Consider the following 142,154-nt stretch of genomic DNA (forward strand, 5'->3'; position numbering starts at 1 on the left):
ATAATAAATATAAAATTTAAAACGTATTAATTTAATAATTTATAATTGTATAATATTAATATTTTATTTCTATTAAATATCTTTTTAAAAGTGATTTTCAGTAAAGCTTTTGAAAAAATTGATTGGATAAATATATTAGATTAATGATTTTTTAATATTTATTGTTAACTCTTTTTAGAGTATTAAAAAATTAGAGTATTTTTTGTAGTTTAAATTTATTTTTAATAAATATTAATATTTTAAAAATAAAAATATATATATTATTAATGTATTTTGGTTATTTTTTAAAAAATTAAAATTTAATTATACAGATTATGCACAAAAGTCAACGTAAGAGTGTCTATAATATTTTTTAAAGACTTACTATTACTCTAATTTTGATCATTTCGATTTTACAACACTATTATTGATTAAACTAATAAAAATTATAAAGTATGATTGGAAAAAAAGTGACATTAGAACGGCCAAAAAATGCTGACAATTAACTTATATAAAGAGTTCGTTTGTTAATTTTTTTTTAATGAAAATCATTTTTTATTTTAAAAATTACTAATAATTTTTAATATATTTATACAAGTTTTTAAAAGTTTCTGAGCAATAAATTATTTTAATTTTATTTTGAAAAGCTATTTTAAATAAATTCTAAAAAAATTGCAATCATACTGCGTTTTAGAATATACTGAATATTTTATAATTTTAATCAAATAAAGAAATAATTTCTACTTTTTATTCGAGACTCATTTAAAAAAATATTAATATAATCATTATAAGTTTACATTGATAATAATATACATTACGCTAATAAAATAGTTGATAATATACTATAATAATTATCTATATCATTATTTATTAATATAATATAACATTAGTTAATGTAATCGCATAATATATATTAATAAAAAATTTATTAAATAAAATCTACACGTATAAAAAAATAGATTAAAAAATAAATTATCAATACTATTTTAGCACATTCTTTTGAACTTGTGTTTTTTATTATTAAATAAATCATTATAAACTCTAACTAAATAATAATTAAAACTAATAAAATAAATTATAAAAAAATTTCTTTTGAATTTTAGAAAATAATTATTTGTTATGAACGGTATGATTGAAAATATATTGAAAAAATTAAAAGTAAATATAATATTAAAATTATAGTTAATAAAATAAAAAAAGCTTAAATCATGTATATTTAAACGTAAAACTAATTTCGTTAGAAATATATCCCCAAAAAAAAAAAAAAGCGTGTGTTGGAAAGAGGCAATGGCATGATGTGACATGCATAGATAGTGGTGAATGCGATAATTGAGATAAATATAAATTATTGATATCGTATGAGAACGTTACATTCCAAAGAATCTTAAAGCTATAATTCTTAACGCGCCATGAATTCATACATGGCTGCTAGCCGCCATAACAGGATTCAAAAATAAAAATATAATATAATAAATAAACTTTTGTTAATAACAATTTATTTTTAAATTAAATTCATCTTTAAGAATTGAAAATAATAATTTTTTATTAACTAAAATTAATACCTATTCAACATTTATCAAGAATAACATATTTAAAAATAATATAAAAAATATTTGCTTGTATTTTACGGTCGCCTTTAAAAAAAATTAAATTAACATAATTAATTAGAATAATAACTATTATAATGAAATAAAAAATAATATATATATATATATATATATATATATTTCAATTTTAGTGACTATAATTAATAAAATAAAAAATATAATAAAACTTTTTCTCTCATTTAGTCACTTTTTTTTATGATATCATATTTAACATACTTTTTCAGAGCAAAATGTTACAAGCCTATGCTAATAAGCTTTATCCAAATTTGTTTTTAATTATTTTATTAATATTAACTTTCAAGAAAAATTTTAAATAAAATAAAAAATTATACTTTTAGTAAAATATTATTAATTTTGTATATTTAAAATTATCTCTAAGGAATTATGTTGATTTTTCACTTTTTTTATTAAAAATATTATTTTTTTTACTATACGTCTTTAAGCATATATTTAAAAATTTATTTTTTATCAGATTACCTTTGTTTTCATTTATTTATTAGAATAAATACAAAAAATACTTTTATTTATCATAGTTCAAGATAATATTAATTAATTTTTTTACTAATACCATTTATTATATATATATATATATATATATATATAATATTTACACTAATTAAATAGTTTAAATGGAAAAAATCAGCAATAGAAGATAAATTAAATTAATTATTGAGTAATTATAGTAGAATAGTTGAAATTTTTTATATCTATAATTTGTTTCTGTTTAAACAAACTAAAACTACCTGAAATATTTTTTTACAAAAAATTATGTAAAATTATTTATTTATCTTTGCTATAAAATTATTTATTTTTTAATTATATAAAACATAAGCTCATTAATACTTATTTAATAATAGTTAGATAATATTTTATTTTTTGCTATAGTTAGATAATTTTTTAATGTATATTCAATGATTCATGTTAATTATTTTTATTAAAAATAAAATATTATTGTATTAAATTATAAATTATAAATAATTTTTATGATAATTTAAATTTTAATAAAGTATATTAAAAATTTAATCATGCATTAAAAAATTATAGTTAAAAGGTATTGTTAATTAATGTTTTTAGGACATTAATTAAAAAAAAAAGCTTTGCAGTAAAACTTGTGTCAGACTGTTTAGTTTTTTTTAATTAGTATTTATAATATTTTTAATATAAAAAGTTTACTTTTAAAGCTCTAATAAGCAATTTACATAGCTAAATAAGACGGTGCGTTAACCTGTCTTGCCGCCGCTAGGTCTCAATTAATTTCGTCACCATTAACAAATATATTAATGAATTTAACTTTCTTTTGTATTTTTTTTTTCTCTGTCATGTTATTTAACACATTCATTAAAGTGTAAATCGAGACATAAACTATGTTAACCAAGGAGTTATCTGAGAAGAGATTGACCCTTGTTTCCAAAAAATTCCCAAAATTCCGTTTGAAAAATCATTAGAATGGATCAATTTGGGCATAATAAAAAGAAAAACTTATTGCCATATAATGTATTCCTAAATTAATGTTCGTTCAGTTTTAACTAATGATTTCACTTTGAAAATTATTTTTAATTTTGCAAACAGAGTAAATAAACACTAAACATTGTGGAAAAGAAAACAATTACTAAAAATATGAGATATGCATAATATGATTAACATAATAAATTACGTAAAATTTGTATAGAAATATATGAGTAAATATAAATTTAAGCGAGCATCGCATTGTAAATGGAAGTAATGAGCCATGTACATTTGTATGGTAATGTTATTAGCATTACATATACAGTTCGAATTTTGGACGAATTTACCTTTTTGTGTGATTAATTAAACCATTAATTGAAAAGGAAGAGAAAGCCATTTAAATATACTTTTAGAGTAAAATTAATAAAATAGATTTATATTTATAACATTCCTCTCAAAATCGCATGATTGAAAGCCATCGAATAACAAGTTTGTAAGATACTTATGATTATAAGTTCTTTGTCCCAGCAGGCAAATGAAAATGTTCTTTGTAAAATTTTTTAGATATGTTTTAAGTATATATATATATATATATTGGTAGCGACTGAAAAAAAGATATTATATTTTATTTTAAATTTATTACTTTTTGAATTTAAAGATTAATTTGACAAACATATAAAATGTTGAGAATAAAAATTAAAAACATTATGTATAATATTATAATTATATTGTGTGTGTATATATATATATATATATATATATATAATTAAACAAAACACACGCATGTTATTTTGTGACATGAATATCTAAGTATCATATTAAATAGCTTTCAAAGATTCATTTAATGTATTAAAACAAAGATATGTTATAGACTAATTTAATGTATAGAGTGAACATTATGGATAAATTTAACGATTTAGTTAAATTTATATTAAATATTATAAATTAGACTTTTTTTATGTTTAAGATTATTTGAACATTAAAATAAAAAAAAATTGACAAAAAATAGTACATCACTTTATTATACAAAAATAAATTCTTGATAGACTACTTGATTATTGTATTATCTATCTTAATTTACCTATAAATATTAAACTCAAACCTCAAGATAATTTTCTAATTGTTGATGGCATTGCACAGTTGGTAGTTTACTATAATTTACTTATTTTTTAACATATAGCCTATTTTAATAAACGCACATAATGTTAATCATAAATTGATGGTTTACTCTAATAAATTAATTTGTGTGGGAAAATTTATAGACAATTGCATGAGAAACAGATTAAATTCTTTTAGCAACACTTACGTAAAATTTATTAAATAATAAAATACTAAAAAGGTCAAAAAAACGTGTAATAGCAGCGCTTTTTGTGTTAATTGACATTATTACCAAATGAACACGTGGCCAGATATTTTCAAGTTTGGGTAAAACCATTTTCATATATAAAAGGGTGTTTCTTGCAACACATGAAACCGCTCATCACTCTCACGCAACACACAACACACAACACAATATGCCAAATAACAGTGACACCATCCAACCCATTCTTCACAATCTCTCCCAACTCAACACCCGAATGGATTCCCTTCAAACCTTCATCTCCCAATCCATCAAATCCCACACTCTCCTCACTCACCACCAAATGACCACGCTCTCCAACGAGATCGTAACCGCCACGCGCAACGTCATCACCAACGCCGCCGCCATTCTCGCCGCCTCCGAAACCGTTTCTTCTCCGACGTTGGACTCTTCGAAACTCCACGACGGCGAAACCGTGGTCGAACTCGACGCCGTGGAGCTGCTGGCCACGCACCTTCACTTCTGCGAGGTTTGCGGGAAAGGCTTCACGCGCGACGCGAACCTGCGAATGCACATGCGCGCACACGGGGACGAGTTCAAGACCCCGGAAGCGTTGGCAAAGAAGGCGTGTGGGGACACGCGCTTTAAGGCGACGCGGTTTTCGTGTCCCTTTGAGGGTTGCAACCGTAACAGGTTACATAAGAAGTTCAGGCCCTTGAAGTCGGTGTTGTGTTTGAGGAACCATTTTAAGAGGAGCCATTGTCCCAAAACGCTGTCGTGTGATCGGTGTCGGAAGAAGAGCTTTGCGGTGCTTTCGGACTTTAAGAGCCACGTGAAGCAGTGTCGGGGTGAGTCCACGTGGAAGTGCTCTTGCGGAACCACGTTTTCCAGAAAGGAGAAGTTGTTCGGACACGTGGCACTCTTCGAAGGGCATTTGCCTGCGCTTGAAGAGGATAAAGAAAAGGAAGTAATGAAGGAAAGTGATGATTGTGTGGATGAGTTACCTGAAGGGTTCTTTGATGGTTTGGATGAGTTTGAGTTTGAGTTTGGGTTTGGGTTTGGTTCCTTTCAAAACAACTCTTTGCAAGAGGAACCTTGGGATTTTTCCCACTCTTAGTTTGACGCAGTTTCAATGGGAACTCTGTTTTTCTAATTAATCTAAAGAGATTTGTCACACGTTTCTGATGTAATTTTTAAGAAAAGGTTAAAACATCTTTTACACTATTTCATACAAGAATAAATATTTATGTTTTTAAATTATCAAATTTGTTAATAAAAGAAGACGTGCAGATTAAGATATTTTTTTATGAAAATCTGTTAACGAATGTCTTTAACACATTAATTAAGGAACTAAAAGTATTTTTTTATTAATTTTTTAAAAAAGGGTAAAAATACATTTATTCTCACAATTGTGAATACAAAAAAAATATGGAAAAATAAATTTAAAAATAATTTTAAACATAATTAAAATAATTTTAAAAATAATTAAATTACAAGGTTAGTATATTATAATGTAAAAACAAGTGTTAAAAACGTATTTTTAAACAGAGTACATGTATATTCTGGTAGGCGCGTTCCGATCACTCTTTTGGGTGCTGGTGAGCTGGTCCACGCGTTTGCCAGCAAAGTCATTCCACTGTTTTTGCTCGGTGCAGCCGGCGGAAATGGCATACTGCCAAAGCTCACTTGGCAAAGATATATATATATATACACACAACACATACATAAATACATGATGATTATGATACTAAATTTCTGTTTTATAAATACATAATATGGCAATAAAGTGTATCAATATCATTGAATCAAAGCATGAGTATTTAGCATGGAGTTGCAACGTATGTGCATATAGGAACTTTGTGGAACTGGAATTGATTTCAAGTGAATAAATAAACCAAGAAAATGGTAAAATGGGTTTTTATATTTTGGGCCATATATAAGTTGGGAACCGGATCTTGTTCCATTAACATATTTTCTGTTGTATTTGTTCATATTTCAACAGAAAAAATTATTGTACTTCGCTTAAGGTGAGAGAAGGGCAGGAACTGGAGTCTTGTATTCTGAAAAATTCCACACTTAGAATACTGTAAATATTTTATTTGATTCAAGTATGCATGCAAAAGAAGAAAGTGAAAACCTCTTATTATTTAGTTGGTTTAATTCAGCGTTTCATATATCAAAATTTTTATAAACTTGCCACATATATGGTATCACCTAGAACACGATGTTATCTGATTTAGGAAACGATACTCGTGAGTTATGAGTTTATACATATCAATAACCCACGGATTAAATTAACTTCAGACATTAAAACTTAATTACGTATTAGAAATTTGTCAAAGGTTACAGCGCTACACTCTCAAGATGTTCATGATAGCCATGGATCCTAGTATCTCGAATTCATATTGAGAGATAAATTTGAGGTCAGGAATGGATCAATTTTGCCGCACTGGCTCAATCGTCCATCCCTACGTTTCTTCTCAGCTTAACATCATGTGTGTCATGTGATTCACAAGAAAAAAATCAAACTTGAAGCTTGACTTACTGGCTATATTCCGCACCTGATTTGATTTTTATACAACCACGTGCATTGTATTGAGGTCACAAATTGCGTCTCTGCCCGTATCATATATTAACGGTTCTCATCTATATAAATTGTCATGCATATACAACCTCACAACCAAAACAATTCAACATCTTTAAGCAACTTGAGGCGCAACATTCTTAGTAAGCAACAACAATTTGTTTCTAGTGCAGTGACAATTAATGTTGATTTCCTTGGAGGCTTTGGCGATGGCAGGAGTTAGTAATGTTCAATTTGCGATGAATACTGAAGAATGGGAACGTAGAGATTCGGAGCAAAATCCACCACCCCATTTACTGGCTGGAGAATATTACAACGAAGAATTTTATGTCACCTTCACAGATAATCAAGAAAAGCTAGATAGAAGTGGTGAAACGAGGAGACCAAAATGCATGGGGTCAATAAAAACAATGCTGAGAACACTTGTAACATTATGCATGATCATGAGTGAATATATGCAGAGGAATTCACGTCCTAGTAGATAGACAGCAATATTAATAATGTGAGGTGTTATACTATATGTTTATTCCTAACAAGGTTGAAGCTTAAGGATAGGACCAATTATGTTGCATCATCATCATCATCTGGGGTCCCAAAATTACCTGGTAAATAAAAAGAGGGAGAGCGTGTACACCGATACATGTATAAAGATAAAGAAATACATCCTCTTGAGGTAAATATATAACTGCACCAAATGCAGTTTAGTTATAGTAGCGGTGATTCTCAAATTTGTGTCTTTCATTATTATTTTATCAAAAAACTAAATCAAATATTGAGTTTCTTTATATTCCCTCCATCTCCTTTGGCGTTTAAAGTTGTAAAAAGACAGATAAATAATCATGTTCTAATTTTCATGAAAATTGTTAAACAATTTTTCATCCCTTGTCCCTCATATTAACCAGTTTCTCTAAAAAAACCACATTAATTCTTTATTAGGGAAAAATTCAAAAAAATATTGATATTATAAAACAACAATTGAAATAAAATAACAATAATTACTAAAATGTCTAATTAAAAAGGGTATGGAGAGAGTAATTAATTCTTTGATTGCTGAGGATTGTGATCCATATAAATTTTAATTTTGCTGATATCAGCACCTAAGGATAAATTTAAATATTTAAAATTAGTAATTTTTTTATGAAAAAATATTTATATATAAAAATAGAAGTAATAAATATTTTATTTTTTTCCCAATGTCTTATTACTTTTGGTTATTTAAAAATTAACTTTTTCCCATAAATTTTAAGACTCATTAAGTGTGTTTCACAAGACTTTTAACTAGCTTATAGCTCATTTGACCATAACAAATAAAATACAACGTTGATAATAATAATAATAATAATAATAAATATTATTATTATTATTATTATACTATTTTTAATATTATATTATTTACACTATTTATTTTAATTCATAATACAATATTTGATTTATAAACAAATAAGAGATAAGAGTTTAAAACAAATTGATAAGCTCAAGATTATAATTACCTAAAATATTTTTTTCTACAAAATTAAAAATTATACATATCATATAAACATGTTCTCTTAGGTCATTTTATCTTTATCAATTAATTTAATAATTAATTTCATCGAACACTTTTAATTCAAAAAACTAGTATGAGTTTCAACTTTTGACTAATTTTTGGGCTAATTATACCAAATATAGCCTAACTTGTATTTGTCACGGAAAGAAAAAGAACAAAGAAAATAAAATATCTAACTGTCGAATATCCTCATAAACTTTGCAATAGGATTAGGTAATGAAGTCTGCCAATCATTGGCCAGTTTGATTGCCAACTACTGAGGGAAAAATCCACGAAGAAACTTTATAAGAAATATCGGCAAATTATGTTGCCGGTTCTTGTTTTAGCCGTTAATATTCTTGTTAAGAATATGTGAAGTTCTACGCCAATGTACTAAGCGTTCTAGCAGAAGCTGCTACCGCACCAGGAAGATTTTGATTCAGACCCAGTAATGGGATCACGACTAAAAGTTCATCAAGCATATTTTTCCAATGAATTCCTGTATTACTTAAAAAGGTTCACACAAACCGTCGGAAAATCGAAATTATAACTATTCCACCACCCCCTTTTTTACAGTTGGAAAAACAAGAAAAAGAATGCATTTCTATTCAGACTTAACCCATCAAAAAAGGATATTGGGATACATAAAAGGATTCAAATTTACAGATCCTCTCATCTCCCTCCAGACAACTCAATGGCATCTTGATTGTAGACTGAATCTTCTCCCCAGTCAAATCTTCGCTGCAATCTCTCATATTCTTGCCTCCGATTGACCTCTACATGCTGCCACTCCTCCCACCTTTCAGCCAACCCTTCTCCTTCTAGCATTCTTACAACCTCAGACATCAAGGGACGGTCTTCTGGCGTTGCTTGTGTGCAGAGTAATGCAACTTGTATCATCATTTCTACTTCTTGTATGTTGTAATTTTTAATTAGGTTGCGGTCAACAATAGCATCTAATCTTTTCTCTCGTTCTAATTTCTTAACCTGTAGAGCAAAAAATATAGCAAAAACAGTAACTAACCAATAAAAACAGATAAATCGTACTTCTTTTTAGAAATGACAAGCACAGGCACTTCATGAATGCAAAGACAGAATTCTACGAAACACTGTAGTTCACCTTTTCTTTATAAATAAAACACTTGTTCCCTAAAATGCCAAAAGTACTGATTTCAACTTTTTTTCCAGCTTGTAAAAATGCAGAGGTAGAATTAAACTACATGAAATTCCTTGGCTCACCGCAACCATTACTCCTATCCTGTCATATATGTTTTAGCCTAAGGTTAGGATGGCCTTTTCAGGCGGAGAGCCGTGATGCCTAATCCTTGCATACGTGATGAAATTTAAAAAATTGACGTCACCATTCACCAAACCACCCAAGAGGCATACACAAGTTCCAAGCATGCTACACAAACAACAGACACCAAGACATGGGTAAACAAGGAAGGTACGATATTTAAAAGAGATCTTACATGATCAAGTAATAGCACATCGTCTTCCTCTTCTAAACGGGAAAAGTCAATCGCTCGTTGACCTGTAACAAGCTCCAAAAGCATAATCCCATAACCAAAAACATCAGTCCTTTCTGAAGACTTTCCAGTGGACAAATATTCTGGAGCTATGTGGCCCATTGTCCCACGAACTTGAGTCGTCACATTAGTTTTTCGAACATCAACTAACTTTGCTAAACCGAAGTCACCAACAACTGCCTCAAAATCTTCATCTAGTAATACATTAGCTGCCTTCACGTCCCGATGAATAATCTTAGGGTTGCAATGCTCATGAAGATATTCTAGCCCTCGGGCTGTACCCAGAGCCACTCGTTTTCTTGTAGGCCAATCCAAAACAGGTTCCCCAGGTTTGAGTTCTACATCAGTATTCATATGATAAAATATCACTGGAAAAGATGCCAAAATTTTACAAGCAGACAGAGCAATTATGGGGATACAATCTATCCACACATAGGATAATCAAATTGTTTATATAGATATAATTGTTTAAAGTGATGTTAATTATGCATTTAAGATGTAAAGGTAGCATATAAAGCTGAATATTTAAAAAGTACCAGACTCCAAGATGACAGTGTTAGTGACAAAACACACATCTGATTCAACTTCCCATCTTATTTTATTTCCCATTCTCTCGCAAATAACAATTTATAGTAAATGAACTAAAACTACGACATTCAACCATCAACATTGGCCCACATAGTTAGGGTTGAACAGTAAAACTACCCTAGAGCCAGAGAAAACCTACGAAAACAGGAGAGCTAGACTGCTTCAAAAAACTGGTTCTGTAAAACTAAAATTGGGGCTTGAATGGGTCAAAAGTCAACTCAAGATATGGGTTTGATTCTCAACCTCTTCGATGGCTTGTGGATTTCCGGTTATATGAATGTAAAACTATACAAATAAAAAAATAAAGGAAAATAAAATAAGGTTCTCTAATTCTTTGATGTTATTTTCTTCTCTGCCAATTTGAACCTTCTGCTTACCAACAATTAACACACATATATGTATATTTGTATATATTATTGATGTAATTTCTCTGACTAAATTTAAATGTATTATGACTTATCTGGTTCAATTACAACTAAACTTTACTTTAGTTCTCCAGCTAAATTGTTTTTTAAAACCATTGCTATAAGTTGTTGGATAAATATTAAAATTGTTGAGATGTATCCTAAAATGTGTGCTTTAAATATTTGAATGTTTTCTTCACCAATTAATTTCTAGAAATGTTTAAAATAAGATTTTACCGTTATAATATTCAACAATCTGAATGGCCATCCAGTTCAAGTTACAAAATAAATAATACTTTCACTTTTGTAGCAAATCAAATTGAATACTTCGCATTACAGTCATACCAACATGCATTGTAACTTAATACCTCGTAGTCGATAAGCAACACTTAAGTTCTGCATGAAGGGATACACTAAAAGGCGCTCCGTTGGAGTAGTACAAAACCCAATCAGCCGTAACAGGTTCCTATGCACAGCTACACTTATCATCTCAACTTCACGCTGGAAAGCTGCATCTCCCCCAGGACTTTCATAATCCGTTAACCTTTTGACAGCAACTTTTGTGTTATCAGCAAGAACACCTTTATAAACCTTTCCAAAGCCTCCCTGTCCTAAAACATTTTTCTCACTGAAGTTGTCTGTAGCTATCTGTAGTTCTCTCCATGCAAATCTTTTTAGTTGACCAAATGCAATTCGCCGATCAACTTCCCCTGATGAAACAAAAAAAATAATAATGTTAGAATAGATAGTCAGCGTTAACAATTGTTAGAAAGGCTAAAGTTCATATCAATCTCAATTTTGATGCAGCTAGTACACTATTTCAACAAGCATTCACAATTAAAGCATCACAGAATAGGTCCCATCAGTAAATTCTCTTCTATTACCACAAAATTTGATTATATCCCACATTCATTGTACATGAAAGGTTTAGAGTGAATGAGATGGGTATATTCCATAGTTGTAAGGACCAATTATCCAACCACTTAACATATGAGGTGGAGGCCCAAGGTTGGTGTTAGATACCTATCATCTAGCCATTAGATCCAGTCGACCATAGGAGGTGAGGACACCAAAAAGAGGGAAAACCATGATCATAACATATTGGCAATACAAGAAGCAAAATAATAGAAAAACTAAGAGTACTAAAAATACCATATGAACTCATAAATTTACAGTATTGAATATTTTGAAACTGAATGCATAGGTAGAGTTTCCAGATCAACATTGTTCTACAACTACAAACATATTAACATCTGTATCCACTACTTCAATTAAGAGAAGCCTCATGCAATAACATTGAAATCTAAACAAGAAACTCAAACCTGCAACATCTACAAAAACTTCACGCTTGTAGTCATTGTGTCTACGCTTCAACCAAAAGGACAGCAGACCACCAAGGAAAAGGATAACAACTAACCCTATAATAATTCCAACTATGATCCCAATTTTTGGTTTGTGTAATGAACCTGCAATGGGTAGGCAAGTTAATTTTTAGCATGAAGCCAAGAAAAGGGAGCGAGGAAAAAGAAACAACACATTAAAAAAAAGAACCAAATAAATATTCCAATCAAGTAACCTTGATCTGCATTATCTGATGCACAAGGTTGACGGTAGTTCACACCACAATTCAACTTATTTCCCGTGAAACTGCAATATGGAGCAAAATTAAAATAGTGGAATGTAATGGTATAATATATATTAAAAATAGGGTATAACATCTCACGTCTTAAATTCAAATATTCTATCCAAAGATTCCATAGAAATCATTGCATATGGTCACACTGGATAAAATTGGGAACAAAACCTTTTTCAGTGTTATATGACATAAAACCTCTGCTTTTTAACCATCACGAAACAATATGAGGAAGCATTTTTTTATCATTATTTCTCATATTTGGTGCCTGAAGTTCTTCACTACATAAATCTAGTCACTGAGGATAAGCTTGATGTTAGAGAAGTGAGTAAAACCATTTTTGGTGCAGTAACTAATATCTTGTGCCCCTTTTTGATATTAAGTTCCTTAATATGTACTCAATCCAGTATGACCAAGTGGTTGAGGGTTCAGTCCTCAGTACTCCTACATTCTCATTTTAAATCAACTTGTGGCAGAAAGTATGAGAGGACAAAGGTGTTGTCCTTGTCTATGCTTCAGGATCAAGTTAGAAGATACAAATAACACTGGTTCTAAAATTTTTAGTAAAAGCCTAAGCTTTTTAGGGTGATTGATTCCTTATATCTCCCCCGATCTTTTTACAGTTCCTCAATAACGAGCCCACGAAATCCACCCCCAACAATCATAGTTCACGAGCACTAATCACACAGGAGTTTGTGTCCAATAAATCCTATATCCTAGACATTGAAAACATGATAAGTAGTCAAGTTACAAGATATTAACTAAGTTTGTTGAAGCAAAAGTATGATATGATTATCAATCCTTCAAATGCAAATGTAAAATTGGAATCATCAGAATCATTTACTGCTGCTAGATTGGAATAAGTAAGTCATTGTTAAATGAAATTCTATATCTGGGATCTTCGGATGTATGTGACCACTTTTCCCAGTGTTTCATGGGTACACATGATCCTCAGGGTTAGGGATAGGAAGACAAGATTCGCTGGTGCTTTAAATAAATCATATAATAATTTTACCATCCATACTTGTATTTAGGTACTTCAAATAACTGCTCTGGAATTTGGCCACTCAGATTATTTGAATCTAGCAGACTGCAATAAAGAAGTTTTACAATCAGTCAGATACTAAAATTAATTAAATATCCTTAAAAATAACCATCAGACTTGTAGAAACTGTTATTTCACATACACATTGATCAAGCTTGAAAGACTGGCAAGAGATTCAGGAATAGTCCCACTGAGATTGTTTTGACTCAATGTCCTGGTTACAGGACAAAAAACACACTTCTAAGCATTATACAATAACAATGCACAGTAAGGCTCATTATATCTGTAAATGCTACCAAACAGAATGCCACACTTACAAGAATTGAAGCTTTTTGAGATTACCAAGGGAAGATGGTATTTCTCCAGTTAATCTGTTGTTTTCCAAATCCAACCTGACCAAGCTTGTCAGATTTCCTAACTCTTTTGGTATGTCGCCAATGATGCCATTCCCTTGCAAAGAACTGCAAAATTTAAGCATAACATACATCAATTGTTACACTTAAATGTCGCCTTTTTTCTTTTGTTAATGGTAAATATTTAACAAAAAAATTTGCATGAAAACATAGAAAAATATTAACACCAGCCCTTAAAGCTGATTTTCAACAATAAAAAATAGTATGATTTTTATTGCAAAAGAAAGCAATTATTATGCTTCTTTGTTTTTATGTAAAAAAATATTTTCTTTTCTAATAAAATATTTCTATTAAGTAGTCAATACTCCTTAGGACTAATGTTAACAAAATTGTATATAATGAAACAAAAGCATGAACTGTAACACCAAATCTCTCCCCCATTAAGAAGTTAATGTTTGCAATATAACATGAATGAACTCATGAACAATTAAATTTAAACATTAACTAAGCCTTATGCCATTAGGTGAAGTCAGCTAACTCATGAACAATTATAATGAGTCAAAAATAACAAATTAATTGTAATAAAAGCATATGTATAAAACACGAAGAGTTAACAAGTGTATGCATCAAAACCACAACGTCCACTGCAGATGACAATTACAGTTCATCAAACACAGAAAATAAAACAGTCAATTTAAAAAGCTTAAGTCCCAAAATAAGCAAATATAAAACAACTGAGACTTGAGTCAAATATAAAGCAAATATATATAATAACACTAGAATGCAATAATTCAAGAGTGATAAAGGTAGTAAATAAAACACGGAAAAAAAATGAATGAAAAGGGGGATGCAATAACAACATAAGTAACTGTGTTTTAATAGCCAGCCATCTAAAATTGAGAGAGATGAATACCAATAATAGATTTAGCATTATGAATTTGACAAAAATTGTGTGGACATTTCATGATATAAACACTTACAGAGCTGAAAGATATTTTAGAACTCCTATTCTCGGGGTCAAGTATCCTGTGAATCCCATCAACGCTAGTGACCTGCAATAAAAAATAGATTTTCATATAATTACTCAGCATGCACAAATTAAAGATATAAAATTCACATATAATTTCCAACAAACATTGAAGGTAATGAGAAATGAGAGCCAAGATCTTCAATAAATCAAATAATTAAAAAGAAAGACAATTAATAAAGAATATCTTACACTTGAACAACATTGTTGTTTGTGTCACAGTAAACACGTGACCAAGTACAAGGGTTCACTTGATTTTGATTCCAGTCAGTAAGCTGGTGAGCTGAAGCATTCAATGATATCTTCAATGCATATAGTGCATCTCCTGAAATGAAAAAGAACATTATACACCAACTAGAACTAAGGTTATGAACTTAAGAGTTAAAAAGGAACTACAACTTTCACAAAACCTGAAATGTATAGATATTTCAAATCCATAATATTTCAACTGCAATCTTGAAGTAAAAAAAAAAGTAGGCATTTATTCACTTCTGGTAACAAACACGTGTATTATCTATGTACTACTCATAAATGAATTGGAAATAATTGAAAAACTAAACCTAACTCTCAAAAGCTAGCTCAAAGGAGAAGGATTACCTAAACCTTATAAGGAATATTTTTGCTTTATTTTTGGCCAATATCGAACATCACAACACACACCCAAGACTGAACATAAAATGCGTGAAGTTTGAAGGACTGGATATCTATGGATGACTTAACATTCAAACTAAGTAGACTCTAATTCTATATAAAAAAAAACTAGGTCTAATTTACTCTTAAAAGTTAGCTAAAAGAAGGACCACCCAAGCCTTATAAAAAGTATTTTGATTCAATTCTTAGTTGATGTAGGGTAGCTTAAAAGAAATTAAGTTTGAAAAGTTGTGTTTTATTTTGTCCCCAGAGTAAGAAAATAAATGGTGTATGATATGCATTTAGCAGTTAAATTTTACATAACCTATATGCATTTCAAAATGGGTTGAATGCAATAAGAACAGCAGATTGTACCTTGCGGATCTGGCAAGACCAAAGAACACAAGCAACCTAATAGCAGCAGCACAACTACAAAGTCCATTTCTACTGGCACCAACCAAAATAATCAATTAACATGTGAGCAACCTTCATCTCTGCAGTGCAGAACCATCAAAACCATTAAGCTGTGAAAATTGAATAACAATAGTAAAAGCCAATAAAGATAAACAGCACAAAACAAATTAAGAGAGCGATAGAAACAAGTTCATTGCAATACAAGGCATTTCCAAACAACAATGAACTTAAGCCTGTATGAGGAAAAAGGAAGAGTATGTTTGATAGACACATTAGAACATGCCACAAGAAGACAGGTGTTTTATTTTCTGTTTAGTAAAAGGAAAAGCAGAACAAAATCGTTTTGTTTCATTCCGTTCAGTTCTTATGCTAAACTTGATGCAACAGAAAGAGGACCACATAGCTATTGATCAAAAACTATTTGGAAACTTGAAAAAACTGTGCAGAGCTAGACACTACTAATCAAGTTAAGGGATCTAAGTAACAATTGTTTAATGACTGGGTTTTGAATTTTCAACAGTTAAATTTAAATGTTAAATTAATACTAATAAAGAGAATTAAAATATGAAATACATCTGCATTTCGGAGTTCTTCCGGATTTTAGTAGTATAATGTATTCTTTGGATAATGCAGAAATAGAAAATTGTCAAAATACTATTTCAATCAAACAAATATTTAAATCATTTCAAGGTTCATACTTAGAAAACCAAGGGAACACAAAATAATAGGAAATTTACTCTAACTCAACTGAACTCTTCCCAAGAATTCTATATCGATAAACTGACTTTTACCAAAAGTTATACAGGGAAAATGAGGAAACACATAATGTCCCACTCCTACCTTATATTTTTGTCCCTCCTCTTCTTTTTTCAAAGAGAAAATAAATAGTTCTGTTATTAGTTAATTTGCGAAAACATCATTTCTATAGGTAACAAAATAGACATTCGAATAGTCTAATGAAATACTACACATAATAAGAAATTATTTTTGTTTTAGGCAATTGACCTTACCGCATGTTTGTTTTCCTCACCAACCGGTCTCACCTCCTAGAAAGGAAAGATGATTTAAAAGAATCACTCTGAATACGGCGCAACCAATCCAGTTGTTAATCGATACTTCTCAGTTCTCACCACCCAGAAGAGGGGAAGGTCAACCACAAGTTCATCCTACAGAACAGAAAACGCTAATATGGCTCAATTGCCAACCACTAACACTTCATCTAATCTTAAAACTAAGAGAGAGAGCAACAAGGTCATGAAAGCAGTCTCAAGACACATCTAATTCAATTCAATGAACTCGTTATTTTATCTGAAAAAAACAAAGAGCAGAAATAATTGTTAATCACCAAAGGAAAAAAAAAAAAAAAACCATAGTGCACTGCCAGGTCTAATTAAACAACCGTACAATATTTATTCGTAAACAATAAAACACCACACACTAATCATTCACAAATAAGCGTCTCAACAGAAAACGCTGTCGTAATCGAGAACAGACGAAACATCGCAAAATTAATCAAGAAAACAAAGGAAAAGAAAAATTCCAGAAACTTCAATTCGATAGTAGAAAATCAGAGAGCATGAGGGAGGAATCGAATCGAGGAAGCATCGAATCGCACACAGAAAAAGACAAGAAAATAACGTGCATATGCCGAAATACATACAGGAAAAAAAAAGTAGAACATTAACAAACACGATTAAAAAAAAAAAAAGCAAACAAAATAACAATAATAATTAAAAAAAGCAAAACAAAAAATCGGAATCAAGTAAGGAATAGAGTACTGAGTGATGGATGAAGTAGCAGCGAAGGGAAGGATTGTTTGAGAAAGGGAAAGGGAAAGGGAAAGGTGAGTGAGTGAGAGTGAGGTGTTAAAGGAGAAGCGTAAGAAATGAGAGACAGCTAACTTGACTTACATTACATAGCTGGCAGAATGGGCAAAACTAGCGGTTTGGCACCAAATCTGGAACCGAACCTTCTGTCCCCTCCCTCTTTCTCTTTGGTTAGTTACAACTTTGTAATAATTTGGTTTTACTTTACTACTACACTTGACTATCTGTCTCACAAGTTTCTTCTCTTCCTTGCCGCTCAGAATTTTCCAATTAAATAAGAATCAAAAAGCAAGTTCCAATAATTTTTGCTTTCCACTTCCACTCTCCCATTGGACTGCTCTGTCTGTGCCTGCCTCTTTCCAATGGGATTTTTGTTGCTTCGAAAAATTTCATCCATTATGCAATTTCGACATGTTTTTGGGGCACCCAAACCCAATACATTTTTTAAATTTATTGTTTTATAAAATAAATGTTAAATAAAAAATGTGTATATTTATTATCTTAAAAATATATAATTATTATTTAATAAATTTCTTATTTAGTAATTAGAAATATTTATAAGTATAAAAAGTAAAAATAAAATAAAATAACTCGTTTTTTATGTTATTTACTAAAATTTCAAAAGGATTATAGTAATGTTATAATTTTATTAAAAATATATTATAAGCATTTAAGGTATTTTTGAATTTATATGAGAAGACAAAAATTAGTAAAACTAAATAAAATCACAATTTGAATCATTTAAATTAGGATGAAAGGATAAATTTAATGCAAAATTTAGTCAATTGATTTATTTTTACTTTAAATATATTATTTAGTCTTATCCAATGAGTCATAACATATAAAAAAAAAATTTATGCTTATAAATATTACTTAAGTGTGAAAATATAATATATAAAATATTTGACCTACTATTTGATTTTAGAAAATGTTTTTATTTTTATCAAAAAACATCTCACTTTCATTATTTTTAATGTGATTTCTAATAAGCAATACAATTTGATTGATTATTTAACTAATATTTTTAAGCACTTATTAACATTTGGAAAGACCTTTTAATATTTTTCATAAATTTTTAAAATAGAAAATAAAACGATTATTTTGCAGTTAAAAAATATAAATATTTTCTATAACCAAACTTTTTTAAGATATTTTAAATGGCTCAAAAGGTAACTACTTATTATAATAATATTTTCTCTGAGACTTGGAGTCTTTTATATTTTTTTTAAAAAAGCTTTTGCACGTGCTAATTCAATGTTTTTTTCCTTCGTAGTACATGCTTTTGTAATTGTCTCGATATGCCAATGTTAGTGAATTATTTATACGAACTTGTATGGCATCATTTACCTTTGGCTCGAAGTATTTGACGTTGAATCATCGATGAGCCATGTTTAAAGTGTATTGCAAGTTTTTCAAATATGCTTTAACAGAAAGCATTTATTTTCTGGGACGATTATTGTATTTCATTTCATTCTTTATCGTTTTTAAAAAAAATTCATTTTATTAAACTTTATCCATTGTTAAGTATCTAAAATTTTTTTTTAAAAATTTCCAATTGATTCAATTTTATTCATTATCTGATCACAGAGCCTACATGTATATTAAAAGAGTAAATTTAGGTACAATACTGTAAATATTTTAGTGTTATTTTTTAATTTAAATTTGAGTTTCATCTTCATAATTTATATGATATAAGTTAATATTAAAAGGGAGCATACTAGTCTTAAAAAAGTTCACACACTTTATTAAAATAAAATATTAATTTTAATTAAAAAAATAATAATAACACTTATAATACAGATAAGCTTGTATCAACTACTTATAATTTGAACGGATGCCGTTTCCGTCTAATTAACATAAAAATTAGATATTTAGTTTCATTTTCGGTTAAGCAAAAACTTAAAAAAAAAAATTATGTAAAATTAACTTAAACTAATTATATTGGCTTAAATAAATTTTACGTTTTTTTCTCTCAATCTTATCTTCTCTTTCTTTTCATACTTAATATTTTCTTTTCAACATTCATACTTAATACTCTTTAATTTCTATTTTCAACTTTCTTCTTATTTCATTCTTAACTATTGTGTTCCTCTCCCAACTTCCTCTGCTCTATGCCCAGATCTTTTCTTATTTTTATCACTGTCACTTTACCTTATATCTATACTTTAATCTTCTCTCATCTTTCTACTCATACATAATATTTTTTACTCAGCTTTCATATTTAACTTTTTTTCTTCTCTCATACTCAATTTTTCTGTTTTTCTTCTAACTCTTCTCTTCTTCTTTTTACTTTCACCCACCTCATACCTATATTTCTCTCTATCCTCCATTCTCAACTTTTCACTCTCCTCTCCTTCCACCACAACTTCTATACTATTGTTCTCCTTATTTCTATCTATCCTTAGTCCTTTCTTTCTCCCACACCTAGCTTCCATATCTTCAAATGTACAAAATTCGATGAAACTGAATGTCTAATTCCTATGTTAACTAGACTGGATCTGAATCTAATTTTAATGTAAGTGGAAACTGATAAGTTTCGTTAATAAGATGGAAACATGGAGAGGAGAGAAAAAAACAAGAGTTATTAGAAGATATATTAGATAAATATATATATATTTTTATTCTTGTCGCTTCAAATAATATATTTTTACTTATTTATTTTATATTTTGTTATCTTTCATTATTTTCTTCTATTTAATTTTATCTCTTATCAACTTGTTTTAATTTTTTGAAAATGAGTTAAATACCTTTTGAAATATCCGTTAAAAACTAGTTTTTTTTTCTTAGCATACTAATTTATGTATTTGAGGTAAGAAAACTAATATCAAGAGAAAACAAATTGATAAAAAAAAAAGAATAATAAAATTCTATAAAATGTGTGAAGGGCTTTTGTTAATAAAAATATACGTATCATTATTGCATACGAAAGAAGGAAAAAGATAATACCTAACAAATCCAAAGCAGAATCCTTCCACTGAGTGCAGGAAGATGCACTACTCTGGACATTGTGTTACATTCACCAAACTATATGATAAATGACAAGTGAAAAGCGAATTAAAAGGAGACACAAAAATAAAATGAAAAGACTGCTACACTATTCTTGCAAAAATTGAATAGCATTTTTAAAATTCCGTTGAATATTGACTAGACGAAATAATTGTAGACATTAGTGTTAGTAAATTGAATTGATGTAGATATCCTAATTCACTTAATTCTATAATGCACCTCGCTTTCTATACATATATAGTCTGCGAGAATGCTAAGTATCTAAAAGAGTCTATAATGGTAAGTAAATATTTAATAAAATTGTATTTTCAATCACACTCTTAGTCCGTTAAAGAATAGTTTATTTTTCATCAATAAAGTTTGACACAATTAATTAATAACTATATCTCTTATTGTTAATGCGCTTTCTTTCATAATCGTTGATAAATATTTTTCATATTCAGATTCTTAATCATATATCACAAAACAATGTTGTTATAAAATTCATCTACATCCAATCAAATCTGCGTAGCATGCGTTTTCTTTGTATTTGACAATTGGTGACTGTTTAGGCATTGACTCGGTCTAGAAGGTGAGAACAGTTTTGTCTTTTATGGTCAATTCAATAAGGACGGCTAATCACATGATTGCTAAACAAAGTTATGATTTATGAGATCCAAAATTATTAATGCACTGGTTGGTTCAGAAAGAGAAAAAAAATGTGAAGGCAAATTTTAACAGTAAAAAAAGAAAAATAATTTGACCTGAATAGCAAACGGTTTGATGTTATTTAAACAAAAAATATAAAAGATCATAAATATATTAAATTTTAAATAAAAATATTTTAATTTTTTTTAATAAAATGTTAATATTTAAAAAAATATACTTTTATCTGATTGAAATAAAAAATATTTTTCATATTATTTCATTTTTAAAATTAAATTAAAATTAAATATTTTTTCTAAATTGATCAGTTAATCCGTGTGAAGAGGTAATGATAAAAGTAGTGGACAGTATTAATATTGTGGTTTGGTTTTAGTTTAAATAAAAATTAAATCTGATTTACTCAAATTAAAGAAAGATAGTTTAAGTATTGTATATTTATTTAAAGGGATATGATTTTTTAAATTAGTTAAATTTAAAACTTTTTATACTTAATTTAAATATTTTATTTAATTTACATTTAATAAATTATAATTTATTACTCCACTCATTAGATATAAATTAAATGAAAGATTAAGTATAAGTTTTTAAAATTATATCCTTCTCCTTATTTAAAATATGCAATTAGTATTGAGAAAAAAATATAATATTTATTTAAAACATGGTCATGAATTGGGGCATGACAGGGATATTGATAGTGTATGATTACGATGGAAGAGAGATAATAGCAATGTTCTTCAACTAAAATCAAATCACTCTGCAACCTGTAATGCACTTGCTTGTTAACAATCCCCTGCTCATTGTTGGCCCAATGAATCAACGTGTCGGACAAGCAGACAAATTTTGGTTTGGCAGAGTTGGAATTCTGTGCCTGTTTTAGTCTTCCCCTTAATTCCTCGCTCCCTATAGGATGCTGTTCCAAACATAGACTTCATTCCATGCTTATTCAGTTTCTTCTTTTTCTCTCTCCATACATGAATATTGAGATTAGGAAATTAAACCCTTTTTAATTGGGGTAAAAGATTAAAATAATATATTTTTAAAAACAAATTACCAAAATAAATTAAAATTCAAACAATTTTCTTGTCTGGGGCAAATATTTGTCAACTCAGCACTAGTTTTATATAAAAGCAGACAAAACTAATTTTTTTTTTATTTAAGCATTTCATCTCAGAGTGAGACGAAATTACCAAAATAATGACATGTGTCCCGTATTTAAAAAAAATAAACAAAAATATTTGAATTTAATTTTGGCGCTCGCAAACACGTGGACCAATGGGATAATTTCATCTCTGATTCAGACAAAATAGTGATTTCGTCTGAATCAGAGACAAAATTATTCCATTGGTCCATGTGTCGGCGGAGTAAACCGACACCACGAATCGTCTTCTCCTTCCTTCTCCCCTCCGTCTGGTTTGATGTGGAAGTCATTACCATTTATTTGAGCGATTTTTGAGGGAACAAGTGGTTATTTTCTTAGTCCATTACAGATCTGTGATTTCATCCGTTTTCATTGTCGGTTTAGACTGTTCTTGGACTGGAAGTCTGAGAAACTTGGGAAAACTGCAAACGTTTGCCGTCGGCGACAGGAGAGAAGAAAGGTCGGGGTAGTGGATAGACGCCATTGCAATCGAAGTAGTAGAGAGACGCTATTGCACAAACTGCCAATGTTTTTGGGGTTGTCATCGCCGGAAAAAGTGTGGTTAGCTGGAAAAATCGGCAGCAGGTTAGTTTTATTTTATTGTAAGTAATTTAATTTTTTTATAATTCAAATTTGATTGATTAGAAAAATATAGATAGAGTAGTTTAAATTAAAGATTGATTTTAATTTAATTTAGTAATTCTGTAGAAATATAAAAACAATCTTAATTTGTAAAAAAAATAAAATTTTACATGTAAAATTATCATAGTAATTTAAGGTGTAAATTGAAAAACAAATAAAAATAAATTAAATACATTAGATTAAATTGTTAAATAATATTTAGAATAGAAAAATAAAAATAGTTGTATAAAATTGGTTGATTAATAATATAATAAATGATGTTTAGAATACATAAAAATTTGAAAATAAAAATTTTGTTTTTTAATATTAAATAATATGAAAAAAATGTAAAATGATAACTCAATTTATGAATAAAAAACAGTAATAGATAATTAAAAAAATGATAAAAGTAAAAAATTAAATGTATTATAATTGACTATATATTAATTTATATTTAAATTGTACTATTAAATATTTAAGATTATAAATAATATAAAAATAAATAATGTAATGACTATTAATTAATTATGATGAAATTGTTTTATTTACTTATGTAAATAAAATGTTTAGCAAAAATAAATTTAAATATATAATTTAATTTATGATGAAATAACAATTTTAGTTAGTGAAATAAAATTTTTAGATTGATACTAATTATTTGAGAATAAAAAATGTTGTCATATAATATAATTTTCAATAAAATAAAAAAGTTAGTAATCTTAAATTATTCATTAGTTGAAAAAAATATATAGTAAACTTAAAGTAATTAGTTATGAAAAAATAAAAGGAAAAAATAAATCTCATTTATAAAGGTCATTGATATATTTAGGACTAAGATTTGATTTAGATATTTAATGTAAAAAAATACAATTAATTGAGGAATGTTAAAATATATGCAAATAGAAACTTTATTTATAAATTTTTTTAAAATTAAGTGTGAATAATTAAAATTGATATTATTTAGGAGACAATGTTATTAATTTGTTGTAAAATTAATGTTTAAATTTTAATTTTTGACCATGTTGTTTTTCTGAAGATGACTTCATCTATAGGACAGAATAGGATTATTCATTCAGGACCAGAGAATCCTTCATTATTGCGTTTACAGAATATTCACGTGTCTGAACATATTTGGGATGGTCGGGAACATCTCATTTTGAAGGTTAGGAAGAGTCAGTTTATTCCAACTGGTTTGAATGGTGTTCCACAGGAGATCTTTCCACATTTGGAGCTTGCGGGATTTACTGGGATTGCTCATGTATGTCAATTTCCATTAGACCTGCCGTTGATCACTGCATTAGTAGAGAGATGGACAGCGGAGGCCAAAGACACACTTTTCACTTGCCTCAAGGCGAGTGTATGATCACTTTACAAGATATATTCGTGTTGTTAGGGTTACGAATTGATGAAAGACCTGTGATAGCACCTATTGGAGGTAATTATGCTGATATTGTTGAGGATAGTCTAGGGATTAGACCATCACATGATGCTTTTGTTGGTAGCTTCCTGAAGATGAGTTGGTTAGACCAACATTTTACCCATATCGCGATGCATGCACAGAATCCTTTACAGATCACCCAGTTTGCTAGGGCTTACATGTTGCGTTTGTTTGGGATTTTATGTTGAGCAATCACTCAAGTAGTAGAGTGTCAGTGAGGTACTTACCTCTACTAGAGGACTTTGCTGTTACAGGTGAATATAGTTGGGGGTCTGTAGTATTGGCCGTATTGTATAGAGAGTTGCGTATGGCCACCAACATTGATCGGCATAGTTTAGGTGGATTAGCTGCTTTACTTGTCATGTGGGCATGGGATAGGTTTCCATTTCTAGCTCATGATAATCCCCCCCACACACGACTCCATCTTCCATATGCTAGCGGGTAATAGTAAGACTTATTTTGAATTACTTTTATTAACATAAATTTGGTACTAACATTAGCTTAATTTTTTGTGCAAGTGGTTGGCAAACCAAAGAAATAGAAAAGGGAGGAAGGACATATGTTACTATAGATATAAATTTGACATGCTTAGTCATGAAGATGTAATCCTTTATTTCCTATTTTGATATGAAAGTATAGTTAAATTGTGATTTTTTTTATCATTTATGAAAACTAACATTAATATTTTATCTTTTTTTACAGATAATTTGGCAATCATACCTGAGCGACTTGATGGAGTCTTCTACGTTCCTTCGCAGTTTCCCTTCCACACACAGCATGTCACCCCACCTACATATTTTCACTCATCTCAGGCCACCCAACATCTGCCACAGACCCCTCCATCACCATTCATCACCACAGAGTGTTATATCCCATGCCCATCACCATTCATCACTCCACCTCCCTATGATCCTTCTACTCTAACACCACCATCACTAGAACCAGGTTTTGCTACTGCGACCTCATATGATACTCCATATAGTCATGGAATTGATTTGAATGCTGACTTCGAAGCAGCCTTAGATGTTTCACCTGCAGAGGTACGTCGTAACCCATATCGTGGAGCCATAGATCGGCTTAGGGAGTGCATATTGACCCCACATCAACCCGACCAACCACACGAAGATTGACCTTGACAACACTGAGACCACTACTTGTACATATATATTATGTAATCGGAAGAATGTTTCTATGACATATATTTAACTGCGTTTAAATGCATTCGCCGTTCGACTTCATATATAACCATGCTGATATATAACCATACTGATAAATAACACATGAAAAACGACGATGATAAATAACATTATACACCATACGATTTCATACATCAAGGGCTCCATACTACTGGTTAGGCGATATAGAAGTACATTGATGCATATTGTGACCAATTTGATGACAATTACTACATCTTTGTCTGCTTTGTGACTCAACCCAATCCATTTCATTCTTAATTCTAGTTGATTTTAGTCTTCCTTTACTTCTGATTCTCTCTTCATCAGGAACTAACTTCCACTCACTGCCTGTGGGCACATTATTGTCATTTCCAAGGGGGAACCATTGTGACGAATGTGCATTGACGATATTTTGTACAGAGTAAACTTCATCAACATATTGTCAAAAGTTAATACTTATCGATGCACAAGCGGCAATTATATGTGAACATAAAAATCGATATGCTTGAAATCTCCCACATTCACAGTATTTTCTACACAGAACAACAGTCCAATTGTTTCCACCCCTTTGCGTAATAGGATTGAAGGTCTTCTCAACCTCAAATCTTGTTCTTTCTACATCATATCTCTGACTTGGTGTGAAGATGCTTCTTCTTGATTCTTCTGCATTTTGTACAACAGTTTTGAACAAAACCTCTTACCAGCATTCAGATCATTCAAGGCATCCTCTCCACGCTTCACAAAATATTCAACCAAGAGTTCGTAAGTACATTTGACCAGAGCAGTTATAGGTAAGTTTCTTGCTCCCTTTAAAACCTTGTTAACAGCCTCTGACAAATTCGTAGTCATGTACCTATAACGACGTCCATCGTCGTCGTGACTTAAAGCCCATTTATCCTTCGATATGTTGTCGATCCATCTCTCAATTTCTGGTGATTCATTGCGAAATCTTCTCAACTTCTCTTTGAATACAATCTTCGAAGGTATATACGCTGCAAATAACAATTATTCAACCATTAGTTGAAAATTAAACTTTGTCATAAGCTACGAGAACAACAAAATTAAAAATAGAGTCATCATACCTAATTTCGTCAGCTGTTTTTTCAAATCAATGTTCTTGAATCTATGATTGAAATGGCTTGCTATATGACGAATGCAATAAACATGATATGCATTAAGAGGTTGCCAACCAATATGTGGGTTTGCAACAACACTTTTGATGCTTTGATGTCTATCAAATATTAAACATAAGCCAGACCTTGTCATCACATACACACGAATTATTGCCAAAAACCATTCCCACACCGACAGAGTCTCTCCTTTAATAATTGAAAAAGCAATTGGTAGGACACAATTATTCTCATCTTGTGTCATTGCAATCAACAATGTGCGACGATACTTACCATACAAAAATATTTCATCTACCTGAATAATTGGTTTGCAATAGTTGAATGCTTCCTCACATTGATGAAAACACTAAAACAATAGCTCAAATACTCTAAATCTGTTATCCTGTTGATGCTCAACAATAAATGGTTTCGTTTCAATTTATAAACAGACCCTGGAGCATGAAATTGCATGTACTCTAACCATCTTGGCAAGGTAGCATATGATTCATCCCAGTCACCAAATATTCTTACAATCGCCTTCTGTTTTGCCTTCCAAGCCTTCTTGTATGAAATTTTATATTCAAATTGGCTTGTCATCCTTTCTTGAATTAAACTTATAGGCAATGATGGTTCAAGATTTACCATACCTACATAACAAAAAACAAAAGAGGTTAGTCCTTTTATTGTCAAAAGCCTTCATAAAATAAGATTTAATGCAAAACTTACTAATGATGCATGAACAAATCAAATCTGAATCTAGCTTGGTATGATCTTGAGATATTGTTGGGTTGAGACACGTATGTTTACCCTCACACCTTGTTATTTTCCACTTTGTTGTATTTTTAAGCAATGATGCTCTTATTCTCCAAGTACAACCATTGTTATGGTTTAAACACCTCACATACAATTTTGTTGGTTTTGACTCAACAACATAATAACTTTGATGTATTTTTATTGCATGCTATTTTAAGGCATTTTTCACTTCCTCTTTTGACTCAAATAATAAACCCACATGTAACGCATCTCTAATAACCCATGAATTGTCATCACTAATTTCTTCTGCTTCAATTTCTTGGTCTGGGTGATCCCAATTAATATAATTGTAGTGTGGACTTATATTCCAAAAAGGTATTTCACCTACAACTATATGTAAACAGTAAATATTCATCCATAAAAAATAATTTATTTAATCAATATACTCTATAAATAATATCTCCAACACTTTCTTGTTGTAAATTTAAATTTGAATCAAAATCACCATCTACATCTGTATCCGATGAGTTGTCTAACAGAATATGTCCTTCATCAATATCATCATAATCACTATTGACTTTATCTTCATCTTCATAACTGCATAATTCTGCACATCCTTCAAAACACATACACTTATTCAATATGTGTAGTCACTAAAAATAAAAAAAATATTAAAATTATAGTTTAATTTATACCTTCTGTAATATTTATATTCGTTATTTCCATAAGGTTAGGCGGTGACATTGATAAGCTTAAGTTCAACATATTTGACCCACCTCTTGAACTCTCACCAAATGCAATCTCCACATATAATTCAATAACAGTTGTAATACTTTGTTGTTGATACGCATTAATCATACAATCAATGTCTTCATCATCACATATATCCAATGCAGTATATTGTTTAGCGCTTGAATCAACCATAAAACGAGAAATTATTCTAGATATGAAATTATTATTACTAAGATTCAACTTGTCATGAATCTTTGTTTTCAAATTCATAAAACTTATCCTTTATCATTTTTTTGTTACCTTCAAATGTCACACATTCGTTTTCAACAACAATTTTTCCATTCCAATATACAATAATAATAATCTCACTCATCCTGCATTTATAAAAAATAAAAATAAATATCAATAAACAATTTTAACTATACTTATTAATATAAATAATAAATTATTAAATCTTTATTAACATACACAAACATATTACAACATTTATATCATCTTATATTACAAATAATTTAATAGTTTATATACATATTTCACATATATAAAATAAATTCTTACAACAAATATAACATTATTTTTATTTATTACACAAGTTAATATTAATTATCTCCTAACTTTTATATTTTCTTAATAACATTTAAATAATTACATTTTCATTTTAACATTCACACCAATATATTTACTAAATATTCATAAATTTTAACTATCTCTATTTATTTTATTAATTAAAAAATTATAATTTTAATAAAACATTAATAACAAAAAAACCCATAAAATATCTAAAATTTACTAAACTGGAGAAGAACAAGTCTTTGAAAGTTTAGAAACACTTCTGCACTTCAATTTCGTTGCTTATTTGCATACATAATATACTACAATTATGCTGGATTTTTAGGGGCAGTAGCAGGCGAGGGATCGGGGGTAATTGACAAGATTGTGGCACGTTGCATAATCTTATGATTTCGTCGAAGACTGAGACGATTTACACATGATTTTGTCCAATTTCAAGATGAAATTAATAAGATTGAACCACGTGTCAACATCCAATGGTTTCATCCAAAATTCAGATGAATTTACCGAGATACGGACATGTGTCAACATCCTACAATTTTGTCTCACTGTCAGACGAAATTAACACGTACTGTTTCGTCCCACTCTTAGACTAAATGCTTAAATAAAAAAAAATAGTTTTATCTGACTTTTATACAAAACTAGTACTGAGTTGGCAAAAATTTGCTCCAGACAAAGAAATTGTTTGAATTTTAATTTATTTTGGTAATTTATTTTTAAAAATATATTATTTCAATCTTTTAGCCTTTTAATTGATAATCCATATAATTACTAATTAATAACTCCTTATGGAAGTTATATCGTTTCTTTTTATAACGAGTCTTTCTCAATATTTTATAAAACAAATCTTAAATAAAAATATACAGATTATTTTCTTAAAAGTATAAAAAAATTTAATATTTATGATATTTTATTTTATTTTTCTAAATTATATCCAAAGACACAATAAAAATTTAGTAAATACTCTTTCTAATTTTTTAATATAAAATAAACAATTAATATTCAAGATTAGCAAAAGAATAATTATATCAATTTTATATTATATTTTACAAGTATTCGTAATATTAATTAATATACTTCATTAACGCAAATTTCATAGTAAATTTTATAAAGTCAAGATCAAGAGTTGGAGAGGATAATTTCATTGTGTTATGATTATTTTTTAGCTCAAGCAGAAATATTTTATATATAGAAAAGCATAATTTAGACAGAAAATTTTATTTTATAAACTCTTCTAAACTATTTTTTAAATAGTATGAAATAATAAAACCCAACAATAAAAAGTCCTGTACAATTCTTTACGAATAAAATATGCCATAAAACGACTAAAACAGATACGAAAATTATTTGAGGGGCAACAATAACGAGTGTACCTATAAAGACACTTTAACATTTAAATTAGCATTTTAAATAATACGAATGACAAAATGAGTAGAGAATTGAAAGCGTGTACCAAAGTGATCATAGTAGTTTTTTTAGATATATGAAGTCTGTGCAGGTTTAGGGGACAAAGCTAGAGTGGGATAACTTAGTTCGTGAGGATTGTAGCCAAAGGAGTTCCATATCCACAACATCTCTAATCGTGTGGTGCAATGTTCATGCATGGACACTCTGATTGATCAAGCTTCAATCAGTTTGTAAGTGATTTAATAATAAATATATTTATTATAATAAATAATATATTTTTTAATTTAAAATTATATAGAATTTGACTCTCTTTGAATAAAATATATAATTTAAAATTTAGTAATAAAAAAATAGACATTAAGTAAATTTTGCCTCTCAAATGGATTCACTTATTCAACTTCGACTAGTTGAGGCCCAAAATTAATTTCAAATTCCAAAAAGTTAAAAACACTCACAAGCGACTTTTTATTTTAGAGGGAGGACGTACATGCTATTTTTTATTATTTGGGGTAAATGGGCATTTGCCACTCCAATGATCGAGACAAAGAGTAGTGTCCAAATTAATAAGTACATAAAAAAAGAAAAAACTCTCAGCTCATGCTTGGTTTAGATGGTGAAGACCAAATTTGGTAGTTGATGGATATTTTGTTCTTACTATCTACAAAAGAGACAGAGCAGCATCTCAGAGACTATAATAAAAGAGTAGGGTCCAGAACAATAAGCCCAATTTAATTGTGTGTGTATGTCAAAATGAAATATTAAGATAAAAATTGGAATAAACTTCAATAAATATTTAAAATACACTTATTTATACTATCATTTAATTATACATAGTTACATAATAAAAAATATTAAAATTTATAATAATTATTTTATCCGTTTTCATTCCATTCATAAATTTTAACCTTCCACGTTACGACTAAAGCAATGAATGTTCGTGCAACCAACAAAATGGTTGATTTTAATAATCTAAAATTAAAATAAATATTGCATTCAATTTATGGGTCTAAAATAAGGATGATTCCATGTGTATTTATGGATGTGATCTCAAGATACGGCAAAGTCCGCATATACCCACCTTCCTAACTCTGTTACGTTATATGTATATTATTATTAAATTTTTATTAAATTGAAAAATTATATATATATATATATATATATATATATATATATATATATATATACGTTCATTAATTAATTAATTTATTAATTGCATTGATAATTTGTCTTTTTCAATTTTTATCACAACAGTTTTATTTAACAAATCAATTCTTTCAAAGTAAGGTCCACCGATGGAGGGAATTAATGTCCGTGACCTCTAACATGCACATTCAGATATATTTTAACAAATTATTGAATTAAAATAGACGATTATAATGAAATAAGCTTAACAAGCTTATCATAAGACTTTTTTTATTCATTCTCTTAATATTTTTTTTACATATCTTAAAAAATCATTAGATAAAAATATACAATTTTATTATTTTAAAATATAAATACAAATTATTCAAAATATATAGAAGTTATTACATAATTATCACATAAAAAAATGTTATATAAGAAATATTCAAAGTTCTGACAGCGGAATCGATGGTAGTGTGGGAGATCAAAGCATTGTTTAGAAGAGACAGAATTCAGTTGCATATGTAAAAATTCTGAAGGGAGCAACAACCACACAGAGCGTCGTCATTTCGACGACGCATTCGCCAGAATCAGATCCACAATCCACGCTCCACCGCGCTACTTGCTTTACTGCAATGTCCAGAAGGATAAATCTCGCAAATGTCATAAATTTGGAGCAAGTGGGAGTAGTTGAAGCTCGTGAGTCATGAAGAGGCAGTTATCTGTTCTCATATTAATTAATAATAATTACAAGAAAAAAATAATTTAAGGTACAATTATACATATTATTAATGTTATTTTTTATATACAAAATCTCAATAATTTGTTTAGAATGATCAACAAATCAATAGTAATTTTAAGTTAATTAGTAATTTTTAGAAAAATCTTAACAAATTATTAAGAAATTTTAATTAGAAATATAACAAAAGTTGAAAAAGTATTATCTGCGGAGTTTTGTCATACACAATCATTTGTCCCGCTTCACCCGTCCCTGTCCTAAGATCAGTCTAAAATCTTCCACTCTGCGACAACGCAAAAACACTCTCCACTGTTCTCTCCAATGATCACCCAATCACTTCCTTCAACCCAACAACAACAATCTCATTAACTTTCTCGAAACAATCTTCAATGGCGGGGTGTTTCAGCTTCACTGCCACGCGCGACCGGTGCTACCGCTACTCCTTCTCCAGCGCAGGCCTCAAATCCACAACAACAGATCTCGGAGGCGGAACCATCATGCATTGCTGGGTCCCCAAAACCCCCAAACACTCCAAACCCTCCCTTCTCCTAATCCACGGCATCGGAGCCAACGCAATGTGGCAGTGGAACCACTTCGTTTCACCCTTCACTCACCGCTTCAACGTCTACGTCCCCGACCTCCTCTTCTTCGGGGATTCCTACTCGGCCCGCCCCGATAGGTCCGAGTCCTTTCAGGCCCGCTCCGTCGCGGCCCTGTTGGAGGCTCACGGTGTTCACAAAACGAGCGTTGTCGGCATAAGCTACGGTGGCTTCGTGGCCTACAGCATGGCGGCCCACTTCCCTGAGCGAGTTGAGAAGGTGGCGCTGTGTTGCACTGGGGTTTGTTTGGAAGAGAGAGACATGGACGAAGGGATGTTTAAGGTGAAGAGCGTTGACGACGCCGTTAATATTTTGCTTCCACAGACGCCAGAAAAAATGAGGGAGCTCGTGCAACTCGCGTTTGCCAAACCCATCAAACTCATGCCCACATGTTTTCTTACTGATTTCATTCATGTGAGTCTGTTCCTGCCACTCGTTAATTATTTTATTTATTAAGCGGCCCCTGAATTTGATTGTAGTTTTGGATAGTAGACTGTCGTGTGTGATCCGATTTATTTTACATGATTGGTGGTATTATTTGTGCTCTTTTTAGATACATGTTTAAGATTGCTAGTAGGAGATAGAATAGAACCTTGCATTATTGTTGAGTGGGTTGGTCGGATGTTTCTATTTTATATTTATTATTTCTTATAAAAGATAAAATTATGTTCTTGTTATGGCTTCACATCATCCGTGTGAATTATATTTCCTGATAAAGCGGAAGGAGCGTTTTCCTTTCTGACTGTATGATGCTTGATGTCTTATGTGTCATTTGGGGATTATTTGGTTTGAGAAAATCTTTTTTGTTTTTAATTTTTAAAGATTTAAATAAAAAATATTGATTTTCTCACTGTTTGCTTTCAAATTGTTAGAAATGGAATGAAAATAAGATAACAATATTGTGGTTAAAAGTAAAAAGAAAATATAATTCTAAACCAAATATTACTTTAGATTTCACCATCATGGTGCATTTTTAATGAATAAATGGAAGAATAATAATAATAGGAATGAATGATATTTATATATATAGAGGTAGAGGCTGTAGGACGATAGAGTTATTTTCAGACTAAATCTAGCTATCAATGGCATATAGGTAGGTGGAGCCTTCAATCAATAAATCCAGTCATCAATGTCAAATTTGTAGTTGGAAACTTCAATATACTAGTAGTTTTTGCAAATCTTCGTCCAATAGATGGTTTGTTCTATTGTCCCGTTTGATAGTTAACATTTGTTGTGTGATTGGATTGCATATGAATGTTCTTGCTTAGTTATAGTTTTTAGGTTGCATTCTATTTTTAAACACTATTGGATTCGAGAAAAAATTATATCTGTCCGTTGCCTTTGTGATTGAAAACAAGCTGTGTGACTGCTTGAACATTGAATACACAGGCACAGATTTGCCAATTTACCAAGATTTGTTGCTGAACTCGAAACTGGTTTTACTGGCAGGTGATGTGCACTGAAAACCGCCAGGAGAGAAAAGAACTAATCGAAGCATTGCATAAGGATAGAAAACTTGCTAATCTTCCTAAGATAACCCAGGTTTTTCTTCTCTCTTCACCTTACATTATGAGTTAATTTCACCACATTTTGCTATCTTGCACTGTGGCTTCTTAAAAGGCTAAACTTTTCAATGATTCAGCCAACATTACTAATCTGGGGAGAACAAGACCGGGTATTCCCATTAGAATTAGCTCACAGGCTGAAGAGGTATTTTTAACTTTTAAAAGTAATTTTAGTACTGTATTGATTTTATCTTAAAAAAATATCTCCACAATTTAGGACCATGAATATGTTTTAGTTATAACTTCTAGACGAAGTAAAAGCAGTCCCTTCTGCTTTATTGGGTTTGTATCTTCAAGGTTATCGAAAAGACATCTGATAGAGCAATCTTCATCACACTTCTCGATTGCTTGGACTCTAAATTTCATTATTTTTTCTGCTGTGTAGGCATCTTGGAGAGAAGGCACAACTAGTGGTTATTAAGAATGCAGGGCATGCACTCAATATAGAGAAACCCAAGGAGATGTACCTGAATTTAAAATCATTCCTCATTGATCCCATTACACCATCTATGCAAGAAAACCACAGTAATTCTCGCAAGGTGGATTAGCAAGGTCGACCTAGAGAATGGAAAAGATTTAATTTTCAGCATTATGAATATACTTTTCTATATGCTTACATTGTCAGCCATGCTGTTCTTTTTCTCGGATAGGATGAAAAGGGATAGTATGTATGTAAATCGGGTTCTCTGTAGAGAAATAGAAGAGTGCATCTTCTGCCAATTTAATGAATGTAGATGGGCCTTAGAAAATCAATTTTATTGATCATCGACTATGAAATCATAATTCAGAACACTGGGCTAGGGATAGAGTCCGATTCAAAGAAAGTTATTACTAAGGAAACATGGATTGCATGTGTAATAATATCATGAGGCGGTGTATGTATTTGAACACTACAGTGTCTGCATTTCCGGTGTCAACCACCCTGGTTTTGAGAATAATAAAGAATCATATTGGTATTACAGTGCTGACTGTCAATAATCAATTAGTTACTGCTCTCTTTGGCAGTTTAAAAGAGAAAGAAAAAGAAAGGAAGCATCAAAGAAAGGAAAAGAAACAAGGAATAAAATGAAGGGTTAATAAGGAATCCTTTTGGGGGCTTTAGGCCTCCTTTGTGCACACTCTAGCCCATCCAACCAATCTATAACATCCTCATTTTTCTCTCTTTCGGCTTTGGTCCATCTTATTTAAGTTACTTAGGACTTTCAAGGACAATTAAGCCTTATTATTATTATTATTATTATTAAATTTTAATGAAGTTGCAATTTTAGAACTCAAATTTAAAATAACTGGATAAACTAGAATAATAGCTCTTTATCAGTCATTTGATCTATGCGCTTACTGGTATCAGTAAATTTATTTAATTCAACTTGTTTGACAACCTATATTTTCTAGGTAAACTCTAAAAAAGTTATTCTTTTAAAATATACTTTAGTTATAAGTAGCGTTTGCATTACATGAGTCATACTGCTTACAAACATCTTATAAAAATAAAAAACCAAAACGGTCACTAAAAATAGTAAAATGTAAATAGAAATAAATTCACAAACGGGTAAAGAAATAAATATTAAAATACGGCCTATGTTTTACCAGAACATGTTTTACTCCAAGAGATTAAAATTCTAGTTACTAAAATATCCACTAAAACTACGGTCCACGGATGAATTCGCAAGCTAGTTATTCTCACCAATTTTGTGATAAACTATTTTTAACAGAGAAAGAATCCACAAAGACTACAATATAGGGATGGATGCGGAATACCTTTATTCCTTTTGTTTAAATACACTTTGCTAAAGCAACTTTTACGTATTAAAAGAGGCTGATGATGTCATCCAGTGAATGGCTCCCCTGAATCCTTATCACGCTAAGCTCCAAATGATACCAGTAAAAATGCAACTCCAAACATATGCTGCTAATCAGTCACAGAACAGAAGATTTATAACGGTACAGGTATAAGTATAACCATATACACATTTTTTCGCTAGAGAGATAAGATTATTAAAAAGCTTTGCACTTTCGCATCGGATTCCGTCTATGTATGTACAAGAATAATATTTCCTTTGGACATATAAAATTTTGTGTGTACGTGTATGCGTATGTACGGAGGAATATTTAGTGGAAGACTATTTCTGGTAAATATTTATTGTTGCATCTTATATTAATAATTAGGTAACTTTTGTGATAAATCATGTAATTTTTTAAAGTAATTATATCACTTACCATATATGGTAAATATATAATTTTAAATTTTCATATAAAAATATCCATTCCCTCACTAGTTCTATCGCATATAATAAAGCAACGGTAATTTTGCTTAACTACATGTGAGAATATATGAAAGGTGAAAGAGTGAAGAACATATAACCAAAAAAAAAAGAAAGAGTGAAGAACACAAAGAAAATGGAACATTTTGACATTGTTTGAAAAAAAATGAAAGAAAAAGAAAAACTTACGGGTGGAGAAAGAAGCAGAGGTAGAGTCCCAGACGTAGTCCTGGTTCTGGTTATAACTAGAGCAATCAAGGCTAGTGTTATAGCCTCCTTTACAAACACACACAAAGCCATTCCCTGGTGGAGCAAACCCGCATACGCCGCCACTACTCTCACAACCACTACACTTAGTGGTGACATAGTTATTATCCAAAACCCCGTAAGAGTACTTCAAGGCCACACCATAGACCCAATGCGTAGGGTCAGTGGGGTTATCCCCAAGCGACACAACCGAAGCATAACCACCACACTTCATTTCCTTCAAGTCGAGCTCCCCCTTGTCGTCGAGATTGGCGGGAGAGTAAACGCAACAGGTGTTGGTGGGAGGGAAGAGAGGCATGCCGAGTGTGACGACAGAAGGACACGTGTAAATGGAGGCACAGAGGTAGTCAAAGGAGGGGTCACAGATGGGGGAGGTTAGAATGGAGGAGGGTTGGCAAGAGAAGAGAATGAAGGTTGAGGAACCGATTTGGAAAGGAGAGGTCCAGTCTAAGCCGAAGTTGGGTGAGGTTTGCATGTTGGTGCATGTGGACATGTTGGGTGGGGTTAGTGTGAGAGTGGAAGTGGTGTATGATATGGAGGTGATGGGGTATGAACCTGTGTGGGTTTTGAGGATGAGTTGGTTGGATGTGCATGTTATGTATGGGCTGAAGAGAGGGGAACCACAGCCAGGTCCTGTGCCAAAAGGGTATTTGACTTGTATTGAACCACATGTGTCATGGCATGCTATGGGTGAGGTTGGTGTAGATGGGAAGATGAAGATGAAGAAAAGAAGGGTGAAGATGGTGAGAGTGGGAAGAGAAGGAGGAGGGGGTGGTGGTGGTGCCATGCTTTGACAGAAATCACTCTATCTTTCAGGAATAAGGTTGGTGGATCAAAGAATAAAATGGATGCCTCAGCTAGCTTGTAATCGATCAGCTTCACATACACTCGCATCAACCAGTTTTTTAAAATAACATTAACGTGAACAATAAAAAATTGTGCCTTTTGATTATTGGAAATATTTTGATGTGTATAAGAATATAAAAAAGAAGTTATAAATATAACTAATTGTCTCTTCTTTAAAATTTTAAACACTATACTTTTCCTTATAATAAATAAATGTTATACTTTATTTTAATTTGATGTAAATAATTTTCTTAATAATAATCATGAAAAATTATAAATGACCAACTCAGAGACTTTTTCCCCCCAATCTTTTCAACTTTCATGCAATGTTATGACAGCTAAATTTAAAAATCCATTTTTAATTTTAAGAATTTATTGACCAAATAATTCGGTGTTCCTTTGATTTATCAAGATGTCAAAACCTCATTTAAAATTACTCTATTATTTTATTTTATTTTTTAACCTTCAACCTTTATAAGAATTTATATATAATTATTTCTATTAAAAACTATAAAATATAATATTATTGATTAAAATTAATGATTTTTTCACGGATAATATATTACACAATTTTTTTTAACTTTTTTTATTTTTTCTCATAAAAAAAGTAAAAATTATTGTCTTGTTGTCTTGTATCAAAAAGGATTCCCACCTGCCGGATTCGAACCAGCGACCTAAGGATACCAGCCTGGAAACCCAACTACAGTCCTCCGCTCTACCAACTGAGCTAAGGTCGGTTATTGTCATAGTGAAATGCATTAATTTACATAAAACAAATATATTCACTATAGTCAATACCTTGCCAACTCTATGACTACTTTTAATTTTAAATAAGGTTTAAAACATATATAAAAAATACAAAATATTATTATTAAATAATACAATAATAAATTATTAAAAAAATAAAATAAAATTACAAAAAATGTTTTTATTATTAATTTTGAATTTATTAAATACAAGTGAAAATTAATTTATACATATTTTGAAATTAATAAAAACTTATAAAAAAAATTATTCAAATCAACATAAATAATCTTTCATGTCTTTTAATTTAATATATTGCGTATTATTTGAGTAAAATAAAGAATATAAATAGTAATATATGATAGAGAAGTCACGTGATACGTAAAAAGAATAATTTATTTTTCTTTTTTGTTAAAATGGAGTACTGAAATTTATAGTATAAAAATAAATTGATAAACAATTTATTTAAAGTATATTGTTATTCTTTTTCTTTAAGAATCAAATTCATGTTAAGAGAATGTGGTTGAAGTTTTACCTTTTTTATCACACCTCATAAAATTCGTTGCACACTATTTTTTTTAATAAGCTTGAATTGGGTTTTGACGCCATTAATTATAATTATAAAGTTAAGATAAAGTTTTGAAAAACTTGCAAATGTAATTGAAATGAATAATTTTACTAGCTTGGCAGCTTCAAGATTGGATTAAAATGCAATCTTAAATATGGGAAGGAAATGAGTTAGGGGAGAGACTGGTGCGTGCAATTTATTATTATTATTGTGGTTTGAATAAAACCACAAAAAATCAAACGGCGAGGAGAAAGCAACATTAGGGTGTGTCCAGAACCAATTGCAATTGCCAATTTACAACGAACTACGCAATAGCCTCATCCTTCTTCGACTCCCTCTGTTGTATTTCACTGAGAGAGAGCAAAGGTTAAAAAGGGAACCACAACCAGGTTTCAGCTTTCTCTATTTCTATTCCATTTTTTCCCTCCTCCAAACCAACCAAAACTGTTCGTCACTTTCACTTATTCTGATTCTTTATCTCAATTTGTTGCTTAGATAAGATTGGACTGTTATCGTTTCTGCTCCTTAGTTTGATACAAATTACAATTTGAAATCAAATTACTTGTTATAGTATGTGTTTCTCCTTGTTTCTTTGGTTTCTTCTGATGTATGAATGAACCTCGAATAGCTTGTATTTCATTCGTTGCTTCACTTGTTAATTCCTTAGTATTTTGTTTTGTTTGCTGTTCTGCTATTTTTTTTATTGTCCCTTCTTGGCACTCGTGAAACTTGTCTTTTTTTCTTTTTTTTGGTATATTTTAGAGGTTACATTCAATTTTTAGAGGTCAGCGATTCTGGACGCATTTCCATTGTGTTTGGAACCGTTAAGAAATAGGTTTCGTTTGGTTTAGAAATCGATTTCCATGTTTGGAATCGTTATTAGAAGTAGGACTTGAATTGGTTTCCAAATCAATATCTATAGTTCGTTTTATTTAATAACTTCACTTCATTACCATTAGTTAAACTATGAAAGTAAAATCATCAATTCAAACAGTTAGAGTTAATATCCAAACATCAAGTCAAATCGATTTGAGTGGAATGCTACATGTGCACAGCTAAAATCAAAATAATTTTGAAATGTTTATTACTATTTCATAACCTTCCAAGCCAAAAATTTCATTTACAAATCTAATCAATCCTCAAAGGTGTAGTCCCCAATGTACTCTTATGGTCAGGGCACTCTAATTGTTCAATCAAGCAAGCTTGAATCGTGTTTAAATAGTTTTTTCTTTCCAGCTTTGATTGTCTGTTTCAATAAAGCAAGTCTTACATTGTGCTCATTGTGTCATATGCGGCGACTTGAACAGCTGAGCTATCTTTTTCCTCTAGTTGCATACTCAATCTATTTTCTCTTATCACTCGTTTGCTTCTGTTTAAATTGTCTCCTGCTATGCTAGTGAATTAAATTTCAGTATTTTTTTTTCAGCGAGCATAAATTCATCAACAAAAGCCATATCAATTAGCTTATATTGGATGGCAATAACACCTTTTGGCAGTACATCGGCTGCACAATGGGGAATTCGTCCTCAGCTATTGCTAAGATCCAGTTTGACAGGCAAGGTTGCATCATCCAGCAACAAGTAAGTTTTATGATTAAATATTTGTTTTTATAGAATGGAAGTAGTAAAGGGGATCAATTGAGGCATGCATTGCATGCAAAAGTGGGTCTGGTTTGCAGTTCCAGAAGTCCTTTTCATGATTCATGTTGGTGTTACACCATTGGAAAGAAATATATTACTTGCCATTGTTTTCTCTATCACATCACCAAGATATACAGGGATATAATCATAAGTTAGGTGTAATGTAATTTGTTGTTTTGTTAACTTAATTGTCAATGCAGTAGTTTTATTGCTTGGAGATATGATCGGAATTTCTAAGAAACTAGGGAATGATTTATTGAATATTAATCTTCCTTAGTATCCTTCTCAGCATATATCTCAAAATTTTCAGCTTAGATCATTGTGCTGAAGAGTGTAATTTCTTTCAATAGCTTTCCTTGCAGTGTTAGGTTAAGCTTTTTTGCTGCAACAAGTTCAAGTTTTTTTTCTCAGAATTCCTTGCATATGCTTCTTAATGTGGGCTCATCCCAAACATTTAATCGTCACAAGGGATCGAGGTTGATTGTTAGAGCAGATGCAGTAAGTTTAAAATAACTTTTTGGCAACAACGAGTAATATATGATTGTACTTTGTGAAACTATTCCTCTTATTTAAATTGTGTAAAGCCTTTGTCAACTATTCAACCTATTACACTGAAGATTCTTTATTTGTCAATGTGCAGGATTATTATTCTGTCCTTGGGGTTTCAAGAAATGCTAGTAAACCTGAAATTAAGAGTGGTATTTTATTTGTTCCCTGTTCCGTTACATGATTGTGCCTCTATTATTATAATACTTTGATGCGTTAAAATGTAGTGTATTGGTTTGATAATAACCTGATTTTAATTCTGATTTTTATTATGCAAATTATCGAAGTGAACCTCTAATTCTGATTGTAGAAAAGCATCAATAGTACCTGTGGTACTATTTCTAATTTTTGTTCTAAAAGAAAATTTATAACATAAAATTGTTAAAAAGCCAAAACCTAAAATGGGGACTAGAGTAATGGTGTCAATCAGATGAGTGTTAGTGATTTATATGATAAGAGAAGAGCTTATTATGTTTTTTCATTAGATATTAGAGCTCTTCTTTTCTTTTTAATGGTTGTTTATTCCTATTCATGCAAATTAATTAAAAGGTAAGCTTTCCAAACCAAAATGTAAAAATTTAAATTTGATGCACTTTTGAGTTTTGACTCCTTCAATTGCTCTTTGGTATTTTATGGTGAGGCTTTTGTATATAGTGATGCATATCAACTATATATTGAGACTAAATATGATTTCATGTAATCTGTGAAATGTAGAATAGTTTGGCATAGGACATATGAAATTAATGGACAGGAAACATCAATGATTAGGACTGCACATGTAGTACTTGATCTAAAATATTAGTATAAATTGGAGTAAAGTTCAGTGATTATCAATGGAACAGACATCATTATCCTATTAATAAAATATATTCTCTTTGCTCTTGTTCACCTACTTTTAATTTCTGCATCCATCATCTTCTGTATTCATGGTTTCATCTGCTATAGTGTTTACAAAGTTTGGAACTCCTACGTTCCCCCTTTGTTTTACATTCACCAGTTACTGAATATTTGTATTCATTCCTTTGCCCTTCTTTCTCCTCCTCCCACTTTGTAGCACCACTTTTACCCCCTTCAATTGTTTGTCCATCTTTCTGGCCTTTGTCCATGGCTCCTCTACTCTCTGTGGTGTCTTTTGTGGCTGTTCTTCCTGTTTGCCACTGTTAGTGACAGACATACTCTGCCATGTCCCAGCCACCGTACTTACCACTTTTCAACTGCTTAGCCTTCATCTCAGTCATATTGACTCTTTCCTTGATTCTGCTCTGTTTTGCTGTGTTAAGTGTGTTTGCCCTTTGTATGGCTGTCTTTGTGTAAGTAGTTGAGAGTTTTTTATGCTTCAGCTTGAGGGGTAACGTTGGAAAATTAGGATTCTTATTAGGGGTGCTATTGCGATAGGCTTGTACTATTGTATTGACTTAGAGTATTAGTATAAATAGGAGAATGAGGTTAAGCTTCTCCTTTCCATCTGATGCCTTGTTTGAAAAATTGTGATTGAGAAATTGTTATTAATCAGAATCTGCATATTATTTGCTTTGTTGTGCTTATTGTTTACTCTATTTTTGACATATCAGCTTATCGGAAGCTTGCTCGGAATTATCATCCAGATGTGAACAAGTTAGTTTTTATTTCCCAATTTCACATATTGTACTTTGTCTTTTTTCTGATTCATTTGTTTCCATTTGAACTTTGAATGAATGCCAATTTTGCTAGTTGTATAATTTTCTGGCGTCATCTGAATCGTTTTATAAATGTTGCTTATTGTTGAACTATTTTCTTGCCTTGCAGAGAACCTGGAGCTGAACAGAAATTTAAGGAAATCAGCAATGCATATGAGGTAAAACTACAGATTATTAAACTCAGCTGGCTTTATGCATGTCGAGTGAGTCAACTAATATATTTTCTTCTGTATATAAAATGCTTTTGCAGGTGTTATCAGATGATGAGAAACGATCCATATATGACAGATTTGGAGAGGCTGGGCTTAAAGGTTCTGGAATGGGCATGGGGGTAAGTTACCTCTGATGATGAATGTATAATTTTATTTTTCCGCAACATATTCTTGTTTCTCAATGAATGGTTTATCTCTGTTATGTCAGGATTTCAGCAATCCTTTTGATCTGTTTGAATCACTGTTTGAGGGCATGAATCGTGGCGCGGGTCCCAGAGGTTCTTGGAATGGAGCAATTGATGGTGAAGATGAGTATTACAGTCTTGTTCTGAACTTCAAAGAAGCAGTTTTTGGTGTAGAAAAAGAGATAGAGATAAGCCGATTAGAGAGTTGTGGAACTTGCAATGGTTCAGGTGCTAAACCAGGGACTACACCATCCAGATGTAGCACTTGTGGAGGTCAAGGCCGGGTTGTCTCATCAACAAGAACTCCATTGGGCATTTTCCAGCAGTCAATGACATGCTCTTCATGCAGTGGGACTGGAGAGGTTTCAACACCTTGCAATACATGTTCCGGGGATGGTCGGGTGAGGAAAACAAAGCGGATAAGTCTGAAGGTCCCAGCCGGTGTGGACTCTGGTAGTCGATTAAGGGTCCGAAATGAGGGGAATGCTGGTAGGAAAGGGGGTTCCCCTGGTGACCTCTTTGTTGTTATTGAGGTTATCCCAGATCCTGTCCTTAAACGAGATGACACCAACATCTTATACACCTGTAAGGTTTCTTATATTGATGCTATCCTGGGGACTACAATTAAGGTCCCTACTGTGGACGGAATGGTGGATTTAAAAATTCCTGCTGGAACTCAACCGAACACAACACTGGTTATGGCTAAGAAAGGTGTACCCTTGCTGAATAAAAATAATATGAGGGGTGATCAATTGGTTCGTGTGCAAGTTGAAATCCCTAAAAGACTAAGCAGTGATGAGAGAAAACTCATTGAGGAACTTGCTGATTTAAGCAAAGGCAAGACTGCCACTGGTAGGAGATAATATTTTGTGGAACAGTGTATCTATCTACGTATTTCTACTCCTGCAAGCATTCTCCTTTCGCGAATGATCATTCTTGATTACACATTTTCGGAGGACAAAATAGCAGCTATTGAACTCTCGAATGAAACTGTGTTAGTGCCGGTGGTTTTATTTGTTTGTCCTTGGAAACGGGCACAGATGAAGAGCAGAAGAAATTAGTGATCCTTTTCTTCGTTGGAACTTACACTTGTAATTTATTTTAGGGTGGGGTGATATTGAATTTGATGTTATCTTTATTTCCAAAAATTTGACGCTCTAAGAAAAAAAGGAATAGTTATTATATACTTACATATATAAAAAGATTTATTCCTTATTACCAGATATGCACAGTTTGGAACTTGAGGAGTTACAATTAATGAATACTTGCAAAATCAAAAGTAAAAATTTTCTTATAAAAATGTTTGACTAATGTACCTTAATTGTTTATCATAAATTTTAATAATTTCTTAATTTCTTAATTGACTGCAAGGAGAGAGATGAAAAAAATAAGACATAAAAAATGTGATAAATGACGTGACAGAAAAAGGGAAAAAAAAGGCTAATAATAAATAACTATAGACAACAAATTTATTATGAAAAACATTAGAATTAATTTACAACTAAATAGTTTAAAAACTAATTCAGTGGCAACAGATATTTTAAGAGACATCTAGATCCCAACTTTCCTAAAGTTACATTCCTCCTACAAGACCACGCTTTCGTTTATATTAGTCTTACCTTCTCTACTCAAATTCTTATCTTAAATTTCTTATGTTAAAAAATGATGTCTATGAATTAATGTGAACATATAGATGACTTGATAAAATATATCGAGTAAAAATATATTTGTCTCAATTAAATTGACCCATTCCATTGATTCAATTAAATTGTAAAAATTAGTCTAAATTGACAATATCTTTTAGCCAAGATGAAAGCAAAAATTTCATTTGAGCCAAAGATAACCAGGCCGAACCACATGAACACCAATGAGACGACAAAAAAATTCCAACACAGGGAAAAAAAAATTGCGGTGAGAGAGGCTCGAACTCTCGACCTCAGGATTACTCGGAAGCTATGAGACCTACGCGCTAGCCAACTGCGCCACCACCCCACGTTGTACCATTGCGACTAATCAAATAGCTAATAACTTTGTGTGCAAAGTAAAGTCCTTCAAAGTACAACTGTTTTATTCTGGTATGTCAGACTAAAAGTATGGTTGCATGTTTCTTTTTTTATGTATGCATATTCTTTGATTTATTCTTGGCTATTTAGTTTCTTACCCTATGTATACTTTTATTTTTAAAATAAAAATAATAATTTAACAATTTAGTAGAATTCCAATGTTGTTAAGGAAATAATAATTTTTAACTAAGCCTCCCACAGTTATTTGCAGATTTGAAATTTCTCTCATTTTCAGCTTTTCTTGCTATAGTATGGTTTGTAAGAAAACTTTCATCTCTACATTTTAAATCGTGGAATATGTGGTAAATTTAGAAAATTTGGATGAGAAATGATTTTATCAACTTTGTTTCCCTCTGAAACTTTTTGAGAAACTTATAACTTATACAATAATATATTTAGAGCTTGATTGTTTGAATCTGTCAACTCCATTTTTGCACTTCTCGAAGTGTGTTATTGCAAAGCCAAAATAATAATAAAAAAAAAATCCTCAACGTGAAAAGGAAACTTGCTATTATGGCTTGTTTATTTTACAGTTAAAAAACCAATTTTCACATTTTTCAAAATAAATCATACATTCCGATAAAAATATGTAATTTAAACTAAATTATACATATTTCTTAATCATATTTAATAGTTTAAAATAAATTTTATCAAAATTAATTGTAATCAAACTGATCCTTACCAAATTCGCGACGTGGTTGCATTTAACATCATAATGAACTGTCAATGGAAATCTCTGACTAGCATTCCAATTTGCCATTACAAAATACCAACAACTTATGATCTTACATTTTGCAATGAATTGTTTTCACATTATAGCTTACACGTATACATCGGCTGTCAATTGATGTAATAAAAAAAGATCTGAACATTGTGGTAAACATAAAATATTCAACCCATTTTCCTGATAGAAAACATTGGAGGGCAACTGAATCTGCAAAATTTCCAAGACACAGGCAAATCTTCTATTTAGCAGCTACTACATTTTGTAGTAGTAATTCCAAATCTTTCAATCTGCATGATGGTTTACACAATTTTAGTAGCTGAATCTAAAGTGAAATGAACAAAACCTAATGCCTTCAGCTGTGACCAAAGCATTATACCTTACGTTACTCAAGTCAGGGTAGATTGCTATGGCTTCTTTGAAATCCTACATTATATCCAAAATATAATCCAGCTACATCATCATGCAGCCACTTTCAATTGATAGTAATTCCCCTCCAAGTTCAATATTAATCAGTTAGCATTTTCTTCTTAAATTTATTCCAAGCTTAACTGACTCACCTGTTCCGCTGTAGAAGATGTGTAGGTAACCACGCATGGCATCCCTGCTTTTGTTGCTGCCTGTAGTGGTTAATTTAGTTAAGATAATAGTCTGATCATTTTTGTTAGTTAAATACCATGATTAAATGGAATTTAGTGAAATAAGGAACAAAATGAAGATCCTGTAATTGAAATTCCATACGCTTAAGCCAAACTATTAATATTGCTATATCAAATGCCCTTAAACTTTCTAACCCAAGCTCATATAGTTAGTTTTCTTTTCTTTCCACACAGCATATAATGAGATTGGTTAAATCTCAACCATATAGAAAACTAATAGCACGACGAGAAGATCTACCTGTAACCCAATAACACTATCCTCAACAACCAAGCAGTCTCTCTCTGATACACCCAAAATCTGCAAGGCACGTCTATATTATGCTCAGTCTGTTGGTGCATAAAAGAAATTTTAGAATTTCATGCTTCCAAGTTCTTGATTGAATTGTCATATTAAAACCTTGGAAGCTGTCAGATATATTGATGGGTCAGGCTTCTTTTCCTTCACATCATCACCTGAAGTTTAAATATATGGACAGAAATATTTAAACTTAAGTACCCAAAGTATTGCCAGATAAAAAAAAATTCAAGCATTTTGCATTTTATCAGCAAGGAAACCCTTTTTGCATGTGTATATTAGGTCTAACGTGATAGGAAAGCTTGGTCTGACGTATGACTAAGTTATTCAATTTTCTTATATGATGAAAAAGTAAACTTAAATGCAAATTATTAATTTTGAGTTCCATGCCTCAGTGGGCACGGCAGCATGGTATAAGTTTTGGTTCACAATTTTTAAGCAGAAAACATAATTCTCAAATGTTATATGATCAATGAAAGGAAATATACCAGCAAGGAAGCAATCGAGGCTTTGGAAGCGCTCCTACAACAGAGAAAATAAGTTATTCCAATGCAAATTAATAAATAAATTTCTACTTCCAATGGTGAGAATATATAAGAAGATGGACTTACAATTCCGATCAGGTTTTCGAGACACAGAATAACTGAACTTTTAGTCGCTGCAGAGCAAACAGCTAGTTTTTTCCCCTGCAACAACAATTGGGCAAAAAAAGACAAACTTAGAAGTTGATATCGCTAACCAACAGCGTGATCAGTTACAAACTTACAATACAACAATAAACAAAGCAACTTAGATTGAAGATATTCCATCAATCAGAAGCAAGTAACACTTTAGATTATGAAACTGAAACAAGAAATCACTAAGTGCCAAACACATGTAATGTTATATCTTACAGCATCTTTTGCCTCATCCATCAACCTCAAAACACCAGGTCTGGGTTTTACCTGTGCCAAAACATACAAGTATTAAGCAGTAGTATGAACAAAACAGACAGCACCTTCATAGTTTAGGAATGTAGAATACTAGGATAGGAAACAGACACATAGAAGTGTACTAACAGTTCCAGACTTGATTATATCTTTGTATCTCTCAGTCTTCCAATCCTGCAAGTCCAAGATACGGGAAATGCAATGACAGCATATTCAAAGTGAGAAAAATGACGTGAAAAAGTAATATGAAGACCTGAAGAGTGTCAATCAACTTGGCTCGATCCTCGTCATTACTTGGAGGCGTCTCAAACAACGTGGATGAAGGCCACCCATGTTCCTTAAAGTACCTTAAAATCCCCAAAACGGAAAAAAAAAAAAAAACACGATATTGAATTATTAACAAGTAAACTCCAACAAGAACAAAATATAAAAAATAAAAATAAAAACTTGAAAGAGAAAGGGAAAGAGAAAGAGAGAACCATCGCATTTTGGGTTTGCCTCCACCAATGAGGTTCTGGAGTTCATCGTAGAATTGGACGTCCCAGTTGAGAGGGTGTGCAGAAGAAGAGGGGCAACGAACGTTGAAGTGAACAAAGGCATCGTTGTAGGCTTGGCGATGCAAGTGCTCTGACTCTAGGATCACGCCATCGCAGTCAAATATCAGAGCTTGAAGCGAAGATGATGATGAAGAAGAAGCACAAGCTGAGACAGAGAAATGACGGTGCTTGGATGATAATAACTTAATTCTGGGATATCGAAACCCCTGTTTGGTGTTTGGGAGATAGGAATAGGAGGTGGTGATGGTGGAGGAGAGGCTCAGAGTGAGTGTGAGAGTAGAAGCCATTTCCTTCACCGTTAACCATTCAACATTTCGATTACTCTTTCTTTAGTCATCACTTTCTCCATTTTGTGTGGCTGTGCATTGCCATTCTCTTTTTTCCCTCGTAAATTCTTCACCCATCTCCAATCCTACTTTTTAGTAAATTTTTAAATTACTCCACAAAATTATACCCGGTAAATATTTTGATTACTAAAATTCAAAAAGTTAATTATTTTATAAAATAATATTTACTTCAATTCTTTTTAGTAAAAAATGACGGTAATAAATAAATAAATATTTTTAATCAAATTATACACTAGCAAAAAAATTTAACTTATTCAATATCTAGGCCTTAGTTGATGGTTTGTTCAACTTTTTATTTAAGGACCAATCCTGTTTACTTTTATGAAATATTGACTATGACTCTAAAATTTTAAACTCAAGTTAAAAATCAGAGTTAAACTGAAATAATATACATACGAAAGCAAAACTAGAATATATATGTCAAGTTTATACATAAAATTATAAAAAGAAACTTAGAAATATATTTTCTTAATTTTAATAAAATATTTTTTGCTAGCATCTCAGCGAGTATGGAACTCGATGATAAATTGAAACCAAATGTTATAACTTGGATTGCGTCTATTTGTCTCACGTTACACCAATCAGAAGGGCCAAATTAATTGAAGCTAAGTTCGAGTTTTGGTTATAAATTGAACAGGGGATAATTAAACCACACTTGTGCTTTTTGCTTGCCATCTTTTGGTAAGAAGGTGATTGACTCAAACAGTTCGACAAGATCTTCATGATCATGGAACAAACTAAACTTCATTATGCATAGCTGTGTCAGGAAATGAGTTTTAAGTGATATTTGTTGGACTAAGATGCTTGTCCTCGTAATCATGATAACATGCAAACAGATGCTTGTTATGGAGACCAAAATGTGACCTTTGCTTGTTAGTGTTTATATCATTTTCTGGTTGATTGGGTTACTATTGGAGAATTTTGGAGCTTAGCATATTAAAAGCATAGGAAAATATGAGCCCCTGTGGATATCCATGTGTCTCTTGTCAATATTCTCCTAACCAATTCATGCAATGATGGTGTGGGTACACAGAATCTCATTCTATTGCTGTTTGTTAGTATAATTGATGTTTCAGTGTATGAGTGAACAGTAAGTTGGTAAACCAAATTGTGGGGTGGAGAAAAACCATTAAGAGAAACACCAGCCATTCTTCAGTTGAGAAGAGAGATAAATTTCTAAAATCGACAAGATGGTAGTTATGACACAGTGAATTCAACTCTATCCTTTATGGTAATTAAGCTACTGTATGGTTGGAAATTTCTGGTAGCATGATGCTTAAACATCAAAACTAAGCGCTCATTGTTCACAACTGTCATTGCTTAATTAGGCTATGGCTAGCAGTTCTTTCATCTATATTCGAAACAAATGGAATAGAATTTTCAAGCTATAGTATTGACAGAATAATGACATATATTTATCATACTCATCATTTGACCAAACTAATAATTTAATATAGAATCCTGATTAAAAGCTCATATAAATAGTCCCTTTATTTCTTTTGGTGCATGAGAGCGCTCCTACTTCCAACTTTAACACAACTTGCACATTATTCAAACTCTCCATCACTAGCTCTTACATTAAAACAAAATTATCACTATATCACAATTAATTTATTTCTCATAGATCATTTTCAAGATTTTTGCCCAATTCCTCGTCAACTTTCTTTTTCATTTTCCTCTCCTTCCAATCATAGAAGTAAATCATGCATGACACTCACTTCCGTGTATCAAATTACAGAAAAATCTCACTCCCTCCATTATAGCATGCAAGTGAGACATAAGACAATTTTTATTCTCTTTAATTGAAAAATTACGACAAAATTTGTCTTATTTATTACTTATTAATTTGTTTAATTTTATTAACTTTGTATGTATTTTTCTCATTATACTCCTTAACCTTTTGTATTCTTAACTTTTTTGAATTTTTCTTTATTCGTATATATTTATACTTTTAAAATTAAATTAATATTAAGAAAATCAATAACATGTTCAATTCAGGTGTGTTGTGCTTGGTAATATTGTCAGAATTTTATCTTAATATAAATATGCAGGTCATCATTCATCTTCAAGAATGACAACAAGCCAAAGACATTTTCTGCACAAATTCTTATTTTAAAGATCATCAAACATATTATACTTTTTTTTATTTTTCAAATATAAGTTTTAAAAACAATGTTGAAAAAGAAAGAAATTTTTTTAAACATATTATTGCATTTCTGTCTTTTCTTCTACATATTATACATTTGTTTATTTTAGTTTCTAATTTAATATGTTAAATTAAAATGTCCTATAAATAATAATTTTAGAAACTAAAATGAAATAAAAATATATATCATACTACACGTGACATTATTTTTGTCACGTAATTAATTACACATATAATCTAACGTATATATCAATATTCTGTTAATGTTGTTAAATGTATCTAGACTTAAAGACTTAAATGCTTAATAGAGATGAAAGTTAAAAATTAACATAATATTTTAAAAAAATATAGGGACTAAAATATTTAACACTTACTATTTTTTACTATTTCATATATTAAAATGAGAGTTCAGTCTTTTAATTAAAATAACTCTTTTTTCAACACCTTTATCAATCATATTATATAATTTATGATATGAAATAATAATTCTTTAAACTGTATTATTTTTAAACACAGTTACTTTTGACTTTGAAATTATATTTCTTGTTAACATTTGAAAATTGTTTAAAAGTGTGCTTTGGATTAGTTCTTAGCTAATAGAAACGATGTTATTAAAAATTTCTAAGGCAAGAATAAATTGAGGTGTATAAATTGATTTTAATGGATATTAAAAGTTTTATTGAGTTTATACTCTCTATTTATTTTTTTATAATTATTTATAAAAAATATTTAAATTGGCGTGAATTTTAATTTTAAAGATTATCTATTGTCCTTTTTAAGTGTTTATTATTATTTTTGTTGAAAATGCAATTTTTTCTTCCTTATATTTATATAAATAATAGGAGTATCTTACATAAAAATTTCTTAAATAAAAGTAAGAATAAATATATAAAAGTGACATTAGACTCTCCATTAATTTCAACGTAAAGAGGAAATTGAGAAATTGTTAGGAACCTTGCATGGAAGGGATAACGATTTTTCCTCTAATTGGCATTGCAAAAACAAAGACCAATTCGAGTACTTATGTTCTTCTAACCATTATCTTATCACTGGCTGTCTTCTGCAATTCATGATAAAATAAAATCTTACATTTGATTCAAACAAAACCCTGGTACGACATAGTGATGATGCAGCCGTTTTTTTCCCCCATAAAGTTCGTCAATATTGTTAGTACTTTCTTGCTATCATTTCAAGGGTAACTGTCTCCCCAAGCTAAGGTGTCATTTTAATCCACGAAAAATATATAACAAAAAGTTGCCTGAATTCACTCAATCCAGTCAATTTATGACTGTGGAGAGTGCAAATTCAGTGGGCATGCTCTGTGTTGAAGCATGGTCAGGCTAAGCAAGATGCAGTACGATATTTTCTACACCTAGTAAGAATTGTCGGGACGAAAGTAAAAAACTAACAGGCTGATTTGTTTGAGCTCAATACCATTACATTACTTGAGAGAAGTGTTGGACTCTCCCCTCAAAGTAACTAATAAAAATAGATAATCGATCTTAGTCAAGAGGCAGAAAGACGTATGCTTTAAACAGTATAGGTTTGTTCTTTTATAAAGTCTTCATGTTTGTTGTTTCTCTTGGGGGGGGGGGGGATATGGGACTACATGAGCAGTTTAACACTGTCAGATAGACTGACTTGTTTCTCTAATCATAAGGGCATTATCTATTTAGGGATCGACTCTTACTAATCTTGTTCAAACCTTATTTAATGGATTCCTTGAACCACAATTAACATGCTTGCATGATAGCTGCTCGGGTCAAGTTTGTTGTTGTAAAACATTAGTCATTTTGACAAATGGGTGAATGGAAAAGGACTGCATCACAACATATTGAGTCATTGAGACTGGTAAATGCTTGCTAGCTACGTGACAGAGAGGAATAACAATGCCACTCCTCCAAAAGACCAGAAACTTGCCTCTGAATTATTATAGAGTCAGTAAAATTATATTTGCCAGGTCTAGTGTTTTCAATCTTCCAAGTTTTCCAGAAAAATCCATCTTGAATCGAAATTTACTAATAAATGGACCCTTACTAGAAAATATACTCCAAAGAACCTTACTAGAAAATTGGCATAGATTGTTCGACAAATAGAAAGTTAGGGAAAACATTAATGAAACTTGATAACATATGGAAACCAATTTTTTTCTCCCTTGCACAATATTGGTGTTGGTAATGCAAAAATGAGTCTTAATTGGGGTATTCAGAAATTAAAGAAACAAACATAACTCGAGTTATCGAAACAGACTCCAAAGAATGCATTAACTTGATTGTGCATGCGGCGATTCAAACTAATACCGACAAGAGAGCACCTAATTCTTGCCTATAGTTCTTGTACCCTCTTTGATGGAGCTTGTTTCATTGTACAATTTTAATTTTTCAATAAACAAAAAAAAGCATACACAAAGTCATTAAGTACCTCATTCACGACTAAATTTTCGCCTACGATGAAAAACTGGATCGTTTCCACTTTGCACGTTTAAATCTGGTAGACTTACATTTAATTTAATGTTACTAGTTATAACCTGTGTTAAATTCACTTTAATAACATTTTCCACGTGTTTTGACATAATAATCTCTTAGCAACGGCTATATGTTATTGTTCAACTGAATTTCATTTTTAAGAACAAAAACAAGTTTTCTAACTTGTGCAATTTTGTATAGGATAATAAGTTGATATATTAAACTTTTATTAAAAAAATACATAATTCAATGCAATTAAATATATAAATACTATTAAATGCTATAATTTTTTTAAAAATTTGTACTATTTATAATTTTTTATCTTATGCAATATTACATATATTAGAAAAATGGAAACATAAAATATGCTTGGTCAAACACTGCTTTAATCTATTTTGAGTTAGGTTACTATAGATACTTTTTTTTTCTCATTTTTTTGGGTCTTTGCATTTTTTGTTTTTTCAAATCTGTCATGTTTTACTTTTAAGCTGAACCAAGCGCCATAAATAAAATATCGAAGGTAGTGCCCTGTTCTAACTCATGTAAAATGAAGGTTTGTGAGTTGAAACCCAAAAACCGAAATGCACATTGATTAGTTGGGAGCTTAAAAAAGTCACGTGAGACAAAAAGCTTTCTCTGCATGGGCAAAATCTATATTAATATTTGTTATTTTCACTTTGATTTATAAATATTAATTAATATTTTTAAGTATAAACAATATCACGAACATGGTCTTATAATTTTCAATTTTTAATTTCTTTAATGCAATGATTAACAAAACTTGCTTTCAATTTAAATAATATTACGTAAATATTTTTAATTTAATAATACATTTTTAACCAAAAATATTTAATAATAAAACATTTTTATTACATATGTGTTGACTTACAAAGCTAATAAAAATTTGCCTCTGAAAACCAAATTGTAGTGGGTATTATAGGATAGTTTTAGTTAAAATTTATTTTTATTACTCTTATTTGGTTTTCATAGGTTTGTTGAGTCTTTTTCCTCAAAATTATTACTATTATATCATCATCACTGTATACTCTCATTTTTTTTCAATTCAAAAAAATTACCATAGTATTTAGATAAATGAAGTATAACAAAAGAAAACCAATATTTAAAATAAATAAATCGTTAAAAAATTATTACTAATTTTGTTTTAACTTAATCTACAAAAACAACTATATGCATAAGAGTTTAAATTCAAATATTAATTGAACCAAAATGTCTTTATTTAAAATTGGTAAATTTAATGAATTAATTGTAGCAAAATTAAAGTTTATGATGTTTAATTCCAAAAATAAAAGAATTATAGATTAATTAAAAAATTTAAGTTTCAAATGAGTATTTACAATGAAGATAAAATTTAAGGAGACTACTTACTCTTTTTCCTAATATTTTTTTTTCACTTTAATTACATTAATAAATCTAAGATAAGAGTAGGACATACTGTACAAATTTCTTTCCATCCAACTAAATGTATATTAATTAAACAATAACATTAAAAAATAGTAAGTATGAGTATGACACTTTAATAAATTATAATTAACATAATACTCACAATAAGAGAAATATTTTGCACTAATAACATTTAAGAATGGGTAAAACTTATAAACGAATTTATGAACAGCGGCTCACGAAAAATTTACCATTCATTTGGTACCATTGAGTCAGAGGAAAACGACGGTGTGAATATGTGCGCACAGGCTATGTAAACTCCAAGAAGATAAGCGAAAAATGTCTCTGAGACATTCACAGCACGATAGATTACAAAAATTACAGAAAAAAGTGTATCGCTATTTTGACAACTTTTTTAGCCTTTTTGTCGTCGCATCATATATTTTATTCTATACTTTTCTTTTTCCTTTTATGTCTCTAATTGTTGTAAAAATAAAATGTTGTTTAACAAACAACGTTTTATAAACACCTCTTGAATGTAGAAATATAATATATAATATAACGTGACAAGAAACAAAAAAAAATGACAGCAAGAATTGTTTATGGGTAGAAAACTTGGAAAAGTCATTAATAATAAACAAGAAACAACCCCTGTAGGGGTCTGTTGTGGTTGGGCACCAAAATTAGCAATCAAAAGATGGGTGTGAAGAGGAAGGAGATTATAATAAAATGACAGAAAAGCAGCAAATGGAAAATTTCTCAAAATTTAGACGCAACTTAAAGTCGGAATTCAGGTCTGTAACAAACTCTGTACAAGTGTATCAAACTCCAATGTATACAATCAATGCTGACGCAAGTGACGCATATCTGTGGCCCTAGCTACCTAAGCAATAACCATGGACCTCCTAGAACACAAATAATAATAATAATTAAACCAACGAAACAAAATAAAAAAAAAAGATTGGTAATTTCCATTTTACAAATCAAGGTGAGGATAATCTCCAGCATGAGGGGTGTATACAATTTCTAAGGGTTGAAGAAGTGGTCACCACAGTGGCATTTCCACCCCAAAGGTTTGTAATTGGAGTACCTGTTACCTTGGGTAGATGGGTTAAGAAAAGTTGCCACGGCAGCAGTTTTGGTAAGATCTGGTAGAACCGAGTCATGGCTAGGCAAGCTTGGCACCTGTACAGCCATGCATGGATGACAATCGTTGCACTTGTTGTGGCAACTAGGAGGAATTGAACCGAGCCTGTTTTTCTCCTCAAATAACAGTTCCTGCACATAAACACACCCATTTTGGTTCCTTATTATTAGCTCCTGCACACACCCATGTTCTCAAAAAGGTGAAATAAAAGCAAACAAGTCATAGCTTACCCGGGGAAATATTGATGGTTGTGGCTGATTATTTGAGCTAGAAACTGGAAAGAGAAGATGAAGCAAGAGAACAATGATAAGCAAGGTGGTGGTTGTGGTGTACTTATATGAATTAAGTGAAGCCATGAATGCATATCATGTCAACCCTTGAAGTCATTACCCATCTAAAAGAGAAGACTAGGTGGCAAAATTTAATGTAAGTTAACTAAGATCCAAAAGCCAGTCTTCTGAAAAATATATCAACTTGTGTAGTGACTTGTGAAGAACCCAACCCAACTAAGAGAGAGAGAGAGAGAGAGAGACAACACTGAGCAGAAAGAAAAGATCAAAAGGAGATTTTTTACTTAATTTCTTGTGTTGAGTGTTTTTCTTCTCATGGCGTATAGCCTGAAGAAAGAGGAGAAGGGAGGTACATAAATTGGAAGATGTGTGGCAGCCTGCAAGGGGAGAGAGAAAGAGAGTGCAGAGTGCAGAGTGCAGACTGCAGCAGAAAAAGTGAAAGGAACGAGTCAAGAGGGTTAAGCAAATTGGGAGAATCCACATCAGTATCAAGGACCCCCCTTGGCCAGCGTTCCATTAGTAGTTTGAGGCTTGAGGCTTGAGCCTTTGAGCCTGCTTAATAGAAACTAGGTGGAAAACAAATTGCTTTTGTCCTTTGTGTGTGTTGAAAAATATCAAAGACAGGAGGTGGTAGTTCAAATTGGCATTTATTATGCTAACTAATTTTTGTCTCAGTTCTCAGGCTAGAGATATATGGGTTTGACTCTGATTGACCTTGATTGTCTACATTTTTAAATGAGAAGTTTGCCCCTGATTGATTATATGGCTGCTACTGAAAATACTTTGTGTGGCTTGTGTTTGGTGACTCAAAAATGTGGTGGGAATGAATCATCTTTTTGGCTAAAAGTGAGGATTTTGGATTTTGCATGCAGCATGAATTATTAATGGCCCCTCAAGTTAGTACAAAAGACGAAGAAATTGAATGATTAAGTACGTGCTGACATATATTTATTATTACTTATTTTTCTCTCTCATAAATATAACTCCTACGGAAGTGGTCCCATATGAGATCCATAATATTGTGTTATAGTGCAAATCTTTCGGTTTGTCATAAGCTTTTCTTTTCTTGAGGACGACAGTATGTGTGTGTGTTTAAGAAGGGCAGAAGACTCACGATAATTATGTACTTGTATGCAATTTATATATCTTGCACACTCATTGTATTCTTAATCAATAATCATCACATAAAATAAGCTTTAAAATCTAATAAAGAAAAATAATATTATATAAATAACACTTTATATTCACATGTACCTACTCATGCTATCTCTGTATTATTAAATCCACAATCTCTTTTTGCTTGCTTTAAATGTTTAGGATGTAACATCATCCTTTTAGTCTATTAGCATTGTTCATTTCTAAAATTGATCTAGCACACATCAAGTAAGGATTTCACACCATATAAGCTTAAAGGGCATGTGAAACTATTCTTGCATCAGTTTCCTTTTCGAGGTTTCGGGATTCCTTGCTGTGATTCCACATCTTTCAATTAGTCAAAGCTGCCATTAGAGTATTGACATTGCAGTGAGAGGGTGAGAGGGATTGTGATTGTGTGAGTGACCAGACTTGCACATCTTTTTTGCCACTCAGAGGAGTAAAAAGATGTATATGCAAAGATGAAAATATTTCCCTTTTGTACAGCCTTACTCTTTTTTCTTGGCACTTGCAGTCACAAATGATGTGCTGATCATCATCAAAATCAAGTAAAGTAATTTTTTCTTTGCTATATTTTTATTTTGGGTGGATTCAATTATTTACCATTAACTAGTAAAAGGACAGTCACGCTGCCTCACTTCGATTATATATCTATTTTGTTACGTACCTTCCAAATACTCGGTTCCTGAATATACATTTTATTATTTTTCTGAAAAGAGTACTGTGTGTTCACATTCACATGCAATCCCGGATTTATTGGCGTTGATAGTTTCGACAATTGTGAACACAACACAGAGAAAATTGAATAACTGCAATGTACACGCGATGGGTGAGCCAAGCCTGTTTAGTGTTTTGTTCTGAATTCTAACCTCTTCAATTTACTTTTTCAATGAAAATCACAGGTTCAATTGCTGTCAACGTTCTTACAGGTACAGGCTCACCAAGTTCTTAAATTAAATCTTTAAAATTTAAAAACGAATCATTATTGTATGTAAACTTCAAAAGTCAATAACCATTGCTTTTACGAGTTTTATAATGTATTAATATTTTAAAGTAAGGTTTTATAATTTAATAATAATTAACGAAATTTCAATACTAGACGGGAGAAAATATTTTTTAAAAGATTAAAAGTCTAAAGATTAGTTTACAAAATTTTAAACTAAAACAATTCATTTAGAGAGTAAAAATTACAAAACCTAAATGGAAATTTAACCAAAAACTAAATCATTGGTGTGATACATTGACAGAGAAGCACGGATGGGTTTGTGCTACACCATGTCCCCGTGAATGACTTCAAAACCTAAAATATTCTCTCTGTCAACTGAGCTGCCTAGAACTTTATCGTCTGATTGTTTCAGAAGAAATAAAGTGAAAGAAGAAAAGAATTTAAAATAGAGAAAATGAGAGAAAAGAAAAAAAATAATTTTTTCCTTTAATTAAACAAGAGCATACGTTGATATCCGCATTTTCCCGTCTCGCCCAAACAAAATATCGGTTAGAGCATTTGTACTAATTATATTTTATTCTTTGGGGGAAGATACTGAGAGGCCTTTTAACGGCAGCTGGAAAAAGGGTTTGATAATAATATTATAGGTAAAATGGATCCAATTTATCCAATTTTCACTTAATTTTTGTAATACATATTTTCTATTGAATAACTTATTATTTTTCCTCTTAAAATGGTTAAATTACATTCTTCTCTTTTATTTTAAAATATACAATTTCCTCCTTTAAAAAGTGAATGTGTTATAAATGAATACCTTAACAGAGATAAATAATTATAAACGTACCTCTTGATAATATTTATTTATTTTTACAACAAATAGTGCAACCAACAATTAATTTTAAACATCTTATTTTCAGCTTTAAAATTTTGGCTAAATTTTTTTTTTTACCCTCAAGGTTATAAAATTAACAGTTAACATTTAAAGTTTAAAAAAAACTGTTAGCTATGTTGAAAATAGAATGTTTTTCTAAAAGTTTATTATATTAAAATGGACTAACATATATGCACTTTTCAAGAAAGAAAAGTATATATTTTAAATTAAGAGAAAAGAAAAATCCAATACAAGCATGTTCTGGGAAAAGTTAATGTGATTTACTATTAATGTGAGTTTGAAAAGACCCAGGAAGAGCTGTTGTTTCAGGTTCTTTGCCTAGAAATCTTAAGCAAGCAGATTATTGGTTTTTAAGTTTTTTTCCATCGTCAACAGTAGAGTTCAATGTATAGAGGTGCTGAAGCCTCGAATGTATGGTCCAAACTCGACGTTTGTCAGAGCTATATCGCTCTAATCAACAAATATTTTCACTATTCATCGATGTATATTGAAGATCCATTGAATATGATACAGAAACATGCAGGGTAGAGACAAAATGTAATGCTGAGCCCTTAATAGCCATCACAGAGCATGTAGAAAGCAAATTGATGAAGAGTACCTTATAAACTTGAATTCAAAGAAAATGCACAAGCACAAAGAACCAGATTTAGTTCACTAAATTCTCCCATCTTAGTTTGTCTGGACTTCAGTAATCTCCTCACCTATTATCCACAGCAAACTTGAGATACTGTGGAAAAAACGAGTAATCATTATTTATGTGCTGATAAACTTCTGGTAATTTGATAGTGTGACGATAGATGATCTACACAGCAAAAAGCAAGGAATGTTGCACCAAGATTTTCCACTCTGAAATTTTGGGATTTTCCTAATTTTGGGATTTTCCTCCTAGTATAAACCCAACATTCATATTTGGTGAACCTCCTGTTTTATCTCATCCTCAGCTGAGTTAGATATTTCTAATATATCGTGTGCTTCACCAGTTTCCTGCTTGCTTTCCCATAGCTTACCAGCCTTCCCAATTGCAAGAATCAAATCAAGTTGTTTCCGCTGTTGTTCCTACACAAATGCTCAGACCCAATCAAGATAAGTCAAACTCGGATAAAAAAAAATGATGATAATTTAGAAAGTAGAGTGGTCAAGAAAATTTTAACTAAGGCATATATGGTCAAACTGGATCCATGGTTGATGTTTAGCTTTGTACATTTAACAGAATATAAAAATAGGTTACATCATTGTAATGAGATTGACTCACAAAAACCCACTTATTTATTACAAGGAATATGTTAGCAATGTATAGCTTTGATTTTCTTACATTACACCAGTAGGGGTAGCTTGATAACATCACTACTAAAGTACAAATGAGTATATGTTAACATCCATGGTTAGTAACATTATCCATTTATTTTTTAGAAGGAATATGTTCATAAATTATAGCTTTAGTTTTGTTAAAATACACCAAAAGGTATAACTAGCATACTACTTCTAAAAAATGTGAATGTATATTGACAAATCCTTACATACACATAAAGTAACATTGTAAATGAATCAAAGTAAAACCCCTCCTAAAGCACACATAAGAACTAAAGATGTGAACATAAATAATAAATTACATAATTATATACAATTACGAACTGAAAATAATTCTACCTACCTTCAAAGGCCACTAATAAACATGCATCGTTTAATTTGTAAATTGTGCACACACTGTCGTGCAAAGTTAAAATAACATTAGAGGGATGGTTACCTGCATTGCTAGTAAAACTTGTTGAATTTCACCAAGCTCCTTCTCCAAAATGTCTGATTGTACTGCTAATGCTCTAGCCGCCTCAGAATTCTTCTGTGCCAAAGCTGCAGTCTTTGAGAAATGAACAAATAATTAGACCGTTTTCAGTCAATTTTTTGTTAATTCTTTATATTGATCCAATAAATTAAACTTTAACCAGTCATTCAAAATGTTACTGAGGACTAATAAACAATCAATTAGTGTGCACTTTTTTTCTCCCAACAAAAAAGCATTTGCAAATTTGCTTTTACTAGTGTTAAAATCAAGAATTGAACATAAATGGTTACATTTTACTAGAATAATCTGGTTTATAGACCACATCTAAAGAACAGTAAAATAGTGAAACAGGGTTTCCCGGTAACAAAGTTTACTCCTTCAAAACATCACAAACAACTCACAATAACGTCTGTCACACAAAATATATATTACTATAACTGCCACACAAATCCATAACTGCATAAAGACACAAACACCACAGAAAAAGTAATAACTCAGATCCAAAAACTGCCTAAATAACTACCTAAAGACACAAATACTGCACAAACACCAATAATTCACGCCCATCACTTCTTATCCCGTCTTACATAAACTTTCCAAGGTCTATCAACTACCAACAGAATTAATATGATATGACCTGCTTCTTATGCAGTTACAAAAATTTATTACATTTCAGTCCAAACCACAGGTTCATGTATGATCAATACCTGTGAGGCTGACACAAGTATGGGTATGTGTGTTGTATTGAAAATTATATAAAATGAGGATGAATTTCTTTTTAAAAAAATGGTGATATGTCCACAGAAGGGAATAATGAAAAATAGTAAAAACAATTTAAATAGCAATAAAGATAATATAAAATAGTTTACAATAAATTTTCTGGTGCGCTATAAATGTCAAGTAGATGAACCCATGTACAGTCAGTTCAGTAATGAGGGGGCATAAGCCCCCACTCATTAATACTACTGTAGTGTTAGGTTGTCATTTAATTTTATCCTCACGTTCATTGTTGTTAACTTTGCCCCTATCATGTTAATTTTTATCACTATTTTTACTTGTATAAAGTGGGATATTGCCTTGTCCCCACTACCCAAAATTTCTAGGCCTATCACTGATAGAGCAACATTTCTTCACCACAGCATTCCCTGGTTTGGCTTTACTGTCCTTGTCTTCCCTTCCTCCCTTGCTGTTTGGCTCAGATTGGCCTTGTCGAATTTATTCCTAATAGGTTTGCTGTGCACCAACCTCTGTTGGGATATGCCCCTATTTGGTTCCCAGTTTCATTGTTTGGATCTGGCTGGTGCTGTTTGTCAATGTTCCTGTGTAGGATTGCAGTGTTTCTGCTTCTGGTTGACAGCAATTAGATATCTCTTCAATATGATTTCCATGACAACTCCGGCAACATCTTCCTCAATCAGCAAAACTGGTACTTTCAATTCTGTGGTCTCTGGCTCTTCAAATGTTACAACTGAGCCTCCCTTCGACTGTAATTATCAGTCTTGAGCTTTTGCCATTCAGCTCTAGTTTAGTGATCAAGAATACTTTTGAATACCAAAGTCAACCACCCTGATGTTCCTACTGAAAAGCAGACCACTTGGCAGTGAACTGATTCTCACTGCTCATAAATTTGGTCAGCAAATTTTGTGGAAGTAAATCGCCGTAGTCAAAGGAACGAAAAGCCACACCTGAGATAATTAGGTGAGGCACTGGTTCAGTGCCTCTTGGCAGTTTGAGGTACAACTGCAGTACCCTTCATCTTCAGCAAGGCATTTAATCAACTATAGTGCCTTATGGAATTTTATCAGCAGTCAATTTAATTTGTTAAGTGTTCATAGTTGTAAGAAAACAAGAAGACAAGTCAACAAACTTGCTAACTGTGATACTAACGGGTCCAATCAAAATGTACAGAATAATTAGTTTTACGAGACATCTGACTATTAGCAATTTAGGTTTGTAAACAAACCAAATTTGAGAAAATAGATAGTGGAGAACCACCAGGGTTAGGTACGGAACCATGTGTTGAAGAACATGTAGAAGATGAGAGCCTGTTTGGTTATATTTTTACCTAATGGAGCACACCATGAGGCAAAATAAATGCCAATATCTTTGAAGCACAGCGCATCCAATATAACACAACAGAGTGGAAGTTTTCTTTGGGGATGAATTAACTGATATGTGGGTAATAGCAAATAGCAAGGGCCGCTGGTGTTAAAAAAAGCAAGTAAAAATACCTGAAATCCAACCCATGGCTAAAAGGGAGAAGCAAGGAGATGGAGCTTGATCTGGATTCATGACACAGAAAATGATGTTGAAGAAGGACCAAATTCTAACGAAGAAGGAGATGAAAGTTATGACAGCTGTTGGACTTGGATATATAAACCCATTCATAGACTTCCACCTAACAACTCAAGATTTTGGGAGTCGTGTTTTACATGGTATCATATTTAACCAAGTAATTAGCATATATAACATGGTACCAAAGTATGTGCCTTGGACATACTTCAAGCTCAAAGGGCTTTTCTGTAAGCATTTTAGATATAAAAATCATTCTAGGGCCTCTACCTAACAGCTTAAGTTTTTGGGTAAGTTGGGCCTTGACTACAGCTATGGAACTGAATCTGATGATGATTCCACGCATACACTCTTGGAATGATTACTATTTTTCTAATGAACTTGAGGACTAGGGATGCAAATCTAGTATCATCCAAGTATGAATATGAACCGTAATCTTAGAGTTTGTAAGCAACTTATTAGAGTTAATATATTAAAGCTATTATGTAATTAAACTTTCTATCTCAGAAGTCTTGCCACTCAACTCCTTGATCTAATTATTAGTATCATCCAACAAATTCACACCATATTACACTAAAACCCTAAACACGCTACTTATTAGTATCATCAAACAAACTGACACCACATTACCCTATACTTTCAAAAGCAGATTTGTCATAGTTTCAAACTTTTATCATCCAAAGTTTCCAATAGTCCATTACGAGCTTATTCTATATATTGTCCACTTTGAACTCTTAATTTCATGGCGAAGTCAAATTTTCACTCAACAACCACATTCCACGTATGAACACATTCAGAATCAGAATCACATGACTAGTTTCGCAAAAGAAAGTAGTTACCTCAGTTATGGGATCCTTCAAAGCCTTCCGTGTAACCCTAAACCTAATCCCCAACTTCTCGAGCTGCCTCGACAAAACCCTAACAACCGTCGCAGAACTCCTCAAATCCTCTTCCAATTTCTCAATCCTCTCTAGCAAATTCACCTCCAACCCATCCTTCACAGTCTTCATACACACGCGCCGCCATTGCCGCCTCCGAATCCATGCGCCGATTAAAACCCCAACAACCAACAACGTGACGGCCCACGGAGACGCTCGGTTACCAATTGTCGCCAGCGGCTCCTTCTTGGAAGCCGCGATCACGGCGACTGTGGCGGACACCACGGCAGTGGAAAGCAGGCATAACAATTCAAGAAGCGAAAGAAGAGAGTCGAAATTGGAATCGCCAGCGACATGTTGGGATCGGATGTGAAAAGGATCAGCGTAGGTGGTGAATGAAGTGAACCTGTTAGGGGTGAATGGTTTGAGGTTGAGGATTGGGGTGTTGAGGTGGAGGGGACGCAAGGCGATGAAGGAGAGGGAGAGGATGCAGTTTCTATTAGTGGTGCAGAGTGAATGGGTAAAGGAAGGTGAATGTGGAAACGGTTGGTGGAAAAAAGTGAGTAACATTGTTTGTTAGAATTTGGAAGTGTTACTGTGTATGGCGTTGAAGAAGAAGCATTGATTGGACTTGGAATGTCGATATCATGGTAGGTTTCTGAGCTTTGTGACGATAGCTTCGAGGACTCAACTCTCAAGCATATGCAGCGCTCCAAATACCGATAGCTGAACTGAGCGCGAGTGTATTATTTTGGAAGAGACTGCTGTTATATTTAACAACTTAAAAGTTTTTATTCCTTAATATTTATAATTTTTTATGGTCTTTCATTTTTACATTTTTAAATAATGTTTTAATTTTTTTTATTAATCCGTCAGTGATTTTTTATTTTTATTATATGTATATATTACATTTTACTTAATTTATATAATATAACAAAATTAATGTAAATAACATTACGACATTCACTCCTCCACTTCCTTTATATTGCCAAATTTTAATTTTAAAAATTAACATTATGACCTAATTTAAAAATATAAAAAATATAATGCTAATGACGTATCTCATTTATGCCATATATTAGTTAAATTATAAGTCAATTAAACTATTTCGTAAATAAATAACAAAATAACCTGATAAATCACTAGCAAAAGAATCAAATAAAAACAAAAAACAATTTATAAGAAACTAAATTGGAAAATAGAAATAAAAAGAGACCAACTAAAAAGTTAGAATTTTTTTAAGAACGAAAACATTATTGAAATGATATATAATTAAAGTTAATATTAAATTTCCGAACTATCATTTATTAAATAGTTTTTATAAGTGATCTACGGTCAGATCTCTAACCAAAATACTACAGTAAAACGTCGTTCATATTTAAATTCCAATAGGGTGATGTAAATTTAAACAAATGAGATTTTATCAAGTTTTGGTGCCACCGCACAGGGAAAGAGGCCCGATGACTTTTACCCCAGCCTGTAGCCATTGGTCAGTATAAACTAAAAAGGCTGACCTTGCAGCGGTACAGTCAGTATTCACTTAACATAATATTCGATGGCAATTGTAAACCATCTTCCAAGAACTAACAAGATCAAAAGCAGCCTAAAGATAAATGGACTAAATATTCCCAAATGACAGTACAGAATAAGGATGAAGAGTGTCAATGCCCAAGTCAAAAATATTATTGCCCAGGATGCACCCATCGTTATATTTTTCAACACATTCTGCATGGAACTTCTAGTAGTACGGCATGTAACGACCTGGCCTCCTAAACCTAGGAACCTTCCTGCAGGACGTTTAATGAAAAATGAGAGAAACTTCAAAATATCAATCAAAACAACTAGGCATAACATTTGCAAATGTAAATGAGGCACGCATCGTACCCATATCCATAATGGGAGTAAAAGTAAGGAGGAGGATATGGCCTCCTGAAGCCATATGCCATGTAAGGATTAAAGCGCCTAGGACGATACTGTTTCATTCCAGGAACATTGGTCCTCTTAGGCAAAACCTGGAAACATATTATAATCCAAATCATTAAATAAACTAATTTTAAAGAATGATCTTTAGGCTGATTGAAACAATTCCAATCGGAACAAACAATAGTATCCGTGCTCAAACAACTTAATTGCAATACGATACCTTCAATTGACGGCCATGCAATTCAGATTCATTCAACACGAGAGCCTCTTGAACAGCTTCAGCTTCAACAAATTCCACATAAGCAAAACCTTTAGGCTGGCCAAACTTGTCAGTCAAGATAGTGACCCTGTTCACAGTACCGCATGATTGAAAGTGTTGCTGCACTTCTTCTGGAGTGCATGCATAATCAACCTGTAAAACACAAATCAATTTCAAGGAATTTTGATGCCAATAACGATTGACATATCGTGTTAATCCAGAGCGTGCTTTTCCTTGATTCAGTTACCATAAGAAAGAAACTAGACCCCAGAATTACACCACACCATCGGCCATCACATATGTATTCAATAACATTGTTTAGGTAAAAATGAAAAATACAAAAGGTTAAAACTAAAAATTACTAGTGAAATGATCTAAAAATTGCATAAATTAATCAGGACAATTTTGTATGAAACTCCAGAGCACAACAACATTGCCTTCAATTTTATCTTCAAATTATTACTTTTGTCTCTAAGAGAGGAACCAATAAAAATTAAAAATTAAGAAAGCCCTTAGAAAATACCCGAAAAATACCATCTTACCCTAAAAATCAAACTGAATCATTTTATGTTTTTCAAAAGATACAAGGCCCCCCCTCCTAGATCTCAAACACTATTGCATATTATTTTTAACTACCACCTCAGAAGAAATTTTTATTTTCCCAACTTCCAAACATCACAACCAATTCTGACTCCATAAACCACCAATACCCTACATCCCAAATACAAAACCCAACAAAGCCATACAACCCATAAATATTTTATTACAATCTTAATTAATGTTTATAGTCCTTTTCAGGCTCTTCTCTAACTCCAGATAAATAAACCTCTCGCATTCCACTGTATAGCTTCCTCCTCCTCATAGCAATTTAAAACAGCACCAACCTTTTCTGGTGAACAAGTTATCCCAAGAATGAGCAAGAAAGTAATGCATCACCAATAAAAAAAAAATAGGAGCAAGCAAAGCGTTAATATATTGGAAAGAATTCTAACACCCTCTTTTGTAAAAATTGCAGAAAGGGAATTTTGTAAGATGTGATAGAAGAGGGGTAAAAGGAAAAAAGAAAGCAAATAATCATTCAATTGCAACTCAATGTTTTGTGAACTGACTTGAAATGAGAAAGGAAAAGCCTCAATATCAGGTAGTCTAATTCAGAGATGAAAACAATTATGAGATAAAAGGCCAGTTGGGAAGCAGCATCTGCATACCCTTTGGCACGTTGACCAAATGACAAAGAAACAGAGGCACCATAGACCCCATTGGAGTAAACAAAAGGGCTCTATGACTTCAGATTGCATGCCCAACACTTACAGAATGTTCTTCCAAAAGAACCACAAGCTGTCTCCTCCAGCAGTGAAGTCGATGCATCTTTAACACATTCTACCTCCAGCTGTACCAGTTTCAGCCATCCCCATCAAATGCCACTCACAGTTTCCTCAACATATTTTTTATTTTTTCTTTTTTCTTTTCTCATTTCTTTCTCCTTTTTCTCAGCTTGATTCTATTTTTCCTTCTGCATAATGTTTTTCATTTCTTTTCCTTTTTCTTTTCAGAAACTAACAAGTTTTTTCTCCTCAATCTTTTGTCATTATTTTCCTTCCAGTGATATCTTATTAAATTTTCATAAGCACAACATACCCTGCTTTCCCCCTCTAGTACAAGCCTAAAAAACACCAATTACATTGGCCAACCCACAAAATACAATGTAATCATCCCAGCGCTAATTACAGAACCTGAGTAATAAGAATGACCCTGCGATCATAGTGAGACACAAGTCAAACCCTGTCTCTGAGTATTAACATGATTCACTCCAAAACAAAAAAATGCAGTTTCAAATATGTCATAGCAAAGAATAGGTGAGAAAATCACCCATTTGGTTGAATATGATATCAATCAATTTTTACCTCTTATTCCAATATGTGCATCCAGAGGAGCACGTATGCAAGAAGAAAGTTTGAACTTGATTCAAATGGCTAAAATCTCTTTAGTTTTATATAATTATCACTTAAATAAAAAGTTATTCTATAGAATTCAAATCAGGACCTATTCAATCAAATTTATTGACACAGCTAATAGAATTATTGAATGCTTCAAAACCAGGCCAAATTAGTAGATGGACATATCCAGTGAATAGATGCCCTAAATCAGGACACATATATTATCCCTGGTGTTAAACAAGTGCAAGAAGTTTCAAATTTAAGAATTACAAAAAATCATTTAAAGGATAGATTATGATCAAGGGATGATTTGCTAAATATTCCGTACAAAACATCCCCAAACTTCAAAAACCTTCAATAGGTTGCTGCTACATTCCCAATATAGCATTACAAAACACAAAGAAAAAATAACAAACAGAATGCACTGGGAAGCACCTAAGAAAATACCCAATGGAACACACTCAATCAAAGAAAATACTCGGCACCACATTTTTTAGCAGCTGTGGCCAAAAAATCATAGCCATCGCAGCTCATATGCTTTACATGAGAAATTTTCTCTGTTTACCCTGGTTTTATGCAAAGATGACCCATTTTCAGCGCATACTTTTTGTGATTTCATTCAGAAACATACCTTGTTTGATAGAAAAATTATTCAAGAAAATAAAGGTCCACCAAAGATAGGGAAATGGAGCATAATTGTTAGTAAACAATGGTTCCAGAAGCTAGGTTTCAGTATGCTATCACAAACAATTGGAGCTATTTATGAGGAAATAAATACAAGACTTACTGAGTGAGGAAGTTGTAGGCACCATGTGGGATAGTTAAGATGACGACAAAGAAGAACAAATTTGAAGTAAGACTCTGAATTGCCACTACCTCCAGTCTCATATCATACCCAATTCTGTACTATTTGCATAAATTTAACAAATTGTGATGAAAATGCCTGTGTTTAGCAATTGCAATTTGTAGTAGGTTATAATGTCTTGTTTTTAAAATTTTATGATGAGATTGAGATGGTTATATTTACAGAATTTTTTTTTAAAATCATTGAAAATATTAAATTAACTTCATAATATATATGTATATATATCATGGCTAATTGTAACAATTGTTGGAGTAGTGGTTGACAAAACTGTCCATGATTCCCAAGATTATCGTCCTAGGTTCAATCCTTGGAAGAGAAAATTTGGTATTTTTTGGTAAGGTAAAAGTCTGAACTGGATATAGCCAGTTCAGCAGTTTTATAGTCAATTTGCAGACTACCAGTTAACCACAGTAAATCAGTTCTCAGTTCAACCAATCAAACCAATCCGGTTTGGTTTTCTCAACATGGGCATACAAAATTTCTAGATAATAAATATAGGTCATAATTACCAAATCGTGCCTTGTCATTAAGTTGTTTAGAAAACAACAAATTATTTTTGTATCCAACTGAAAAAGGGTAAGAATCAAGATGCTAACTTACGCATAAAGAAGATAGGGAAGAGAATCAGACTGAGAAATAGGATGTTCTCATAATAAAAACATCACACAGTTCAAATAAAAAAACTGATGGTGATAAGAAATAGGATGTTCATACATTGCCAACAAAAACAGATCGAGAATCTGCCTCCTCCTTGCTTGCCTGAGAAGCAGCCGCATTAGCAGGATCTGCAAAAGAGATTCAATCTAGAAGTTTTAAAAAGGAATAATAATAATGACACACAAACCAAGAATATACGAATGAAGAATATTTTAAATTAAGTACTTCAGTTACAAAATAAGAAAGCACAGTTACAACTTGCAAGGTTGTGAGTTGTCAAAATCAAGTTTCAACTTTGGAATGCAATTATGCAAGGAGGGTGCAGGATCATAATACAAATCATAAACGCATACATACATAAAAAAAACATAGATAGATAAACATTTAATTCAACTTAAATTAAAGATTCGTCAGGTCTTACACATAATACAACCAATAATTCGTTTAAGTTTTTGAAAACAAACAGGCAACACACAAAAGGAAAAAAGGAAAATAGACAATAAATAAAACTCAAGTATCCAAAAATAAATCAGGTAGCAGCAACAGCCAACAGGAACAGGAGACCAAAAGAGAAGCAGTGATAGTCCACGAAGAGGGAAGAGAGTGAACAGAGAGCCACAAAGCACACAGCAACTCAAAGTACCCCCTATTTTAAAGTGTTCGTTGAGAAATAGAAACGTTATATTGATCATAAAGTCTCGTGAAAGTTTAATTTGTTGATATCGGTGAAAAACGTCAACAAGCGATTGAAACGAGGTTTTCATGCTATGGGGAGTTTTAAGTTTTAACAATAATCATAAAAGATGAGTTCAAAGAGGTTTTATTCAAGCTCTGGCGAGTTTCAGGTTTTATGAATAATCACAAAAGATTACTTCAAAAGAAAATTCGATGTTTAGCTATGAATATCCGAACTAGAAAGCAAAGGAGTTTCACATTTCGATAACTGAACATTTTCACGTTCTGCAAAGAAACATTAGTTAGGCAGCGAGGATGATTAGAGTGCTCTCTTGAAGAAGTTTCAGGAACCACGAAATGAGAAATTAAAAATTTAAGCAAACTCGTAAGCTTTTGAACAGCGATTAATCAAGAGATGATAAAATAAAATCGATGAAATAATTAGAGAGAATTGTGAGAAAAGATTATTGAAAACCTTGAACGGAGCCAATCTCCTTCTCGACCTTGGCTTGCATCTCGCGAAGAGCAGCGGCTTCCTCTTCCATCTCCTTTAGACGGCGCTTCATCTCGTCCAGCTCCTTGACGGCAGCGTCATCGTCGGCGGCGGACATGTCGACGTCTCCTTCCATCTCTCCGACGTCGGGGATCTCCCCTCCGTACACCTCATGCTCTTCCTCCTCCATTTTCCGATTCAAGACAACCGCACTCTGCCAAAACAATTGCAAGAACTATTAGGGTTCTTCGTTTCTTTGTTATTTATATATTTATTTTATCTTAACATGTTTGGGTTTAGAAATTACACGACAGGACAGCGGGAGTTATTGCTATGTGATGGACTTTGGATTGGCCCATATTCCATTATTTTACAAATAATTTTAAAAAAATAATTACATTATTATCTTTATTTTTGTGTTTTTTTTATTAAAATTAAAGTTTTACCCACAATAAAAATAAATATTAAAATTTAACGTACATTGTGAAAGAAAAACATTAAGTTTAGTTGAAAAAAAATGTTAGACTCACAGCTAAAATTTCTAAGCTTTACTCGCGTTACCGATCCTAGTGAAAAAACAAAAAAATAAAAATAAAAATAAAAATATTATGTTACAATCTGTGTGTTGTGGTTGTGTTGTAGCGTTGATGCTGAGAGAATATTCAATTTCCTTTTGAAAACAGTGATCATAAACCTCTTCCAATATTGAAATGCTGTATGAGAAATGTAATTTAAACAAACATTTGGCTTATTTAAAATTTTATGGCCGTCAAATTGTGTCTTACGAAACAAAATAGGAAATACTTCTCCTTTTTATAGTAAGAATTTATATTTAAACCCCAGTGAAAAAAATATATTTTAAGACTATGTTCTAATTGCTGCAAGGTTATAGTAAAAGAGGATTCAATCTATTTTTTATAACAGATATTATATGCCCCTTGAAATATTAAAATATTGCGAGATAAATGTAATGGAAAAATGTATATATGTTTGGCCTATTTGAAGATTTACCTCTGCCAGACTGTATTTCGTGAGAAAAACAAATTTAAATAAAATTCGGTGAAGATAAAGATCAGTATAAATAAGTATTGTAAAAATAATTAAAATATTAAGTAGTAAAATAAATTAAATTTTTTTATAAGTTAAAATTATTTTATATTTTAAAATTTTTTTAAAAGGTTTTTCGTCTTTAAAATCAAAATAGATAAGCTTCTTGTAATTAATAATAAAATATTTTTATACTGGTTTTTTATATAAATAATTATCTACTTTGGGCCTAATAATACAACAAATCATATTTGGAAGTATGTGAATAAGTTTGTTAAAAAATTATAAACAAAAAATATAAATTTTATGTTATTTTTAATTATTTTAATAAATTTATAAAATAAACTTTTATATAAAAGAATTATTGAATAAACAGTTAATTAAATATAACCCTCTTAATATCTTAATTGATAAATATTAATAAATAAAGTTTAATTGACTAAATTAATGGATGCTCTTCTAAAATAGGGTGAAAAGGTAAAATTTTAAGAAAAGAAACCTAAGATCAACTAAATATAATTTTCTAGATTGGTTAAAGGCATCTTTATAAACTTTTATATGTTTTCTGAATATACAACTTAAAACCCGAAGAAGAATAATGTTAACATGTATTTATTTTTTGGTGTTGAGAAATAAAAAAAATTATTTAAAATTATACAAAATACACTTATTTTACAACTTCTATTACACCTTTAACGTGGGTTTTAAAAAAAAAACTTAGGATATGTTTGATTAGTGTTTTAAAAATAGTTTTCTATTTTGAAAAATAAAATATAATACAAATTTGTATTGAATTTTATTTTTAAAAATATAAAATTGTTTTTAAAAAAGGAAAATAAATACTCTCTTTTTCTCTTAATTAATAATGTGTTGTGATTATTGGTCTATTTGAACACAATATTCAGGTAGAAAGGAATTTTTCTTCTTCTTTGGTTTCGTTTGTAACTTTAGCGAAAGAGGATAAGTAAATTAAGTAAGATAAGATTTATTTTTACAATTTTTATCTCTTATCAACATTAGAAAAAAAAAACATTAAAAAAATTCGTATAATTTTTAAAATTGTGTTAATTAAATTCTTCATAAATGTTACTTACATGATTGTGATAGTGTATTTATTTGTATTTGTATTTTTTTTCTTTAAATCAAATTAATAAAAAAATCATTTTTTTATTAAATGAAACTAAAAGTCTAACAAACAAAACAATGTTAAGTAACAATTCTATAGAAGCTTACACCATAGTCATCTTCTTTAAGAGAGGGAAGAGGAGTATTTTAAATAAATCTCTTCATGAAAAATACTGAGTTAAGTTTGTTAAAAAATCTGCGAATCTATTAACTTTATAGTATACATTGTATAAATTAATAATTTTAAGGGAACATATTAGAGATTTAATTTCTTCTATCAAAGAAAAAAAAGCCTATAACAAAAATACCTGGATGAACAAGATTAATAACTAATTTAAAATTTAATTCAATCAAAACTTTTTTAACAATAAAAAGACTAAAATGGAGTCACTTTGCAACTAAAGATAACAAAAACCAAACTTTTTAGTAAAAGTAACTTAAAAATGTTTTTTTATCATCTCTTCTAAGATCTCAACCTCACAACTGGCCAACTTCTCACAATGTAAAACGAACTATTGATGTTGAGTTGTCAATTTGTCAATTTGAAGAATATTCCAACTAATTAAAATTAAATGTTAAAGTTTAAACAAAATATTATTTGTCAAAATTTCTATAATTAAAAACTTGTTCATTCATGTGTTTTTATAATAATCAAAGGATTATAGTAAAATAACTATTCTTATTATTAATGTCATTATAATTTTTTTCACATAGGTTATAACAAAGTCAATTAAAAATATCATAATTAAAAAAACTAACACCAATTATGTTGAGTGATAAAAACAATTCCACAAACCAAAAGTCACATAATAGTCCCGAATAATATGTATAATAGACTCACCATAGTTGTCATGCTTGTGACAAATATTAGAGGCTGCAAATCATTAGTTAATAATCTCTCCTGCGTCATTAAAAAAAATTCAATTTTAAGCGATTTACATTTGTTTTTTCTTCTTTTTAATACTAAACAATATATTAAAATATATTTAAAGACATAAAAGTTCACTGTAATCCTAATTAAACTAACGTGAAAATAAGTAATTTTTAATTACGATTGTTAATTTTATTACGTAAGTCACATGTTTACTTGAACATGATAATCAAATAAATTTAAACACATACATATTATTTCATGCTTAACTCAATTTCATTGATAAACTTCAATTTGTCCAACAATTTTAAGTTTGAACTTTCTTTTACTTCAGAAAATGAAAAAACATGGGATGTAACCATTTATCTTGCATTTGAATCATGTATGTATAAGATATACCTATTGAAAATTTTTATTTTTAAATAAAAAATTAAATAGTTTTAATGATAGAACCAATATATAAATGGTCAATACTAAATTAGTTTCAAAGTTACCCGACAACTTAAAATAATTACATATTTTATTTTTTTAAATTCTACATAAGTTCGCATATTTTAATTTTAATAATTTATAATAAAATTTAATACAATATTTATTTATTTCATTCTTATGTGAAAAAATTATATCTGTTATTCGCTCCCTAATAAATTCACTTAATTTACTAAATTATTTCACCGAAATTTTTTTCATAAAAATTTAATTTTGTTAATTCAGTTGTTAAATTAAATTTTTATATTGAAAATATGATTTTTGTACAAACAGTTTAAAAAATTAAAAATAATAAATAAAATAAAATTTTTAGGTCACCATTTTTATCTTTTAATTAACTTTTAACCTATTTACCCAATTTTCCCGGGTAAATTGTTATCATAATAAAGGCAATAAGTAAAATTTAATACAATAAAAAGACAAGAAATAAACAATATTAAATAATATTTAACACTGTTACGATATTTATAATAAGAAGAAGTAAAAAAAATAAGATCAAATAATTATGTTTATAAATATGCTATTTCAGAGGGGTATCACACGAAATACATCTATGGGGATCGGTGTCAAAAGGACGGCAAATTTATTATAATATTGTAAATTAAAAAATAATTTATTATTTTATAGCAAATCTGAAATAATTTCTCAATTTAGAGTTTTTTTACCACGTGGATCAATTTTTCGCCATAACGACTGGCGAAAGTAATTAATTTTTGAATTTTTTAATATCTATTTCGCTACAAAAAGTACGAAATATGACTTCTTAGAGCGGTTACTTTAAAACCGTTCTCATAACTCTATTTTAGAGAACGGTTCATATGAAACGCTCTGAAATTTCAATATTAGAGAGCGGTTCCATTTGAACCGCTCTCAAAAGTCATGTTAGTGAACGGTTCCATATAAACCGCTCTCAGAAGTACATATTAGAGAGTGGTCCTGCAGAACCGCTATCTTAGAGGTATATACAGTCAAAGCGCAATTAATTATATGTTAACACGTGTCTCCAGACTATTATTGCTACTGGCGAAAGTCTGCATTGAATTTTGCCAACCGAATTGCGAAATGTATAAGAATTTGACACGTTTCACGTAAAGTACAGTTTCGCATATTTGATGGCGAAAATTTTCTTTTAATATATTTTTAAATTAATTTCGTCACCGGACTGGCAAAACAAATAGTAAATTTGCCATTTTAGTGGCGAAATTATCAACAAATCGCCCACAATCTTGCGAAACTTGCACACTCCAATTGCAAAATTTGAATACTATATATATACCCCAACCCTCCTCTCATTTTCACCGGAAGGGCACATTAGAAGAAAATCTCAGGTATGTGTTATTTAATAATTTTATTATTTAATTTTGAATGTATAATTTTAGTTATATTTAATTAATGAGTATTGTTTATTTTATTTATGTTAATTATTGTAAAGTTTAAATGTTAAATAAAGTTTATTTTAATAAAATGCAGGATGAGTGAGATTGTTATTATTATATATTGGAATGGTAGAATCTATGAAGGAAATGAAGGAGTAAGTTTTGAAGGAAGTAAAAAAAGTAATTCAAATAAAACGAGGAATAAGTTATGAAACATTGATGAGTTCCATACCGTCTCTACAAATAGGTGGTAATATATTGATGAGTTCCATATTGTATGGCACCCACACAATCTGTATGATGACATACAAAACAGATTAATAACAAAAAAGTACGTAATTAACATGTTATTTAAATAAGTAACTTAGCAAAAGTTGGCTATAATACCTCATCACGTGCTAGACGATAAAAAATATATCTGTAGTAGTGGACATCTTTCTTTCCCTTTCTGATACCGTGGGATAACCATCTGCAAGTAATTGACCATAAAAACATGAAGCCAAACAAATAACATTATAGAACACCTACAAATGCGTAGTGTCAGCAATAACAATACCAACTTACCTAACATCGTACGGAAGATAAGGACGACTATAGGGAGGACTGGTAGGTGCTATCTGGGGAAATCTATCCCAAGCCCAGATCACAATTAACGCAGTTAGTCCTCCAATAGCAACACGATCAATGTTAGTGGCCATGCATAGCTCTTGGTACAAATAACCTAGAACTGCAGAACCCCAACTATATTGACCGGTCAACTCAAAATCTTCAAGCAAAGGCAAGTACCTCACAGATACCCTACTGCTAGAGTGATCAGGAAGCATGAACCCTCCAATAAGCCTCAATATATATGCCCTAGCAAACCGAGTGATCTGCAGTGGAGTCTGATTATGCATGGCAATATGAGTGAAGTGTTCGTCCAACCAGCTCATCTTCAAGAAACTCCCTACAAAAGCCTCTGATCCTGGTCTCATACCTAGGCTGTCTTCCACAATCTGAGCCCAATCACCCCCAATGGGTGCTATAACAGGTCTCCCATCTATGCGTAATCCTGAGATAATAGCAACATCCTGAAGGGTAATAGTACACTCTCCAGGGGGCATGTGGAAGGTGTGCGTCTCAGGCCTCCACGTCTCTACTAATGCAATAATCAATCCCACGTCTACAGGAAGCTTAGACAAGTTAGCCACTCCAACAAAATCCGCTAACTCCAGATGTGGAATAATTTATTCTGGAATACCTTCTAATCCACCAGGAATATTTGGACTTTTCCTAACCCTCAATGTCGGGTGATCACGTCCATCCCAAATATGCTCAGAAACATGAATACTCTGAAACCGAAGAAGTGATGGATCTTCTGGCTCGGGATTAATAACCCTACTTTGTTGTGAAGATGATGCCATCTATACAACAATAAAAAATATTAGTAAAAAAATTTTATTCAATAATAATAATAATAATAATAATAATTTATATTTTACTAACATATTAATAATACATATTTTATAAAGGTTAAACAAATTTTCTAACAAATCATTATCACATTATAATGACATCATATTATATTCATTACAATCTATTATAAATGCAAAAATCAGGTATATAAACAAAAATAAATAAATAAATTCTTTTTAAATATACTAACCTATATTCTATACATATTATAACTAAAGAAATATAAATTTTTAATTATTCTAAATACAAATCTACATAAATTTTACATACAAATTTTATATAAATACAAAACTCTAATTACTAGCATAAAATTAAATTACATTTTAATTTTTTCATATTTTCAATTTAAATCTACATAAATTTCATTTAATTTATAATTATATAAATACTATTATGTTTTTTAAAGTAAAAAATATTATTATTTACATACAGATTTTATTTAAATACAAAACTCTACTTACTGCATAAAATTAAATTACATTTTTATTTTTTTATATTTCTAATTTAAATCTACATAAATTTTATATAAATACAAAACTCTAATTACTAGCATAAAATTAAATTATATTTTTATTTTTTCATTTTTCTAATTTAAATTTACATATATTACATTTAGTTTATAATTATATAAATAATATTACGTTTTTAAAAGTAAAATTTTTTATTATTTACATACAAATTTTATACATATATTTCATATAAATTATGATTACTGCATTTAAAATTTTACAATTTTAAAATTTTACTTCATTATAGGTGTAAAAATTATTTATTACAATCAAATCACCTGCATACATAGAGTTTAAAAAAATTACAATATTATTATCAGATTTTTCAATTAACAAAATCAAACTAAAAATAATATATAAATGCATATTATAGTTCCATACCTCTTAAATTCGTAACAGTATTTGATCCTTCACAGTAAATCAAAACAAATTTTGAAACTTCTGCCTGGAGGACGATGATGGAGAAGCAGAGACGGAAAAAAGCAAAATGGAAACGAAGGAGGACCGTCACGGAAGAGGAAGAAGGACGTCGGTCAAAGTTACTGAACATTTGGCCACGTATCAATGCCTGAGCGGTTTCGCTAACTGCAGGGCGAAATAAACTTTCGTCAGTAATAGCGCGAATCATCTCAGATGTTGCCACGTGTATCAAAATCTCTCCAGCCGTCCATTTTAAATCTAAGAGAGCGGTTCTGACAGGACCGCTCTCTAATATGTACTTCTGAGAGCGGTTCATATGGAACCGCTCACTAACATGACTTTTGAGAGCGGTTCAAATGGAACCGCTCTCTAATATTGAAATTTCAGAGCGGTCTATGAACCGCTCTCTAAAATAGAGTTATGAGAGCAGTTTTAAAGTAACTGCTCTAAGAAGTTATATTTTATACTTTTTTAGCGAAATAAATATTAAAAAATTTAAAAATTAATTATTTTTGCCAGCCGTTATGACAAAAAATTGATTTACATAAAAAAAATCTAAAATTAAGAAATTATTTCAGATTTACTATAAAATAATAAATTATTTTTTAATTTACAATATTATAATAAATTTGTCCAAAAGACATATCAGACAACTCATTCCCATGAGACATACGGTTCTGTGATGAATGGAAGGAAAGTAAACCCAGTAAAGCTGTCCCCAACTGTCATTTCGTTCGTCTTTCATTCCTCATCAAGCGATAACAGAATCCTCTCCCACCGTAATAATTTTCTTGGTACAAACACCCAACACTCTCATATGCTAAGCCCCCACTTCTGATTGGTGCCCAAATACACATGTTCACTCCCAACTCATTCGTGCATGTGTCACGTGTCGCCCCCCCTTCTCATACCATTACCATTATCATTATTATTAAATCAAACCCCCTAACAAAATCATTGAGATGAAGATATATAAAATTGGAATAGGAAAAATAAATAATTTATTATATCCTTGTATTTTTTTATTTTTTATAACTTTTTTTGTGCAATTTAAATATTTTGATCTCGCTCACTGGTTTTTATTAAATTAAATTAAACCCCCTAACAAATTATCGAAATAAAGATATACAAATTTGAAGTACACAGATAAATTAAATAAATATAATATATTTTTAGACTTTATATTTTTAAATTATTTGTTTATTTTATATGTTTTTGTAATTTAAATATGTTATTCTCTTTCACTTATATAATTGCATAAATAATCAATATGTCATACTTTTTTAATTAATTTCATCGTCATTTAGTAGTTATTGAAGACTAAAAAAACTAATTCTAAAATAAAAATAAGGACTAAACCCTTAAGAAAATGTTTAAATAACCCAAAGCTAAAATCTTATAAAAACTTAAAAACATATTTAAGTTCAAAATAAACGATTTTTCCTTTGATCAAAAAGCCGATTTATCGAAAAAGAGTCTCACCTTTCAGAAGATGCATCCAATTATTAAATATTTTACTCATTTATTGGTTTTAATTTAACCTTAAAGCAAAAGAAACAGCAAAACAGGAACGGTGTATATATGTGTGGGCGTGTGTATGTATAACACAGAAGAGTAAAAGAAATAGAGCGAACAGTGGAAATGGCAGGTGCAGGAGGAGGGTATGGAGATGCAAACCAGAGGATAGACTACGTATTCAAGGTGGTGCTGATAGGGGACTCAGCGGTGGGGAAGTCACAGATATTAGCGAGGTTTGCGAGGAACGAGTTCAGCTTGGACTCGAAGTCCACCATCGGTGTTGAATTTCAGACACGCACTTTGGTCATCGATCACAAGACCGTCAAGGCTCAGATCTGGGACACTGCAGGCCAAGAACGGTACTCTATACCTTCTTTTCCATCTCAACTTCATTTTCATGGTTCGCTATAGCTACTATCTCTTCAATTTGAATCCGTTGCTTGCATGATTACTATTTATATCTTCGTTTCGCGCGTGATCTGATAATCGGAATCGGATCGTGTGGTTTGAGTACTAACTGAGGTTGCTGTGCTGATCTACTATATTATCATGTATGGTTAGGTGTGTGTTGGTAATTGATGCGTGACTGAAACACGAAAATCTATTAGGCATGGCAGAGTCTCTGGAATTTACCGCGAAAGCAAGTGAATAATCTTTTCGCAACTTTAATAATCCATAGAGTATCTTAATAGGATTTCAATTATTTCAGTGATCACTTGTTGTTTAGTGGATACGTTGTGAATTAGAATTCGTGATTGTGCCGATGATTTTAAGTTGAGCTGTGGTGTGGTCTCGGTTACCGTAATTGCCGGCGTTGCGTTGCCTCTGTTGTTATGCAGGATCGTTTATTTCTTCCAGGAGTGTTTTTCAAGTTTGCAACGGTGGTATTAAGACAATGCTGTATTAGAACAAATATCGAGCAACAACACCTTGGCATTGTGGTTTTTCTTTTCCTCTTAACTTTGAGAAAAATGTATTAATTATTATTTTTGTTATGTTTTTAGTTATTATAAAATTTTTGTTAACGACATCTTTAGTGATATGGATATATTGATTAGTTTAACAATTTTTTTAACATGAGTTTAAGAGGGCATGTTAAAAAACATTTAATATACTAATGCTTTAAATTTTTGTAAAAAAGTGCATATAATGTTTTTATAATTTTGAGATAATAAATATTTTTATTTTTAATTAAAATTTTATTGTTTTAACTTTTTAACACATGTTCTTAATTATACATTTAATATTATGAATATTTCTAAAACATAATATAAATATATTATTATTAACTTTATAAGTATTTATTTCCTATAAATAGAATCCAGAAGTAATATTAACATATACTACACAATCTCATTCGATTTAATTTTGCGTTGCTGTCATGTTTATGTTAACATAAATTTATAAATTAACTTTACGGTAATTGATAGTAATGCCATTTGTTTGATGAATCATTACATAGAAGTTGACGACTTTCAACCTGATGCACCTCTGCCTGTCGTTCTTCCTGACAAAGAATAGCTATGCAAAGGGAAAATAAAAACAAAATTTGGAACAAAGCATGCATGTGTAAATTTTTGGTATTGATTTTGGGAGGGGATTCCAACTAATGGTAGTGCATGAAAAAGTGCATGTTGTTTAATGTAATATGATGCCATGCTTCAGAGTATAGAGAAATGAGTTACATAAACTGATTAGGAAGACATAGAATCTTATTCTATTTCCTAATTTAAATTAGATGTCACCATTCTCCATTGTATTGAGCTTCTAAAATAACTGATTTCCAAGCCTAGTTTAAAACCTTTCTGCACCTAGAAATTCGGCTCACACAGATAGAACTATCTATGTGACAGAACAGCCATGAAAGTGGCAGCATGGACAATCTAGGCAAACGATTCACACTAGAAGTGGGTATTGCAAAATATTAAGGTTTTCACTCTATCATTTCAATCCGCAAAGATTTAATGATAGTATTTCAGAACTTGGTAATTTTGATCAAGTAGCTTTTTGCATGAGCATCATTTAGTTTTTTTATCGTTAAGTCATTTGGAAATCTTTATTTCTCGCTTTTGGTTATTTTTATTCTGGTTAAACTGGGCTTACTAGCAAATTGGACACGTTTTTTTTTTTACCCAGTTATTTGCAATAATCTGTGAAAAAGACTTAATTTTTCCTGCATGCAATTTATAGCTAGTTATGCTTCCTCACATCATTATCTACAATTATTTTTTATCATAACTTGGTGGCATTCGAATGGTTGATTCACTGTTTTCCCTGATATTTCAATGGTTTATGGTTTATGGTACAGATACAGAGCAGTTACAAGTGCATATTACAGGGGTGCTGTTGGGGCAATGTTGGTTTATGACATCACTAAACGCCAGACCTTCGATCACATACCCCGTTGGTTAGAAGAACTGCGTAACCATGCTGACAAGAATATAGTCATCATTCTCATAGGAAACAAATGTGATCTTGAGAACCAGCGTGATGTACCCACCGAGGATGCAAAAGAGTTTGCCGAGAAAGAAGGCTTATTTTTCTTAGAGACCTCAGCACTGGAAGCAACAAATGTTGAAACAGCCTTCATGACTGTCTTGACAGAAATCTACAACATTGTCAACAAGAAGAATCTAACTGCTGATGAAAATCAGGGAAATGGGAACTCGGCATCTTTGTCTGGCCAGAAGATTATCGTTCCTGGCCCTGCGCAGGAAGTCCCTGCTAAGAGCAATATGTGTTGTCAAGGATCCTGACTTTATTTATAATTTGTTTCAGTTTAGTGTATTTCATGGTTGTGTTCCTACTACCAAATTTTAAAGGTTTGGCACATTTCTTTTTGTATATTTAAATTTTAATTGTTTTGGTTGGTGAGTAAAGCACTAAAGGTGAAGGTAGATACCCATTGTTTTATTTTTTTGGTTTGGGAGCAACTGCTTGGTTCAATATACATGAATTTTGTAGTTGAATTGGTTGGACATGGAGCGTTATCTATCGCAAGTGAAAACGTCGTCACCCGTGCCACAGTCTGAGATGGCTATTTTTGTCTAATGGGGTCATTTTGAAAGCCCTATAATCATGGACTTGGGGACGAGGTCCTTCATAAATTCAGCAACAACGTTTTCATGCATGAATCTCGTTAGAGGATTGAGACAGCTAAACAAGACTGGCTTAACAATGTGAGTCTTTTTTGGGTCAAGGCTTAACAATGTTCTAACCATCAAATTAACAAACTTTATTTAGGTCGTATCATATTAACAATCTTAAGGTATTGATATGTATGGACCGAAAAAATAAAGGTTTATGTATATAATGGGTATAGTTAATTTGTATTTTGATTTCCATAACATCAATTTTAAAAATAAATTGATTCGGAAAGAATAGAGCTTAGAAAACTCTAATGTCTTTAGAAATGATATTTTTATAAGTTTCAAGGGATTAATTTCGTATGGGTAGTATAAAGTAAAAATTACTTTTAAATGTAAAATGTTTGTTTAAATTTTAGTCAAAATAATTTTAAATTGTAGACATAATTAAGATGTATGCTTAAATTAATATCAATCACAAATTTTAATCTTAGAGTGTGTTAAATTAGTATGAAATAATCTCAATAAAATTATATAGTTTTAAAATTCAAATAAATATATATTAGAGCTGGTAACATGAAATTCTACTTTATCAGTTTCAATGCCATACGCTTGAATATAAAAGTGCCTACAAACTTTGATTTCAAGCCTGTTTGCATCAACAAGATTAATTTTGTGAAAGTGAAAATTTATCACTATGATTTAATATATTTTAGATTTCGTATCATAGAAATCATGATTATTCGTCTTTAGACACAAATTGATTACATAATATTGAAACAACCAGGCGACGTTAGTTAAGCAAAAAGGAAAGTCAACTCAAACATTGCACATATTTTATTTTCAATTCAATTTTTATATATAAATACCTTAATGTTAACAGTTAAACTCTCTCTTATCACGTCATATTAATTATTACATGAATTACTTCTCTTTCTTTCATTCCTATATCTTTCTGGGCGTATGCACCTATGGAATTGTCCAAGAAACTTTCTTTTGTAAGTACAATCTACCTTTCAGGCATCACAAAATCTAAAACAACTTGGTAGCTAGGACTGTATCTACTAAAATCTTAATCACTGTTAAGCTAAAATCTACTAATTTCATGTCACTATTAACCTTAATGAGCTAGAAACGACTTTCCAAATTTAAAATATGTGCAGGTTTGAATAGATTACGGAGCTATTTTTCATTTTGAACCTCCCAACCGTATGAGTTCCCCATAAACATTTAACCAAAGCTATAGAATGCTATTAATACAAAAATGGACCAACGTCTGTGGCATCGAAAATAATGAAAAGGTTAACAAAAACAAGCAATTTTTTCACTAACATTTCGTGGGTGAACCGGTGAAGGACAAAATTAGTAATGATTGAGTAATAAGTATCTTAATTTGTCGCTTTTTAGCTAGCAAGAGCTTTCACATCATCATCATCTTTACTGTTCAACTCTTGTACAGGCTGTATTTCACCTACCACATCCTTGGAAGATTTGTCCACATGCCCAGGAGAACACTTTTCAGTGTCAAAACGTATTAAAAGCCTTTCAAGTAGTTCTTGGCAGTCCATTGCAGTAACCATCACTGTCAATCTCGCCCTACCCTTCCAGCATCCAATGGCTATTGTTGACTCATCCACCTTGAGGGACTCTGTAACAACTCTCTTTCCTGCAGAAAAATAAGGCCCCATAAAAAGATGTCCATGGCAATGGGTATGAACCTTTTTCTGTGGCATGGCGATACATACATACCTTTACCCAGAATTACCACACAACAGCCTGGCATTAGGTTTGCTGCCTTTTCACCAAACTCGCCATCAACAAAATCTGCAAACTTTATATCCTTGTTCTGCAGAAGATGCTTGAAGTCTGTCGGTGATGCATGCAGAATCTGTTTGGTAATGTATGGGAGAATAAGAGGCAATCCTTCAGATGATATCCGGAAAGCACATGGTGCAGAGCTACCTTCTCGTGCTGTTTGCCTTTCCTGTAAGATTAGCAAAAGTATATTTCACTAAGTTATTCACAAGAACTCATCAAAAAGCTCTTTTATCACTGACAGTCACGGACTCACCGATAAATATTTCCCATTACAATTAGGGATGAGTCTGCTACAAGGCTATGCCATTGAAATGATTTATTTATGTAATACTTGCCAGACTTACTAATTTAACTGTAGATTGTGCCAATAAATTACAGCATGCGTGTCACTTGAGATATTCTAGAAAGCTATGCTCCATAAACAAATTTAGTTTGTAAACGAAGTTCTGAATGAATTATTTACTTATTATATTACATACACAATCCTTACCAATTATAATATGCCAAGATTTAATTAGTTGACAATAATTCATAAAATTCAACCTAAAAATTGCGTAGAAAATACCAGAAATAAGTATCGGAAAATTTATGAAATGATTCATAAGAACAATTCTCTAGGTGTCCGTTTGGCCCAAAAATTGGGGTTTGAAATCACCTTAGAATTGTAATTACGACGTTTGGAAGTCCTTTTAAAATTGAAATCACAATTCTAGGTCCAATTTCATGAAATTCTAATACTAATATAACTAAAACTAACATTCTCGAGTTTTAACTTGTATCCCCTGAATTACAAATCCAAATCTCACTCCCACACCAAACAATTCTCTCCCCATTTTTGTCATTCCTACCACCACTGACACTACCCCTTTCTGGCACTAAACTCCCATTGCCACCCAAACCCTTACACCCCCAGTTATCTCTACCATCACCACAGCCATTTCCATCCTCACCACCACTAAAAATCACCATTGACGCCCTCACTATTGTTGATGTCACTGCCTCCACCAACTATTGCTGCTGCCACCACATCTCTACCACCCCCTTATCTCATTGCAGCCACCAGCTCCTCAGGATTAATACTTTTCTTAAACCTAACTTAATCTTATCCATAACTACCCCAAATTAGAGCTATCAACAACAATAATAGCAATCAAGCCTTATAACACCAGGTGAGGTAGCTATATGGATTATACAATACCATTGAGCTTGATCAAATCAAAATGAAATTAAAAGTCAGTATTGAATTATAATTCTACACTCCAATTCTTTTTACAACTCAAATACAGGAATTATGATTTTGAACCAATTCCAATTATGATAGAATTACAATTACAATTTCCAACCATAATTTCAATTCTATGCACCAAATGAACCCTAATATTATTATTAGCTCCTTCATAATCAAAACGTTGAAAACAATATACACACCACTTTTGCTAATCAATTCCAACTAAAACTGTCTTCCATGCCTAGATCAATCTTGTGGGCCTACATTATTATCTACCTACCTATGTTCTAAGGCATTTTCTAATGAAGAAATTACTATCATCTGTATACAATAATTTTACAACTAGTAGCATGGGTGACAAATAAACCAACTACACAAAATAACAATACTAACAAACACACATATCTCTTAATTGAGAATAAAATATACTTACAAACATCTTCAGGCCAATTGAGGTTATTTTAAGTTGCTGCCCGACTTTAAAGTTCAATTCAAGAACATCCTTGACTGATTTGGAGATATAGTAAATTCTCTTCACATGACTAGTATCACTGTTTCTTGTAACAAGGTGACCATTAAATGGGAAACGCTCATCGATTCCATAAAAATCCCTTATACTATTAATAATTGCTTCATCTTTGAAAAAGACAACAGGGTCAACACCTCTCCATTTGCCTTGTATTTGTAGCTTTCTCTTGCCCGGAACCCTCTTTACAATGTTTTGTACATTATGGGGCACTTGAGTTTCCTCTGAATTATGTTCTTCACATGTGATCGGGCTAACTTCCAAATCTTCTGCATTGGGTTCATTGTCATTTGAAACTGTGTTTAAGACTTCTTCATATGCATCCTGAAGACTCTGGTTTGCTGGTTCTACATATTGCTCATCAATTTCCTTTCTAGTTTTTTCTGGAGTTCCTGAGAAAACAATCACAAACCTATTATGGCAAGCAAAGGTCTGACAAAATTTAACATAACAAAGGCAGAAATGGGAACTTGGAATTATGTTTCCATGTTCACAGAAGTCCCTGATTATATTTAAACAGAATCGGAGAGAAAAACAAATCAAGTAATACAAGAAACTACCTGGCAGAGGAGAAACTTTTTGCAATACAGCAATGAAGAAGGCTCCAGTGTTCTGATCATGGGGCACAATCCTCATGCAGTGCTCTAGAGGGAAATCAGAAACTTCCTCAGCAGACTCAGTCGTCACAGGATTCTCTACTGCTTGACTACCATCTCCAGCATTTCCATTAACACTACTACTAATGTCATCTCCTATGTCAGCATTACAACTACTATCAATAGGATCCTGTTGGTCTCTACCAGAAGGAAACATACTGGGAAGAATTACACTTCTACGGAACTTAGGAACATCTTTGTAAGAGACTAACCAAGTGCCCTTGTCATATACCTGCATCTCCAAAATCGAACACTTTTAAAAAATATCAAAAGGATACTGCCACAAACAAACTCAACCCCTTCCACATTCAAAGCTACAAACTAAATCACATGCAGAACCAACAGCTTCCACTAGAATACACATTAAAGTTGGATAAACATAAGGAATTTCTGTTTGGAGTTAAAACCTTGATTTTTTTACCATGGACATGAATGTATTTATAACTTGATATCCAACTGATCAAATAGCATAAATCTGATTAGAAATAATTCACTACCAGTCATGTTCCAAACAAAAAACGAGTAAAACAGCATTCCAAGTCTATCAAAATTCATATAGCTAGGAATAAATGAAACATTTCAACCTGGCAGTCTTGAGTTAGAAGAGACAGCTGCTACACTACACTAAAAATTTTACCCACAGCTAACGTTAGGAAAGTACAGTATATTGGAACACTGATTACCATCCAGCAGAAAGAACATAGGAAACTAAAAAACCCGGCCAACATTGCAAATAACATGATGTAGGGAACATATCTGTTTTTCAATTTTACATATAAATGGTAAGTTGATCACAGCAAACACAAACCTTCCATCTATTGAGACCTGGCCGATGAATAAGTTGTGGAAGCTCACAAGAGACATCAACAAGTTTAACAGATCCTCCACACCTCCGTAAAACCTGTGAAAACAGTGTTTAAAGAAATATGAATTTAGCAAAGCTCCTCTTCATATTCTTGGTTGCCCTTTGTCCAAAGAAAGTGCTTTTTAATTTTACAAATGTCTAAAAAAGTTGTTTCTATAAGCTAGAAAATAGAAAGAGTAGCTTTGGAAAAAAGCTACAAAAAACTATTTTAGCAAAATGCTTTTAAGAAGTTATCCAAATGCACCCAAAAGTCTAATCACCACAAGAAATGTTAATATGAATCTCTGAATCATGGTACACAGATATCTAATGCACCCTAGTGCTTGGAATACACCTTTTCTTTAATTTTCAGAAATGAATAAGGCTCGAAATGACTAGGTATAAATATGCCTAAAGCAGGACAGCGTTTTCCATGACATTGCTATTTTCATACTTTTCATTTCTGTGTATCTTGACTCAGCCCCATAATCTTCCTTCTTCACTGGCATAGCTCATGGTGGCTGTTTGCAACCCCTGATGCAGGTGAGTCTGTTCTATCTGGCATAGATGCAATGGCCATTTGCCATCTATGGTGATTTTGTTCTCTCCTTCCCACATTTCCATATCTTTTGGGGGGATAAGTAACAAGTAGTAACTAGCAAATATAGATTGATCAGTCTTTTGATTTTTCTTCCAACAAAAGTTTCAACACGAATTTCTATATTGCTAAACAGGCACTGCATCTCATTGCCATGAGCTACACCAACAAATGGGGAATCAGATGCTTTTGGAGTCGAAATGAAAAGAAACAAATAGGTGAAACAGAATTGCCTAGGTCATATTCTACTACTTTTTCGGAAAATTTTGCAAGTCTGTACCCACATTTTCTAAAGCTAGTACCTAAGGCTTGCCTATAACAAGTACGTACATCAAACAGGTATGCCTAAGAAATCAGTGTGCCCATGCTTCTAATTAAAATGGAGATTACCTCAACAACCACAGCTTCATTCTCAATAGGATTCATTGAGCACGTTGAATAAACCATTCTTCCACCAATTTTAAGTAAAGATACGCCTGAAAAAAATCAATATAGACATTGAGATTGCCAAAACTTCTTAGATAAATATTACAAACCCTAGTTCATATCTACTCAACTAAGACATGGAAGTAGTTTTATACAATAGAAATCTGTCTTTAAAATTTTTAGAACTAGGTAAGAAGAGGAAGTCAGTTTAAAGCACATAACATGAAATTATTCCATGGAGTAATAAAGAATCCTTTTCATCTTCAGAAGACACATGACATGTAAAGAAATTACTAGTCTGATCCTTCCAACTCAGCATAATGCAACTGTGAAAGCATGTTTAATCTGGAAGCACAAAAGTTCCACTCAATATCATGGTCAATTTAAAATGTAGCTCAAGTCACCATGATGATTTTGTAACTAATACTAGTTACCCATGCTAGATAAGTCTTATTTAATTCAATCTATCATCATGCATTCTACTCATTAACAAAACCCTAACAAGCATAATGTAGAATTAAGCCATCTTATTAAGGATCTTTTTAATAGCCACAAAATTTGTAGGGTAAAGGGAGGCCATCCTCATTCCAAGGCAAGAACTGACTACCAACCTCAGCAAGAATTGACAGTGAAATTATATATTCCCCAAAGTATATGTCTATTAAGTTCCAACTCGGTGAGCCTACCATTGTCAGTTATTATTAATCTTCTAATTGAAAGAGAAAAAAAAAAAAAAAACATAACTGCTACTTGTAACAAAACAGAAACACCTACAACAACAGGCCCTAAAATAGATATGGAAAAAAATAAAAATAAAAAACCTCGCATAGCAATTAAAACTTGTAGACTGTGAAGACCATGTCCCATCCCTGTGTTCCTACAAAAATGTAAAATAAGTCTCAAAACAATAATTTGTTGGTTGAAAAGAAAAGAAAGAGGAGGAAGAGGAAGGAATAAAAACTACCATTTCCTCCAGAGATCAGGTGCCTTTCGAAGGGTACCATCTCCACTGCATGGCACATCACACAGAACACGGTCAAATAACAGTTGGCCAAAATTGTGATCTAACTCCATCCTTTCATAATTTCTGTTTAAACGGCATCCTGGAAAGTGTTGTGCTTCATGATTTGTAACAATTAGGTTGGCTGTGCACATTCTTTTTGTTTGGTGGATAAGAAGATTACATCTTTGGACATCCAGATCATTTGCAATAACCTAATCATAAAAAAGATTAATAAACAAATGTTGCATATGTAGCCTACCCAGTCATTACAGGTCAAATTTAAAAAATCATTCAATATCAAATGATTCTAACCACCAATACATGATAAATACAATGAATAAAGGGAAAAGAAAAAGAGAGCAACACTTTTGTAATTAAAATGAGACAAACCATTCCATTTGGTAATGATCCTGTTTTGGTTGACTGGTGTATAATCTCAAGCAATTGGAATGTTTTTGAACCTGGTGCAGCACACACTAAAAAAGGCAAGATGAAGAAAATTAGTCACAAACACTTAGGTTTGAATTCCAAATCAAGCAAATAGAATAAGGGCAAGTAAAACAGCAAAAAGTACTTTATGCATTAGAAGTTGCTTACTATCAAGTACAAAATGATCTGAATGCACATCCAAGAAGAGGGGAGGAACCTATGTCACAAACAACCATTAGAGTGATACAAGTTAAATTATTGAAATGTTAGAACAAGTAGTAACCAACAGGCACTAGACCATTCAAAAAGAAAAGAAAATATTTTTTTTGTATCATCATGAAGTTTAAAGGACTATGTAATGTGACCCACCATACTGACAGCTTCCTGTCTTGTAATATTTCCAATCTCATTTTCTAGTTTTAAGAATTCATGGAACCTGCAAGACTAAACATAATCAGTGGCAGCAATTGACATACCATTTCAATCAATTCATTGTTTGGAAGTAGCATGTTTATGCATTCTGATAAATATGTCAATAAGTGTGCACCAGTCACTGTTCTGAGAGTCATAAGACCAACAACTAAGAACTAAATGTAGGTAAGTTAAATATTCTTTAATTTTAGAAATGGGTATTGCTTTGTCCCTAAATACTTTTCTAAAGGGGAAAAACATGTGAAACTTCAGCAAACCATGTAACCACCAATTAATATCATATAATAAGATAATGAAAAGGATGGTGTTTCTAGCAATGCATCTTCATACAAGTTAATACATAAACAGATTTATATTTAGGGTACATCATTCAACAAATTAAAGCCAGGAATTGTAATTAGCTCCCTGTCATCCTATTTCCCAAATTGTTTTTAAAAAAAGTGTTACAGTGAGGAAATAGCATACTCAAGTTTCTGAACTATATCTTGAGGTCACCAGACATACTCTGCACCTGGTGATTCTATTCTGTCCATCTAATATGATCATGTGCAAAGTATTATATCTTTTCAAATTTCATCAAACTTGTCAACTTTGTTCCATCACAACCATTGAATAGCAAAACTATAAAATCAAATAAAGGTTCAAATCATTTAGAAAAAAAAATTAGCATATAAAGCAGGCCCTAAAAATATTGCTTAGTGCTGAGAACCAAATGTTCACGAGACAGAAAAGAAAATAAAATACCTATGATGGAGCTCATATTCCATAAATCACCTATCATGAAAAACACCTAAGTATCTTTTATTTATTAGACAATTGAAATGTTTGGTGTGTTGGGTCCATATCAACATTAATTTAGGAAGGGAATATGGAAGGAACAGAATATTCAGTGATATACTGACCATTTCTTAATTATTTCATTCATATAAATAATTATGAAATATTCAGTGATATGAATTTACGAAAGGAAACATTCATTCGTGTCATAAATGTGGTGACGTCCAAACTTAAAATCCTAACACGCGTACACACATATTTGATGGCTCTATCAAGCCAAGCAATCAAATGCAACTCATAGATCATCAGAATGTGTATTCACCTCTCAAGTGTTTGGTTCTTCCTAAGCTGCATCCGAGAAAAATTAGAATGCCAAGCAAAATTCCCAGGATACCACGGCAATGGCCGAATGGCCTCTGTCTCACCCCCTTCAGCAACCTACAAGTAACAACAACAATTCACAACCACAAATAAAGATTAACCAAAAACAACAACAACAACGGCATCAGCACTTCTGCAACCGCCATTTTAGTAGTTTTGATATACCTCGTCACGAAGAGAATGCACAAAGTCATTCTCCAATTGAGAACGAATGTCGTCGGAAAACTGGCTACTGCAATCAGGAAACAAACGACATGTCGATTTACTTAGCAGCGATGGGAAAGTGTATATTAGAATACGACGTTTACCTAGAGTTGATTCGAAAGGTTGCGGGTAATGGAGTTCTGAGAACTGAAACGAATTGATCCCACTGTTGCGGTTCTACTATTCGTTGCTCTTTGTAATAGGAATCGAAAGAGGAGTTCTGAGTGGCGAATGGAGTCCAAGTAGGATTTTGGGTATCAGAGAGTGAAGAAGGATCGGACTCCGATTTGGAACGCTTCCAAATGTTTTCTCTGCTTTGACGGAAATGCTTTCTCTGAGTGCGTGATCTTCCACTGCCTCCCATTGTTATCTAATGTAACTGCTTCACAAGGCGCTAACGTCTTCAGTTTTCGGTAGGGTTTTGATTTTGGCAACTGCTCGTGTGCACTAATTGGGCTTTCGCGCCTCAAGACCCAAATGCAACGAATTAGAAGCACGACACTATATTACCCATCCTACTTAATTTACAGTATAGCTTCGAATTTTATTTAATGACTTTTTTTTTTTAATTTCATTAAAGTAAGTCAACTCGATTCATTCAGATATACTTGTGAAATAATCAATGTAATTTTAAAGAGCATATGTTAATGTTTTTCATTCATCCTTGCATAATATAGTTTCTATTTTTTAGAGTTAAAACATTTTTTCATTGTATTATCTTATAATGCATGATTTTACAATAATTTAATATTTTTATAATTTTAAATAAATATTAAATATTTAAATTAGTTTTGACTACTTTAAATTTTTTTATTTTTTCCTCAAATTTTATCACTTTAAAAATAATTATTTTCAAAAAAATTGTATTTAGTTTTTTGTCCTAAGTGTTAGTTACTTACATGGTCAAATTAATTCCTTTCAAAAGTTTTACTTTTATTGTCAGTTTTTTCTTCTTAAATCCCAAGCACTTAGATTTACTTGCTTATTCAAATGTATGATTACGTACATGTTTATTATAGTTGTCAATATCTTTCGAAAAATTATCTTAAATTAAAATAACTATAATATATGAGATACTTATTAATTATAAAAGAATTTTTATGTTGTTATTATTTTTATAATAATTATTGTATTTTACGTATAAAATTACAGAGTCATGTCAAATATCATACAAGCAATGGGAGTTCAAATAATTCTCCTTATTCAACCGTGGTATGGAGCCTAATACTACAAATATTAATATATGTTTTTATGTTGCTCTATATTATTTAATTAAAAAATATTGATTGTTTTGCAATAAAAAAATATATTAATCAAACAACTCAAATATTTTATCTTTTTTACTTTCATCTCTTTTGTTTTCAAAGTGTAACAGAAATTTTCAAAAATAATGTTGGATCTCCACATACTCTATATCCATTCTTATAAACTTTTTTAATAATTAAAAAAAAAACTCTATACTTAAGTTTGAACAAGTTTTTTTAATCATAATATTTTTAAAACATTTGTTAATAAAAAAATAAATACTATAAATATAATATACCTTTCAATAATTCAACTCGAAGTAAATGGAAGATGATAACATTAAACTTAGTTTAATAAAAAATAAAATAAAATAAAAACTAGGTTGACATTAACAAATAGCGTTACATTGCTTAACATCCTTTATTTTACAAATTTTATTATACTTTTCAAAATCATTCATATTATAATTTTATGAATACTATACAAACAAAGTTATCTTAATTTCTCATATTTTTATTTTGTATAAATATAGAGAATAAGGACATAAGGTAAACGGACCCGATAACTTCTCTTAAAAAAATGTGTTATTAATCTTTATATATATTGTTTACAATTTTTAATACCTGTTATAACAAAATCATAGACAAAGCAAATTGAAATCGTGAAACAACGTTCATTCATTTGTTAAATTGAAATGATAAAATTAAAAAGAATGTTAGAAAAAATATCAAATATATCAATAATACGCCGAATTAAATTAGATCTCCATTTTTTTACTATGCAATTAAGATAGGTTCTACACAATTTCAAGCAAGTAATAATAAACACCAAATATAGAAAATAAATAAGAGACATCAAGATTATTAACATGAAAAAACATGAATAAAAGGTAAAAACCCACATACTTAGTCCATTAAATTCACTACTAATAAATTTAATGGGTACACTGCAAGTCCTCCTGAAATCAACACAAAATACAAACTTTATCGTCAAATTGGATAAAAATACAATTTAATGGGTATTCAGCCATAACAACAAGAAAGAAAATTATTGCAAAATATTGATGTCAAAATAATGCTCACAATGTCATGATCTCAATACACATTCTATGCAAACCAACCATCGTGACTTTTTTATTCTTCTATTTTTTGTCTTTTTCTCGAGACAACTCCTTTTCTTTCTCATACTTTCTTAAGATGTTTTTTTTTCCGCTATCGTATTCTTTGGAGACGACTTCTTTTCTTTCTTATGTACTCACCCACTCACAATTGTGCTACACAATTATTTTTTTTATCTCAATAACTTCCCATAACAAATATTATTTTTTTTCTTTTTACAAAGTCAAGGTGGGCCCATTCGATGGTGACCCACTTGTCAAAGAACAACCACTTTCAAGATTGAAATTGAAATGAAAACTAGAAAAGAACAACAATTTCTTCAGCATTGATGATAGACGTTTAGGGCACCGTATCTCTCAGAATTGTATCCTTTTACTCCGTGGTTTTGCTGAGTTTCACGAAACAGTTTTCAATCTTCTTTCTGATCCATTCATCTTTTTCCTTTGAAGTCTCTAGGTTATCCTTAAATGTAATTTCTAAATTAATTTCTCGAGAGAGAAGATTGGTTGTTTTCTATATTGGAATCAATAATTCGTTCAAGTTTATTTAATAATTCACCTTTAAAAGCAGACTTTCTTAAATTCTTTACAGTTGCTCTAATTTCACCCAGGTGCTAATTGACTACATCGCATAACGTACTGTGTTGCACATGTAGTAAATGCAGTGTATACCATCCTTAGCATCTCATTAGATAAATCATTGTATTCTATATGCCAGCTACAATCTTCGGAGAGAAATGCTAATATCATATCAGATTCTCTCTCTGGAATAAGCATACCATCTTGGAGCTCTTCATTAGTGGGCAATATTGTTGAACGTCAAGCATCTGTAGGTTAGAACTTGCCACAATGAATAGAAAAAAAACTTGACAAAATAACAAGGCTAAAGAAAAAGCTTTATAATGATTACGAGAAAAAAAACTTGATAAATCAACAAGTCTAACAAACAAATTTTATAATGATTGACATCACACATACAATGTGATCAACCTTATTCCATACAATGAGTGTGATCAAGTTATTGTCCCAGAGACAGTTGATGGATCATTTTGTTCTCATCGTTTACAAAAGAGAAAGCAGCATTCTAAAAAGATTGTTGATTTTAATAATCTTAGTTAAAATAAGCATATCATTCAATATTTGAGTATAAAATAAGAATTATTCTATGTATATATATGGTCATTAAATCAGATAGTACAAAGTTGACTTTTTTAACTCGTTTTTTAAGTGAGTCATTCTATTATTAATAAATTCTCAATGTACATATTATGCAAACTAACCATTCAAAATTGCGACTTTTCTTCATTGTTATTTTTTTCCTAGATGACTTCTTTTCTCTCTTGTACCTTTTTGAGACGACTTCTTTTATCTCTCGTTCTCTCTTGAGATAGCTTTTTTCCTCTGTTGTATTCATGCACTTACAAATGTGCTGCATCATTATTTTTCTTTATCTCGGTAACTTCCTACAACAAACATTTTTTTTTTTACAAAGTCAGTATGTGCCCACTTGATGATTGAAAACTAGAAAAGAACAATAATTTTCTTCAGAATTGATGATAGACGTTTAGGGCACCTCTCAGAATTGCTTCCTTTCACCAGGTGGTAATTGACTATATTACATAATGTACTATTTTGCACATGTAGTAAATGCAGTGTATACGACCGTCCTTAACTCTCATTAGATACATCGTTGTATTCTATAAGGCAGCTATAATCTTCTGATAGAAATACTAATATGGAATAAGCACATCATCTTTGAGCTCTTCATCAGTAGGCAACATTGTTGAACATCAAGCATTTTTAGGTCTAAAAGTGCCAAAAGAAATAGAAAAAAACTTCACAAAATAACAAGGCTAAAGAAAAAGTTTTATAATGATTACGAGGAAAAAACTATAAATCAACAAGTCCAACAAAGAAGTTTTATAGTGATTAAAGTCACACATACAATGTGATCAATCTTATTCCATACAATGAGTGTGATCAAGCTACTGTCCTAGAGTTAGTTGATGGATCATTTTGTTCTCATCGTTTACAAAAGAGAGAGCATCATGCTAAAAAGATTGTTGATTTTAATAATCTTAGTTAAAATAAGCATATCATTTAATATGTGAGCCTAAAATAAGGATTATTACATATATATATATATATATATATATAATGGCCATGAACTCAGATAGTACAAAGTTGACTTTCTTAACTATTTTAAAATTTTTTGATAAATCAACACGTCCAACAAACGAGTTTTATAGTGATTAACGTCACATATATAATGTGATCAACCTTATTCTTTACAATGAGTGTGATCAAGCTATTGTCCCAGAGGTAGTTGATAGATCATTTTGTTCTCACCGTTTATATAAAGAGAATAACATCCTAAAAAGATTGTTGATTTTAATAATCTTAGTTAAAATAAGCATATCATTCAATATGTGGGTCTAAAATAAGGATTGTTCCATGTATATATATTATTACTCAGATAGTACAAAGTTGACTTTCTTAACTCATTTTTTAAGTGAGTCATTCTATTATTACTAAATTTTCAATGTACATACTATGCAAACAAACCATTTAAAACTGTGACTTTTTTTCGTTGCTATTTTCTTTTAGATGACTTATTTTCTCTCTTGTACTTTCTTGAGACTACTTCTTTTCTCTCTCGTACTCTTTTGAGACGACCTCTTTTTTAGTTGATGGATCATTTTCTTCTCAGCGTTTACAAGAGAGAGAGTGACATCTTAAAAAGATTGTTGATTTTAATAATCTCAATTAAATATGCAGGGTTATTCCATGTATATATATGACTGTGAACTCAAATAGTATAAAATTGACTTTCTTAACTCATTTTTAAGTGAGTCATTTTGTTATATGTATATTATTACTAAATTCTCAATGCACATACTATGCAAACCAACCATTCAATTCTGCAACTGTTCTTTGCTGCTATTTTTTAATTTTTTTCTCAAGACGACTTCTTTCATTACAACAAAATCATCATTTAGCAACTATTTTTAGTGACCAAAAATTCTTGGTCATTATAGTGGCTAATTTAGAGACCAAATACATTATTAATTATGTTTTGTCTTTTAGCGATTGAAATAGAGACCAATTTTTTTAAAAATTTAACGACCGATTTATCTATCTATATCAGTGACCAATTTAAAGATTGAGTATATTATTAATAATATTTGTAATTTAGTGACCGAAATAGAGAATGATTTTCTTAAAAATTTAGCATTCGACTGTCCATATCTATTAGTGGCCAATTTAGAGACTTATTTAAGATAAATTTGAAAAATTTTATTAAATTTTATTTACTAATTATCGGTCTCTATATCAATTTTGAAATCTTTTACTAAATCAGTCTCTAAATTTAGTCTTTAAATCAGTCACTAAATCAGTGTTAAAGATTAGTCATTAAATTTGTCTAAAAGTCTGTCACTAATTTTGTCATAGAATTAGTCTCTAAAACTGATCATTAAATCGATTACTAAAGTCTGTCACTACTTTAGTCTCTAAAATCTATCACTAGTTCAGTCTCTAACTTCAGTCAATTAGTCGGCTCATAACTTTTCGTTACTAATTCAGTCTCTAGTTTCAATCACTAATTTGATCTCTAGTTTCAGTCACTAATTCTCTAAACCATCAATTGCTAAATCTATCATTAACTATTAGCCACCATACATTTAGCGACCTAACAATATCAGTCAAAATATTTGTCACTAATTAGTTTAGTGACTAATTTTTTTTTATTAGTGACTGAAAAATCAGTCACAAATAACTATTTTGCTTATAGTGTTCTCTCTCGTTCTTATACTTTCTTAAGATGGTTTCTTTTTTCTCTTGTACTCGTGGACTTCTTTTCTCTCCTATACTCACGCACTCATTTGATATATATGTATATTATTACTAAAATTTTATTGAATTGAATAAAGTATATATATATATATATATTATTGGAGTGAGGTACACCTTGATGTGTCTGTGAGTCAATCCATTCGTTCATTAATCAATTAATTTGCTAATTGCATTAAATAATTTGTCTCTTTCAATTTTTATCACAACAATTTTATTTAACAAATCAATTAATTAATGCCTTTTCAAAAATTTAATTGGTAGAAATGATGTCGTTTTAAATGAATGAGGAAGTGAATGTGGCCAAATAGTTGGAAGAAACAACGTCGTTGTAGGAAATTATAAAGTGCCCTAATTGCACAAAAAATTAAGCATATCAAAGTAATATTGCCCTATGTCCACAAGACCACTATGACTACAAGCAGAGAGTAACCATGTGAAGGTAATATCATCAGGACATAACCCACTAGCTTGCATCTTCTCGAATATCTCAATAGCTTATGCTCTAAAATTGTGCAGAGCAAGTGCTCCAATAATATTTCATGGCACTACATTCTTCTCAAGAATCCTAAAGAAGATGTCCATGGTAGTGTCCTTCTTGAACATGGCACTAAATTATTGAATTCCGAGAAACCACATTTTTTATTATCATTTGATTAAAAAATTTCAGAGCATTATCAATAAGCCCATGATTAGGATACACATTAACCATATAAGTCAAGGAAACAAGTTTTTATCATGCATTCGATCAAAAATACTTTTAGCATATTGCAAATGCCCACATTTGGCTTACATATCTATGAAGGCATTCATCACGATCGAATCAATTTCAACCCCAATAACAACAGAAAGAAGAACCATAACAATGAAAGAATTAGAGTCGCATGCACAATCTATAACATATATTGAAATGTTTGAACAATTAGGGAACTTTTTAAATTTGTTGGAATAACGTCATTTCTATTAACTGTTTGACTACGTTCACTTCCCCACTCACTCAAAACGATGCCCTTTTTGGCAACTAAATTTTTAATATGACACTTAATGTGACAATTCAGGATTCTATTACTATTTGGTAATAATGTTTGAAATTAAGGACTAAAAAGCCTGATAGAGCTAGAAATCAGAGACTAATGTGACATTTTAAATTTCTTAGGAACTAAAATATTATACACTAACTATCTTAAGGACTGAAATAAAGGTTTAATTATGTACAAAATCTCAATAATTTGTTTAGAATGATCAACAAATCAATAGTAAATTTAAGTTAAATGGTAATTTTTTAGAAAAATCTTAACAAATTATTAAGAAATTTTAATAAGAAATATAGTAAAAGTTAAAAAGTATCATATGAGAGTTTTGTTTGGCACAATCATTTGTCCATGCTTCATCTGTTCCTATCCTAAGCTCAATCTAAAATCTTACACTCGAAACTATTACTTCCTTCAACCCAATAACAAAAATCTCATTAACTTTCTCAAAACTATCACTTCAATGGTAGGATGTTTCAACTTCACTACCTCGCACCGCAGGTGCTACCGCTACTCCTTCTCCAGCGTGAGCCTCAAATCCACAATTATAAATCTCAGAGGTGGAATCATCATGCATTATTAGGTCCTTACAACTCCCAAACACTTCAAACCTTCCCTTCTCCTCCTGATGAGGACCTCACTAGCTTGGAGAGCTTAAGCCAAGTGGAGGATGCTTTGGAGGGACTTCAAGGCCCTATGACTAGTCAAGGGTGGTTAAGAAGACCAAAGAAACCCTAGGCAAGCTTGTGGGCCTAGTGAGTCACCTTGGGTCCAAGCCCATAGAAGGCCACACTTTGAAGACCTATTCCTATTTCTCTTGTATTATTCATGATTCTTAGGTCTCATAATGTATTTTGTAACTTTAGACTTTTGTCTTCTTGTGTAGTTGGGCCTAGCCCAATAGCTAATGTAGCTTGTTGCCTATATAAGGCACTTTTCTTTTGTATTTTGGTAACTTTGGTTCATTTTTCAGATTTGAAGAAATTTAGTGAGTTTTGATAAACTCTTTTTTCTCTTAAGTAATCTTGGTAGAGACCTTGAGTTTACTTCTTATTGGTGGATCCTTCCATCATGGTGAAGATCTTGTGGCTTATCTCCCTTTGAGAGTGGTGTTAATATCCATCTCATTCTTCTTCCACTTTTTCTTTGAAATTTCTTGTATGATTACATTTTTTATCAAGGAATCAAGGATCGGTGATTGGTGTTTCTCTAGGAACGATCCGAACAATCAAAGGAATGAAGTAATTCCTACATTACCTCCTCTATGGCATCGAAGCCAACACAACATGGCAGTAGAACCACTTTGTTTCACCCAACCTCCTCTTCTTTGGCGACTCCTACTCGGCCCACCCTAATAGGTCTGAGTCCTTTTAGGCCCACTCCATCGCAACCCTATTAAAGGCCTATGATGTTCACAAAATGTATGTTGTTAGCATTAGTCACATCATGACGACATAGTTCCCTAAGCACATGGAGAAGTTAGCATTGTGTTGCCCTAAGGTTTGTTTAGAAGATAGGGACATGGATGAAGGAATGTTTAAGGTGAAGAGCGTTGATGAGGCCATTAATATTTTGCTTCCATAGATGCTAGGAAAAATGAGGGAGCTCGTGTAACTCACGTTAGCCAACCTATCTTAGTTTTATGACAAAAAAAAGTAAAATAAACAAAAATACGCACAATTATGAGAAGAATGAATAGAAAAAGAACTTAACTTTTATTCAATATCAACAGTACATTTATGATAATTTAAAGAAACAAAAACTAATTATATAACCAAAAAAATTGATAACAATTTTTCTTATATTTTCTACTACAAATTCTATTTTTCTGCAGTTTAAATTTGTTAACAAACAGTGCATTTGTTGTCAACAAAATTTCTTTTTGCTTTAAATTAGAAATAAATAAAAACTTTTTTTTGCCACAGAACATAATTCATAGTAACTGGTTCTAAGACATTTTTCACGTAATTAACTGAGTCACTTTGTTAAAGAAATCAATCAACTTAAAATTTGTACTCCTCTTAGAGTATTTAACCACTTTCTTTGCAACTTTGAGATGTCTTTCATTTGCACTATGGATGAAACTAGAAAACTTACTTTCAACACTCAAGATATTACAGTAAAATGTTGTGGTATTTTTTTTACATGAGAAAGTTGTTTGCTCCTCCCTTAATAGATTTAGAGTAAAAAGTTTTCTTTTCATTTTTACTTTAAAAATATTTTAACATTACTCCAGAAATAAGCTTTCGAAGCACTAACTTAGACAGCGATTAGTAGACATTGTTTTGTAATAATACATTTATATAGTAGTTAGCTTTGAACTACTCTCAGATCTATACTTTGTTTATTATTAGTGTATTATAAGCTTGAGCCTTCTAGGTGTAAAAGGCCCAATATGACCTATCCTTCTAGTTGAAAAAACTAGTTGTCTTTATCAACATATAATAGATGAAGAACCTCCTTATATTATAACTTGACCCAGGTCATTATCATACTAGTCTTTTCCTTTTTATCTTTCTATTTTTTATCATAGTTTAGCTAATTTTGGAGAAAATTTTAAATTATATTCTATCCTTGTGTTCCATGTTCGTAGTTTAGTTAATTCTAAGAAAATTTTAAATTATATTTTATCTTAAAGAAAATTAATACTTATACATCACATGTCAAATAGACTCTCAGGTCGCTTTGTCACTTATTATACGTTGATGTAAAACAAACTCTAATCAATACTATGCAAAAGTATATAAATTATACGATTTTTTATTTTTTTAATTTAATATGTTAAGTTAGAGCTATCAATTTCTAACTAATCTTTAAATTTAATATTTTTAAAATTGCATGACTTTGAAGTGGTATGTTTTAATTTTTTACTAATGTAATAAGTTTGTATTTAGAATCATTTTATCTCATATTTATGTTTGGCCTGTATTTATTTAGGTTTTACATTAATTCATATATATTTTATGCAATTTAGCATAAGAACCCATAGTTAACTTTTTGGGTATTTTGAGCTCAAATTAGTTGAAACCCTACGCCCAGTCCTTAGAAGCAAGTACGAGAGTGTTTCGAGCTCATGCACAGTCGTACTTATGGCCTTGCACAGCCGTGCTTGTCTGTTGTAAGCCCAATAATAAAAAGTCTTTTAAGTTTTCAAACTCTTTTAAAAAGAGACCTCGGGTACAACAATTCATTACCCAATTTTATACACTATTTTTTTTTTATCTTTGATACACTTTTCATCTTATCTCTCTTGCATGGATCCTTTGACATATTCTTGATGAGACTTGGAGCTTTGAGTGATCGTACTTAAAGACTGAGAACTCATCTTTTTCTAATTTGTTTTTCTTTATGACTTTATTTATTATTGCTCTAATTATTTTCTTTAGCATGAGTAACAAAATCCATATAGCTAGAGTTATAGGGATCCTCGCTTTTGAATTTATAGGATTTTAATGTTTGAATCTAAGTATGATTTCTATTTGTGATTAGTTTTTATCTTATTGCGCATAACTATATAATCCTAATTAATTATATAGTCAGACTGTATCTCGATTAGTTAACGAATTTATAAGATAAAACGAGACAAAAGATTAGATAGATCAAATCAATCTTTTCCTTTTAATCATTATTTAATTAACAAGTTTATAAGTGTTTTATATTTTCTTAAATTAATATCTTATATAACTATTGTGGATGTTAGTTTAGATAAAAGAATATTAATATTCCATAACTGTTGGGTATTGATAGTAATTGTATGAATGATTGGTAATTACAAGAAAATTGAAGTTAGAATTAAACAATAAAGTAGCATAAAGAATCGAATGAGAAAATCCATAAACCCTAAATTCCTCTCCTATAAGTTCAATCAGAATGTGTGTTGTGTTATTTGTTTTTATTCATAATTAATTTTATAATTAAATTCTTATTATTATCTAATTTCGCATCTTTTAAGAGAAATTCTTAGTAATTGAATAATAATCTTTGAGACTATAATATGATAATATATTAAAAAAAATATTAATACTATATTAATTTTTTATAGATTACATTAATCACGCCTGCTAGACAATAAAAAAAATTATTTAACATTTAAAAAATATATAAGTAAGATTTGAAGTAAATATATATTTGTAAAGTCATTTACCTTACTTTTTTCTAGTAAGGTAAATGACCTGCAAAATATAAAATATATATAAATAAATAAATGATATCTTAAAAAAAACATTTTACTATTTCAAAAACAAAATAAATATCATTTAACAGATGTTATACTAATTTAATAATTATTCTTTATAATCACGTGACTATATTTTATATTTAATTAAAATTTAAATATTAATTTCTTATACATTTCAATTTAAAAAAATTTAAATATTTAATAAAATTTTTAAAAATATTTTAAATTTTTAAAATTATAAATACACACACCTTTCCGGTTAGAATTAATCTCTCAGATACTTTATAAACTAAAATGTATGCATTTAATTATAAATTAACATTTTAAATATTCTTGAATTTTATTCTCAAGTTTCTAACTTTTTATTTTAATAAATTTCTTAATATTTAAATAAATAAAATATTATATATTTTTTATACTCTTAAAAGAATAAATATATAATTTTTTTATTTTCAGATTAATCATCTTACACACTAGTATGATTTAATTATAAAATAAATATTTTATTTATTTTAATTTTTATTCCTAATCTTTCTACTTATTTATATATATATATATATATATATATATATATATATATTTTAATCATTAAATAAAGTAAGTTTCTATATATATTATACATATGGATTAAGGATAATAAATACATTAAAAAGGTAAATATATTTAATTATAAATTAATATTTAATGTGACTTATATATATTTTTGTTTAATATTTATTTTATAAATAAAAAATTATCTATAAATACGTGTGACACTCAACTAAAGATTTATACATAAATGGTAAAATTACTCTTTTTGCATCTTAATTTTAGAGTAAAATTTATTTTCATCTTCTAACTTTTTTGTGTGTGTTCATTTTAGTCTTCTAACATTTTAAAAATTTCAAATAGGTCATTTTTCATTAAAGATCCTAACTTTGTTAAAAAGTTTTGTCGTTTTGTGTCACTTATAATGTGTGTTACTATTTATTGTCTTCTTCCTCCGATCTTGTTTCTGACACCTTTTTTTCTTCCTTTCATCTTGATCTTCTTATACTCAAAACTCTATCCTCTTACCACGAATATCATGCACCAACCCCAAATCATAAACAAATCAACTTTCTAAATACTAATTTTTCATTTTTAACAGTTTATGCTTATTTTCATATTGTGTTTTAAGCTTCCAGAACACAATATTTTTGTTAATGAATGCTTAAAAGGTCATAGTAGCATGAAAATTCAATAAAATGAAAAATGGGAATATGCTTTCAAATCTATTGAATATTAAAAATAGGTATTAGAAAGTTAGGTTATTTATGATTTATGATTTAGAGGTGGGTGCTTGGTATTAGTAGTAAGAAGATGAAGCTTTAAGTGTAAAAAGATAAAGATAAAAGGGAGAAAGAAGAATAAAAGGCGCTGGAGACAAGATAGGAGATCTGAGAAGGAAGACAATGAACAGTAACACACAACACAAGCTACAAAATAAAGAAACTTTTTAACAGAGTTAGGGTTTTTAACGGAAAAAGACCTATCTAAATTTTTTTAAAAAGTTAAATGACTAAAATAACAAAAAAAAAAAAGTTAAGGAATAAAAGTGAATTTTACTCTTATAAATATGAAAACTACCTGTGTAACTTTAAAAAAGGGTATATATAACTGTTTCATGGTTAAACTATAGTTATTTTTGAGATTTGATAACATTTATTACAAGTATAATATTAAGAAAGGAGTGTGTATAATTATCATGTGAGCTTAAATCATGAGTGTTTCAGAAGGTTAGGTGACATCTGTATTTCTTTTTGCCTACTCTAGCCTTAATTAGTGGTGCATTATTCAAACTCTCATCATTGACTCTTATACTAAAATTAAATTATTATTATATCACAATCAATTTGTTTCTCATATCATTTTCAAGATTTTTGCCTAATTCTTCATCAATTCTCTTATCTATTTTCCTTTTCTTGCAATCATATGAGTAAATCATGCATGACACCCACTTTAGTGTATTAATCAAAGTAAAGAACCCAATTTACAAAAAAATCTCATTCCCTCCTTTATAGCATTCAAATGTGACACAAGAAATTTTTTATTCTCTTTCGTTAAAATGTTACGAGAAATTTTTATTTATTTATTTTATTTAATAATTTTTTTCGTATTTTATCATTGTACTTAACCTTTTGTATTCTTATTTTTTAAAATTTTTTTATTGTTATATATTTTATATTTTTTAAAATTAAATTAATATTAAGAAAATGAATAACATGTTCAATTCAGGTATTGTGCTTGACAATACAATCAGAATAAAAATGCAAGTTGCAAAAGACATTTGCAGCACTATTTCTTATTTTAAATCATCAAACATATTATACTTTCCTTTATTTTTCAAAAACCCATCTCAAAAGTAAGTTATAAAACTACATTGAAAAAGAAAGAAAAAAAATTCAAACAAATCCTAATAATTCAATTCTATCCATGTTACTATGTCTGATCTTTTTTCCGCATATTATATATTTATTTATTTTAATTTTTAATTTGATATGTTAAGTTAAAATCATCACTTATATGAATTAATTTCTGACAAATCGTTAAATTTAATATTTTTAAAATTGAACATGGGTTTAAATTTGTGTGTTTTAAATTTTTACTATTGCACGATAAATATTTATCTTTATTTGCATACATATGTTAAGGTACTTCAGTATAATGTTAAAAAAAAATTTTAAAATGACATGCTAACAAAATATTTGAGCATTTCAAAAACAAAATAAATATAATTCAACAGATATTATAATATTTGATTTTAAATTATGCTATTATAAAGTATTAACTAAAAAATACATGTATTTAATTATAAATTAACATTTTAAGTTCTCTTGCATTTTATTTTTACAAAAAAATTAATTACTTAATAAAAAGTATTTAAAATATTTTATATTTTCAAGATAATAAATACATACAAATTTTTATTTAAAATTAATTTCCTTATAAAGTAAATATTAAATAAAAAAATATATGCATTTAATTATCAAATAACATTTTAATTTAATTATATTTTTTATATGTTACAGATGCAGTATGGATTATGTGCTAATATGTTAATTTCTTTAGAATTATCTGGTAGTACTTCAGATTAGTGGAAGAACGTGATGTGGGTCTGTAAGTAAGTTAATGAATAGATAAATTTTAATGTCATACAAGTACTTAAAGATAATTGTTCTTTTAGTTTTTAGAATTATTTATTAATATATATATATATATTAATAAATAATTCTATTAAAAAATATATTAATGTATGCTATCAATATATTAAATAGTAATAAAAGATATTATACTAATATAAATCTTCAAAATCTATATTATTAGTTTATTTTTAATAAAAAAAAATATATCAATCATTCTATATAGAGATATCAAATGATATCAAACATCAAATGATTTATTTAATAACTTTTTATCAAAAAGTATTATTTACTAACTTTACTGTTTAATTTAAAATTGTTATAAAGTAGTTTAGATTGATAAAATTTTACATAATTTATAAATAAATTAATATTTTATCATCTCACTTAATTTTAAACTATCATAATTATTTAAGAATATAATAAATAATAATTATTAAATCATGTATTTATAAATGTTTAAATTGTGTAAAAGTTTGTTGTATACATGGTCATTGTGATAATATCACACAAATTAACTATTTATTTCATAAAGTTCATTTTAAATAAAAAAATAGTTGATAATATTCAAGATATGTTCTCAGAAAGAAATGATCTAGAACTAGGGATTTATTAATTATATTGTTTATGGAAGTGGAAAATCAATTCAAGAAATGTCTAATTCAAGGATTCAATTATTTTATACTTATTTTGACTTGGCATCAAGAACAAAAGAAATTATATGAAGAATGTTCACACTTTTATTTTTAAGCAATTACAAATAGGGATTTCGACTTAGTGAAATATCATATATGTAATGTAAGTGTGTGTCCTCAGTTAATAGGAAAAAGAGAATTCGACAAGTGGTTAATATCTTAATTTTCAAGCTTCCGTGACCGTGCAGCGTGGTGTATCAGCATCATTCGCATTACATTTGTTGTCTAGTGCTTCTATCCGACGCTGATACAATGACAATGATAGATCACTTAATATTCAAATGTCAAATTGTCATTTTATGTTTATAATTATGAGGGAAAAAAGGACATGGCAAATATTTTTCATTAATAACAACAACTAAAAATTAAGGGAGAAAGGATCGTGCAACAGGAACCCAATGTATGTCATTAATTATTATATTATATTAGAAGAACATATCTTACAATGTTGATTTTTTGGGCAAGTGAGAAAGCATTAAAGCAAGAAATCAGTAACATTCCCTTATTCCCCCACTTGGGTAGAGATCAAGACAAGCAACTTCCAATAAAAGGAAAATGAAAAACCATGGTAGAGGGCTTTTGTTTGATTCCCTATCTCGTTAAGGGTGGAAAAGGAACATCTTTATCTTAAACTGGTGGGCAAAGTGCAAGGTTGCAAGCATCACTCACAATGCACAGACAAAATCACCGCTTGTCTCAATATCATCGATGTCAGCATCTGCATCAATATCATCAAGGTCCATGCTGCCCCCAACAAATTGCTCACCAACTCTTGGGCCCTCACCTTGTTTCCGAGCCTCTTGAATTATGGACAGAATTTCTTCAATGCTCTGAGATGAATCATTCTCATCATTTTGCAACACCCCTTCACCCTCGTCCATAAATTCTAATGGCAAGTTCTTTAGGAACCATGGGTGCATTTTAATCTCTGGTATGGTAATTCTCTGCATGAAATAAATAATGTGCAATCCATAAAATTTGCTAGTAAATATAAAGTGTTACGTTATGCAACCAACATTCATAAATAATTGTACCTTCTCCGGGTTGGCCACAAATATTCGAGATAAAAGGTGCCTACACTCTTTAGTGATACGAACATAGTCTGGAATAGAATAGTGGACGCTAAGAATTCGCTGTCAAAATTATCCAAAAGAAATTAATAAATTGCGTGATTAATTAGTTAAATTACACTTGGACATTCAAGTAAAGGCAACTCATATTAATTTATTTATTAGTCCAACTAACCTGAAGTGTTTTTCTGAAGTTTCTTGGGTCTTCTGGGTCTTCAAAAGGATATGCACCAACCAGCATCACATATAAGGTCACCCCACAAGACCAAACATCTGCAACCTAATCATTATCAAGGATAAGAACATATTGGTGGCCAAATATTAACTCCAAATGAGTAAAACCACGCTTACATGATTGGAAAGGAAAAGTTATAAGCTATCAAGTTACCTTCCCATCATATTCTCTTCTTGACAAGACCTCCGGTGCAATATAGGCTGGGGTTCCTACAGTAGATTTTGGCTGAGAGTGCAGAACAGATGACTGAAGAAAGACACAAAACTCCATTGAGTAACTAGACTTTGAAACGTCTATGTTTAGTGAATTAAGTGACAAGTTCTTGCCTTTGAGTAACCAAAGTCGCAGATTTTGAGTCGTGGTGCTGAGCTTCCATCTAAAAGTGTGTTTTCCAGCTTAAGATCTCTATGGCAAATTTCCTGCAAGAAAAATATATCTTTAATTCAGCTAAAGTATCACCATTGAATTTGATACATGCATTCAATGAAATTAAAAAAAAAAAAAACCATTTCGATTCATATTGGAGAAGAAAGTGTTACCATTGAATGGCAATAGCTGACTCCAGAAATCAATTGCTGAAAGAAATATCTTGCCTATGCAAGCAAAAGAAGAATTTAGGATGAGTTTTTCCGTCTACAAGTATCTAGAATGTGAAATACTATGCATAAAATAAAATTAAAAGAAGAAAGTGTAGATACGATGTCCAAATTAAACAATAACAATCTTTTGTGCATATATGTATTTGGTTAAAGAAGAAACAGTACTCCTATGTTGTTTCATGCAGAATGTACAGTAGAAGCAATCTTTATTATTATTTAGGAATCTAGAGAGTTAATATAATGGACTCTTAGACAAAAGCACTATCATAAAGTCCTTCAAGCTTTCTGTTATCAATTATGAGAAATGATGCATAAATCTAATGTACCTCGTCCTCGCTGAATCTACCAGCACTACAGATTCTTTCAAATAGTTCTCCCCCAGCAGCATATTCCATGACTATTGCAAGATGAGTTGGAGTAAGTAACACCTGTGATGAATGGCCATTTCTTATATTACAAATTGGCATGAAAAGCAAGATGCAATAAGCAATCACGTACACTAGAGAAGGAATTTAAGAAATAAATTTGAAAAGTTTCGAGTACAGTTCCTTTTAAAAGATTCTGGAAATTCCAATCAAGGAAAACCAAAAAATAAACACTGAATAGGGACTTATTTAAGATACTAATTACAAAGGAGATGCAAAGAAATCATTCTCCCACTATTCATCACGAATATTTATTCTTCTATGGAACAAAGCTGAATGAGGGACAATATTGTTCTGCCTCTGCACACACCATGATGAATGGCTAAATGCCACCACGAATGAACAATATTGTTTAGGTATGTATGGAATTGAAACATATATATTTCCCAAAAGTTGGTAAATAATAGCGTAATTATAGACTCAAAGGGTATGATTTCTTTCAGAGAAGACAAATAATTATACCAACGCCTTTGAGTTTATGTTCATTGAGACCAAAAATGGCTCTAATTACCTCCTTGAATCTAATGATATTGGGATGCTTCAAGGACCTATGATTTATAATCTCCCTTTGCACGTGCTCGTCAATCTGTAAAACTCATAGAACTTCATTAACTAAGGACAATTCAAAGTGTATATGTGCAACATATAACGAAGAAAAGATACATGGAGCACAGAAATGGAGTTAAAAAAAGAACCTTGAAGCCTCTCTCAATAAACTTGACAGCATATAACTCGCCACTGCATTTCTCCCTTACCAGCTTTGCCACACCAAAGTTCCCTGACCCAATATCTTTAATTATCTCGTACCGTTCCATGATTAAGCTTGCAAGCTTGAACTCTATATAGCTATCAAAAACAGGTTATTGTATAAACTGAAGAAGTATTAGTTAGCCAGAGAATTGGACAATCTTCTCTTTCTATCTTTCTTTGCTTCTTGGACTTGTACTAGTTGTTTGCGTGCAGCATCGCATCTTTTTTATGGCCTCCAAATTCCAACGCGCAAAAGCTTGCAAAAATAAATAAATAAAAGATGATTGGATTTTGGGTTTAGATCATTAGACACCCTTTACTGCAAATTACAATTGGACTGTCACTATGCCTTCAGACACAGGACTTTCGATGTCAGAAATATTTATGAGGGGGGATATATCTTCTTTCACCATTTCTTAAAGATTTTATTAATTAGTGGTTTAAGATGTATTAATTAAAGAATTAATAAGAATTTTTTTCCTAAGATTACATCCAGAGTGTATTAAATGATAAAAGTGCAGTATTAATTATTTTAATTCTTTAATTAATTATTATTAAGAAAATAATACATAAAAAAATAATTGTATTTAATAATTAAAACATAAAAAATATTTATTTTTTTCATATAAATGTTAGAGAATATTGTAAAATGATTTTGAATCGTTTAAAAATCATGTCATTTATCAAGTAATATTGTATTTTACTCATATTAGACAATTTTTAGAATCATATATCTACTAATAGCATTTTTAAGTATTTTATTAATTCAAATCAAGTCAGATAAAAAACTATAAACTCAAAATTCATTTTATAAGTTAACTAGAACTTAAAATCATAGATTAAATTTGGAATAAGATGCCCTGAAATAAAATGAAAAATAAATCTGAAATGAATCATACAGGAACGACCAAAAAACACGTGGCATACATTCACTGGTGTAAACTAGCAGCAGCCAAACAAAGATTTTGATCCAACGATGCAGTCGATTGTTTCCAGGCCAAACGTTGGGCAGCGATAGCGACGGGTACTCGCCCATCCGTGAACGTGCGTGCCCAAACTAAGAACGTGGGTCAACAGACGTTGACCATTTCAAGCGTGAGAAACGCGAGTAAAGAATTGACATACTCTCGGCGAGTGGGGTATGAGTGCGCAATAAAGAGAGCTATATGCGAATGAAGGAGGGGTGTGAGTTACGACTTACGAGGTGAAGGAGAACAGACAGGTGAGGTCATTAGCCATGCTTGAATTATCTGACACCGCATTATTACAATTTTACAATGCATCATGTTCTATCACTTACATGTGGTAAGAAGTAAATACAACCACGTATATTGTTGATGTATAAAATGGTATCAATTCAAGAAAATGTTAATATCTTAATGGCCCATTTTAAATATTTAAAATAATTAGTTTTAGTAATTCTTTTACATGTTTAAAATTAGTCTTAAAGATTAATGATAATAAAATTCAAATTTTTAAAATGTAGAAGATAATACTAACTTAATTGATAAAATTATTTTAAAAGTATCAATTTTATTTGATGTAATATTATTTTAATGATTTAAAAATATCAATTGTATTTGATATTCATGGAACAATTTTGAGTGTTGATTAAAGTAAATTAAAATTTTATTAAATAGCTAGCTAGAAAGAGAAAATGCTCATTTATTTTAATAAAAATATAAAAAAACATGTGTCACTTAATAAAAGAGACGTGTAGATATGTTAAAGCAAAAATAAGAATAAAAATTGTCTTAATATATGATAACATGTGTACTTTGTAACATGCATTTTAAGTTATACATCAAATCAATTGGTATTTTTCATTTAAAAAAAAAATTATTCAATATTATGCAGAATGAGACATTTGTCAGTAATTGTCAAATACCGTTTTATCATTTAAAACAATTTTAAATTAAAAGTTTTAAATATAAAATTAAAATTATTTTTTTGTTAGCTTGTATTCATTCATTAGTAAAAAAAATATTAATGCATATCTTAATATTTTATTCATATCTGAAAAATTTTGCATGATAGAATGATATACTTAGAAAGGAAGATAATAACATATGGGTCTTCAGTGACGGCAATTTATTGTATATTCGATGAATCTGGAATTTATGTATCTGGTCTTTATTTTTGTTGAGACAGAGGTTAATGTTTCGTTCACCTGAACCATACCTCGCCCCAGTTCTGGTAGTTTGTCTTAGGATGGCACAGTTTTAAGGGTGACCCTATTACTATCCCAAGAGATTTAATGCTATTTTTAAAAAAAATTAATTTATTTATTTATTTATTAGATTGACACTAGAAACCCATTTAAAAAGTATACGCTATTTATTATTAACAAAATAAAATTTTATTTCATATATTTTGTTAAATAAATATAAATGTGCTTGATTAAACTATTTTATATTAAAATGTTTAAAATATTATTACCTGGTTAAATTTTTATCCATCTAATAATAATATGAAAAAATAATGATGTATTTTTTTTGTTTTTAAATTATATATAAATTCAAACAAAAACATATTTTCATGTAGGACAATAATTTTAAACGATACTTTCAATTTCACACAAGAAAATTTGTAATACAATTATTTAAATTTAATCCATTTCCTTGATTAAAAAAACTTATTCGATCCCATATTGCCTAGTTGTATATATATATAATTTTATATTTTAACATGCTATATCAAATAAAAATTTGTTTCATGTAATTTGCTTTTATAAATCATTATTTGATTTAAAAGACTCATCTCTTCAATTTTTTTTAAAAAAAATCTTCAGTGTAATATTTTTATTATTTATTTCTTAAGTAGATAAGTTAATTGTTATTTTAAAAAATTATTCTATGCATATATTTTAAATTTAATATTTATATTTTTTAAAATTTTATTTTTTTTCTAGCCATACAATGTATGTGCAATTTGTTAGTAAATCTTATTTTATTTGTATTCTTAATTTACTCTTTAATACTTATTACACATAATATTCACTAATAAACTTAGATAGCTCACCAACTTAGTACTCATAAAATATATAAGTAATGTATCTTTTTGTAATATCATCTTATTAATTTTTTAAATATTTTATAGAAAAAGCAATAAATAAAATATAAAAATATTTGAAGATTTGACTCTTTTAATATTTTATACTCATTTAGGCAAATAAAATACAACCAAATGCTGTTAATTGGAAAAAAAAAATGCTAAGATGGCAATAAAATATATAAAATACATGCAATAAGCTATAAATTACTAACACTTCAATAGTTTATTTTTCAAATAACTACATTTTAAGTGAGCCCTGCACTTTTGGAGAAATCAAACTCTCTTGGATACATAATGTTTTACTCTTCACAATTAAATAGAGTTGAAAAAAAGCCTACTCCACGGGTTGCACTAAAAATTACCCTTTTAGTCGATTCAATTAAATTCAATGCAGGTTAAGTCTGAAAAACCCATAAAAGTTGAGTTTTATTTATTTTAAACATCAATTTTATAAACTTATATATATATATATATATATATATATATATATTCTTTTTAAACTTATTATACACTACATTGTTCATTGAAAAAATTATGAATGCCCTTAATTTTAAATCGAGACTTTTGTCACCTTCAGTTATTAAGGCTTAATTTAAAGATATAAAAACAGGAATTTTTTTAATAGAAAATATTACATAAAACTTATAAAAATAATAAATATTTTTTTTAGCAAAACAGATAATTATTAATTGTTTAAATTTCATTCTTGAGCTTAGGATTGGGCAAAAAATTTAATTTACAAGTTCAATTCATAACCAATATTAAACTAGTTTTAAAAATCTAGATCTATATTAAATAAGTTTTTTTATTAAATATATTTATGTAACAGATTTAGGAATCTAAATCAGATTTTTTTAATTTGTTATCTATATGAATGTATAGAAGTACTCTCTTATGTCTTTACATTTTAAATCTCCTTGTTATTTCAGTTCACAAAATTTTATTATGAAATATATTTTATGATTAATATTTTTTTATTAATTTTAATTTTTATAATTAAAATTAAATATTTAAAATAATATTTTTAAAATATAATTATTATATTAAAGATATTAAAATATAATAAATAATTTTAAATTAATTATTATTATTATTTTTATATTTATATTTATTCAATTTTTAAAATATTATAATATAATAATTTTATTATTATTTATATTATTAAATTTTATTTTATGTGTTTTAATTTAAGTTTTTATCATCAATTCCATTTATTAAAAATAAGTTAAAAATGATAATAAATATTTTATGAATTTCTATAAATATAATATAATTAATAAATATTATTAAAATCTTCTTAAAAAAATGCTAATTTAATACAATGATCCATATAACAAATTAATTTTACTTTAAAACTAAATTCACAAATTATTAAAAATTAATTTTTCCTTGAAAATTAAATTTAAAATTAAATTTAAAACTAATTTAATGTAAAACAAAATTTAAAACTAGTTTTAACAAAAAATAATTTTAAAATTAATTTTAAACTAAATTTAAATTTTAAAACTACTTTTAAATTGATTAAAAAAATAAAATAGTTTAAAATTCAATCTGTATAATTAATTTGTGCGGTAAATAAAAGATAAAAAGTAAAATATATGCAAATTTATATTAATTTAATATAATATAAAATAAAAAATTATATTATTAATAGATTAAAATATATAATATATTTTATCAGACTTAAAACTAATTTTAAATTGATTTTAAAAAAATTAAAATAGATTAATTTAAAATCTAATTTATATAATTAAATTTTAAATAGATTTAGATTAATTTTTAAAAAATTTAATCTATGGACACCTTTGATTAAGTTAACATTTGTGATAAATAGTAATTAAAAAACTTGTTTAAACTGTGATTTAGATTTGATTCATGGCTACGAGGATGGATTTGTAAGAGAGTAGTGATTGGTAGATTTGTGTGGATTGGAAAAAATGAGGGATGGGAGAATAAGCAAAGGGGAAGGGGGTGTGAGGTGGACGATGGAGAGAAAGGGGTGGTGGGTGTGGTGTGGTGGGGTCTGCTTTTGTTTTGTGATTGGTGGAAAGCGAAGGAAGAAGTGGTCATTAGAAGGAGGATATGTGAGTGGATACTTTTCTTCAACTTGCCTTTCGGAAACATTGCACTCTCCACTCACTTTATCACATTTCCTTTTCGTCCATTTCTGTCACCTTTGCCTCAATTTCAGTTCATACCACATGCATTTCTCACGCCTCCCCCCTTTGGCCCTCTATTTTCTTTATAATCTCTCTTATTCTTACAACTTTCTGATATGTGAGTGGATACTTTGAGCCATGCTTCACAAATCAGGGGGTACGGTGGCACATGAGTGTGAGTCGAACTTCTGATGGAGATGTCATCGGAAAAATTGACACTAATGAATAATCGAAGATGAGACACCATTTTTTAAAACAATCTGTTCACCGATAGGCAGTGGAGCCTTTGGGTCTTCAGGAATTATGACCCAACGGTCTTTGTCGTCGGGAAAGGAGGATGGAATAGGCCCATTGGATATGAAGAGAAGAATAAGGATAAATAAGTAAATTACTTCGTAAATATTTAAAATATGTTTAAAAATTTATTTATAAATATTAATTTATGAGTTAAATATCTATTATTTAGTTTATCAATTAAACATAAAGAATTTTACAGCACAAATTAAATATTAACATTTTAAATAAATTAAAAACCAAATTAAAAAAGATTAAGAATTTATTATAAAAAGTGTTACTTTTATTAAGATTAAAATATAAATGAGCTTAAATTTTACATTAAAATTAGTTTCGGTACACCTAAGATATAAAATAAAATCACTCTAAAATAGACAGACGCAATTGTATATTCTTGATACCAAACTTCGATGATAAAACACACTTTAAGAGGTTGTTTTTCTCAAAGTAAAAAAAATGTGAATACAAAAACAAGCATTAATAGGACTGAGAGTCTGTTTCTAATACTACCTGAACGAAATGCACTTTACGAGATGTATTATTTTAGGCTATATTTGATAGTTTGAAAGAAAATAAAAGAAAAAGTGTTTGAAGGGAGAAAAAGGAAAGAGAAGAAAAATTAAATCTCTTTCTTTGTTTGAATATTTAATAGTGAGGGGAGGGTGACAGGAGATTTAAGAATGTAAATAACATTATTATTTTTAATATTTTTTATTTATATTTTTATTTTTAAAAATATAAAAATTAAATATTTTTTAAAAAATTAATGTTTTAAAAATTAATATTTTTATTTTTTATAAATTTTAAAAAAAATTCTCACTCTAAAACTAATATATTTTGAAAAAAATGATTTTTTTCTATTTTTTCTTTATTTTTTCAAAAATAATTTTTTTTTTAAATTTAAGTTTTTATTTTTTAATAATTTTAAAAATATTCTCACTCTAAAAATTAACATTTTTTTAAAAATATAGTTTTTTACTTTTTTATAAAATTAACATCACACTTTTTTAAAAATATTTATTTTTTATTATTTATTTAATTTAATAATTAATATAAAGAAAATATTCTAATAAACTAAATAAAAGAAAGATATTTTAAATTATATTTAACTCATTAAAACCTCTAAAATTTCACAAAATAGAAAAATTCAAAAATTTAAGTTTAGAAGGATTTTGAGGATTTAGAAAAATATTCTAACTCTTTTTTTTAAATTAATTAACTCTCAAATAAAAATTAAATTATTCTATTTCATTTCTTTTCTTCCCCTCTCCTCTTAATCATAATTCCTGAACAAAATCTTAAATTAAAAAAATTAATATTTTAGAATAAAAGGACTGAAAATTAAGACAACAAATTTTATTTAATTAGCACACATTCTTTAGATAATTCTAATTATTTCATAGAATATATTTAATAATTTTAATTAGCATATTTAAGATATTTTTGTAATAAGATTGAAGTTCATTTAAAACTAATTATTTCTTAAATAAATTTAAATATATTCAAAATATGATTTGAAAATTGTTGAAAAAGTCAAATACCTCACAAACTGCACTTAAAGGTAAAACTAAATAAATTTTAATGTAAAATTATATTTTAAGCTAAAATTATTGTTTGTTAAGGAATAAGAAAAGAGGAATTTAAACGAAGAAAAGAAACATCTTATTTTAATTCACAAAAGGTAGAAAATAGGTGATAAAAGGTAAAATAAATAACATTATTATTATATACCTAATATATATATATAATTAAGGTTAAGCTTGTCTAGTTAATTTATTTTTTCCTTTTTAAATTTCTACTTATAGAAGTGAGTTGAAGTTGATTGAAAAAGGATTTTGGTTTCTCTCCTCTACTTATTTTCGACAAAACAATATTGGAAGGAGAATATTTGATTCCAAAATCAAATTTCAATCAAGTTATTTTACTTGTTTTATTTTCTCTTCACAAAATTTTTTTTAGTATTTTTAAAATAAAAAAAAGTTAAATGGACCTTTTAAATGTGAAAAACAAAATACACATAATCAAAATTAGATGGAGGAGTATGGAGAGTCCCAAGAATTGAGTTGCGTCTCATCTCCCAATTCTTCAATTCATAGATGATTGTAAAGATCATACATTTTATTCCTCAACATATATCCAACAAACCTCAATTTGTCGAGTTTATAGTGAATGATTGAATGCCGATTTCTTTGAAAGTTAACAGAATTAGTAGCTGTGACGGCATAATCTTCAAATATTTAAGCATACCGGATAGGGAAGCCGAGCACTATAGTCGAACCTCACTGCAGGGAAACAATAAATTTGTCATAAAACCACTTCATGCCAATTTCTTTTTAAACCTATTGATAATTAGTACTACTAATTTGGATTTATCTGTTTCAAAATGAACCATGTATTTTGAAGGCAACGTACAGAGTGATAAGTTCTTAAACAGATAATATTACAGCTACCATTAACAGTTATCAGTTGCAACTTAGATGTTTTCAGTTTCTTATACTTGATATCTTTTACATTTATCAACAAATAGTAGTAAAGTACTTTTATTACAATGCCACATGGTATTTTACCTTTTTTAAATATTATTTAAATTTATTACTTTTTTTTTATTTTGTTTAATTTTATTTATCTTATTTTTACGTTACTTGATATTTTTGTGTTCTATTTTTTACTTTTTAATTATGTAATTATAATCTTAGGAGAAAAGACTATAAAAATATAATAATATTGAATAAAGTATAAAATTGTTTTTTTTATACCTGTTAACTTGAGAAAATAAAAAAATCATCAATACTCAACATCATAAAAAATCTATTTTATATATTTTATTAAATAAAATATTAAAATCATTAAAAATAAATATTTTATTTAATGAAAATTTTAAAATTTAATGAATAGAAGAGAATTAAATAATTTTTTTTGACATTCAAGACCTTTTAATTTCTTTTGTACTCTAAATTGTAAGTATGAATTTCTTCATACACCCGGACATTACAAATAGTGCGTTGATAGTGAATGGTCCTTAGCAAACTTTTCAACACAGCAAAGAACCAAGCTTAATTACCCAACTCAGCAAATTTTCTTTCTTAAATAAAATAAAGAAGAAAAAAATGTCAAAGATAAAAAAGGTGAAAAGAAAAAGTTAAACAATCAAAGGGTTTAACAAACCCAACCCAAGTTGATGATGGTAACCTCACAAATTGCTGGAGACAAACAAGATAAACCAAAGTCAAAATGAGGCAAAATGATAGCTCAGGAAAATGATGAACCTCTCTTTTTTTGGGGTATAAAAAGGCCTAGATGTGTTAAGTTTCAAGAGCTCCTGGAGTTAAGACATGTTTCAAGGCTCAAAAAGAGCTTATAGAAATACCTCCAGATCATCTACCAATAAGATCCTCACATCGGCAGTGACGTTATGGCCAGAAAGAATCCTAGAGCTAAATATGAGATCCACCAATGTTGTCAACACTTTAGATCTTTCCAGTCCCTTATTATTAAATTGAATACTTGGCTAGAATTTTCGTATTCCGAGCCTTTTATTTATAGAAGTTAGAGCTCCTTTGGCATCAAGTGCTGAAGCTTAAACATTATTTCTCTCGCACCCTCGCTCCCAAAAAATTATGTATCTTCACATATCAATACAGTTGGGTTAACTTGCATCCTGTTACACGAAAATTTCTTCACAGTCACCCTTTACCTTCATATGCAATGTTATCCTCCTTAAAGCAACATGAATATCATTAATATTTGGATGTGATGGATCCCCTCCAACGAAACAATGTGTTTTGTTTCCAATCTGCAACCAACTATAAGCCTTTTGTTTCTTAACTCCTTGCTCTTTCATCAGAACCCTGATTCTATTGACATCCTTCCACATGCCAGCAGCAGCATATATATTAGATAGCATAACATAAGCACCAGAATTAAATGGATCAAAATTCAAAATTCTTCTAGCAGCCAGTTCCCCCACTTTCACGTCTAAATGAACACTACAGGCTGCAAGAATAGCACCCCAGATGCTAGAATCTGCCTTGAATGGCATCTCCAGGATTATTTTGCAAGCTCTCTGGATCTGACCTGCTCGACTCATCACGTCAACTAAGCAAGCATAGTGTTCAGGCCTTGGTGGAATACCATAATCATGAACCATCAACCTAAACAGATTCATGCTCTCACCAACCTTCCCAGCACGACAACACGCAGATAGCAAACTCAGAAAAGTTATGCCATCAGGTTGAACCCTCAATGTTACCATCTGGTCAAAGTAGGAGCGTGCTTTGTCATAGAAACCATGCTGTGCAAATGCAGCAATTATAGTGTTCCATGAAACGAGGTCCGGATGGGAAATTTGTCCAAAAGCTAACTCAGAATCAATAATTCCACCGCATTTGCTGTACATAGTAATCAGGGCATTACTCACAGACAAATCTGAATCAAAGCCATGCTTAATAACAAGGGCATAGGTCTGTCTTCCTTCTTCATGTGATGCAAGACTTGCACAGGCAGTGAAAAGTGAAACAAAAGTCAAGTCATCGGGTTGCATACCAGTTCTAACCATTTGTGAAAACAAATTCAGTGCCTCTTCCCCTCTCCCATTTTGGGCATAACCTACAAACGGTGAATAAATTATGAAAAGATGGAATAATAATAAAGAAAAAAAATGCAATGACAGAGTAGAAGAAAAGAGCCTCCTCCTCCTAGGACCGCAACACGTTATTGTTTTTCTCCCTCCTCAGCAGTTTATTCAAAATATGCTGCAAATGGATCAAGCTTTTCTAAAGTGAGCTTAATTTTAGAGCAAGAAAGGGAGGTGCATTTAATCTAGCTGTATTTACTAAAGACCAAGGTTGTTTGTTTGTTTATGCTTAAAAGAAGTGATTATACGATACAACATTCTTCTTAGAAATTTTTTCAAAAGCTATTATTTTTAGCTTAAGAGAAAAGTAATGGTAATTTTTTAAAGTTTTTTTTAAAAGAAAAGAATATTAACGTACTATAAGAACATTTTTGATTAAATATAATTAGTAAATCTTAATCATTACAAGCCCTTATTTAAAAGATTTGCACCCTTATTCATGCATGGTCATATTATATTACTTATTACTTGCATAACATAAAAGCTGGAGAGGATCCTTTTTTTTTTTCCAAAAGATTTGTGCGATTTTTACACATTTTAAAACACATCCTTTAACTAAAAAAAAAATCCATTTAAAAAGCCTCAAACGTACCGGCTGAAATATGCAAACTACTGGTGGTGGGTACAACACATAATGGCCAGAAGGCTGAAATATCGAATGAATAGGAGAATGAGAACACTTGGCTTTAAACGCGTACCAGTTATGATTATATTCCAAGAAATGCGATCTCTGAATCGAATCTCTTGAAACAAAGTCATAGCCTCTTCCATCTTCCCATGTTTACAAAACCCAGTAATCATAGCAGTTCTTGCAACATCATTCTTCTGCGGCATTCTTTCAAACACTTTCCACGCTTCTTCATACAAACCATTCTCCACGAGACCATTGATCATCACCGTCCACGTAACCGCGTTCCTGCAAGGCATCGCATCAAACAGCGCCCTCGCGCTTTGAATTCCACCACCTCCTTCCATCCTCGCGTACCCATCGATCATCGTGGTGTACGACACGACGTTCGGAAATGGCATCTCTTCGAAGAGCTTCTGCGCTTCCCTCACGCGCCCGAACCTTACGAGTCCCGAGATCATGGCGTTGTACGACGCAGCGTTCTTCTCCGGTGTGGCGGAGAAGTAGCGGAACGCGTCGTCGAGCATGTCGTTTTGGACGCACGATGCTATCATGGAGTTCCAGGAAACAACGTTTTTGAGTGGCATGGAATTGAAGAATGTTCTGGAATGTTCGAGAAGGTCATTTTGCCAGTAGGTGGAGAGCATGGTGTTCCATGTGACGACGTCTTTTGTGGGCATTCTGTCGAACAGTTTGCGCGCGGCGTCGACATTTCCGGCGCGTGAGAGAGCGGCGATGTTGAGGTTCGCGTGGTACACATCGCGAGTGGAGAAAAGGTTGGCGAGCACAAAGAGGGAGGGGCACTGGCGCACAGACACAGTGGAAGATGAGGTTTGGTTTATCAGTGAAACTGAGACTAGGCCAGTGAGCATGGAGTGTGCGCAACTCACCAACCCCTAATTCATATTTTGTTTAGGAATATATACATGAAATATATTATTTAAGTAGAAATTAATTTTACCAACTGTGGTCGTTGATATTTCTCTTAATACATGTTTTATATTCAAAATTTGTGTGAAAAAATACCAGTGGTCTTAGAAAAAATATTTTTAATGATCTATTAGGAGGTGCTTAAGGTTTCACTTGCGCTACCCCAGCCTGATTTTAATTCTCTCCATAAAATAATAATAAATAAATATATCTGGGCTTAATTGACTGCATTTTGCCATTGTTTGGGCTCGGGCTTGGCTTATTGTCTGGAGCACCCTGCCATTAATTGTTTCTAAAGGTGTCACATGGATTAATCTTAATTAATTTAGCTTTAATTTCTGTGAAATAGAATAAAAAAATTTATGAGGCCGAAAGTTTATCATCTCTTGTGGGGCAAAAAAAAGCCTGCAGATTAACTGGGTTAGGACTAATCCATAAGTTGATTGTAATTAAAAATGTTATTATAATTCATTAAAAATATTTATTTTATATAATATATTTTTTATTATAAATTAGTAGATAAATAAAGTTACTTAAAAAATAAATGAAGATTATTAAATTTTTATAATGTTAAATATTTAGAATAAATTATTGTTATTAAATAATATTAAATAAAATATAATTTATTATCAAATTAAGTTATATATTTATTTAATTTTTATATATTATTGATAATTATTCAATCATAATAATATTTTTTTATTTATATAATTTATAAATAATTTTTTAACACATCATTTTACAATTTTATTTGAGTATTAATTATAAAATTTTTTACATTTTAATATTTTTATATTATTATTTTTTATTTTTTTATTTAGTTTAAGAGCATTATATATTTAATAAATATTTTTAAAGTTACAATGAGATATAAAACTGAGTAGTAACGATAACTAAATTTATTAAATTATCTATTATCATCATTATAAAAATTATAAACATATGATACTTAATATTGCAAAATTCATTAATACAAAATAACTCATAAATTTAATAATGCTTGCAAATTTAAATTTTAACTCATCTTAATTTAATAAAATTAATAAAAAAATAATTTTAAAATATAATTTATATATTTAAAATATAAAATTTAAATTAAATAATTAATAAAAATAATAAATAAACGCGTCTTTTACTATAAAATAGTATAATTTTTTTTAAAAAAATGAACTAACCCATCTTTAACTCTAACTCCCCTCTCTCTTTCTCTCTATACATATATATATATATATATATATATATATATATATATTATAATATTAATATCAATATTAATATTTTATCTTACGAAAATTTTAAAAAATCCCATTTATTTTAACATTTTTGTGCACTTTAGTTAATCTTTGCACTAGGTACATAATTATAGATTACAAAACTCTCTCCCTTTTCTTCACTTTTCTGTTTGATATTAATTTCTTCTAATATGGCATATGCTTTCAAGATTTTAGTTCTAGTTATTATGATCAAACTGAACGCTGTTTGTTGTTTCATTTAATTTTTTTTTATTTGTTTAGTTGTGATATTTTTTAAAATTTTTAAATTCTTTGTGTTGGTCCCAAAACCGTGGCCATGCTTGGGTTTACCTGTGTAGTTTGGCTTATAATTCAGCGTCCAGTGAGCTTTTCAAACTGCAGTTAGACCGTGCCTAATCTGACTTAACCTGATTCGTGTGTAATGGGATATCAACATGGTGACAAAATAAAAGGGATATCAACATAGGTTGAGTCGGACTGCTATAAAATGTAGAGTTTGAAAATGAATTTTCAATTAATTCTTAAAATTTTCAAGAACATATCTAAATGTAATTCCCAAAGAATGGAAATACATCGATAGATAACATTACATGTTGCCGGCGAAAGAATGTATAGAAGTTAATAAAAATTCATAAAGGTTTTTTTTTTCTTCAAGGAGATAGAAGACGGATAGATTGTATTTAGAGCAGTTAGTGAGTCTTGGGAGCCGTTTTGTAGTTCAGTTAATGAAAGACGGCATGCACATAGGACTAAAGTTAGGAAAGAGCGATAATTCTTCAGTTTCTAATTCAACTATAGAGAAAATAATGCATGAGCATTTGCCAACTACGATGTTTTTACTTTTTATATCTAAATATGGTAAAACACTAAAATTGAATATACATGGTAAGTAATTTACTTTCGAGTTTTGACAGAATTAATACATCCTTCTCAACCAAAGTTGTTTCACCACCGTCCAATTCTGCTCAAAAAAGGTAAAAATTAAAAAGAACTTCCTGTTTTTTTTCCTTTGCAAAGCTATGAAATATGAACAAATACAACTGATTTTAAACTAAACTACTATCTTGCCACGTTACCAAAAAACAAGACTACCTTGCCACGACCAAACACAAGAAAAGTCACCAGGCACTCATCATCACCTAACCTTAAAAGTAAAGAGCCAGCCACCAAATACAGCTTATAGATCAATGAAGCAGGTGGGGTCGAATCAAGCAACACAACAAATAGAGCTGCAGAGGCAACCATAGCCAACGATTTGTTTTTTCCATCTGAAAGCCCAAGACCCACACCACAAATACTCGTAAAAATGTCGCAGGAAAGGTCAACTCTTACTGTGTTTTGTATTCCTTTGATCCGAGAATCCTTAGTTTCCAAAGCCTGCATATAAACCTAACATTTTACTATTTTTAAAGTCCCAATCTTATGTTTCAGTAAAGTGAAAGGAGTCAGCAACGTCAAAGTGCTTGGCAAGTTGCACAACAGCAGAACGCACGGCTTCAGACGTTGGTGCAACGGAAGTGGGTAGATGGGGTAAGCAAAGTGGCAGATACTGTTCACTTTCCTCACGTGGGCAGAAAAAAGAGATCACGGATCGGCAGAATATGAATCTGTACATGAATGATACACGTCATTCAACAATTCCATTCAGTAACCTCAATTTAATAGCGCGTGAAGTCTAGATATTATTTTGTCGTTCACCAAAACCAACAAAGCAATAACCAATTGAAATAAAAAAGTGACTGCATCGGCTAATTCATTAAAAACCTAGAGTATTTACCTTAGAATAAGCCGTCTTAAAAATGGATCACTTATAACCTGCGCCCATACTATATCCATGATAGTTGATGAGCATAGAATTATTTCCCACTCAGTGAAAGAACTAGCGATTATGTTCTCTGCTTCAATGAAGACATCCTATATAGAGGTTAACACAATAATTAGGCCAACAAGTTAATAAGAGAAATATTAAAAATTATTCACGTATACTTACTGTATCAGCCTCATTGGGGAAGAGGCCAATCATTTGACAAAATGCTGACAAAGGAGCAGTCAGAAAAAAGGTAAATTGACCTCCATTACTTGAATTCACATCAGATGGATTCTTGAAAATCGGTCTTAAAGGAGAAAGAAATAGAGCAGCTGTTTCTCCCCTTTCAGCACCATGTAAAACCTGCAATAATTTGTTACGTAAACAATCAATCAAGGCATGTCAATGTAAATAACATGGGTCAATCAATCCACAAGCCAACGAAAGACAGAATCTTTTAATTCCTATCAATTCCAATATACATTCAACATGGACAAGCTAAAAAGCAAAAATTCAATAATGATTGGCTCCCACAAAAATCTATCACAGAATCATTATAACCCAGAAAGATGCTGTATTTATCATTGCTTTTGTAACTACACATGGAATGTTGACAACACCATTTGATGGTTTCTGGTTTTTTCTTTCCACCCCTTCAACTCTGTCCTTGGAGAAAATTCTGCATTCGGGTTCAATTGTTGAAGAAATTCAACAAGGCAGGGTTTCCGATGGATAGTGAGTTAAAATTCATTTTGAAGTGTTAAAAATAAAAAACCCAGATTAGACTAAATACACTAATTACAAATGTCACCATGCCATTAACAAGTAAAATAAAATTTAAGGAATATACAGAACAGCACTTAACAAAATTTTCAGGCAATTCATTCACAAGTTTTGACAAACCTGCCTTGAATGCATGGCTGTTATCACTGTCAATAATCAAGAAGAGAGGTTTCCGAGTGAAGGGGATAAGATCACCAGGGTAGAGGTTACTTGAACCTGATAAATCAAATAAAGCATATATAAGTGCAGCTACAACAAAGGTACTTGTTTCTTCTATAAAATTTAATTAAAACAAACACTAAAAGGGAAGAAAAATAATATATTTTTTTAAACATTTCCTGGAACAATCTGAATAGAAATTTGACATAGAACAGACTCAATGCAAGTACTTACCACCACCTCCCTTGGGACCAAACCACAAATAATTGTCATAATAATTCAATTCTCTCTTGCCATTATTTTGAGATTCGGCAGGTCCAGAATTCTGTCCTTGGGAAGTCTGAGAAAGGACTTTGTGTCTTAAATATTTGGATGAACCTCCGGAATTTTCCACCTGAGACACATTATTAAGACCAGCTTTCCCTGCAAGAGTGATCATGAAGGTAACTAACCTAGTATAACAGGACATTACTAAGACTATTTATACATGAAAAAAGTTAGGGCAAATGTAAACCTGAGGCTGAAAGATATACTAGCACAACACTATCTGGAGGCAGCTCCTCACAAATTGTAGCCATAACCTGCATAATAACATGAGGCTCAATATAAGAAATAACAAATTGTATGTTCAACAGCCAGTGAAAGATTGTATATCAACAGGATGTAAATAGCCATATTTAACTAGTGAAAATTTTGGTATTGATTCATGAATCAGACCACACAGCATGAAGGAAAAAAACAAACACAAGCGCATGAAAGTGTGCACAAACAGACAAGCAAGCATATGGTAATCTATATACACACTGGAACCAATGAAGACACTAAAAGCAGAAAGAATATCCAAGTCATGTGATACGATAAGGCATAAAAATCCCCATGCAATATTAATTGATGCTGACAAGGCCTGGTCACTAGAACAGGATATAAATTTTAGTATATAGACAAGCAAGTATGCAAAACACAAACTTCCTGATATGCTTGAAAACTCACTGCTATCACGTGTGTCACAGATGGACGGTACATGGTAGCCTTTCTAGGATTAGGAGGTATATTTGGATCAGTCATATCTGCAGTAAGATTCATGTCTATTATCCCAGAAGCCCCTGAATGATCAATTGAGTCACCATTCTCCTTAGGTTTAACTGTATGCTTTTGGTAGAATATTCCACTGGGCTCCCATTCTAAACACTGTATCATTCTGTAGATGTCCAATGTAAGCTCAGCAAATTTGACCTGAAAGTGAGAATATATAAAGATTCAGTCCCTTTCAGCTATTTAAGTAATTTATTTACCCAAATTTAAGGACTATTGGGGCCATGAATCAGTATTAACCTCATTTCGATGATAGCTTGCCAACACTGCATCTTGAAATTTTAAAACCCTTTTTGCATGAAAACGAGCAACATAAGGAAGAGAAGCTCGGTGAGTATCAAATGTGGCACAATAACGCATGGGCCTGAAACTAAAGCCCTTATCAACTTGTGTGAATCGGACAATTTCTTGCACCACTTGCTTCCATTCCTTAAAGTTAGTTTCCTGAAAATAAAAAAATAAAAAAATTCACATTCACAAGTCAAACAGCTGATATAGATATATTTATTTCTCTGGATAGATAGTGGAATACAAAACATCAACAAAATATATCATCTTAAAGTAAACCACAAAGTTCAATGTTAATAATGAACATTATGAGTTAAAAAAAATTACAAAACACAATCAGATTGAGAAGTGGAAGCTTGATTTGAATCTTGTACATTAACAACTGAATATTCAAAATAATGCAATTAAATAAATTTGTAAGTGATGGATATTTGAGGCAGAACAATGCAGAGATGAACAAGATCTCACAGGTCAGAAATAAAAAGTTAAAGTAATTTTTAAAACTTATTAAATATAGCCAATTGGACTGTTGTCATGAAAATAATGAAATATTTCGGCACAACATCTACTGATCCAATCATGTGTAAGGCATTTAGGAACCTCAGAATCTTTGGTTTCATTTTGCCAACTGACAGTTTTCACTGTTATATGCTTGCCAACAAGAACTTCATACGAGAATTTCAACATAATGATAATCGAGTTATATGTGTGCCTGGGAGCATATCAAATAGAGGATGCTCTTATAAGAGTAACTAATTTTGACCATACAATCATAAATGTTAGATTTAAGTAAAAAGATCTCAATCTTGCCCATCTATGTTTGGTAGTAAGGTCCAGAATAACTCCTACGTCTCTCGGTCTCATTAGATATGCATCTAATATATATATTGACAAGGTTTGAAAAGAAAATCATCACCGCACCAACAATGTTATTCTGGACAATTGCCTCCCACAGTCATTATTATACCATCATAATCAAAAGTCAACACATGTAATACGTTTAGGAACTTCAAAAGCATTTGTTTTAGTTGGCCCACAGACAGCAATTTCTATCTTTATTGCTCCCTCCATATCAAATTATATCTCTTTGACTGTTTTAATTTGTCTGAAAATGTTTGATACTTAAAATCAAGTAAACTTTATTTATTTATTTTTCTGATTATACCCACATTTATTGATATCTCACCTAAATACATAAATAGATTTACAACTATATCCTAAGTCTTTTAATAATGCTATTTTCAGTTGAAAAAAAGTAGAAACTTGTGTAATTAATAATTTTCTTAATGATTGATATATAGATTTGAAAAGAAAATTATCACGCACCAACAATTTTATTCCAGAAAACTAGCCCCCATACTCAGTATAGCATAATGGAGTATGACTTGAAATTAAGTTGATTCAAGCACTAATATGGTTCTAAAGAGGTAAAGTTTCATCATTTACTCTCTTTAATGCAATAAAACTGAGAGCTTTCAATAACCTTGACATAATCTATTCTAGAAAACACCAGCGATCACTTTCATAGTTCATACAGTAGTCAGGTGTAACCAAAAGAAAAAATTGTAAGGCCTTGAAGATAACCTATTGTAAAACAAAGGGAATGAAAAGTTTGCTTAAATTTTGTATATGTTGGATACCCACCTATTTTCATCCTGGTCCTGGGGAATCACATGTTTATGAAATAAGGATTACATTACTCTTAATTAGAATTCTCCTACACTAACAACGGGATTGCCATCAAATAATGAAACCACATAACTTAATGACATGGATTCTATATTTCTTCCAAAAACAAACTCTGACAGGGAACCAATAACCGTGTATTCTACCATATTAGATGCAAAAACCACAAAGCATTATCACTTGGTGGGGTCGGTACATAGGATCAAATTATTGAATCGTCTCTGTTCTGCTCTATGATGTAGCATAAAACCTAAGACGCTATTCTAATTATTTACAGATGAAACCTACATACTGTAAACCAAATAAAGATACGATGACCAGAACCATTTGATCTACACAGAACAGCATCTCACTTAACCTCTAAGTCAGTATTCTCACCGATGAACTTAAAAAAGGAAGCAACACCAGGCATATCATACGTCGTTACACTCCTAAAACTTCATTAGAAAAAACAAGAAAAGAAAATAAATGAATAATTATTAGTTCACTTTCTTTCCCGGCTTCAATTGAAAATTGAAACTGAAAATTAAGCTAGAAACAGATAAAATTGACAGAACGCGAATCAGTTAAGTTTAGCTCCAATTTCAGAAGAAAAGCAATGCATTACCCGAAAGTTACTCTTGCAATCCTCAACCAAAGCGACGAAACATTCCATGAGGTGCTTGACCATCTCGGTGCGGTTCAAAATCACCGAAACCAACAAGAACCGCGCATAGAACCGCAACTCCTTAGACCTTACTCCCAGATCTTTGATGGAAGCTTCGGATCCTTGGAAGTACCTTCTACTGAGTATAGCTTCGTAGAAGACGTAAGCCTCCACGAGGAACCTACACTCGCTGGTCCTCATGTACTGGCCGAAGTAGAGTTGACCGATTCGACTCGCGATCTCGCCGATTTCCCACCGCTTGAGACCGCACTGAACCAGCTTCACCCGATTCTCTTGCTGGTACTTCCACAGGCGCGTGTACGCCTTGAACACCTTATGGAAGAAGTGGTTCTGGCTCACGCGACCGTACGCCGGCACGTCTCGAACCCTAGCGAACTTACGGTCGGCGTTTTCGACCAGCGCTCGGAACGTTTGCAACGCGAGGTCGTTGTTCTCGGACATGCCTGCCGGAGAAAGAGGAGATGGCTCTTTTTCAGTTCTCCGTCCGGTGCCGGTCCTCGCCGCCGGTCATCGGAGAATTCGAATCGGATAGAGGGAAAACGAGTGATAATCGGAAAATAAAACGAAATGTGTGTTTTTTGTGTCGGAAATGCAATAGAGGAACGGGGAAGAAGGGCGGTTACACTTTTTGTTTGTCAAAGGCTGTGAAAGAAAGTGTATCATATAATTAATTAATTAATTAATATAGAATATATACGAATATTTATATATATATAAGAATGTTAGACTATGTAGATTAATATTTTTATTATTTTTTAATGAAGTATTGATGTTTTCTTTTTTCTTTTAAAAAAACAAGGAAATTTGCTGTGCCTGTCTTTCGCTTTTGCTTTTTTTTGGTTTTCTTTTTCGCTGTTAGAGAGAGAAACGCAAGATGGGGTTAAGATTTTGGATTATTTGATGGAAGGGACTTTCTTTCCAACCAATTTATTTGGCTTTTACACAAGAGTGGCACCAATTAAGTCTTTTGTTATGTGAGAAATGAAAGCAAACACAGAACTATGGGGTTGGCTCTTTCCCAGTCTAGGGGCAGTACTCCTTGCACCACCAATGGCCCAACGATTATTTTATTGTTATGTGTTAATTAATTACTTGTATAGATTAAGGAACATTAATGATTTTAGATGGAAATCTTAATTAATATATTATTGAAAAATAATTTCAAAAGTTCTTAATAATTTTATTAGAATTATTTTTAAACAATATTTTTATTTTTTTTTATGATATTACTCTGTTCTTTTTTATATTTTACTAAATTTATTTATTATCGATTTTTGTAAAATTAATGAATAAATATTTTTTATAAATTTATCTTTAATAATTACCGTGTGTTTGGTTGAAGAATATGCTCCTGCTTTTTAAAATTTTAATTTTTTTCTACTAATTCACATTTATTAGTATGATAAATAAGCGATCAATAAAAAAATTAAGTGATAAATAAGGGATAAATACAATTTATAAAAAGTGAGAAATAAAAAAGGAACAAATAAAAAAATTAAGTAATATTTCTTTTATAAAAACTAAAATATCAATATTTTAAAAATTTTTGCACTAATCCTTAAATGTCAAAGAGGGAAAAAATGAAGTAAGCAATTATAGCATTTTTTATTAGAAATTTCAAAAGATTAACATATTTATGATGACTCTTAAATAAAAGAATTGAAATGTTATTTGTTTTGTTTTTCAAAAATGTATTTAAGATCATATAATAAAAAAAATAATATTTTTTAATAAAAAGTATAGCATTTAATATTATCAGTATATTGAATCTAATAAGTTTAATAAAAATATTATATATATTTATTCTTATTATTATATTTTGATGTATGTTAAACAAATATTATTTATTTAATTAAACAAATACTTTTAAGTGTAGCTAAATTCTATTGATTTTTTTCTAGCTGTATTTGCAGGCAAAATTGGTCAAACTCTAAAATACACGTATTCCAATTTTCGATGATAAAGAAAATACTCCGATAAACAAAGGATAGAGACACTCCTTAATATGGTCCTTGCTGGCAAACCTGGAACTAATTTTTTTTTTCCGTGAAATGAAAATATCAAACTAATCACGAAGCCAAGCTTGCTCTTTCTATCTCTTCGCGCTGCGTTGGCTCATATTTAATTGAGCCATTGTCCATTCATTACATCATAAATGCAGTCTTTGAGTGTTGGACCTTAATTGATTCATCATGATATTAATTAATTTGGAATTTAGTTATCTGTCATTTTCACACATCTATTTACAACTGATAGAAATTTCACATATTATAGTATAGTATATATATCTAAAGCACTATTGTTTCCGTTTTTTAAGTGTAATGTACGTTACAAAAAGAAAGATAGTATGAAGTACATTTACGAATAACAAGATATGGATAACGATTCAGCAAATTTAGAGAGGCAAGGTTTGTTTCTGAGGAACATGTCACTATAAAAATCAGCCTCTCAAGATTTGTACAAATAAGTTTCAAATAACAAGTACACGTAAATAAATGAATATGTTTATCTACATCCAATTTGATGGAATCAAAACGAGTAGAAATTAAAAAAAAAACAAGTATACTGTTATGATTTATTACAAGTAAAAGTTAAGGTTGTTAACTGGCATGCATTAAGAAAGTTTGGGATTTTGAATATTATATGCCTAATCAAAGATTTTGTTTTTGGCAACATTTAAGCCTAATCTGTTTATTGGACCATCATATCAACTTCTGTAATTGGGTTGGTGCGTGAAGATTTGTGCATGATGTGCCCAATGATAATAAACAATAATAATCTTAATCATTCTCTAATTGCTAGCAAAGGCATATGAGTTAATAATTGAGTTATGAAGTCAGAAACACCCTAGCAGTTGATGAATGATGATCAGCATTAGGAACCATTCAGGGTAAGACCGTGGTTGTTTTGGCCTGTTGAATGTGTACAGATAGAAATGCTTTTTAATAATCAAGAACAGGCCACGCTGTTGAATACTTGAGCTTAGAATTTGGGAAGAACTTCAACATTGACCTAGGATTCTAGGTAATGGTAATGATTTCTCCTTTTCCTTTCACTGCAACCCCCCCCCCCCTTCTCTCTTTTCCCTTTTTGGTTCACTGGTAAAGGGTTGGTTAATCATGAGATCTGTGGTCCAAATTAAAGTAGTCAATTTATAAATTTGACATATATTTATATGAGAAATTTTACTCGTGTTAGAAATGGAAAAAATAGGGTAGGTCAGTGTTTGATTGTATCAAAAAGGGGTGTGAATGTGATGATATGCACTAATAATGACTAAACTAATAAACTCGTTTTCTTCCAGCCTCACTTTAAAATACCTAATAAGAAATCTGCATAATTGTGGTTATAATATGCCAAATTTGTTTGGCCCAACTCACTGAGCTTAGTGATTCACAAATTGAGAACTCGACAACCATCATGTGACTTGGTTGACATCATTCTTTATCTCCTAGCACCATCAAAATGAACATATAAAATACCTTGACAACCACCACACGTCCCAAAGTTGGATGTTGTGGGTTCTGATGGTTACTATGTTGTACAAATTCGTAGAAATCAAGGGAATGCATGTTTAATTTTTTAAAAAATGATTTTATTTTTTATAGAGAATTATAAAAATATAATATCTCTTTACTTTGTTTTTAATACTTATATTGAAAACAATTAAATTTAAAATTATTTTTACTGTTTTTTATACTTAAAAATAGGAAATAAAGTAAATTATTATGACATTTCTTAATTATTTAGGAGAATGGAAAAAAATTGTTTTTTTTTTTTTTCGTTGCATCATACTCCTAAAACAAAGCGGAGTTAAGGGAGTTTGAGGAAACATTACAAATAATACACAGCATATCTAGATAGTAACAACAAATCGTCCTTGCATGCATGATGAAGTTCCACTTGCCCAAAATGTTGCATAATCAACATGCAAAATTTCTCCCAAAAACGGGTGAGAAGTGGTGGAACTACGGAGTTTTCTGGAAGAGAGACAGTAGCTAGCATATAGTAGTAAAGTTCGATTTTCCGTCTGTTAAAAATTCAAACAATTCGATCATTACTTTTCAGATTCTTAGGTGTAATGGATGTTTTTTTCAATGGGTTGACTTTAACAAAAAAAAGACACGAGGCATAAGGAGCCTGAAATCTATGAAGAGGGTGGCCATATATTTTAGTCCGACCAAATAATTCACCTTTTTCTATGTTTCCAAATTGAGCTATATCGATCATTGGATCTGTTAATTTTCACAGCTGTCTACACATTGTTAATCTCAAAAGTATGTTGATCTCTCTCCCCCACATTAAATTGAGTGGTTAAATTCAATTACTATTACGCTTGTCTTATAGATTAAATGAGACCTCTTTCGTCCACACAACTTGTTTTATTGTTTATCACTTTATCCATAGCATATATAGCTACTCTTTCCACCCAACAATTATCGAAGTTGTTGCTGCGTGCAATAAAATCTGGAGTTGTTGCATCGTGAGTGTTTATTGTCTGGATTGGGTCACTGGGCCCATGGCTTATTGTTTTTACAATTTTTATTACAAATAGAGTATTATAATTATATCTTTTTTCTCATATAAAAGAACTTTTCTTTGGATTGAATGAGATGAAACTTAAAAAGTCGTCTAAATTGGCCCATTGCCTCCAGCGTGGGTTTTTAAGTTTCAACAGCAGTCATTTTCTCTTGCTTTATTAGGTAGAAGCTTTCCCTACTCACTAATATCGTGTTCCTTTCGTGGGACATATCCTGTCATGTAACAAGCCGAAACCTTCATTTGAATATATATATATCCACTTTCATTTATGCACATCCTAGCTGAGAAGCATATGAACATTTTGACTACAGTAATAAGCTTTCAGAAACACACTTGTATAATTATTTTTTTCAAAAATTGGCGCACTTGATTCAATGTCTGAATCTAACTATTGATTTGTTGCAACTTTTTCTCTCTGCATTGCTGATCACTGATCGGTCAAGTTTTTTTCTTCTATGCTTTTTAAGAAACTCGATTTTATTGTTCATACATTGGATGGTTTTTACACATGCACTTTTTTTTATACCGTTGACAAATATTTCTCACAAAACTTATTTAGATGATTTAGTGTGTATCAAAAACAGTCCCTAACCATTAAATAAATATAGACTTATTACTGATCAGCAGCGGCTCAAGAATTTTTAGGGCTTAAAACAAATTTAAAAATAATTTTTTTTATTAATAAAATAATTTATTATTATTAGTTAGAAATTATGGCTCATTTCAATAAAAATTTAATAATTAAATTAAATATGTGAATTAAAAATTATTTTTAAATTTAATTTTTTTAATTTTTAAATATATATTAAAACTAAAAAAAAATAAATTTGGAGAGCCTAAAGTCTATGCCTTACCTGCCCACCCTTGTAATATAAATATTAGAAAAAAAATAAATATTAAGTTTGTATAAATATTCAATAACTTTGTATAAATATTAGAAAAAAATATAAAATAATTTAAATTAAAATTACATTTGTAATCTACATTAACTTTGAAGATAACTTTTCTCAGATTTTATTTGAAGTTCATATTTTATTTATAAAAAATATTTTAGAATAAGGTTTAATATTGTCATTAAAATGCGCATCAATTGTATCATTAATTTGTTGATACTAAAATAGTAAATTCATGATATTCATTATTATTTCTAATGTACTACGTTTTATAAAAAGTAAAAGTGGAATAGTTAAGAGAAATATATGTGTGTGCAATTTCTCTAAATTTGGCATGATTTTTTTGCTTTCTTTTAAGAAGATTTTAGAGTTTGTCATTCTTTCAAAACTTGTCTCTTCTCATTATTTTAACTTGCTTTCCTTGTTATTATGTTCCCAAATCTTAAGTGCGTAAAAGTGACACGGCATCCACAAATGAGAAAATAGTCATGTAAGATTGAAGTATAGTTGAACCATTAGAGAAATGAACTGCAACCTTGCCTTGGCAATTTGTCATGCACACACCAAAACAAAGCACATAAAGTAAAATCTAATGGTAGTGAAAGGAAGTGGGGACAACTTTTCTACATTCTCGTTGTAGTTTAAAGAATCTTTTTAGTGTTCACTTCTGTAGTCAAAAGAGGGAGGAGAAGGCCTAAAATCTTCTCAGATAAAGCATACCTAATAAATGATTAAGAGAGTGAAGGAAGCTTCAAATTTTGACAGTTTGTGTGACTGATGTCCTTGTGTATTAGTCCAGGGTGTGGGCTTGTGTGGTGCAAATATATCTATTAGTGATAGTTAGTGCCTAAGATGAAACTATGACACATTCGTTAAGTGACCAAATTGACTTTTGAGCTTACCTTTAAGAAAAAGAAATCATAACAAAATTTTTAAAAACATTTTTAATATATTATTTGTCATTAGATAATTATATTTGAGTTTTACTAAATATAATGTGAATCTATATACTATTTTATAAGTAATACAAAATCTATTTAATAATAGAAAGTGTAATCAAGTGTGTGTCGCAATGATTTTCAAATAAGTAATAATGATAAGGTGATTAAAATATAAATTAAAATTGTCCTTAATCATTTTATTTGTTAAAAATAAAATAATAAAATTGTACACCTTAAAAGTGTGGCTATGTTCTAAAATTTAGGTTCTAGGATTTATTTTAAGGAAGGAAGATATGAGAGCATCCTCTTACTCGATAGGCTCCCATACACACATGTAATTCCATCATCTTTATGTTGAAATTCTGATGTGAAGTTCTTGTTGGCAAGCATACAACAATGAAAACGAAATTATTGTTAGTTGGAAAAACGAAACAAATGATTCTGTAACATGTAAGGAGGGAGGTGAGAAATTGGTGCCAAAGTTCATTATGGGAGAAGGGCATGTGGCAGCAGATGCGAAAAGTGCGGAAGTCAGACGTAGCATGCGAAAGATGAAGCCTAACACACTTTATAAGGATTTTGTGATGAAGATTTGAGGGATGCTTATGGAATTGGTATCTTCTCCCTGGTCATTTCTTATTCTCTCTCCCTGATAATTTTCTGCTATTCTTTCTTGCTGTTCTGTCTCAATTTCTGTTCCTTGTTCGATATTGTTTCATTGGTGCTTTCTTTGTCATCAATGGCCAAGCATAATGAACGCACAAGACTTCAAAAACTTCAATCGCAAGTTTCATCTCTCACCTTGTGGATGGAGGAATAATGCTCGTGTGACCAAACCTTACAAGACCGTTTTGACCAGCTTTAAGCTTCTAATCAAGCTCGCATGGATCTGATGCAACAATCTATCGACCTGTTAATCCAGAATCAATCTAAGGTCATTGGTGATTCGAACTCACAGGCCAGTACTCCGAGCACTCCAAGTTTTTCGGTGACTCTTATTTCTGCAACTTCTGGTGTTAAGGACATTTCCTTGGATTTTGCGCATTTCGATGGTCAAACTCCAGTAATGGAGTGGATTTTCAAAGTAGAGAATTTTTCAACTATCATCACACATCTAATCAAGACTGCGTGGATATAGGTTCGATTCATTTTGAGAAGGATGTAATTCCTTGGTTTTAGATGTTACAAAGGATGCAAACGGTGAATATGTGGGATGAACTTAGACGTGCATTCGAATCTCAATTTGGTCCCTCACTCTTTAATTATCCTATGGCTGAATTGTTTGAACTACAACAATCTAGTACGTTTGCTGATTATTATTTGAAGTTCATGGCATTAGCTAATAGATCTAATGGTTTGACTCTTGAAGCTTTGCTTATTGTTTCATTAGTGGTTTAAACAAAGATATACATCGAGAGATAGTAGCTCAAGCTCCCACTGAGCTTTTACGAGTTGTTTCTTTAGCAAAATTGTACGAGAAAAAAAAATGTTCATGTGCCTGTTACTCGTTGTTCACATTATTCTCCCAGATATTCTATATGGTCTTCTCCAAACACTCATAATACTATCATTAAAAATTAGTCAAAAGCCACCTTACCTCCATTATTACCAATTCCTAATATACCCACTGTTAGATATAATTCAGTAAAAAAAAATTAGCCCTGCTGAAATGCAATTAAGAAGAGAGAAAGGTCTTAGTTATTTTTGTGATGAGAAATTTTTCTTCACTCATAAATGCCCCAACAGACAATATTTGTTGTTGCAAACTGAGATTGATGATGTTGAGTTGAAATTCCATGATTCTGAGGAGAAGTTGGATACTGTGGCTAATAATTCTAAGGAGGTTCATGAGGATCACCATTTATCTTTGAATGCATTAAAAGGTGGTAGTGGTGTGGGCACAATTCGGTTTATGGCCTATAATGATACGCTTCTGATCAAATATTGCTCAATCCTGCTGATAGATACAAGACAACTTTTAGAACTCACTATGACTGATGAATCCACATTTTACTAAATTTTTATACATCATTTATTACTTTTTATAGAAAAGAATAGACTTAGATAGTGTAAATAAGATGAATATTCTAATTAGGCTAAATAATATAGGTTTCTTAGTTTTTGGTTAATTTACATTGATTTAGATAGTTTATTTTACATGTTTTGATCATTTGAATAATGTGGCAAGAATCCTCAAGCTTATTTTGAAGAATTATTGGAATTTGAGGAATTTGAGGTGAAAGTAACTACTTTCAAGATTGATAGTGACCACTACAGCAAGCTACTTTCAGCAAATGGACCAAAGTGATCACTTTCAAAGCTAAAAGTGACCACTACAGCAGCCTAGAATCCACTAAGCCTGCGCGTGACTATTATGAAAGTTCATAGTAGTCACTCTAGAGCGCCCAAAATGTACCAGTGTTGTGCGTGTCTACTATCAAAGTTGATAGTGGATACTACAAAAAGGCAAAAACTAACTGATATTGTGCATGTCTACTATGAAAGAATGAAAGTAATCACTTTGGAGGACACCAACCTTAGTATAAATAGATTTTTGCCAAATTAGGGCAGAGAGCTCTTACACTTTTGGTACCTTTTCTCTTCTTTACTAAATTAGGACATATTTTAGAGCTTAGGGCAACCTTGGGTGACAGCTAAGGGTCCAACCTAGGGTTTGGTTTCTCATTTCTCTTGCTTTTACATTAATGCCAATGAGTTTTCTATATTTCCAAACTGTATTTTTGACCCCATTTCTATGGAGGGCTAAATTTTGTGTAGTCCTTAGTGATTTCACATGAATTCTTGAGTTCCTTGATTTTAATGATAATATAACTCTTTTCTTTTCATGAATTACTTCTTCCTTGCCTCTTGAATTGAATTAATGGTGAATGAGGGGGACATTACTTAATTAACCGTAATTCGTTTAAGGAGATTCTAAATTAGGGATTGCTTAATCTTAGGTTTAATTCTAAGGTTGCATAATCTTGGGATGAGGGATTAGAGCTTAACAAATTGCGTAATTTCGTTAGGACCATAAGGTTGATTTTCGCTTGTTAAATTAACCTAATTCATGGGAGAGAGGATAAATGTTAAATCTTAAGTGGAATGAGGATAGAATCTATTTGGATGAACTAAGGATTGCTACTTTCTATTGTCTGAATTAATTAAATTTGTTTGCTTGCTGCTCTTTATATTGATTTAAAACCACAAAACCCCCTATTTTAATTGCTTGTTCAATTAATGCCTTTAACATGTTTAATGAAGATTAATAGCCAATGTTCACGGGAGACAATCTAGGGTAACCCTAGTACTACATTAATTTGTTTAAATTTTGATGAGGATTTGCGACAAATCTTTTAAACACAACAAGAAATCGCTCATCAAATTGGCGCCGTTGCAGGGGAACATTGGTGTTGATTTTTCATAAATATGTTATTTGCTCTATTTTCATTTTCATTTTCTGCATGTTTAGTGAATTCTCTTTGAACTTTTGCATTGTGAATACTTTAGTATAATTGTAGTTTCATAGGTAAGTAGAGATATCTTGCATTAGGTACAACAATTGTTGTTTTCTGTATTTTATGAATTTTGATTTCTACGCTTTAGTTTCCTGCACAATTGTCCTATTTCTTCTGCATAATTTTGCAGGATTTAATCAATAGAACTGCACACTTGTTGTTTCATTTTCACTGTATATTATATTTAATTTTTCTGCATAATAGTTTCCTGCATAATCTGCACTTTAGTTACCTCGTTCATTCAATATCTTTTCAATTTCCATAGCTAATTCCTAATGAATGACCAGATCAAATCCGAGAGATTTATATCCTCTGGATACTGAAATTGATAGGACTTTCCTTAGGAACCTTAGGACAAATAGACAAAACTCTGCACATATTGAGGAATCATCTTCTCCATCTTCCATATATTCTTCTTTGCATTCTTTAAATTCTGGCAGAAAATGACCTGACACTTAAGGAGCTTGCCGCACCGGACGTGACTTACCAAACTTTGTGTATCCAATACTCGGATGTGGATGCCCCTTTTGTTCTTAAAACTGGCCTAATCCATCTTTTGCCTAAATTTCATGGTCTTGCAGGTGAAGATCCACATAAACACCTCAAGGAATTCCATATTGTTTGCTCTACAATGAGACCACAAGGTGTGCCTGAAGAGCATGTGGAATTGAAGACTTTTCCGTTCTCTCTTATGGATTTGGCTAAAGATTGGTTGTATTATCTTCCACTTGGCTTTATTACAAGTTAGGACACCCTCAAGAGATTGTTCCTGGAAAAAATTTTCCCTGCCTCAAAGGCTGCCTCAATAAGAAAGGAAATATGTGGTATTAGGCAGCTGGAGAGGGAAAATTTGTATGAATATTGGGAGCATTTCAAGAGATTATGTGCTAGCTGCCCCCATCATCAGATAAGTGATCAATTGCTAATCTAATACTTCTATGAGGGGTTATACCCAATGGATAGGAGCATGATCGACGCAGTTAGCGGGGGAGTCCTAGTTGATAAGACTCCTGCAGCAGCTAGAAACCTCATTGAGAATATGGCAGCTAACTCTCAACAGTTTGCTACAAGGCAAAATTCCATCATGTCCAGAAGTGTCAATGAAATTCAAACTTCAGATTCACACAAGCTGCAGTATAAGCTAGATGAGTTGGCTTCTATGGTAAAACAGTTGGCATCCATCTAAAAAAATTCTGTTGTATATACACCTCCGCCTCCATCCATTCAAGCCATGCTTTGTGGGATCTGTTCATCTATGGATCACTTCACTGATAGTTGCCCCACATTGCAAGAAACTGAATCTTTGGAAGGTAATTCTCAAGCTTATGCTACTAATATTTTTGCTAATAAATTTTCTTTTCAACAGCCGCAACAACAACAAAGCTGGGATTTATCTTCTAATATATATAATCCCAGTTGGAGGAACCATCCTAACTTAAGGTGGGAAGGAAATACACAGCATCAAAGCCCTAGCCAACCAACCGACAACCATTTCCAACCGCATCAAGCTGGACAAAACAAGCCATATCCAGCCCAGCAACATCACCATCCATCATCTTCATCTCAGCAGCACCATCAAGCATCCTCTTCACTGGCTCCTGCACCTCAAAAGAGTGAGTCATCCTTGGAAGACCTTGTGAAGCAACTCACTATGAGTAATCTCAATTTCCAGCAATAGAGTCAGGCCTTCCAACAACAGACTCAAGCAAGTATCAAGGCCTTGGAGAATCAAATGGACCAACTTGCTTCATCCCTGAATCAACTTCAATCTCAAGGTTCAGGCAATCTTCCTACACAAACTGTAACAAACCCAAAGAATGTGAGTGCCATTACCTTGAGATCTGGTAAGGTGATGCAAGAGCCGGAGATGCCTATGGAGAAGAATCCTAGTTGCACTCTAGCTGCAGAAGATGAAGGAGGAGAGATTAAGAGCCAAGAACAGCCTACACCTATGCCCACACCATGTCAACCAAGAGTGGTAGACAAAGAAGATATGTTCATTCCTATTCCTTTCCCTCAAAGA

General features: G+C 30.8%; 14 protein-coding genes and 2 non-coding genes across 38 annotated transcripts; 4 read left to right on the plus strand and 12 right to left on the minus strand.

Moving 5' to 3' along the window:
• The first annotated feature begins 4,546 nt into the window (after window positions 1–4,546).
• Window positions 4,547–5,449, plus strand: LOC113871575 (protein SENSITIVE TO PROTON RHIZOTOXICITY 1-like). The gene has a single exon (XM_027508666.1). It carries the CDS (start codon window positions 4,547–4,549, stop codon window positions 5,447–5,449), a length of 903 nt encoding a protein of 300 aa, XP_027364467.1.
• A 3,448-nt stretch (window positions 5,450–8,897) lies between these two features.
• Window positions 8,898–18,232, minus strand: LOC113873635 (probable LRR receptor-like serine/threonine-protein kinase At5g10290). Of its 6 annotated transcripts, none has more exons than XM_027511840.1 (13): window positions 17,975–18,232; window positions 17,075–17,230; window positions 16,026–16,097; window positions 15,213–15,345; window positions 14,974–15,045; window positions 13,958–14,101; window positions 13,783–13,854; window positions 13,620–13,685; window positions 12,539–12,609; window positions 12,285–12,428; window positions 11,331–11,672; window positions 9,914–10,308; window positions 8,898–9,428 (listed from the first exon to the last, which is right to left on the minus strand). In XM_027511840.1, the coding sequence occupies exons 3-13, from the start codon at window positions 16,090–16,092 to the stop codon at window positions 9,114–9,116; spliced, it is 1,821 nt and encodes a 606-aa protein (XP_027367641.1). In that variant the 5' UTR covers window positions 16,093–16,097; window positions 17,075–17,230; window positions 17,975–18,232; the 3' UTR covers window positions 8,898–9,113. The 6 variants fall into 6 exon arrangements, with proteins under 6 accessions (XP_027367641.1, XP_027367639.1, XP_027367644.1 ...); XM_027511838.1 differs by having other exon boundaries at window positions 16,026–16,144; XM_027511843.1 differs by having other exon boundaries at window positions 16,026–16,144; window positions 17,075–17,372.
• A 14,435-nt stretch (window positions 18,233–32,667) lies between these two features.
• On the plus strand, window positions 32,668–35,374 carry LOC113873131 (monoacylglycerol lipase ABHD6-like). The gene is made up of 4 exons (XM_027511124.1): window positions 32,668–33,358; window positions 34,394–34,486; window positions 34,587–34,654; window positions 34,895–35,374. The coding sequence occupies exons 1-4, from the start codon at window positions 32,735–32,737 to the stop codon at window positions 35,055–35,057; spliced, it is 948 nt and encodes a 315-aa protein (XP_027366925.1). The 5' UTR covers window positions 32,668–32,734; the 3' UTR covers window positions 35,058–35,374.
• Window positions 35,375–36,116: 742 nt separating this feature from the next.
• On the minus strand, window positions 36,117–37,882 carry LOC113873273 (wall-associated receptor kinase-like 20). The gene is made up of 2 exons (XM_027511323.1): window positions 36,960–37,882; window positions 36,117–36,415 (listed from the first exon to the last, which is right to left on the minus strand). The coding sequence occupies exons 1-2, from the start codon at window positions 37,822–37,824 to the stop codon at window positions 36,366–36,368; spliced, it is 915 nt and encodes a 304-aa protein (XP_027367124.1). The 5' UTR covers window positions 37,825–37,882; the 3' UTR covers window positions 36,117–36,365.
• Window positions 37,883–38,529: 647 nt separating this feature from the next.
• Window positions 38,530–38,620, minus strand: TRNAY-GUA. The gene is given in 2 exon segments: window positions 38,530–38,565; window positions 38,584–38,620. It is a non-coding gene; the product is annotated as a tRNA-Tyr (tRNA).
• Window positions 38,621–39,379: 759 nt separating this feature from the next.
• On the plus strand, window positions 39,380–44,676 carry LOC113872318 (chaperone protein dnaJ A6, chloroplastic-like). 5 transcript variants are annotated; one of them, XM_027509782.1, is made up of 8 exons: window positions 39,380–39,584; window positions 40,622–40,775; window positions 41,186–41,333; window positions 41,476–41,533; window positions 42,953–42,995; window positions 43,167–43,215; window positions 43,308–43,388; window positions 43,478–44,676. In XM_027509782.1, exons 2-8 carry the CDS (start codon window positions 40,669–40,671, stop codon window positions 44,315–44,317), a joined length of 1,326 nt encoding a protein of 441 aa, XP_027365583.1. In that variant the 5' UTR covers window positions 39,380–39,584; window positions 40,622–40,668; the 3' UTR covers window positions 44,318–44,676. The 5 variants fall into 5 exon arrangements, with proteins under 5 accessions (XP_027365583.1, XP_027365584.1, XP_027365585.1 ...); XM_027509783.1 differs by having other exon boundaries at window positions 39,443–39,584; window positions 41,198–41,333; XM_027509786.1 differs by having other exon boundaries at window positions 39,464–39,641.
• Window positions 44,677–46,199: 1,523 nt separating this feature from the next.
• On the minus strand, window positions 46,200–49,042 carry LOC113871336 (haloacid dehalogenase-like hydrolase domain-containing protein At4g39970). Of its 5 annotated transcripts, none has more exons than XM_027508392.1 (11): window positions 48,604–49,036; window positions 48,378–48,471; window positions 48,254–48,298; window positions 48,089–48,139; window positions 47,807–47,881; window positions 47,684–47,717; window positions 47,298–47,353; window positions 47,139–47,198; window positions 46,802–46,861; window positions 46,621–46,667; window positions 46,200–46,531 (listed from the first exon to the last, which is right to left on the minus strand). In XM_027508392.1, the coding sequence occupies exons 1-11, from the start codon at window positions 48,966–48,968 to the stop codon at window positions 46,483–46,485; spliced, it is 936 nt and encodes a 311-aa protein (XP_027364193.1). In that variant the 5' UTR covers window positions 48,969–49,036; the 3' UTR covers window positions 46,200–46,482. The 5 variants fall into 5 exon arrangements, 4 of the variants coding, with proteins under 4 accessions (XP_027364193.1, XP_027364194.1, XP_027364195.1 ...); XR_003505798.1 differs by having other exon boundaries at window positions 46,207–46,531; window positions 46,621–46,735; window positions 48,604–49,038; XM_027508393.1 differs by having other exon boundaries at window positions 46,207–46,531; window positions 46,621–46,713; window positions 48,604–49,039.
• A 6,855-nt stretch (window positions 49,043–55,897) lies between these two features.
• LOC113873370 (EPIDERMAL PATTERNING FACTOR-like protein 1) lies at window positions 55,898–56,860 on the minus strand. The gene is made up of 2 exons (XM_027511466.1): window positions 56,418–56,860; window positions 55,898–56,318 (listed from the first exon to the last, which is right to left on the minus strand). Exons 1-2 carry the CDS (start codon window positions 56,541–56,543, stop codon window positions 56,067–56,069), a joined length of 378 nt encoding a protein of 125 aa, XP_027367267.1. The 5' UTR covers window positions 56,544–56,860; the 3' UTR covers window positions 55,898–56,066.
• Window positions 56,861–59,834: 2,974 nt separating this feature from the next.
• LOC113872569 lies at window positions 59,835–65,163 on the minus strand. The gene is made up of 3 exons (XM_027510213.1): window positions 64,382–65,163; window positions 61,215–61,325; window positions 59,835–60,526 (listed from the first exon to the last, which is right to left on the minus strand). Exons 1-3 carry the CDS (start codon window positions 64,988–64,990, stop codon window positions 60,374–60,376), a joined length of 873 nt encoding a protein of 290 aa, XP_027366014.1. The 5' UTR covers window positions 64,991–65,163; the 3' UTR covers window positions 59,835–60,373.
• A 617-nt stretch (window positions 65,164–65,780) lies between these two features.
• On the minus strand, window positions 65,781–71,486 carry LOC113871074 (polyadenylate-binding protein 2-like). 5 transcript variants are annotated; one of them, XM_027507826.1, is made up of 6 exons: window positions 71,212–71,278; window positions 70,119–70,189; window positions 67,914–68,354; window positions 66,564–66,755; window positions 66,305–66,432; window positions 65,817–66,207 (listed from the first exon to the last, which is right to left on the minus strand). In XM_027507826.1, exons 3-6 carry the CDS (start codon window positions 67,968–67,970, stop codon window positions 66,159–66,161), a joined length of 426 nt encoding a protein of 141 aa, XP_027363627.1. In that variant the 5' UTR covers window positions 67,971–68,354; window positions 70,119–70,189; window positions 71,212–71,278; the 3' UTR covers window positions 65,817–66,158. The 5 variants fall into 5 exon arrangements, with proteins under 5 accessions (XP_027363623.1, XP_027363627.1, XP_027363624.1 ...); XM_027507822.1 differs by lacking the exon at window positions 67,914–68,354 and having other exon boundaries at window positions 65,781–66,207; window positions 71,212–71,485; XM_027507823.1 differs by lacking the exon at window positions 67,914–68,354 and having other exon boundaries at window positions 71,224–71,486.
• Window positions 71,487–80,135: 8,649 nt separating this feature from the next.
• On the plus strand, window positions 80,136–89,355 carry LOC113873889 (ras-related protein Rab11A). Of its 2 annotated transcripts, XM_027512252.1 has the most exons (3): window positions 80,137–80,398; window positions 82,348–82,678; window positions 89,317–89,355. In XM_027512252.1, exons 1-3 carry the CDS (start codon window positions 80,163–80,165, stop codon window positions 89,353–89,355), a joined length of 606 nt encoding a protein of 201 aa, XP_027368053.1. In that variant the 5' UTR covers window positions 80,137–80,162. The 2 variants fall into 2 exon arrangements, with proteins under 2 accessions (XP_027368052.1, XP_027368053.1); XM_027512251.1 differs by lacking the exon at window positions 89,317–89,355 and having other exon boundaries at window positions 80,136–80,398; window positions 82,348–83,382.
• LOC113873888 (tRNA (cytosine(34)-C(5))-methyltransferase-like) lies at window positions 84,270–92,915 on the minus strand. Of its 3 annotated transcripts, XM_027512249.1 has the most exons (15): window positions 92,552–92,885; window positions 92,409–92,475; window positions 92,185–92,300; window positions 91,023–91,089; window positions 90,822–90,870; window positions 90,615–90,700; window positions 90,186–90,436; window positions 90,043–90,098; window positions 89,186–89,271; window positions 88,162–88,254; window positions 87,465–87,585; window positions 87,258–87,410; window positions 86,605–87,089; window positions 84,875–85,109; window positions 84,289–84,791 (listed from the first exon to the last, which is right to left on the minus strand). In XM_027512249.1, the coding sequence occupies exons 1-15, from the start codon at window positions 92,809–92,811 to the stop codon at window positions 84,529–84,531; spliced, it is 2,388 nt and encodes a 795-aa protein (XP_027368050.1). In that variant the 5' UTR covers window positions 92,812–92,885; the 3' UTR covers window positions 84,289–84,528. The 3 variants fall into 3 exon arrangements, with proteins under 3 accessions (XP_027368048.1, XP_027368050.1, XP_027368049.1); XM_027512247.1 differs by having other exon boundaries at window positions 84,270–84,791; window positions 87,258–87,585; window positions 92,552–92,915; XM_027512248.1 differs by having other exon boundaries at window positions 84,289–84,771; window positions 84,867–85,109; window positions 87,258–87,585.
• Window positions 92,916–107,944: 15,029 nt separating this feature from the next.
• Window positions 107,945–111,124, minus strand: LOC113873833 (serine/threonine-protein kinase SAPK2). Of its 2 annotated transcripts, XM_027512172.1 has the most exons (10): window positions 110,750–111,118; window positions 110,566–110,640; window positions 109,956–110,057; window positions 109,570–109,623; window positions 109,357–109,449; window positions 109,184–109,276; window positions 108,971–109,075; window positions 108,760–108,858; window positions 108,395–108,669; window positions 107,945–107,969 (listed from the first exon to the last, which is right to left on the minus strand). In XM_027512172.1, the coding sequence occupies exons 1-10, from the start codon at window positions 110,867–110,869 to the stop codon at window positions 107,960–107,962; spliced, it is 1,026 nt and encodes a 341-aa protein (XP_027367973.1). In that variant the 5' UTR covers window positions 110,870–111,118; the 3' UTR covers window positions 107,945–107,959. The 2 variants fall into 2 exon arrangements, with proteins under 2 accessions (XP_027367973.1, XP_027367974.1); XM_027512173.1 differs by lacking the exon at window positions 107,945–107,969 and having other exon boundaries at window positions 108,362–108,669; window positions 109,184–109,294; window positions 110,750–111,124.
• An 8,467-nt stretch (window positions 111,125–119,591) lies between these two features.
• LOC113872553 (pentatricopeptide repeat-containing protein At4g02750-like) lies at window positions 119,592–122,464 on the minus strand. Its single transcript, XM_027510187.1, has 2 exons — window positions 121,643–122,464; window positions 119,592–120,916 (listed from the first exon to the last, which is right to left on the minus strand). The coding sequence occupies exons 1-2, from the start codon at window positions 122,442–122,444 to the stop codon at window positions 119,973–119,975; spliced, it is 1,746 nt and encodes a 581-aa protein (XP_027365988.1). The 5' UTR covers window positions 122,445–122,464; the 3' UTR covers window positions 119,592–119,972.
• A 2,113-nt stretch (window positions 122,465–124,577) lies between these two features.
• Window positions 124,578–130,873, minus strand: LOC113872292 (protein SCAI). 2 transcript variants are annotated; one of them, XM_027509734.1, is made up of 9 exons: window positions 130,178–130,873; window positions 127,837–128,040; window positions 127,495–127,737; window positions 127,019–127,085; window positions 126,739–126,927; window positions 126,470–126,561; window positions 125,746–125,925; window positions 125,533–125,669; window positions 124,578–125,362 (listed from the first exon to the last, which is right to left on the minus strand). In XM_027509734.1, exons 1-9 carry the CDS (start codon window positions 130,676–130,678, stop codon window positions 125,176–125,178), a joined length of 1,800 nt encoding a protein of 599 aa, XP_027365535.1. In that variant the 5' UTR covers window positions 130,679–130,873; the 3' UTR covers window positions 124,578–125,175. The 2 variants fall into 2 exon arrangements, with proteins under 2 accessions (XP_027365535.1, XP_027365536.1); XM_027509735.1 differs by lacking the exons at window positions 124,578–125,362; window positions 125,533–125,669 and having other exon boundaries at window positions 125,775–125,925; window positions 126,466–126,561; window positions 130,178–130,851.
• Window positions 130,874–140,935: 10,062 nt separating this feature from the next.
• On the minus strand, window positions 140,936–141,040 carry LOC113873937. Its single transcript, XR_003506002.1, has one exon. It is a non-coding gene; the product is annotated as a small nucleolar RNA R71 (small nucleolar RNA).
• Between the last annotated feature and the right edge of the window lie 1,114 nt (window positions 141,041–142,154).

This window comes from Abrus precatorius, unplaced genomic scaffold (genome assembly GCF_003935025.1).
Source record: "Abrus precatorius isolate BTA unplaced genomic scaffold, Abrus_2018 Scaffold7, whole genome shotgun sequence".
Taxonomy (NCBI): Eukaryota; Viridiplantae; Streptophyta; class Magnoliopsida; order Fabales; family Fabaceae; genus Abrus; species Abrus precatorius.

What these genes read in the sequence shown, in the direction of transcription:
- LOC113873370 (XM_027511466.1), bottom strand. Translation starts at nt 56,543, where the DNA reads ATGGCTTCACTTAATTCATATAAGTACACCACAACCACCACCTTGCTT. An exon ending in AACCATCAATATTTCCCCGG is followed by an intron (nt 56,319 to 56,417) that starts GTAAGCTATGAC and finishes GTTTATGTGCAG; the next exon opens with GAACTGTTATTTGAGGAGAA.
- LOC113871074 (XM_027507822.1), bottom strand. Translation starts at nt 71,419, where the DNA reads ATGGAGGAGGAAGAGCATGAGGTGTACGGAGGGGAGATCCCCGACGTC. An exon ending in GGAGATTGGCTCCGTTCAAG is followed by an intron (nt 70,190 to 71,211) that starts GTTTTCAATAAT and finishes TCTCTTTTGCAG; the next exon opens with ATCCTGCTAATGCGGCTGCT. An exon ending in TACTCCCATTATGGATATGG is followed by an intron (nt 66,208 to 66,304) that starts GTACGATGCGTG and finishes AACGTCCTGCAG; the next exon opens with GAAGGTTCCTAGGTTTAGGA.
- LOC113873833 (XM_027512173.1), bottom strand. Translation starts at nt 110,869, where the DNA reads ATGGAACGGTACGAGATAATTAAAGATATTGGGTCAGGGAACTTTGGT. An exon ending in TCAGCTATTGCCATTCAATG is followed by an intron (nt 109,450 to 109,569) that starts GTAACACTTTCT and finishes TTTTTCTTGCAG; the next exon opens with GAAATTTGCCATAGAGATCT. An exon ending in ACTTCAGAAAAACACTTCAG is followed by an intron (nt 108,859 to 108,970) that starts GTTAGTTGGACT and finishes TAATTTTGACAG; the next exon opens with CGAATTCTTAGCGTCCACTA.
- LOC113873273 (XM_027511323.1), bottom strand. Translation starts at nt 37,824, where the DNA reads ATGGCACCACCACCACCCCCTCCTCCTTCTCTTCCCACTCTCACCATC. An exon ending in CTCTGCTTCTTTCTCCACCC is followed by an intron (nt 36,416 to 36,959) that starts GTAAGTTTTTCT and finishes ACTGATTAGCAG; the next exon opens with CATATGTTTGGAGTTGCATT.
- LOC113872292 (XM_027509734.1), bottom strand. Translation starts at nt 130,678, where the DNA reads ATGTCCGAGAACAACGACCTCGCGTTGCAAACGTTCCGAGCGCTGGTC. An exon ending in ATTGCAAGAGTAACTTTCGG is followed by an intron (nt 128,041 to 130,177) that starts GTAATGCATTGC and finishes TTTTATTTTCAG; the next exon opens with GAAACTAACTTTAAGGAATG. An exon ending in CTGTGACACACGTGATAGCA is followed by an intron (nt 127,086 to 127,494) that starts GTGAGTTTTCAA and finishes GTTATTATGCAG; the next exon opens with GTTATGGCTACAATTTGTGA.
- LOC113873888 (XM_027512247.1), bottom strand. Translation starts at nt 92,811, where the DNA reads ATGGGAGGCAGTGGAAGATCACGCACTCAGAGAAAGCATTTCCGTCAA. An exon ending in CCTGATCTCTGGAGGAAATG is followed by an intron (nt 90,099 to 90,185) that starts GTAGTTTTTATT and finishes ACATTTTTGTAG; the next exon opens with GAACACAGGGATGGGACATG. An exon ending in AGTTTTAATTGCTATGCGAG is followed by an intron (nt 89,272 to 90,042) that starts GTTTTTTATTTT and finishes GATTTTTTTCAG; the next exon opens with GCGTATCTTTACTTAAAATT.
- LOC113871336 (XM_027508391.1), bottom strand. Translation starts at nt 48,968, where the DNA reads ATGGCTTCTACTCTCACACTCACTCTGAGCCTCTCCTCCACCATCACC. An exon ending in TGGATGAGGCAAAAGATGCT is followed by an intron (nt 47,882 to 48,088) that starts GTAAGATATAAC and finishes TTGTTGTTGCAG; the next exon opens with GGGAAAAAACTAGCTGTTTG. An exon ending in CCTGACTTGAGTAACGTAAG is followed by an intron (nt 46,532 to 46,620) that starts GTATAATGCTTT and finishes ACCATCATGCAG; the next exon opens with ATTGAAAGATTTGGAATTAC.
- LOC113872318 (XM_027509782.1), top strand. Translation starts at nt 40,669, where the DNA reads ATGGCAATAACACCTTTTGGCAGTACATCGGCTGCACAATGGGGAATT. An exon ending in TAAACCTGAAATTAAGAGTG is followed by an intron (nt 41,534 to 42,952) that starts GTATTTTATTTG and finishes TTGACATATCAG; the next exon opens with CTTATCGGAAGCTTGCTCGG. An exon ending in GTTCTGGAATGGGCATGGGG is followed by an intron (nt 43,389 to 43,477) that starts GTAAGTTACCTC and finishes CTGTTATGTCAG; the next exon opens with GATTTCAGCAATCCTTTTGA.
- LOC113873131 (XM_027511124.1), top strand. Translation starts at nt 32,735, where the DNA reads ATGGCGGGGTGTTTCAGCTTCACTGCCACGCGCGACCGGTGCTACCGC. An exon ending in TTCTTACTGATTTCATTCAT is followed by an intron (nt 33,359 to 34,393) that starts GTGAGTCTGTTC and finishes TTTTACTGGCAG; the next exon opens with GTGATGTGCACTGAAAACCG. An exon ending in ATCTTCCTAAGATAACCCAG is followed by an intron (nt 34,487 to 34,586) that starts GTTTTTCTTCTC and finishes TCAATGATTCAG; the next exon opens with CCAACATTACTAATCTGGGG.
- LOC113873889 (XM_027512251.1), top strand. Translation starts at nt 80,163, where the DNA reads ATGGCAGGTGCAGGAGGAGGGTATGGAGATGCAAACCAGAGGATAGAC. An exon ending in GACACTGCAGGCCAAGAACG is followed by an intron (nt 80,399 to 82,347) that starts GTACTCTATACC and finishes TTTATGGTACAG; the next exon opens with ATACAGAGCAGTTACAAGTG.
- LOC113871575 (XM_027508666.1), top strand. Translation starts at nt 4,547, where the DNA reads ATGCCAAATAACAGTGACACCATCCAACCCATTCTTCACAATCTCTCC.
- LOC113872553 (XM_027510187.1), bottom strand. Translation starts at nt 122,444, where the DNA reads ATGCTCACTGGCCTAGTCTCAGTTTCACTGATAAACCAAACCTCATCT. An exon ending in TTGGAATATAATCATAACTG is followed by an intron (nt 120,917 to 121,642) that starts GTACGCGTTTAA and finishes CACCGTTTGTAG; the next exon opens with GTTATGCCCAAAATGGGAGA.
- LOC113872569 (XM_027510213.1), bottom strand. Translation starts at nt 64,990, where the DNA reads ATGTTACTCACTTTTTTCCACCAACCGTTTCCACATTCACCTTCCTTT. An exon ending in TGAAGGATCCCATAACTGAG is followed by an intron (nt 61,326 to 64,381) that starts GTAACTACTTTC and finishes CATTTCTCAAAG; the next exon opens with ACTGCAGCTTTGGCACAGAA. An exon ending in AAGTTTTACTAGCAATGCAG is followed by an intron (nt 60,527 to 61,214) that starts GTAACCATCCCT and finishes GCATTTGTGTAG; the next exon opens with GAACAACAGCGGAAACAACT.
- LOC113873635 (XM_027511839.1), bottom strand. Translation starts at nt 16,092, where the DNA reads ATGGACTTTGTAGTTGTGCTGCTGCTATTAGGTTGCTTGTGTTCTTTG. An exon ending in TTTGAAGTACCTAAATACAA is followed by an intron (nt 12,610 to 13,619) that starts GTATGGATGGTA and finishes TCCATATTGCAG; the next exon opens with TTTCACGGGAAATAAGTTGA. An exon ending in ATCAGATAATGCAGATCAAG is followed by an intron (nt 12,429 to 12,538) that starts GTTACTTGATTG and finishes TACCCATTGCAG; the next exon opens with GTTCATTACACAAACCAAAA.